This window comes from Eurosta solidaginis, chromosome 5 (genome assembly GCF_040869045.1).
Source record: "Eurosta solidaginis isolate ZX-2024a chromosome 5, ASM4086904v1, whole genome shotgun sequence".
NCBI classification, from domain to species: Eukaryota; Metazoa; Arthropoda; class Insecta; order Diptera; family Tephritidae; genus Eurosta; species Eurosta solidaginis.
In genome coordinates this window covers 262,973,840-263,118,018 of record NC_090323.1, presented here as the reverse complement: position 1 = coordinate 263,118,018, position 144,179 = coordinate 262,973,840, and the positions used below count along the sequence as shown (strand labels likewise).

General features: G+C 37.4%; 4 protein-coding genes across 7 annotated transcripts; 1 reads left to right on the top strand and 3 right to left on the bottom strand.

Moving 5' to 3' along the window:
• Positions 1 to 7,290: 7,290 nt before the first annotated feature.
• Positions 7,291 to 10,212, bottom strand: LOC137253370 (gastrula zinc finger protein XlCGF57.1-like). The gene is made up of 5 exons (XM_067790149.1): positions 9,472 to 10,212; positions 8,509 to 9,415; positions 7,733 to 8,442; positions 7,595 to 7,656; positions 7,291 to 7,516 (listed from the first exon to the last, which is right to left on the bottom strand). The coding sequence occupies exons 1-3, from the start codon at positions 9,743 to 9,745 to the stop codon at positions 7,878 to 7,880; spliced, it is 1,746 nt and encodes a 581-aa protein (XP_067646250.1). The 5' UTR covers positions 9,746 to 10,212; the 3' UTR covers positions 7,291 to 7,516; positions 7,595 to 7,656; positions 7,733 to 7,877.
• A 46,553-nt stretch (positions 10,213 to 56,765) lies between these two features.
• On the bottom strand, positions 56,766 to 63,212 carry LOC137253367 (transcriptional repressor CTCF-like). 3 transcript variants are annotated; one of them, XM_067790144.1, is made up of 7 exons: positions 63,063 to 63,207; positions 60,143 to 60,269; positions 59,638 to 60,083; positions 58,675 to 59,582; positions 57,890 to 58,599; positions 57,752 to 57,813; positions 56,766 to 57,669 (listed from the first exon to the last, which is right to left on the bottom strand). In XM_067790144.1, the coding sequence occupies exons 4-7, from the start codon at positions 59,574 to 59,576 to the stop codon at positions 57,592 to 57,594; spliced, it is 1,752 nt and encodes a 583-aa protein (XP_067646245.1). In that variant the 5' UTR covers positions 59,577 to 59,582; positions 59,638 to 60,083; positions 60,143 to 60,269; positions 63,063 to 63,207; the 3' UTR covers positions 56,766 to 57,591. The 3 variants fall into 3 exon arrangements, 2 of the variants coding, with proteins under 2 accessions (XP_067646245.1, XP_067646243.1); XR_010953784.1 differs by having other exon boundaries at positions 57,595 to 57,669; positions 57,873 to 58,599; positions 60,143 to 60,524; positions 61,523 to 63,212; XM_067790142.1 differs by lacking the exon at positions 63,063 to 63,207 and having other exon boundaries at positions 60,143 to 60,524.
• A 1,610-nt stretch (positions 63,213 to 64,822) lies between these two features.
• On the top strand, positions 64,823 to 67,195 carry Rcc1 (Regulator of chromosome condensation 1). Its single transcript, XM_067790139.1, has 3 exons — positions 64,823 to 65,058; positions 65,116 to 65,876; positions 65,940 to 67,195. The coding sequence occupies exons 1-3, from the start codon at positions 64,838 to 64,840 to the stop codon at positions 66,818 to 66,820; spliced, it is 1,863 nt and encodes a 620-aa protein (XP_067646240.1). The 5' UTR covers positions 64,823 to 64,837; the 3' UTR covers positions 66,821 to 67,195.
• A 2,330-nt stretch (positions 67,196 to 69,525) lies between these two features.
• LOC137253366 (motile sperm domain-containing protein 2-like) lies at positions 69,526 to 137,245 on the bottom strand. 2 transcript variants are annotated; one of them, XM_067790141.1, is made up of 7 exons: positions 136,732 to 137,245; positions 122,069 to 122,557; positions 121,752 to 122,002; positions 84,513 to 84,597; positions 79,772 to 79,881; positions 79,323 to 79,685; positions 69,526 to 69,862 (listed from the first exon to the last, which is right to left on the bottom strand). In XM_067790141.1, coding segments are annotated over exons 1-7 (1,497 nt in total). In that variant the 5' UTR covers positions 136,733 to 137,245; the 3' UTR covers positions 69,526 to 69,664. The 2 variants fall into 2 exon arrangements, with proteins under 2 accessions (XP_067646242.1, XP_067646241.1); XM_067790140.1 differs by lacking the exon at positions 136,732 to 137,245 and adding an exon at positions 136,478 to 136,725.
• Positions 137,246 to 144,179: the final 6,934 nt, after the last annotated feature.

Here is a 144,179-nt window from a genome sequence, read left to right as displayed (position 1 = left end):
GGAGTTTTTTAAATCAAATTTTTCTGCCGACGATAGTTATCAATCGTTTGATGCCTCCTCGAATCTTGACACTGCTCTAAACTTTGGTGCCCTCTGTCTCTCTTCTGATGATATTAGTAATGCTGTTCTCAAACTTAAATCTTCGTCTCAAACAGACGTTGATGGGTTCTCTTCAGTCCTGTTAAAAAACTGCCCGACTCTAGTTCTTCCTTTAAGAATAATCTTTAATAAATCTCTTTCGTGCGGTACGTTCACTGACGAGTGGAAGCTCACCTCCATTACCCCCGTCTTTAAAAGTGGTAACAAAAATGATGTGCGTAATTACAGACCTATTTCAAAGCTTTCTACCATTTCCAAAATTTTCGAGCATGCTGTTAATGCCAAGTTGAGTTTTGCGGTTAAGTCTTTAATATCTCCCTTCCAGCATGGTTTTGTCGCTGGTAGATCAACAGTTTCAAATCTTGCTGTTTTTAGTGAATATTGTATTGAATCTTTTTCTGCAGGTTATCAGGTTGATTGCATTTATACGGACTTTTCAAAAGCTTTTGACAAAATCCATCATAGTGTTTTAATTAAAAAATTAGGTTGCCTTGGTTTCCACTCTTCGTTTCTTTTATGGGTAAAGTCTTATTTAAGTAACAGACAGTGTGTTGTTTCCATTGATGGACAATCGTCTAGTCCGTTTGTAGCCACTTCTGGGGTTCCCCAAGGGAGTATATTAGGTCCATTTTTATTTATCTTATTTATTAATGACGTAAGTAGTTGTTTTTCATTCGCGAAGTGTTTGCTATACGCCGATGACTTAAAGCTATTTTGTGCCATTAAGACGCCAGATGATGCCTCAATGTTGCAGAATGATATTAATAAATTGCACCAATGGTGCCTGAATTCCGGTATCTCTTTGAATCCGTCCAAATGCTTTCAAATGACCTACTCGAAGTCAATTAATCTTCTAACTACAAATTATAGTATCTCTCATTGTGAGCTTCAATGTGTTAATGAGATTAAGGACCTTGGTGTTGTCTTTGACAATAAGTTTACTTTTAGTAAGCACATAAATTTCATAACCTCTAAATCATATTCTATGCTTGGCTTTGTAAGGCGCAATGCTACCAAATTCTCTGATCCCTACACGTTTAAGCTACTTTACACGTCTTTTGTTAGATCTAATCTGGAATATGGCGTATTTATTTGGAGACCAAGTAGTCAAACTGCTATTACCAGAATTGAAAGAATACAAAAAATTTTTCTCAAATATGCCCTTCGTCCATTAAACTTCTCTGATCCTATACCCGCCTACTCTGCGCGACTTATGCTTTTAAGCCTTAAGTCTTTAGATAATCGCAGATCAATACTCTGCTTGTCATTTACGTATGATATTATTAATGGGTTCGTTGACTGTCCATATTTATTGGATAGGATTCGATTTAATATTCCTCGGAGGTGTCTTCGCAGTTTTTATACATTTTATTGTGACAATTTTAAAACCCACTATTCCAGTAATGCTCCAATTGCTCGTGCTCTCCGTGAGTTTAACTCTATCAGTACTGTTGTAAATCTAGACTTTTCTGCTCCAAAAGCGAAACTGCTAAATATGTTAAAATCTGCTTTCTAAGTACTATGTATTATTTTTCAAATAACTATCTCTTAACTTTAGTTTGTATCATAGTCTGTAAGGATTTAAGTCCATTGACTAAGTGAAATGAAGAAATAAAGAAATAAATAAAGAAATTAAAGTTAAAATAAAATTAAATCAAAATTAAAATAAAATTAAAATTAAATTAAATTTAAATAAAATGAGACAAACAAAAAAAAAGGTAAAAATACATATAAAAATGTAAATAAACTGAAGATAAAATTGAAGTTAAAAAAAATTAAACATAAATTAACAAATAAAATAATATTTAAATAAAATAATAAATAAGTGCACGTACGTGACCCCTTGAATTCTTTGTAGTGGTCCCTAAATCATTTTTATCTCCCTGAATAGGAATAGGCACAGAGCAGGCCAGGCTCAAGGACCTAAACACACACATACAAAACCGTAACGGCTAGATATTATTTAAGAAGCAGAAGAGGAACCATAAGTACGGTGCCGGACTCCACGCAAATACGATCCTGTCCCGGCACCGAAAAATTTTTGGAGTATATATGTATGTGCAGCATCGACGAAACGGAGAGAGCAGAGATCAAAAATAAATCCATTTTTTTTTTTAATAAGTGCATTTTGTTTTCTTTAATTTTTTTATTAGACGATTTGGTTTTTTTGGGTTCACCGCATTAAAATTAATTTTTAATTTGTTCACTTGTTATTCAAGTTGATCTTAAGAACTTTTTTTGTAAATAATTTTTGTATCACCATAATGTTGATAGGTAGCTTTTAGTTTGTTCGCCATATCACCTTTTTTTTGTTTTTTTTTTGATATACCAACCTATGTACATATACATATACGTACATAGATACACATATGTATGGTACCTGGCCCTAAGCCATATTGGCCCGCATTTTATCTTTTTGGGTAACAGTTTCCAAAATCACCGCACTAAAATTTTCTTTCTGTATATTTTTGTTCGTTCACCTTTCGCAGTTACTTCTATATTTTTATTCTCCTTTGCTTTTTCGTTTGTGCTTTTTACTAGGCGAATGAACTTTTTTTCCTTTTTTCTGCGCAATCGCCACCTTTTTATTTAGTTTTTTTTTTTTTTAATCATTTGGTTCTTTCCATTTAAATATTTTTTTATAAGATATCACAAATTGCTTTATTTTTTTGTTTTCACAGTCTTAATAACTAATAAATAAATAATAAGTTAAAAGAAAAATAAATAGGGAGGAAGCTTTTTTACTGTGATTCGGACCGCGACCGCGTGTCCGAATGACAATAAAAGTTCCAACAGCAGGTTGAAAAAAAAAAGTTCCAATAGAGAATCCTCTTATAGGTATACGTGCCCTTATGTATGCGCTCTTAATTTTTCAGCTACCTCTCTCTTCGACGCAGGCGCCTTCGTCGCTGGATTGATCGGTAAGTGCCAATATATGTCACCTTTTTTGATACATTACGTACACATAAATACACGTATATCGAATTGAATTTTGTTTTGAAGTTAGTGAGAAACAGTAAGAGTTAAAAAATACAGTGGCGGGTCGATAATCCCTACCCTTAGATTTAAATTTTAACATCTTAATGAATTTTAAACTTAACCCTTTTTCTTTGTTGAGAAGCTGATTTAATTTCCCTGATCCCATACATATACATATCTATTTGCATATATATATATACTTATTTGAATTCATAGTATCAGAATAGGTCGACATTTTTTTGCTGTAGAATTTCTTTTTTATGGTAGACATAAGGTCATTTATTAAATACCCTCTGTATTTAAAAATTTCTTTTGAATTTTTCTGTCATTCTTAAGTTTAAGTAGTTTTAGTTTATTTTTGAATAAAAGTTTTGTTAAACCTTCCGTGGAAAATTACCCACTTTTCTGTTCATCTGATTTTATGGGTTGAAATTCTAACAACATGATAGGCTAGGTGAGAGTTAATTTGGTGTGGGTGTTGCACGGGCGTATTAGAGGAGACGTGGATGTGAGGTTACCGTGACCCTTTTTGTTTATAAAACTGTAGGTAAGGCTGGTGAGCAAAAACTCACCCCACCCGACGAGCTAGCAGGGGCTTGCCAGGTAGCCACATGCCACCTCCGCCTTACCCCAACAGTCAGTTATATAACAATGGCAAAAGACATGAACAATATGCGAGCCCTGTGAGAGCGAAATGTTGACAAAAGCATGCTTGCTTTCGGAATTTCCCCTTTACATTCTTGGATACGATGCATGGAATGTATGCTACACATCGTTTATCGAATGGAAATGAGGACCTGGTGTGTGCGGGCGAAGAAAATAAGGAAAAGATGAAAAAGAAGAAAGAACATATCCAAAATAGATTCAGGAAAGAAGTTGGTTTTTTGATTGATATGTCAAAGCAAAAAACCGTCAACACAAATGATGGCAACACTGCGAAAAGAATCTTTGGAGATCCTGAAATAACATCAGACATAACCGGCATAAACATCAACCTTTTGAAAAGGTTTCATACAATACTTTCATGCATAGGATGTGGGTTTCAAATAAATTCTGAAGCTTTTGTCCACTATGTGACAGAGACAAGGATACTATATTTATCGGAATATGCTTGGTACAATATGCCAGTGAGCGTACATAAAATTCTGTTTCATGGAAAGAGTATAAAGGTACGCGCACATTACGCTGCGCGACACGTAGCAGCAGCGGCGCCTCACGAGCGACATATTTTGGCAATTCACATTAAGCGGCAATCGAGCGACACATTGCCGCAAAAGTTTGTGTTTATTTTTGTTTGCAAAATGGACGACACAGTTTTTGAAGCTGTAATTATTTCATTTTTGTGCGAAGAAGTGGAAAGGAAAAGAAAAAGGTCGTGGCTATGGGTCCAAGACATCTCATCCTCAAGATATGTGGAAAGAGAGTTCCACACTCTTTTGCCCAGATTGAAAAAAGATGGTGCAAAATTCTTTGCATGTATACTTATGAGGCAATTCACACCTAGCGGCAGCAGCAGTGCGCGACACTTCCCAACGCGGATTTTTTGCCTTGTTGATCAAATCTGCCGCGCTGTGCCGGGTCGCGCAGTGCTGCTGACGCTAGGTGTGAATTGCCTCATAAGAATACATGCAAAGAATATTTTGTAGTACAGTGCAGTGCTACGTAGTGCAGCCCAATGTGGCCTTACCTTAACCGTGTCTGCTATTCTTCCTATTGGTCAACTTTCGGAAGAAGCTCAAGAGTCCAGAAACAAAGATGCACGAAACTATCGTGTACTTTTCACCACAAAAAAGTCAAGAATTTGTAGTAACTTGGATTTGCTGCACAGATTGCTGATATCGTCAGACCTGTTCATAAACAGTTTGCGGATAACTCTTAGGTCAAAGCGACGAGCATTAACGAGTGAAGTTATTGGCTTATTATCTGAACCAGAGCATGTTGATGATATTGACTCCGACTAACTTTATACCAGTTAAAATATCACTTTTCATTTATAAGTACATATGTATTTCGATTCAGTTTTTCCAAATATATATACCTACATATGTTGTGTTTCACTTTGAAAATAAAATCTTTTAAATATTAATCAAAAGCCTCTAAGCTAAAGCTAAGAAATCTAGACAATATTTATTTATATTGGCACTGGAAAATGCTTTTAAAGTAGAAAATATGATTATGTGAAATTTCACCTTATATGAGGGCAAGGAGAAAAAGTGGGCGGATCACGCCCATTTTTGTTCTCAAATCAGATTTAGGTATCTGCAACCACACTGCAAAATTTCAAATGAATTGCTCCATTGGTTTGGCTGTTATTAATTTTGGCATCCTAAAAGTGAAAAAAGTTACACTGTGCAACGGCCGTGCATGCCTGTCAAGTCAAGCTAAATAAAACCATTTAAAAATAGGTTTTATATTTAGTTACAGCTTTCTTGACAGATAGCTCATAGAAAATTATGTCAAAAAGCCGCAACTAAATTTAAAACCTGTGCGCCATGGTGTTTTATTTCTTAAAATTAGCTGCTTTTTCGACTTTCCAAAAAGACAATTTTGATTCCGCCCGCTTGAGTACTCTAGTGGCAGTAAATACTGTCTCTTCTTCTGACCTGAAGAGGATGTGACGGATGAGCTTTTGTATAAAGCCTTGGGTAAGGGGTGTAAGCATTGACTTTCCTGCCCTACCTGTCGCGGCGAGGAGGGCGGCGGCTGAGAAATTTGGGTGCGCCTGGTCAATCTTAAAAAGGATTCAGCACGAGACCAGGGCAACACGACAATTTCTAATTTTACTAATCCTACTTTGACGAAGATGAGGTGGCCCAATATTATCAGGCAAAAGACTTTGTGTCACACGGTAATTCAGCATTTACTGCCTTCCCGCAAGGAAGAGGACTAGATAACGGGACATTTTCTGGAATCAGGCATACGAGTTTGCGAAGATCTCGGTTAAGGCCGAGTTTCTTTTCCATTTTTTGGTGTTTTGGCGCCTTTTTAATTTGCCTATAAACATCTACAAGGCAGACGCGTTTTTATAGAAAAGCTTTTCATAACAGAAATATACCTGGAGGGCTTTGCAAACCTCTACCTAGGGCGACCCTGTCTACCCAAACTGTGAAGTTATATTACGAACTTTATATTATGAACATTTAGTCGATTGAGGAGGTGGGGGCAGAGACTTTGCATGCCCGTAATATAGTGGAGGCCAATATTAACAAAACTCTAGTAGACACATTCACCATTCACAACAGTAACTAACTACCACTCGCTGTATTTAGTATTACAAGATGTGACGTGTTAAGTGAGGATGTGATGTGACATGCTATATCATAGTGTGAAATAATGAGCTGTGATATCGATACATCTTTCTCTTTGTTGTTGTTGTAGCGATAAGGACACTGCCCGAAGGCCTTGAGTGTTATCGATGTTGATGGTCCTTTGCCGGATGCAGATCCGGTACGTTCCGGTACCAAGCCCGACCATCTTGGGAACGATTTGTTATGACCACATGCGACCTTCTTGGCCATCCCACCCTCCCTCCCCCTAGATCTATGAGGAGTTCGGGGTCGCCAGAGCCTCGGCTGTTAATGAAAGGGGATTCGCCACGGATGTTGTTGTTGTTGTAGCGATTAGGTTACTCCCCGAAGGCTTTGGGGAGTGTTATCGATGTGATGGTCCTTTGTCGGATACAGATCCGATACGCTCCGGTAACACAGCACCATTAAGGTGCTGGCCCGACCATCTCGGGAACGATTTATATGGCCACATTGAACCTTCAGGCCATCCCTCCTTCCCCACCCCCAAGTTCCATGAGGAGCTTGGGGTCGCCAGAGCCTCGTCTGTTAGGGAAACGGGATTCGCCGCTCGAAGGTAAGGTTGACAATTGGGTTGGCGAAGCTATATATTGCGCTACACAACCCCTTGAATCCCATTCGCCACGGATAGGTGAGGTTGACAACTGGGTTTGGAGAGCTATACATTGCGCTGGCAACCTGAAAGGGTTGCGCTACATAACCCCTTTGAATTTGGTATTTTATTCGCCTCTTCGACAAGCATACCTACCCGGGTATATTCGAGACAAATTTTAACAACACTCTAGTATGACAAAATCACCATTCACGTTATTACCATTGTTTTCATATATTATTATATGATATGATTGTTAAATGATGAGGTGATGTGATATGTAACATCATAATATGATACGATATCAATGCATAATTTTATTTTCATTATGTATTATTTATTCACTGTACTATTTTAGTTACAAAGCGTATTTCGCAAGCATATTGCAGATTATCCTATAGACGTCGTATATGTACGCGTTTACATAGCACTATATCCAATAACCAATTACACCTAAAACTAATTAAAATTGATTTTCCTCGACGATGTTTAGTAGAACTTCTTCTTCATCAATGTCATCAGGTGCTCTGTCGTCTTCCGTCTTATAAAAACGAAAAAAAATAATAATAGCAAAATGTTTTTAAAGTAGCAAGAGGACTGCTTATTTGCATTTACTTACGTTAAACCCGAAGCAATTGTCCACATCTATATCCATCTTATATTTATTTTCATGTTTTTCATCTAAAAGGTACATAAAAATGTATACGTTGCATGTAGAAGGAATATTTGCCTTTATTTACTTATATGTATTCTTTACCCATCGATTTTAAGTGCTCCAAGTTAGTTAAAACAACACAATTATCGTCATTCTCATCCAATTCATCGTCACTTTGCAGAACTTTTACTACCATAAAGCCAGGAGCTACACTATCGTCTTCTATAATTCTTTCCACAAACTTCGTTTAAACTTTTTCATCAGTTTCCTCTATTTTTACTATTGATTGTATGTTTTGAAATTCAGGTTCATTTTCATCTATCGCGACCTTAGATTGTACCATATTGCTACTTAGATTACTGTGACTCTTGCTGGTCGTTGGTTCGATTGTTTCTACAATGACATAATTGTCAATATCTTTCGTCTCGGCTTCGTTGATGACTTCAAATTCTTCATAAATTTCCCCATTTATCGATTCATCACCAAGTATATACTCGTCTTCGTGTTGATTGTAAAGCCGTGTTCGTCTATTTTCTTGATCTGGTGTATTGTCATGAATTTGCATATGCCGAACCATATTACCTTTATGGGCAAAAGAACGTGAACAATATGGACAATGATGTATCTTTTCCAGTTTTGGAGGTGGTACATTATTTATCGTGTGATATAAGTTTGTATGACGCGTAAGCAATTGCTTCTGCCGAAAGGTTTGATCACATAACTCACAGGCAAATGGTTTTTCATTGCTGTGAATTTGTTTATGGATTTGCAAATTTCGCATTGATATCGACTTATGATGGCATAAATCACATCTTTTTAATAAAAGAAACCTGTTAAACTTCGAAATAACTAGCATTAACAAAAAGGTGTTGACTTACCTAAAGCATCGTTCACCTGCATGTGTTTTAAAATGCATTTTGTAGCTATATCTATCTGGTAGTTCTTTGCCACATCTCCAACAAGGTAAAGGTGTGTCTGAGTAATGTAAATTTTGAACATGTATACGTAAATCCGCTTTACGGCTGCAAGTCGTTGGACATAACGCACATTGAAATACTGGTTTGTCATCCACACTATGTATAAGTCTATGGGATTTAAGTGAATTTGACTGCGTGAAACGCGACTGGCATATATCACATTGATATGGCTTTTCACCAGTATGTGTACGTAAATGACGTTTTAATTTAAAGTTGTCCGGAGAGGCATATGTGCAATGAGGACATTGATATGGACGTTCACCGGTGTGGGTACGTATATGACAGCGTAACTTACTCAATTCTACAGTAGCATAATCGCATTCTGTACATTTGTGTCTCTTATCGTGAGTGTGTTTGTATCGAATGTGTCTCTGCAATTCGCTAGGTGTTGTGAAGCACTTTTCACATGACTTACACGCGTATGGCTTGTTACCGAGATGTACGTTGATATGATTTTTTAATGTATGCTTTGTTGTGAAAGCCTTATCACATACAGAACAAACAAAAAGAAGTACATCAGAATGTGTTTTCATGTGACGAGAAAGCATATATCGTTTAGGTGCTGTATAATCACAATGGGGGCAGACGAAATGCCATTTATCTTTGGTTACACTATTTGAGTTTTTCCGTATTACGGGTGTCAGTTTCGGCGATGTTTTCCCTCGCTGATCAGTCACTTCGCCTGTTACTCTGAGCTCTTCGAGCTCATCAAACTCGTAAATCTCTTGGTTCGGTGAATCTGCTACAATTTTTTCGTTTTCTGTTTTAACTTGTGAATTTTTGATTAATACCGTAGAAGGATTTAATACTGAAAAAAAAAGATTTTATGACGTTGATAGCTTGATACACAGAAATAGAGCTTACCTTTTGGTTTAGTTGTATGGCTCGCTGTTATAGTCCTTGAACGGCTTTCTTCACTGCCCGAAGCAGTAAAGGTATTTGAACGAAAATTTTCATCTGCATCCAAACAATATTGCTTATCTCCATATTCAAGGCTTATAGTTCTTCCATCTTCATCAGCGCACTCATCAAGATTGTCACTCGGGCTGTAGGTGTCCACTTCGATCTCTTTATTTAACGCACGTATAATAGTTTCCAAATCGTGTACTTCGCCATCCTCTTCGATTGCTTCAGACATTCTGGCAGCTTCAGTTTCTAGGGGTCCAGAGTACTGTAATTTGCATTTTACTTTCCTCACAGAGGTCGCTACACCTTTGATCGATATCAAACACGATTTATATGCGCCACACAGTGATCAAGAACATAGTACAGGTCTACAAGCAAAGAGGATAAATACAATAAGAGCCGTCACTCGTTATTTTTTTGGCATTTACTCGATGTATACTGAGAGGTAGTCGCTACTTTTTTTTTGGGCGAGATGTTTATAAATGTCTTTTATACATTTTCGTGGGGTATTTGTGTTTATTTTTCGACTGTATTTAATTTATTTATTTAATTCTCTTTCCAAAAACAACAGTTGCGCAAGGCGCTTACACGACATGGATAAATGCGAGACAATTAAAAATGTCCCTCTCAGAAAACATTCGGCAACAATTTTTTCAATTTCCAGCGAGATAATCGCCACAAACTAACGGGTGACGGCTCTTATCATTGTTTACTATATAGTTTGGCAGCTTAATTCGAGGTTATGTTGCGAATAGAGTGGATGGCACTCGCAGGCCGTGAAAATAGGCACTCGAATTTAGTGGAATGAAGAACAGTAGGAAGACCAGAGTTGCATTGGATCAATCATTGCATCAATATTAAAGATAAATTTAGAAAAAATAATTAAATACTTGAGTATAAGCAAACATTTTCTTTCAATTACTGCAATTAAGGTGTCCTAGATGCTATATATTCCAAAATTATAACATTTTATGTCTGTTTAAAAATTTAACTTCAATTTTCCTAAGATTTCCGTAATATGGCCATTAGTGATGTTTGTGTGTGTGTGCAAATTTTGAGCGATCAGCTGTTAGTTGCGCTACTTGGTAAAGTTTACAATGGCTCTTATTGTATTTATCCTCTTTGCTACAAGTAGGATATGTAGCAGCACGCACATACACAGCCGCGCTCACCTGATAAAATGCTTGTTTTTGTTGGTTTTTCTTTGTGGATGCTATTTGGCACTGTTGTACTTCTTAGAACCAAAAAAAAGTGTAGTAGCTGCTATCGAAAACTGCGTAAAATTTTTATTGTAAAATTACAAAGAAATATCCTTATTTACTTTCAAACGAGCACTTAATTACATCTCTCTTTAAAATCCATATATTTTGTACAATTTTAATTAACAAATTGTGATACTTTGTTACCGGGGACGATTGCTAAAACACGACCAAACCCGTCAGGGGAGGTATTAATAGACGCGTTTTTGGCACGCTGCCAATAATTCGAATACTTTTTGTCTTTGAACTATTGTTAACAGGACAAAACGCGTCTTTTCATTTCTCTTTCCACATTTTTGGACGGGTTATAGCAGTCGACCTCGGTTTCAAACTGTTTTTCGTGGAGAACTTTTGAACGGGTAGAAAAACTTAGCACCCGTGTTTGTATTCTTAATGCTGGAATAACTACGCTTCCTCAGATACCCCAATTCAAGACTTTTGTATAATTTTCTTTTGGACCCAGTGGACCTATCTACGTTTTCATACTAAATTCGTTTAAAAAAATGTACCATCACAGCAACCCATATCGCATATTCCGGTCCGTTTTTTGTTTCCCTGGGTCATTTCCACGACAGCAACCTCTGTAATTTTGACACTTCTTTCAGTGTCAAACGCATGTTCCACGCAGGTTCCACTGAGTTCCACAATAGTTTGACACTGAACGAAGTGTCAAACGGAAGTGTGTTAGAAAGAGCAAGGAATTGTTTCCTTCTCATACATATCATACTTGTAAACCTGTACTATGGTCAAGAGCACAGTCAAGCGGCGCTCGGTGAAAATTTGCCTTAAAATACCTGTATATCAGCAATTAAATTGCATAAAAATTGTAGAATATAAAGTAGTTAAAAACAACAATGTCTGTATTTTTTTCCGTCAGGGAGAATTGCTGCTCGGCTGCTCATTGTTTACTATATAGTTTGCCAGCTTCAAATTGAGGTTATGTTCATAGTGTACAATACCAAGTGTGTAAACTAAGCGATAAACATCAAAATTACAAACAGCCTCGCTCACCTGATGCAAATATCAGGTCTAGAGTTGCATTTTTAGTACGTACGAGTACTTTAAACTGAGTTGCATTTGATATTTTAATACAACTTTATAGGATTTACAGGTGAAATAGTTGCATACATTTTCAAAGAAATATAAATAATAGAGACTTTTAGGCTCCAAAAATGCGAAACATACGGACATAGCAAAATTTATTTAAATTAGTGTCAAAAAGTCTAGAAAAACGTAACAAAATATAAAGCGCCACACGTGTAACATTGTTGTTTTTTCATTTAAAAATGCGGTTTCCAGATTATTGTATTACACAAATATAATGAACTTGGGTACAGAAATTCAGAAATCATAGAAAATATTTTATCGATATACTTTGTTGTTGTGTTTAAAAAGTTTTTCACAATAATTTGAAAAACTCTACCTTTCTGTGCTTTTTACACTTAGAGGAGTAACCTCTTGTAATAAATTAAATTTTCAATGAAAATCAATAACTCTGAACTGTGCAATTTTCGCCATGAAAAATATTAGAATGATGTGTAACAGGAGCAACAATTTTGTGAATACATAAACCCTGTTTCAATCTTTTACGTTGGTGAACAGAACCCTAATAGACCGTTTTCAACCGAAAAAACAATGGCAACCCAGATTTTCCCGTTATCCTAACTTAAGCGAGTGCCTGTCAGAAAGAAGTCAACACACTTGTACTTATACACAATGGTTATCATCATTGTAAACTTTACCAAGTAGCGCAACTAACAGCTGATCGCTCAAAATTTGCACACACACACAAACATCACTAATGGCCATATTACGGAAATCTTAGGGAAATTGAAGTTAAATTTTTAAACAGACATAAAATGTTATAATTTTGGAATATATAGCATCTAGGACACCTTAATTGCAGTAATTGAAAGAAAATGTTTGCTTATACTCAAGTATTTAATTATTTTTTCTAAATTTATCTTTAATATTGATGCAATGATTGATCCAATGCAACTCTGGTCTTCCTACTGTTCTTCATTCCACTCCATTCGAGTGCCTATTTTCACGGCCTGCGAGTGCCTTCCACTCTATTCGCAACATAACCTCGAATTAAGCTGCCAAACTATATAGTAGCCGTGTTTTTTAACACGCGTATATCCGTTTACGCTTAAACTTTATATTGACTGCTAAGAGACAAACTATAAATACACCTCTGAAATTGCTGCGCATAAATTTTGTCCTACTAAATTTCAATACGCATTATACTCAGATGTAACTGAAATATGTGTCTTTGTTTCACCCTGTACACTAATTCTATGTATTATATGTGTGTCCACAATTCATCGCAACTGATTCAGCTATATGTTATACCCTATGGCCATCAGAGCGTTGCGTCTCCGCTTTTCGGTACACCCTGTTGCTGTAGCTAGTTGTTTTACCACAGCCGCTAGATGGGTCTCCTAAGCATTATCTAAGCGAAGATAGGCGTTTTTTAACACGCGCAAACGAAACGTATACGCGCGTGTTAAAAAACACGGCTATTAAACAATGGTTATCATGGTTCAACTATATACAGGTTGGCTCATCTGTAAAGCAACAAAATATGTCTGTTCAAATTGTCAAAATCTGGGTATCGGTGTTGGTGCGAACGGTATGGAATGGAAACATAAAACTTAGCAGTTTTTGTATATGTAAGTAAAATGTTGCCAATGTGTTGGTTTCATTTCGAGATTGCCATCTCCTTTTGACAATCCCTTCGACCATGCAATGACATAATAAAATCAGCTGATGAGATGAGCCAACCTGTACATAATTGAACCATGATGGTTATGTTGCGAATAGAGTGGAAGGCACCCCAATTCAATGAAAGAGACACTGGAATGGAGTGGAATGAAGAACAGTAGGAAGAGCGGAGTTGCATTGGATCAATCATTGCATCAATATTAAAGATAAATTTAGAAAAAATAATTAAATACTTGTTTATAAGCAAACATTTTCTTTCAATTACTGCAATTAAGGTGTTCTAGATGTTATATATTCCAAAATTAAGACATTTTTGCCGTTTTTCAGTGAGTTTTACAGCTCCGGCTCATGCTCAATTCTCACGGGAATGCTCTGGATCATTGAGAGACTTGAGAAGCAGATGTCGTGAAATTTTCACACACGTGAAATGTGATAGGTAGATGTCGCCGCTGTTTTTCATTTAACTCATACGGCGCAAGGCTAAACAGCGAAATTTTTTTTTTGAAAAAGTAGGTATATTAAAAGCCGCGTTGACAACCTAAAAAGAAGTAATTAACAAATTATCTGGCTCACAAATTGAACCAGACTTCTATCTGGATTTATCTGGCTCAAATCGTTGTTGTTGCATTTACATGCAAAATTATTTATCTGGCTCAGGATTTTGCCACCGGATGATGGCTTTTATGTCTGTTTAAAAATTTAACTTCAATTTCCCTAAGATTTCCGTAATATGGCCATTGGTGATGTTTGTGTGTGTGCAAATTTTGAGCTATCAGCTGTTAAGCCGGAGTCATTGGTGTCGTATGCCGTATCGCTGTATCCGTATCCCTAACGTAATCAGCTGTTTATCGTTACGATGGTAAACCAAAACCCAATTGGTTGGCTACGATACGGTTACGACCTTAGCGTCGCCAATAATCGATTGCATTGATTCTCATAAGGTTGGTCAATCAGCTGTTAAAAGGTTACCGATACGGTTACCGATAAAGCACCAATGTCTCCAGCTTTAGTTGCGCTACTTGGTAAAGTTTACAATGCGGCTGCTTTTCACATATGGCTCCGAAATCTCAATAAAAGATGGCGTTGGTGAGCACAGAGTTGTATAAGTGTGATAGGTTTTGATGGGGTAGCTAGAAAGGCTGACTTGGTAGTTGGTAAAGCCCCCATTACTGATACTTAGCATAGACTTGACTTGACTTGGCGTAAACTTGGCAACTTAGCCACGATTATACTCCACTTGGCGCATAAAATCTGGCATCATAATCAGCGTTGAAATTTATTTTTAAATAAATGTCAATTTGTATGACAAAATGTCAAAATGAAGTGGAAACAAACAAATGGCATCTCAAAATGTAAACGTCACTTAGAACTTACATAGAAAATCAAAATTCAACAGACTTCTAAGTCAAGTTAAGTTTTGAGTAATCAGTAACATGCAATGTTCATTTAACAGAACTGTAAGTGACAGTTCGCAAGCCAAGTCAAGTCTATGCTAAGTATCAGTAATGGAGGCTTAAGATTGACCGTGGGGAAAATGTTTTTATTTTTTGGATATCGATAACCTACCAGCCCTATTTAAGCTGCAGACATTGGTGCTTTATCGGTAACTTTATAACAGCTGATTCGACCAACCTTAAGCGCCAAATACATGACACGAACATTTCCGCGAACATTCCCGTTATATCATGTTTCTGCGACCTTTTCTGTCGTGTAAGGTGGTGTTTGCCAGTTCGCGCAAATGTTCGCCAAAAATCAAAATATTTTAATTTTTGGCGAACATTTACGCGAACTGTTCGTGCGTGTATGGCGAAATAGCTCATAATCGTAGTAATTTCTGAACGGAACAGACGTGCGCGGAAAAGTAAAATGGACAATAAAAAATTTCTGAGTGAATTTATTGAAATGTATAAATCTTTGCCATCATTGTGGCAAGTAAAAAGCAAAGATTATTGTAATAGAATTAGAAAGAATAATGATTATGCGACTTTAATCGAAAAATTAAAAGAAGTAGATCCTGATGCCACAAAGGATACAGTTATAAAAAAAATAAGTAGTTTGCGGGCGCAATACCGGCGTGAATAAAAAAAAAAAGAGATAGTTTGAAGTCTGGTGCTGGTGCTGAGGATGAATATGTTCCTACTCTTTGGTGCTATGATTTGCTATGCTTTTTGAAAGATCAAGAAGAACCTTTGGCCGACGTTACAACACTGCAGGATGAAATACAAACACATTTGAGGTAAGAAAAAAAGTCAAAATTTTATTGTTTCTTTTTTTTTTGTGAACACAAAAATTCATTTTGTTTTTATTCCGTAAATGATTCACTTTCTTATATTTAATATATTGTTTTGCCACGGAACTGCTCCCACTGTATTAAAATAATTACAATATTTTTCTCGAGTAGTTTTTGCTAAATTGGATGCATTCTTTGCACTTGAAGCTTGAAGAGCTGTAAGTCCATGGTCAATATGCCAATCGGCGTATTCTATCGCTCCGGGATCTGTTTCTTCAACATCGAATCCACCTTCAAAATACGTCTCCTAATTTTGCCTCCGTAAAAAGTTATGCAAGTAGCAACAGGTTAACACAATTTTCGTGACTTTTTCTGGTGATAAATTAATAGTTTGTAGGAGAATTCTAAATCTTGATGCTAAAATGCCAAAACAGTTTTCAACAATTCTTCTCGCCCGAGAAAGCCTGTAGTTAAAAATTATTCCTTCTTCCTTGAGTGTGTTGTGGCTAAATAGCTTCATGATATTTTCTAACAGGGGAAAAGCATCGTCAGCTACGAATACAAATGGTAGTTTTTCTTCGCAGTTTGGAAGCGGCTGAGGGTCAGGAATTTTCAATGTTTTATTTTTTAGAGATGAAAAAATTTTTGTTTCGCTAAAAAGACCGGCATCAGATGCTCTTCCATTTGTGCCACGATCCACCATCAAAAATTCGTAATTAGCATTAACCACTGCCATTAAAATGATGGAACATTTTTTTTTTATAATTATAAAAAAAAGATCCAGATCCAGGTGGCTTTGTTATATTGACGTGTTTTCCATCAATTGCGCCTATACAATTTGGGAAGTTCCAACGTGCATAAAATTTTTTCGCTTCTACCTTCCAATCTTTTTCTGTTTGTGGAAGCTGAAAAGTAATGAAAAACTTATAAATCTTTCTTTTTAGGAATTCACTGTTCGACCAAGCAAAAGAAAAGTTTCTGAAGAAGATAAACTTATTAAAAAAAAAACCAATAATTTTCAGACACACATGTATGTACACATGAAACTTTTCTTGTTTAGTCGAAAACAAATAATTTAATCAATAAATAATTACCTTAATAAAATCTTTCAATTGACTTATTATGGCATCACAAGTCTCTGTAACTATTTTCCCAAACGTTTGGGGCGCAATTGCTGTCAAAAATTTTAAGTCTTCAAAGCTATTGCCACTAGCTAGAAAGCACAAAGTTAAAGCAAGGCGGTGATGAGGGGGAATCGCTTCTCTCATTATTGTATCCCGTTTCGTTATGAGTGGGAAAATTTTTTGTAAAAGTTGGTCAAATGTTGCCTTGCTCATACGAACGTAATTTTTAAAATCATTTTGTGACGTGAATTCCAGTTCTTTAATAACCTCACTTTGTCCAAGAACTGCTCGTTTTTAATGGTAATTTGAATGCCATGTGATCTTTGTGCTCGCTGGCTCCTTAATGGGAAGCCAAAGATGTAGGTGAGGTAACGTGTTTTGGTACCGATGGGACATAGCACAACGGGATGTGGCAAGGTGAGATCACAGGAGCATTTAGTTGAATGTAGGTGAATGCAAGCTAGTGTCAAACAAACTGAACTAGACTCTTAGCATTCTCGACTACAAAAGGTTGAAGGGGTCTCGGCGGATGGAGCTTTCTCGTGCCTTAGCTCTTTCGGCGTGGGGTGGGTTTTTGCCGATACTCAACCTCAGTTACACAAACTTTAATTTATAGAACTCCGGGCAGAACCGAAGAAGGGAGAAACCTCCTCGGTTTGAACAAGCAAATATCAAGTCATGATGAAGTCACATAAAAATTAGATTTAAGAATATTTGAAACTTCCCCATTATGAGTGTGTATTAGGGTGCAAGGTCTAAGGTGACATTCGACGCTTGCATTCTGCACCCTACCCTACCATGATCTTCAATCTAAACATGCATTGGAAGATACCCACGTTAATTTCTCTTACCTTTTTGGTTGACATGCCTACCAGGAATTAGCAGAAAGACTTAACACATGATAGGTTGTTTTCTTGACAACTTTATAAATTCATATTGGTGTTTTATTAAACAATGATTACTACTAAACTTAGCTAAACAAACTTGTATGACGAGTAACCCTCGTAATTTCAAATATCAAGAAACTTCAACTATATGATTTGATTCTTAATAATAACAACTTTTCACCTACATACTTATGGGCTTTACAAGGGGCTAATAAAAATTGTTGAAGTTTACTCTTATCTTGTATCGTATCGGGATACGATTTCATGATGGCTGGCAACCTTATATGTATTACATTTATTAATAAAACTAGTCTGGCAATACTGCGCTTGCCAGACTAGAAATTGACATGTCCAGATTGACTTTAGATGTGAAAGAGTTCAGTTGTGATTTGAGTGATAGAGAGAAGAATTGATTGTGACAGGTTGTGATTAAAGCAAATAAAGAGTTGGGTTTTTTTATAACCATTTTTTCCCAACTATAAACTTTGGCCGTTATATTCTTTATTGTGAGAAAGGGTCCAAATTATACATTGGTCCACGTAGAGCCGGATGGGCAAGCGAAATGTAGGAGCTAACAGAGAATAGATGCGAGTAAGTGCGTCAAAGAATCTATATATACATGTATTGTACATACATACGCGGATGCAGCGATAGAAGCCGCCTGACTGGCGGCAGTTACTTGCAAGAATCCACATGCATATGTACGATACATACATATCTCCATGTAGGATGGCGATAGAAGCCGCCTGAGTGGCGGCAGTTGTTTGTGTTGAAATTTACCGGAGTCCATATGCATATGTACGATACATACATATGTTTATGTAGAATAGCGATAGAAGCCGCCTGACTGGCGGCTGTTACTTGTTGAAAAATATGCAAGAATCCAAACGCATGTGTGTGATGCACACATACATATGCATGCGATAGAAGCCGCCTGAAAGAAGCGACAGAAACTTCCAGAAAATGGTGTGTCGTTTGATACATATATACAGATGAGATAGATAGAAAGAAAATACATTACGCATGGCAGCGTATGTATAAGTTGTAGAGAGAGTGCGCATTTACGCATTAAACGTTATGCATTCATGCTGGCATACAATACATAACGTGATAGAGCGCCTTGCGCATATACAGGGATAGGAATGCAACATGTTGAGCGCTGCATATCTACATTTTGGATTGAGAGTATGTTGAGTGAGAGAGACACAAGCTGCTGAATACGGTTAGCAATATAGTGTTTATGAACATATTGAAAAGGGGGAATGCGGCTGGTTGAGCACAAAGGGCTCGCTGGCATTGTGAAAGGAATATGATTTTCATTCGTAAAAGTATTTTCGCAGTGAAAAGACGTAGAAATCAAAGTATTCTTTCGTTATACCAAATCTTGAAAAGTGAAAAAAAGGGAAAACTAAATCTTTATTCCTTTAATTTCTTTAATTTGATGCTGGAGAAAATTATACTAGCTGCAGAACTTAACCGCACTGGAACAATATACTATAAAAGCGTGCAATTACTGGCATATGCTGATGACATTGATATCATCGGCCTAAACACCCGCGCTGTTAGTTCTGCTTACTCCAAGCTGGAAAAAGAAGCGGTAAAGATGGGTTTGATGGTGAATGAGGACAAAACGAAGTACCTGCTGTCATCGAGCAAAGAGTCAGCGCATATGCGCCTTGGCAACCACGCTACTGTTGGCAGCCATAATTTCGAAATAGTAAAAGACTTCGTTTATTTGGGAACCAGCATCAACATTAGCAACAACATCAGCACTGAAATCCAGCGAAGAATCAATCTTGCCAATAAATGCTACTTTGGACTAGGTAGGCAATTGAAAAGTAAAGTCCTCTCTCGGCGAACGAAAATCATACTCTACAAGTCACTTATCGTACCCGTCCTGCTATATGGGGCAGAAGCATGGACCATGACAACAGCAGATGAAGCGGCTTTGGGAGTGTTCGAGAGAAAAGTTCTTCGAAAGATTTATGGACCTCTACGCGTTGGCGATGGCGAGTACCGAAGAAGATTTAATGATGAGCTGTACGAGCTATACGCAGACATCAACATAGTCCAGCGAATTAAAACGCAGCGGCTGCGCTGGCTAGGCCATGTTATGCGAATGAAAGATGATGCTCCGGCCAAGAAAGTGTTTCTATCGGAACCCGCCTATGGAAGCAGAGGTAGAGGGCGGCCCCCACTCCGTTGGAAGGACCAGGTGGAAAACGATTTAAACTCCCTTGGTGAGACCAATTGGCGCCGGTTGGCGGAGCGAAGGAGCGACTGGCGCGCCTTGTTGGACGGCCATAACCGTTTAGACGGTTAAGCGCCAATTAAGTAAGTAAGTAAGTAAGTAAATCTTTATTGGTAAGAGAAAGGTTTTACAGTCCACTAAATGTGAAAGAAAATAGAATATGTGAAAGTGCCTTTATTCTGTTGTTGCGATAGTTGGAAGAAAGCAATTACGTTGTTTATTTGCTATACGAATAGTGACAGAGTGTAAGAAATATATACACATTGTGATGAGTCTGTGCTAGTGACAGAGTTGGTGCCGATTGAGCAAAATACAAGAAACACCCTTCTAGTATGGGGGTGAAAATGCTTGGTATCCATTGTGTGAAAGTTGTGAAAAGGTGCCTGTGCAAGATAAGCTCCTATTGAGTAGCACACGCATAGAGTGATAGTGTGAAAGGGCCTGTGCAAGATAAGCTCCTATTGAGTAGCACACGCATAGAGTGATAGTGTGAAAAGGCCTGTGCAAGATAAGCTCCTATTGAGTAGCGCACGCATAGAGTGATAGTGTGAAAGGGCCTGTGTAAGATAAGCTCCTATTGAGTAGCGCACGCATAGAGTGATAGTGTGAAAGGGCCTGTGTAAGATAAGCTCCTATTGAGTAGCGCACGCATAGAGTGATAGTGTGAAAGGGCCTGTGTAATATAAGCTCCTAATGAGTATCGCACGCATAGAGTGATAGTGCGAAAGGGTCTGTGCAAGAAAAGCTCTTATTGAGTAGCACACGCAGAGAGTGATAGGTGAGAAGGTGCGTGTGCAAGAAAACTTTATATTAAGTAGCATACGCGTAATACAGCATAGAGTGATAGAAATTCTCCGAATCCTATTAGTGATGCTCACTTGTGAATGTCATTGATATACGATTCGATAATATATGTTTTTTGAGAAGTGATAGAGTGATTGATCGATAAACCCATGATGGTATTCGATAACTATTAGAACTTGCACGCGTGTGAAAGAAGATTTTTGATAAATAATATCTAGAGATAGAAATATAGCAATATTGTTTATTTAAGAGAAAGGTGCGCAACAGAATAAAGGTATTCAGAGTTATTGTTAACTGTGAAAGCCTTGCAAAGTGAGAGGCTTACTAAATATTGTTTTGGTTTGTGATTTCTCATTTTTCTTTTAACAGAAAATGGCTGATTTAAACAAGCACACAAGACATTACGGCAGCTTCGTGCTCAGGGACTGCCGGTGGAGCACTGGGACATGTTTATAGTTCGCATGCTTCATGAGAGATTAGACCCCGAGACAGGGAAGCAGTGGGAACTGCAGGGAAAGAATGATGCGCCAACTACTCAAGAGATGTTGGAATTCTTAGATAGGCAGGCAGCTGCATCAGCTGGTACAAGTGAGAGGAGATTCCGTGGGTTGGAGATAGGTACGAGTAGACAAGCAGGCCCAAAACGAGATAGATCGATTGGCATGCAGCCATCTACAAGTGATAGAGCCAGGAAGCCGGGAAAGACGTTCCCATGTGAGGCTTGCGGAAGTGACAGGCACCAATTGTTGGAATGCTCGGACTTTAGGCTATTAAGCCTTCGCGCTAGAAAAGATCTCGTGCAGCGACGCAATTTGTGTGAGAATTGCCTCAAGAAAGGGCACAAGGTAAATCAATGTTACCAGGGTGGATGTATGCGCTGCCCTGGTAAGCCGTTCCACAACAGCACGTTATGTCCCTCGGGAGAGATGGCGAAGCCTGTCCTATCGCTACAGGAGCGGGATGAGAGAAAGGGAGAGAGTAAGAAGACCACAACCCAAGGAGGTCGAACTGTCAAATATAAGAGGGATGACGGGTCAGCACCAGCCTGACTAGCACCGAAGAGAAAGAAGGTGATAGAGAATAACGTTGGCGATAGAATAACTTCATTAGAGCAGCGAAATGAAGCATTAGAGAATAGGCTTAAGGCATTATCTATTGAAAAAGGAAATAACCTTATTGCAAATAAAGATGTAAACCAGTCTTTATCATATTCAACTTGTTTTAACTCGAGGGAGGATCCCAGCATGGCTCTTCTGCCAACAGCAAAGGTGAGAATAGAAGTGAAGGGTATTAGGTATGAGCCATTTCGTGCCTTGTTAGATACAGGTGCACAACCTAATCTTGTTCAGCATGACATAGTTCGATCATGTCAGCTGGTGGTGTTTTCAGCATCGAGCAAAATGATTGGTATCAATGGGAATGAAGTTGATGTGAGAAGAAAAACATTCATAAAAGTCGTACCATGGTTCGACTCGGATGCATGTATAGAAGATGAGTTCTGTGTTATACCAAGAAAAAGTAACTGGCAAATGGAATTGCCAGGTGTAGGGATAGATCTTTCACCAAAGGAGAATCCAACAAAAATCCCATTTGCTGACCCTGAATATTGGGTGAATGGCTCAGTAAGTATGTTGTTGGGTGTCAAGTTTCTTGCTAAAGTAATAGTGAAAGTTGTGACTAGAGAAGTAGATTCAACCATCCTTATGGAAACACTCCTGGGAATTATAGTGTTTGGCCCACACTCACAACGATACAACGAAGAGACAGGCGCTGTGATTGGAATGATAGAGTGCCAAGGCTGTGAGGAATTGAGTCAGCTAGTCAAGAGATTCTGGGAGATAGATGTGATAGGAGGCTGTCCCAGACGTACGGCGGAAGAAGAGAAAGTTGAGCAAAATTTTCTGAAAACATATAAAAGAGATTTGGAGGGCCGGTTTGTGGTCACAATTCCAATTAGAGAAATAGAGCTGGGTAGTTCCAGGAACATAGCATTGCGGCGATTTATGTACCTGGAGAGAAAGTTAGAGAAAGAGATTGAGTTAAGAGAGAGGTATATTGAATTTATGAGAGAGTATGAAAGTCTCGGACACATGCTAAAGGTTACGGAGGCAGCTAAGCCAGATGAAATGGTGTACTACATACCACATCATTACGTGACCAAGAAATTTCGCGTTGTATTCAACGCAAGCTGTAAAACAGAGAGAGGAATATCACTCAATGATATCCAGATGCTCGGCGAAAAGCTACGGAGAGATTTATCGGAGATTGTAATGAGATTTAGAAGACACAGAGTGGCAATTAGTGCCGACATCAAGATGATGTTTCGGCAGGTGAAAGTAGCAAAAGAGCAGTGGAATCTGCAAAGGATATTTTGGCGTGAAAGCCCAAGAGATAGGTTGCAGGAATACTGGCTAACCGTTGTTACATATGGCATGACATCGTCGGCTCATAACGCGGTAAGGGCAGTTATTCAGTGTGCTAGAGATGCCAGGGATTCTCTTCCAAAGGCAACGAGAGTGATAGAAAATGATTTTTATATGGACGATCTTGTGACAGGCGAAAATGAGGGGAAAGAGGCTATCAAATTAGCGAAAGAAATCGATGCTGTCCTGAAAAGCGGAGGCTTCGAATTGCGAAAGTGGAAGTCCAATCACAGAGAATTAAGAGAAGCAATGAGTTCTGACGCGAATGAATCAATGATGCTTATGGAAAACGAAAAAGCGTCAGTTCTTGGACTGAGATGGTTAATAGAGAAAGATACATTCACATTTGTTGTTAAGACACCTGAAATAGAAGGGAAAGTTACGAAAAGATCAATATTGAGTTGTGTAGCTCAGTTATATGATCCGAATGGATACATCTCCCCAGTTACCATTGTGGGCAAAATAATCATACAAGACTTATGGAGATTAAGCCTTGGTTGGGATGAGACGGTCACTGACCACCTAGAAGAGAAATTTAGAGAATATTGGCAAGAGATAGTTTTGCTGGAGCACTTCCAGATAGATAGGTGGCTGGGCACAGCCAGGAACAGTAAGATAGAGATTCATGGTTTTTCTGATGCGTCCTCGACAGCATATGGCGCTGTCATTTATGTACGATCAGAAAACCCAGAGGGGAAGGTAACGAGCAAGCTCGTGGTTTCTAGAACGCGGGTTGCTCCATCACGAACAGTTACTATACCGAGATTAGAGCTAGCAGCGGCAGAGCTGCTAGGTAGACTCTTAACAGAAGGAAAAGGTTCAATGGAATGGCAGTCAGTAAAGTATACTTTATGGACGGATTCATTGGTCACATTTCACTGGATACGTAAGCTCCCATGCAATCTAAAGCCATTTGTGGGTAATCGGGTTGCATCTGTGCAAACAAACACTAACATTAATTGTTGGAAGTATGTGAACACAAAAGAAAATCCAGCCGACTTGTTGAGTCGAGGGTTAAAACCGGGAGAACTGGTGGAGAACAGCTTGTGGAAGCATGGCCCCAAGTGGTTGTGTATGCCGATGGAACAATGGCCAATGGCAGAGATAGGGAAAGATGTGCCAAAAGAAATTGAGATAGAAATGAAAGTGCACGTGGTAATGGCTTTCAAGCCAGGCCTTTCAATAGTTGATGGTAAGTCTGGAAGGGAGATTCCATTACTTACTTATGTCAGTAAATTAGAGAAAGTAATAAATATTCTCAGCTACGTTATTAGATTCGTAGAAAAAGTGAAAGGCAGGGAAAGAATGAGAAGATCAAAGAGGAGAAAAATAGGTACATATACACCCACAGCTGAGGAGAAAGTTTCTGCTTTAGAGTATATGTTGAGAAAGGCCCAACAGGAAATTTACGCGAAAGATTACGCTGCACTGCAGTGTGGCAAAGAGTTGCCTGAGAAAAGTAAGCTCGAAGCATTGAAATCAATAATGGATAAGAATGGGCTTATTCGGGTTGGTGGCAGGATATCAGCAGCAGGGATAGAGTATGAGATGAAGCATCCTGCAGTCATTCCAAATGGTTCCAGGTTAGCGTGGCTTATGATAGACTATGCTCATAGGAAGACAAAGCATGGCGCCACACAAATCATGATGCAGCACATCAGGCAAAAGTATTGGATTCCGAAGTTACGTAGTGAGATAAGAAATTACTTGCATAAATGCATAGTATGCGTGCGGTATAATCATCGATTTGAGCAGCAGCTCATGTCTGACTTGCCAGGAGATAGAGTACAAGTAGGAAAACCATTTCTGCACACAGGAGTTGACTATGCAGGTCCCTTTGAGATAAGAGTGATAGATAGAGAAGGCATGATTGAGAAGAGGAAGCACTGGGTAGCTATTTTTGTTTGTCTCAAAACGAGAGCAGTACACATTGAAGCAGTCGGAGGGCTGACTTCAGTAGCCTTTTTAGCCTGCTATGACAGATTTATCAGCAGGCGAGGTAGATGTGAAAGGATGTATAGTGACAATGGCACAAGATTTGTCGGAGCTGCGAAAGAATTGAAAAAGGCGATAGAATCATGGCGAACAAAAGAAGTGTTCGACCATATGAATGTGAAAGGGACTGAATGGCGCTTCATGGTGCTAGCAGCACCTCATCAAGGAGGTATATATGAAGCTGCGGTTAAGTCCATGAAGCATCATCTGGTCAGAGTGATAGGGATGAAAATTATGGTATATGAGCAGTTTATCACATTGTTAACAGAGATAGAAGGCATACTGAATTCTCGACCGCTCCATCCACTCAGTGATGACCCACCGGACTGTCAAGCGTTGACTCCAGGTCATTTTCTTGTCGGAGAGCCAATCATTTTGCCTCCACCTTATGCGATAGAGGAACAGCCTGGTACGTATGGTGTTAGGCTGTGGAGAGATAGACAAAGGATGTTGGAACATTTCTGGAAGCGATGGAGTGAAGAGTATTTAGTTACCCTACAAGAGAGATGGAGAAGAGAAACAGAGCCAGTCAAGATTGGACAGTTAGTATTATTGAAGAGCGAAAACTTTCCGCCAGCACAGTGGGCGATAGCAAGAGTGATAGAGGTCATTGAAAGTAAAGATGGACATATCAGATCGGTGATCGTGAAGACTGCAACCGGGAAACTCACAAGGCCTGTTCAGAAAATTTGCATACTACCAGTTGAAGTGACAGATCAAGAAAACTAATATGCCATAACAATGAATCAAACAGGAAGGCGAATGAGAAAGGAGACGAAGATCATAATGGAAAACAATCCGTTTTCGTCGGCACTGTATCGTATCGGGATACGAGTTCATGATGGCTGGCAACCTTATATGTATTACATTTATTAATAAATCTAGTCTGGCAATACTGCGCTTGCCAGACTAGAAATTGACATGTTCAGATTGACTTTAGATGTGAAAGAGTTCAGTTGTGATTTGAGTGATAGAGAGAAGAATTGATTGTGACAGGTTGTGATTAAAGCAAATAAAGAGTTGGGTTTTTTTATAACCATTTTTTCCCAACTATAAACTTTGGCCGTTATATTCTTTATTGTGAGAAAGGGTAAGTTCCAAATTATACATATCTCCCTATGGATTTGGGTTTCCCACTCAAAGTGAGTTCTGCATAAAAAAGCAAAGGCAATCCCAACTAGATCAATTGGATCAAAGGCACACCAAAAAAAAATCGAATGCAACTGCCAATGTCTCTTTAACAATTATCAACTCGATGTGGAATTTTATCCCTCCGGTTGGGTTTTCAATTAAGGTTTTCCCGGATTTTATGTAAGTGTTTAGCTGTCACCAAATCGACCAATGTACGTTTGTAATTAGGTAGGGATGTAAGTATGAACCACGTCTACCTATTCTGAACGAGTGCGAGGGAGCTTAATTGAAAAGAAACGATTTATGAAAATGCCAATCAGCATTACTGAAAACTTACAATTTCAAACACTATGGAAAGGAAACTGTAGGCAAGGAAAATGGTTGCCGGTCTACTTACATATTGGCGGCGATATGGATCGGCTGAATACAAATGGTAACGAAAGAATTAGATAGAAAATATATAACTTACGTGCTTACAAATTCGCGTTCAGCTGCAGCGTTGAAAGGCCTTCCATCGTTGTAGTTGTTATGCGATGTTGCCGTCGGTCGGAGCTGGAATCAGCTGGTGGCACTTATTAGCAATTTCGTTTTTCTTTCGTTACATAAAAATCCTAACTTAACAGTTCTATAGAAATCGTAGTTTTCTATCTATATAGGTATATCTTCTTTGATTGTCCGCAGCGAGATATACGAACATTTACTTGATTGAATCTGATTCTGATTTAATTGAGATTTTTGCGCTTGCTTTTCTAAGCGGAGGGTTGGGATTGGCAACAACACCGAACACAATAGGACCGGCAATGACTTTTACATTGATTATTTATAGGCACTAGCTGGTATAAGTGATTGGTTTTCTTTTAGCTACTCAACCTTTTCGGATGTTTTTTAACTGATTACGAGTATATATTGAATAATACCCTTCGCATTTAATTCACACTTTTAACTTAACTAATCTTCGACTTATTTCTTTCTTTTTTGTCTGGTTGTAACAACTCTTTGTTTTCTAATGTTCGGTAGATGTTGCTGTCACTCTTTTTGGTTGCCACAAATCTCTTTGGCTACATATTCGTACAGACTTCCGCACTCTATCGCGTTTTCGTTTCAAATCTTTTCCTAACGGTTTCCACTTATTCTTCCCTACTCTTGTTTAGTGCTAATGGTTGCTGGTACCACCTATCCTGTCCTCTTGCCTCTGGCTATTGAGATGGGATTTGTCTTGCACCTGATTGGATCGCAAAGGCCTGAATGGGTAACATACAACACCTAGGCGCAGTCGGGCCTGTACATTGGTACATATGTGTGGTTGGTGCCTGTACAGAACAGAAGCACAAGGCTGTTGCTGCCCCGTTATAGGTTGCTTAGTGTTCTGCCTTTTCAACTTGTAATAAAAATGTATCCACACCCACCCCTGTCGTGGATGTAAGATTTTGGGTGTCGGGTGTGGTTCTTCCCTCCACTGCAATTTCTATGGCACTGTAACAAAAAAACGGGATGTGCATAAGTGAATGCAACAACCTGGCACTTTACACTTTACTTTCATGTATACATACCTGGGAATTCGTAAGTGGGACTTTAAAGTCCGAATAAGGTGGCAATTGAATAAGGTACTCGGCGATGATTTGGCGGTTGTCCAAAGAAAAGGGTAACTGTTAGGTGTTCAGCCTTTTTATAGCTTCTGAAATTGCCGCTCTTTATATATATATTTTTTTCTTTTGGAAAGTCTCTACTGAAGTTAGCTGTGGTTTATAGTACGTTCAGTGCGATATAAGTTAGATCAAATACCAACAGCAGCGCCATCCATTCGTCGAACTAGCATTTCATTTTATCGCCTGCGACAAGTTTTTGTCGCGAACTGTAGGCGATGAAAATGTTTGACATTAATTTTGATAGCGACCATTACAAAACCCAATAATACGGTAGCTTGATAGAAGTATTAGAGGGAATTAGGCTCGGATATCCTTGGCATGATATGTACCAATTTCTTTTCCTTGCAAATCTTCCAACTGGTAATATCAATTACCGAGTTTTCTGCGGATCCGGCATTTGAGGAATTGCGGGCCTAATTTGGCGTTAAAGTTTTGTGAAAACTTACTAAGGGCAAAGTTTCTTCGATAAACTTCTTGGCCTTCCTTGAAACTGACTGCCTTCGAACGCAAGTTGTATTGCTTTGCATTGCGTTCGTAAGCTTTACGAATATTCACTTGAACGTCTTTTCGTACTAATGCTAGATTATCGGATCGGGAAAGAGGAGCAATCGGTTCTTCCAACAAGCTAAGTTCTTTTAGTAGTTTGTAATCAGCACCGTGGGTGATCATGTCCAAGCCAAACAACGCGCGATACGGAGAACAACCCAACGTTTGATGCAAAGACGATCTTAACGAGCAGGAGATGCTTGTAAGATGTTCGTCCCATCTTGTCTGGTCTTGTTTTAAGTATGACCGAATTTCTGTTAACAGCGACCGGTTAACTCTTTCCGCAGCATTGCTTTGCGGCGAGTACAGAGCCGTATAGACATGATTTATACCCAGTTCCGTCAGGAAGGCATTAAAATCATTGGCTTTGAATTGCGTTCCGTTGTCACTGACCAGAATCTCTGGTACGCCAAAACTATGAAAAATGTTTTCCAGAAGGTATTTCTGAATGGCGACTGAAGTAAACTTTTTTAGCGGGTGGATCCAATGATATTTGCTAAAATGATTAAGCACAATCAGTAACCCTATATGCCCATTTTTACTGCGCGGATAAGGTCCAAGCAGATCGACATATATCCTCTGAAAAGGTCGACAGGTAGAGCTGTGAGCACCCATGGGTGGCCTAAGAGTGAAGTTTGGTGCTTTGTTCTCTTTACATATTTCACAAGTTTGAACATAATTACGGACATCTTTTGCCAGCCCTGGCCAAAAAAGATAACGGCGTAACTTCTCTATGGTTTTTTGAATTCCCGCATGCGAAGATGTAGAGCTGTCATGGGCCTGGATAAGAATACCCTGTAGAAGTCTCTCTGGAAACCACAATTTCCAGGAGTTCTTCTCTTGCATATCCTCTCCAGAAGCGTGTTCCGTACGAATATATATGAATTGGTCTACCATCTTGATATCGGGAAACCTTTCTGGGTTTTCTTGAAACTTTGTCTTCAAAGCTACATAAGACTCATCCAAAAACGCATCCGATTCAAGGTTTACCACAGGACCCATGTCCAGTGCTGCGATTTCATTTTCTTGAAGTCGCGACAAAGCGTCGGGGACAATGTGGTCTTTCCCTTTTCGATGGGAGATTGAAAATTTAAATTGTTGAAGGCGAAATATCCAACGCGCAAGTCTGCCCGAAACGTTCTGTTGACGCATGAGCCAAAGCAAACTTGAATGATCGGTAACTACCTCGAACTCTTGCAGTTCCAGATAGCAGCGGAATTTTTCAATGGCCGTAATCACTGCTAAACATTCTCGCTCAGTGACGCTATAATTACGTTGCGCACGACTAAGTTTTTTCGACATATACGCAATTAGTTTTTCCTCGTTTTCCTCGGATAATTGTACTAATACGGCCCAATACCAACGTCACTCGCATCGCAGTGCAAATAGAACTTTTTCGCAAAATTGGGGTTAGTTAACTCTGGGGCAGAGGTCAAAATTTCTTTCAATTTATTCATGGCCTGCTGCGCTTCCGTAGTCCAAACAAATTTCTTCTTTGTAGACAATACTTCGGTTATGGGACAAGTGAGGTCGGCGAAGTTCGGTATAAACCGGCGGTACCATCCACAAACTCCGAGGAATCCTCTGACTTGCTTCAGGTTTCTGGGTGATGGCCAGCTTAAAATACAAGATACCTTTGAGGGATCTGTGCGTATACCTCCGCTACCAATGACATAGCCGAGATAATTGACTGAAGTAACACAAAATTGGCTTTTTTCAATGTTAATAGTTAGATTGGCTTTGCGAAATTGTTCGGCCAATCTCACGAGTATTGCTAGATGGGAAGCAAAGTCTTCTGATACTACGCATAGATCATCCAGATACCCAAATACACAATTACGGAGATCTGGAGGAATAATACTATCCATGAGACGACACATCGTCGACTGCGCATTGCAAAGCCCGAAAGGCATAACTTTAAATTGGTAAAGTGGACGGCCGGGAACCGTAAATGCAGTTAAATGCTTTGATTCGGAACTTAGTTCGATTTGCCAGTACGCGTCTTTTAAGTCAATTTTGGTGATAATATTAGCTTTTGGAAGCCGGGAAAAAATACCATCTATGCTGGGCAGTGGATACGCATCTTTTTTCGTCACGTCGTTCAGCCGACGAGCATCCAGACATAGACGTACTTTGTTCGGTTTGATAACCAAACGCATAGGTGAACTCCAGGGGCTTACCGATGGTTCGATTACATCTAGGGCTATCATACGATATATTTCTTGGTATAAAAGTTTTTCTACCGCTGGGCTTACAGGGTAAAAACGTTGCTTAATGGGTGTTGAATTGCCTATATCGATGTGGTGTTTTATCAGGGATGTACGACCTAATCCTTCCTTGGCGTTGGGAAACATAAGTTTGACAACTGCCAATTGTTGAATTTGTTGTGGACTCAAAGGATATGCGTCGACTTCCTTAGACTGAGCTACATCCTGTCTTTGCTCTAGTGAGCTAATTATATTTGGGGCAAGTTCAAAAATTTTCCAAAAACCGTGACCTAATATAAGTCTTTGCTTAATGGAAGGTATTACATAGAGTTTCATAGGCTTTTCGACCGCTTTATATTTCAGTATCACATCGAGTACTCCTATGATCTCTTGGTTGTCTCCATTAGCCGTTTTGGCATGAGCATGAATAGCTTTGAATTCTGGAAAGTTTAACAGATCTTTTGTCGCAAGCGAGGAACCAGCACAACTGATATTCGCTCCGGTATCTAGTAACCCAAGCTCGCCATATTTTAGAAAAGATACTTCTGCATAGGTTCGCATATCATTGTGATTGCTAAACAGGGTAGAAAGAAGTAACTTTTGGCTTCTTTTAACATTATCGTAAAATGCTTTTAATCTTAAGGTACGTTTTTTAATTATAGGTTTTTCATCCTGAAAAATTCGATTCCTTACTAATGTATAATTTTGCAGTCTGTCTGTATATGAACGAAGATGAAAGGGAATAAAGTTAGGGGCGAGTAGCCCGGACTTCGAATCAGTAGTTTTTTCTGGGTTACTCGGTGTAGCGTTGAGATTAAACTTCTTTATGGTTTCGGGGGCATCCGGCTGTTTTTGGATGCACCCGCCTGTCGGTTTTCCGAACGCTTTCTGAGGCAATTTGTACACTGGGGCTTATATACATTAGGAGTGCCACATCCGTAGCAAAAAGTACGGCGATCCGCTAAGCAATTCTCCCAAATATGGCCTAGCTCTTCACAGTTCCAGCACTTTATTTGCGCACTCTGAAGAGCTGCTAATTCCACATCCGGTGGAGTATCATCTGTGACTTCAGGACCAGATTCCTCAATCGTACATACATGGCGGCGATTTGCCAACGATTTAGATTTGCTATGAACCTCCGGTTGGCGATTAAGTTCGTAGTTCAAATTCTCTCCCATTTTTACTAAGCGCCGTAAATGACCAACTGAATGTATGGGCTGATACAAAAGTTTCTGTCTAATCTCAGGTAACAGATTATTTCGTAAAATTTCTAACAGTTCTTCCTCGTCAATTTTAACACTTTTTTTATCGATTAAGGAAGCCACTGCTTCGTAAAATGCAGAAAAGGACTCACCGACTTTTTGTTTGCGAGATCGAATCATCTCCCTGCTCATAAAGTCGGATCTATAATCTTTATACTGTTGGCGAAGTGAACTGCATATGTCTGACCAGATAACGCGGTTCACTTGCTTATGGTATCTCCAATACCAATTCCGTGCTTTACCAACAAATAAAATGTGTATGTGCTTACACATGGCGGTGAAATCGCTGTCTAAAGTTTCGTCTGTGAGTGATTTGACTCTATAAATGAATTCTTCCACGCCTAAACCTTCCGAGGATCCATCGAATTGCAAGTTCCATTTTTGCATTATGTCCGCAGTTTTCCTAAGAAAAACCGAGGAGACCATGGATGACGGGGCTTCATGTATTGTAGCTACTAAACCTTGCGTATTTCCGGGACTTGAACTCGGGCAAGGATTGGTACCTGCCCGCATATTCATAGAGGACATAAATTGGTTTATTGATTGTTCGATCATTTGTTGAATACGATTGTAATCAATGTTGTTATTCTGACGTGAATTTCTTTTTGGCCTCCCTCTTCTTCTATTTATAGATTGTCTTTGAGGTGGGCCTTCACACTGATTCCCGCTATTACTAGCATCTAAAGCAGATGATTGCATAACACTGGCATCGGAATTATGCAATTCCGGTACTTCACCGGTATTTGACGACGAACCTAGGTTCAATATCCTAGCCATGTTTCTAGTTACAATTTGCGTAGCTTCTGCAGCTGTCGTAGACGTAGTTTTGGTATCAGGTGGGCAATTTCGCTTACGGGATTTCAGCTCCTGTTGACTAATCGGTTGGGAACAGGTAAAACAACTTTGATTACCTTCGGTCCACTCGTCTAAACAAGGCAGATGAAATAGATGTTTGCATTTGAGCACATAGCATGGCTCTGTACTAACTAAATTTTGTTCACATATAGCACATTGGCTCATAGGGGCAGAACCTGACCGTTGATTCCGTTGCGGGCTATGTTCTATGGGCATTTGATTTATTTGATATAATATATAAGCATTCCTGGTTTTGGCATACAACCACAAAAAGGTAAAAAAACTCTAATACAACACTAAAGATAAGATGGAAGTAGGTATAAAGAAGCTATTGAAACTAATAGTCGAAAGGTACTAAATAGTTGACTTCCAACTTTATAAAAACTTCGCTATTCGGCAAGTACAAGCATATCTTGCTTCGCACAAGTTCCAGACAACAACAAAATCTATATTTGTATGATTTTTAATAATCGGGGATTGCCCATATTGCTTTTTTTTTTTAAATGTATGAAAACATTTATTTGAAGCAATTTTTTAATTTTATAATTTATTTAATAATTTGGGAAAAATTTAAACAACGTGACATCAGGACGGACAAGGCGACAGCTGTTTCGATTATACCTTGTAAATCTCTTCAAAGCCTTTTCTCCCGGGAGTGGGAGTCGAAACAGCTGTCGCCTTGTCCGTCCTGATGTCACGTTGTTTAAATTTTTCCCAAATTATTAAATAAAATCTATATTTGTTGGAGGCAAATGATCAAGAAACCTATCGACATCTATGCCAATTGACTCCGTCAATATTCGGAAGGTCTCCGCCCAGAAAATTATACCCTATAGCAATCAGTTTTGGAATCCGATCTTAGCTAAATTCGCAAAATTCCGGAATTGTACAGGATAGTATTCCTAAGTAGAACCATCGTAGGATACTGACTTATCAACTGCATAGGAAGACAAACGAGCAATTATGGTGCGCATATCATTATTTTATAGTCGGTGGTAATTTTCTATAATTAAACTCAAGCTGGTGAAATTACTAGGGTAGCCCAAATAAGTTCTCGGCATGGTATCCCCAATGAATAACCAGCATCGTAGACCTATTGACTACCTAAAATCTCTTATATCTACACCTGCGGAAGATTGACGAAATCCATCAACACAACATCGGCAAGTGAGATACAACGCTATGAAAAGGTTTTTACTGCCGCACCAAAATAGGCGCGTGACTGCTAACGATATATTCTTACGGTGTTTTCCAATAGTACCTAACAGCACTATGTGGTTTAATACACCGTTCCTAACATTTCCCTATTTATAAAACTCAATTTTAAACCGTTAGCTAGGCCCCACGTTGGGCGCCAAAAATTTATGTAATGGTAATTTGAATGCCATGTGATCTTTGTGCTCGCTGGCTCCTTAATGGGAAGCCAAAGATGTAGGTGAGGTAACGCGTTTTGGTACCGATGGGACATAGCACAACGGGATGTGGCAAGGTGAGATCACAGGAGCATTTAGTTGAATGTAGGTGAATGCAAGCTAGTGTCAAACAAACTGAACTAGACTCCTAGCATTCTCGACTACAAAAGGTTGAAGGGGTCTCGGCGGATGGAGCTCTCTCGTGCCTTAGCTCTTTCGGCGTGGGGTGGGTTTTTGCTGATACTCAACCTCAGTTACACAAACTTTAATTTATAGAACTCCGGGCATAACCGAAGAAGGGAGAAACCTCCTCTGTTTGAACAAGCAAATATCAAGTCATGATGAAGTCACATAAAAATTAGATTTAAGAATATTTGAATCTTCCCCATTATGAGTGTGTATTAGGGTGCAAGGTCTAAGGTGACGTTCGACTCTTGCATTCTGCACCCTACCCTACCATGATCTTCAATCTAAACATGCATTGGAAGATACCCACGTTAATTTCTCTTACCTTTTTAGGTTGCCATGCCTACCAGGAATTAGCAGAAAGACTTAACACATGATAGGTTGTTTTCTTGACAACTTTATAAATTCATATTGGTGTTTTATTAAACAATGATTACTACTAAACTTAGCTAAACAAACTTGTATGACGAGTAACCCTCGTAATTTCAAATATCAAGAAACTTCAACTATATGATTTGATTCTTAATAATAACAACTTTTCACCTACATACTTATGGGCTTTACAAGGGGCTAATAAAAATTGTTGAAGTTTAAACTCTTATCTCTCTATGGATTTGGGTTTCCCACTCAAAGCGAGTTCTGCATAAAAAAGCAAAGGCAATCCCAACTAGATCAATTGGATCAAAGGCACACCAAAAAAAAAATCGAATACAACTGCCAATGTCTCTTTAACAATTATCAACTCGATGTGGAATTTTATCCCTCCGGTTGGGTTTTCAATTAAGGTTTTCCCGGATTTTATGTAAGTGTTTAGCTGTCACCAAATCGACCAATGTACGTTTGTAATTAGGTAGGGATGTAAGTATGAACATCGTCTACCTATTCTGAACGAGTGCGAGGGAGCTTAATTGAAAAGAAACGATTTATGAAAATGCCAATCAGCATTACTGAAAACTTACAATTTCAAACACTATGGAAAGGAAACTGTAGGCAAGGAAAATGGTTGCCGGCATACGTACATATTGGCGGCGATATGGATCGGCTGAATACAAATGGTAACGAAAGAAATAGATAGAAAATATATAACTTACGTGCTTACAAATTCGCGTTCAGCTGCAGCGTTGAAAGGCCTTCCATCGTTGTAGTTGTTATGCGATGTTGCGGTCGGTCGGAGCTGGAATCAGCTGGTGGTACTTATTAGCAATTTCGTTTTTCTTTCGTTACATAAAAATCCTAACTTAACAGTTCTATAGAAACCGTAGTTTTCTATCTATATAGGTATATCTTCTTTGATTGTCCGCAGCGAGATATACGAACATTTACTTGATTGAATCTGATTCTGATTTAATTGAGATTTTTGCGCTTGCTTTTCTAAGCGGGGGGTTGGGATTGGCAACAACACCGAACACAATAGGACCGGCAATGACTTTTGCATTGATTATTTATAGGCACTAGCTGGTATAAGTGATTGGTTTTCTTTTAGCTACTCAACCTTTTCGGATGTTTTTTAACTGATTACGAGTATACATTGAATAATACCCTTCGCATTTAATTCACACTTTTAACTTAACTAATCTTCGACTTATTTCTTTCTTTTTTGTCTGGTTGTAACAACTCTTTGTTTTCTAATGTTCGGTAGATGTTGCTGTCACTCTTTTTGGTTGCCACAAATCTCTTTGGCTACATATTCGTACAGACTTCCGCACTCTATCGCGTTTTCGTTTCAAATCTTTTCCTAACGGTTTCCACTTATTCTTCCCTACTCTTGTTTAGTGCGAATGGTTGCTGGTACCACCTATCCTGTCCTCTTGCCTCTGGCTATTGAGATGGGATTTGTCTTGCACCTGATTGGATGGGAAAGGCCTGAATGGGTAACGTACACCACCTAGGCGCAGTGGGGCCTGTACATTGGTACATATGTGTGGTTGGTGCCTGTACAGAACAGAAGCACAGGGCTGTTGCTGCCCCGTTATAGGTTGCTTAGTGTTCTGCCTTTTCAACTTGTAATAAAAATGTATCCACACCTACCCCTGTCGTGGATGTAAGATTTTGGGTGTCGGGTGTGGTTCTTCCCTCCACTGCAATTTCTATGGCACTGTAACAAAAAAACGGGATGTGCATAAGTGAATGCAACAACCTGGCACTTTACACTTTACTTTCATGTATACATACCTGGGAATTCGTAAGTGGGACTTTAAAGTCCGAATAAGGCGGCAATTGAATAAGGTACTCGGCGATGACTTGGCGGTTGTCCAAAGAAAAGGGTAACTGTTAGGTGTTCAGCCTTTTTATAGCTTCTGAAATTGCCGCTCTTTATATATATATTTTTTTCTTTTGTAAAGTCTCTATTGAAGTTAGCTGTGGTTGATAGTACGTTCAGTGCGATATAAGTTAGATCAAATACCAACAGCAGCGCCATCCATTCGTCGAACTAGCATTTCATTTTATCGCCTGCGACAAGTTTTTGTCGCGAACTGTAGGCGATGAAAATGTTTGACATTAATTTTGATAGCGACCATTACACGTTTCTTAAACAATTCTTTGCACCAAATTCTTTTTTTTGCGATCTCTCTTTTTTTTTACGCTTAATTACCACAGCGAGCAATATTGCTGCAGCACAATTGTTGTCCGCATTGTTTACTATATAGTTTGGCAGCTTAATTCGAGGTTATGTTGCGAATAGAGTGGAAGGCACTCGCAGGCCGTGAAAATAGGCGCTCGAATGGAGTGGAATGAAGAACAGTAGGAAGACCAGAGTTGCATTGGATCAATCATTGCATCAATATTAAAGATAAATTTAGAAAAAATAATTAAATACTTGAGTATAAGCAAACATTTTCTTTCAATTACTGCAATTAAGGTGTCCTAGATGCTATATATTCCAAAATTATAACATTTTATGTCTGTTTAAAAATTTAACTTCAATTTCCCTAAGATTTCCGTAATATGGCCATTAGTGATGTTTGTGTGTGTGTGCAAATTTTGAGCGATCAGCTGTTAGTTGCGCTACTTGGTAAAGTTTACAATGGTTGTCCGTATTCATCATTGCTTACTATATAGTTTGGCAGCTTAATTCGAGGTTATGTTGCGAATAGAGTGGAAGGCACTCGCAGGCCGTGAAAATAGGCACTCGAATGGAGTGGCATGAAGAACAGTAGGAAGATCAGAGTTGCATTGGATCAATCATTGCATCAATATTAAAGATTAAGTTAGAAAAAATAATTAAATACTGGAGTATAAGCAAACATTTTCTTTAAATTACTGCAATTAAGGTGTCCTAGATGCTATATATTCCAAAATTATAACACTTTATGTCTGTTTAAAAATTTAACTTCAATTTCCCTAAGATTTCCGTAATATGGCCATTAGTGATGTTTGTGTGTGTGTGCAAATTTTGAGTGATCAGCTGTTAGTTGCGCTACATTACATGCATGCATTACAGTGGTATTCATCGCTGTCTGAAAGAGAACTAATGTTCGGCCAAAAGTTCGTATGGTGTATGGCCAAAGCTGCGAACAAGATTGCGGAATGTTCGCGGAAATGTTCGTGTCGTGTATTTGGCGCTTTATCAGAATCAATGCAATCGATTATTGGTGCCGCTAATACGCCAATTACACGGCTCAAGTATCCTTGTGCCAATTACCAGTTTGCACAAGGATTTGACCGGTGTGTGCACTGGTTGCGCTATTTGCACAGAGAACTGCGCTAAAATCAAAACGATTTTGATATTTACGCATGTCTGCAAATATTGCATATGCTTTTTTCTTCGTGTGTGGTGAATCTTACACAGTTTACCTGTGGTTCCTGATAATATAACATCAGTAATTATTGCTTAAAAATTTTAATATCGAAGGCGTAAGGACCATCTCTAGCTTGTAACAGGAATTCACACAAATTTAATAATACAAAATAACTTTTTATACAATTAGAACACATGTTTCATTTGTTACGCTAGTTGAAAAATGAATATTGCGCAGTGCTGCAATGAGTTGAGCTGGTCATGCAATTAAAATATATATTGTCACGGATATTACCATCACTAAGTTATACCATCACTAAGGCGATGCCAAGGCCACGATAAGCAGTATTTACGTCAATAATCAAATCATGTATACACGTATATAAGGCAGCCGAAAGATGTCACACACAGATGCATTTACTTATACGCCTATGTATGTGCGAGAGACTGTAAACTACAAACATTGACATCAATAATCCAATCATTATGTATCTACATAAACGAATAAATAATTGCGTCTACACATATGTACGTATACGAGCAGCGGAGCGGCAATGCACAAACACATGCATATATCTTATCTGAGTTGTCACAAGAGAGAGCAATAATTTGTCGATTTTGTAGCCGAAACAACTAGTAAGTTCTGGAAATCGAAGAGCCTAGAAGTATGCAGCGTAAAATATAAAAGCGGGGCAAGCGAGTAAGAAGTAATTCAGTTTGATTTGATATTTGGATTAAGCGCTATCTAGCGAGCTATAGCAGTATTATTTTGAATAGTAGAGTTTCATTTGAGCTGTCAATCAGTTTGGTTATTAAGTAAGCTATTCGTTGCAAAGTACAAGTGTTATTGTGAAGTACTTGAATAAAGGCCATTTTGCATTATTACATATTGGAGTTATTTATTCAACAGTTTAGCGATACGAACTTAGCAGAGGGTTGCAAATAAGAGGATTTGCAAGCAAATTCGTTACAATTGGTGTCAGAAGTGGGATTGTTGAATAAATTCCGAAGACTTCGAATAAACTTGGACATGGCAAAGTTCAGTGAATTGAAGATCCAGCAACTGAAAAAGGAGTTGGAGAACCGTGGATTAAATACAACTGGCAATAAGATCGAACTTCAAGCACGACTACGAGAGGCAATGGAATTAGAAGGAATTGACGTGGAAGAGTATGTCTTTCATCTTGATGGCGATGAGACAACAAAATTGGAGGAGAAAAATGAAACACCGCAGACAATGGCGAACACAGACTTGAACCTGATATTGGCTGCAATATCGGCACAAATGTCCGAAATGTCATCACAAATATCCACCAACATGTCATCTCAACTGGAATCGCAGAAGACATATATGGCATCCAAGATGGAATCACAGGAGACACGTATTGCAGAAATGTCATCTGAAATAACAGCGAAGATTGAAGCACAAGAGGCACGAATATCCGAAATGTCGGCGCAAATTTCAGCACAGATATCATCGCAGATCTCTGCTCAACTGGAAGAGCAAGAAGAGTGTATCTCAACAAAGCTGGAGGCACAGGAAAAAAAATTCTCATCGTGTGTGCACTGGTTGCGCTATTTGCGCAGAGAACTGCGCTAAAATCAAAACGATTTTGATATTTACGCATGTCTGCAAATATTGCATATGCTTTTTTCTTCGTATGTGGTGAATCTTACACAGTTTACCTGTGGTTCCTGATAATATAACATCAGTAATTATTGCTTAAAAATTTTAATATCGAAGGCGTAAGGACCATCTCTAGCTTGTAACAGGAATTCACACAAATTTAATAATACAAAATAACTTTTTATACAATTAGAACACATGTTTCATTTGTTACGCTAGTTGAAAAATGAATATTGCGCAGTGCTGCAATGAGTTGAGCTGGTCATGCAATTAAAATATATATTGTCACGGATATTACCATCACTAAGTTATACCATCACTAAGGCGATGCCAAGGCCACGATAAGCAGTATTTACGTCAATAATCAAATCATGTATACACGTATATAAGGCAGCCGAAAGATGTCACTCACAGATGCATTTACTTATACGCCTATGTATGTGCGAGAGACTGTAAACTACAAACATTCACATCAATAATCCAATCATTATGTATCTACATAAACGAATAAATAATTGCGTCTACACATATGTACGTATACGAGCAGCGGAGCGGCAATGCACAAACACATGCATATATCTTATCTGAGTTGTCACAAGAGAGAGCAATAATTTGGCGATTTTGTAGCCGAAACAACTAGTAAGTTCTGGAAATCGAAGAGCCTAGAAGTATGCAGCGTAAAATATAAAAGCGGGGCAAGCGAGTAAGAAGTAATTCAGTTTGATTTGAGATTTGGATTAAGCGCTATCTAGCGAGCTATAGCAGTATTATTTTGAATAGTAGAGTTTCATTTGAGCTGTCAATCAGTTTGGTTATTAAGTAAGCTATTCGTTGCAAAGTACAAGTGTTATTGTGAAGTACTTGAATAAAGGCCATTTTGCATTATTACATATTGGAGTTATTTATTCAACAGTTTAGCGATACGAACTTAGCAGAGGGTTGCAAATAAGAGGATTTGCAAGCAAATTCGTTACAATTGGTGTCAGAAGTGGGATTGTTGAATAAATTCCGAAGACTTCGAATAAACTTGGACATGGCAAAGTTCAGTGAATTGAAGATCCAGCAACTGAAAAAGGAGTTGGAGAACCGTGGATTAAATACAACTGGCAATAAGATCGAACTTCAAGCACGACTACGAGAGGCAATGGAATTAGAAGGAATTGACGTGGAGAGTATGTCTTTCATCTTGATGGCGATGAGACAACAAAATTGGAGAAGAAAAATGAAACACCGCAGACAATGGCGAACACAGACTTGAACCTGATATTGGCTGCAATATCGGCACAAATGTCCGAAATGTCATCACAAATATCCACCAACATGTCATCTCAACTGGAATCGCAGAAGACATATATGGCATCCAAGATGGAATCACAGGAGACACGTATTGCAGAAATGTCATCTGAAATAACAGCGAAGATTGAAGCACAAGAGGCACGAATATCCGAAATGTCGGCGCAAATTTCAGCACAGATATCATCGCAGATCTCTGCTCAACTGGAAGAGCAAGAAGAGCGTATCTCAACAAAGCTGGAGGCACAGGAAACAAAATTCTCATCGCAGCTGGAGGCTGTTAGTGAACGACAAAATAAAGTGGAGGCCGAGATGGATGCTTTGAAAGATCGGATCCAGGAGTTACAATTGAACCGTCCAATCACTTCAACGTCTACTCTGAAGGTAAAATCCCCAACGTTTGATGGTTCTGTTCCATTCCAGGTATTTAAGCTCCAATTTGAGAAGACGTCGGCAGCGAATAACTGGAATGCTGAAGATAAAGTTGCAGCTCTGTTCGTGGCATTGAAAGGGCCAGCAGCCGAAATCCTACAGACGATTCCCGAAGGAGAGCGGAACAACTATGAAGCATTGATGGCCGCTGTCGAGAGACGTTATGGAAGCGAGCATAGAAAACAGATATTCCAAATTGAGTTGCAAAACCGCTACCAAAAAGCAAATGAGACATTGCAAGAGTTTGCTTCAGATGTTGAAAGGTTGGCTCATCTCGCAAATGCGGACGCACCCGTGGAATACACCGAGAGGGTAAAAATCCAGAGTTTTATAAATGGCATACGAGACGTGGAAACGAAGCAAGCTACATACGCAAACCCAAAACTGACATTTGCTGAAACGGTATCACATGCATTGACTCAGGAAACGGCCTCACTATTGAGTAAACCAGCATACAAAGCTCATCGTGTGGAAGTGGAAAGACCAGATTGGGTAGACACAATTTTGGAAGCACTGAAGGGATCACAACAGAAAAATGCCGGAGTGATTAAATGTTTCAAGTGCGGCAACCCAGGTCATATTGCACGAAATTGCAGCACCGGTTCCAATAGCTCCAACAATGTGGGTGGCCGTAAACGCAGAGCTGAAGGAGATGAGCAAATCTCCAAGTCCACTCAATCGTTAAACTAAAGCGAGTCAGCCGCAAGGGGCGACAGCTGGCTCCCTCAATTGAATGCCCCATAATCTCTATCTCACAAATTGGAAGAAGGTCAAACAATCTTACTGTCGGAGGACATGTGGATGGAAAGGAACGTTTACTGACTGTAGATACGGGTGCATCTCATTCCATCATTCGAGCGGATTTAGTCAACAAGAAGATAAGACCATTGCATGGAGCAAGATTGCGTACAGCCACTGGAGAAGACAGCACGGTTCTAGGAGAAGTATCATGTGAAGTCGCAATTGGGAACGTCACGGTAGTACACAATTTTATAGTGGCAGAGATTGTTGATGAAATCATAATTGGAGTGGACTTCTTAATCGACCAGGGCATCAAGATCGACATGCAAAGCAAGACGATGCGATATAAGAACATGGATGTACCACTTAATTTCGGCTACGAGAGAGGCTACAGCAGTAAACGAGTGCTGGTGGAAGAGAGTCAGCGAATACCACCAAAATCCGAAGCAGTCATCTGGGCAAAGGTTGATGGAGATCGTGGGACAAACAAATTGTGGGTTGTCGAAGCAGCAAACAAATCAGCACTGAACATACTTGTAGGAAAAACCCTGGCTATGACAAAACAAGATGGACGTATTCCGGTAAGAGTACTCAATGAGTTCAATTCACCACTCAAACTGACTAAAGAAGCTATTTTGGGAAGATGCCAAGAGGCTGAAGTAGTTATTAACTGTGAACAGCTCTAGGAACACGTTTCAGCTAGTAATACTAATCTTTCAAATGACATCACGGCATGGACGCAGGGGCTAGAGGAAGCATATCAGAGTAAGGCAAAACAACTGCTCCTAAAGTACGCGAACATATTTGACCAGGATGGTTCTAAACCAGGCCGCACCAACGTTGTGAAACATCAAATTGACACTGGAGATGCGAGGCCGATCCGTCAAGCTCCACGTAGTGTTCCACTGGCGAAGCGGGAAGTTGTGAGTCAAATTATACAAGAAATGAGCGACAGCGGCGTCATCGAACCATCAGCTAGTCCCTGGAGCTCACCGGTAGTACTTGTAAAGAAGAAGGATGGAAAAATGAGGTTTTGCGTCGACTACCGGAAGTTGAATGACGTTACGAAAAAGGATAGCTACCCATTGCCAAGAATTGACGACACTCTGGACTCGCTCTCTGGTACGAAATGGTTTTCCACACTGGACTTGAAAAGCGGCTACTGGCAAGTGGAGGTAAAGGAGCAAGACAAAGAGAAAACAGTCTTCAGCGTCGGAGATGGTCTTTGGCAATTTACAGTAATGCCCTTTGGACTATGTAATGCACCAGCTACTTTCGAGAGACTCATGGACCAGGTATTGAAAGGTCTACATTGGAAAACATGCTTGGTGTACCTGGACGACATCATCGCATTGGGCAAGAATTTCGATGAACATCTTAAGAACTTGGAGGAAGTTTTCCAAAGAATAGCTGGCGCTGGTCTGAAGTTAAGTCCCAAAAAGTGTTCGCTGTTTAAAAAGGAAGTAAATTATTTGGGTCACAAGGTAACGACAGAGGGCATCTGCACTGCGAACGAAAAGATAGAGGCTCTAAAGGATTGGCCAAGACCACAGAACCTACATGAATTAAGAAGTTTCCTTGGGCTGTGCACATATTACCGCCGATTTGTACAAAATTTTTCCAGCTTAGCCCATAGCCTCCATGAGCTTACAAGAAAAAATAAAGCTTTTGAATGGAAGAAGGAGCAAGAAGTGGCTTTCCAAACATTGAAGGAGCGTTTATGCACTGCCCCAATGTTAGCATATCCGATTCCAGGAGCAACATTTATTCTAAATACAGATGCGAGTGGATATGCTATAGGAGGCGTTTTATCACAACTGGTCGATGGACAGGAGAAGGTAGTTGCATATTACAGCCGATCGATTGGAAAACCAGAGAGGAACTACTGCGTTACGCGGAGAGAGCTGTTGGCATTGGTAGAGTGCGTTAAACATTTTCACAAATACCTCTACGGCCAGCGATTCCGTGTCAGGACAGATCACGCAGCTTTAAAATGGCTACTGCAGTTCCGTAATCCGGAATGACAATTGGCACGGTGGATCGAGCGACTACAAAGCTATGACTTTTCCATTGAGCATCGAAAAGGTAGTACCCATGGAAATGCCGATGCAATGTCACGAAGACCATGTAGTTTGGAATGCAAGCACTGTTCAAAAGCCGAGGCTAAAGAAGACATTATAGATGTCCGGCTAATGACTATTACATGTACAGATGAATGGGACAAGGAACAGCTAAGAAAGTGCCAGCTAGAAGATGCAGATCTGTCACGTGTTATGCAAGGGCTCGAACGAAATGAAAGACCAAACAGAGAAGAGATGTCAGCAGAGAGTCCCATTGCGAAGTCATATTGGGCACAGTGGAACAGTTTAGAATTGATATCCGGTTGCCTTCATCGAGTATGGGAGAGTGAGGATGGTAAATACAAGAATAAACTGATAGTTGTTCCCAGAAAGAGGATTCCTGATGTGCTCAGCGAGCTGCATAATGGTCCAAGCGGAGGTCATCTTGGAATCACGAAGACGCTCGAGAAGATTAAACAGAGATTCTATTGGGTTGGTTGCCGTCAGTCGGTCACTGAGTGGATTGCGAACTGCGAGGTTTGCAGCAGAGCGAAAGGGCCCAGAACACGAAATTATGGCCAGATGAAGCAATATAACTCAGGTGCGCCATTAGAAAGGATCGCTATGGATGTCGCCGGTCCATTTCCTACTAGCAACGGCGGAAACAAATATGTACTGGTAGTTATGGATTATTTCAGCAAATGGCCAGAGGTATACCCAATCCCAAATCAAGAAGCGGAAACGGTAGCAGAAGTGTTTATAAACAATTGGGTTGCAAGGTATGGTGTACCAATGGAGTTACATTCTGACCAAGGCAGGAATTTCGAATCAGCTGTGTTCCAGGAAATGTGTAAGTCATTGGGCATTCGAAAAACACGGACAACTGCATTGCATCCTCAATCCGATGGTATGGTAGAACGATTCAATAGAACATTGGAGGAGCACTTAAGGAAAGTAGTGGACAAGTACCATAAAGAATGGGATACCCGCATACCATTATTCTTGATGGCTTACCGATCAGCAGTGCATGAGACAACGGGCCAAACCCCTGCAAAAGTAATTTTTGGCAATGACCTTAGACTGCCAGCTGATTTGAAGTTTGGGATAGATGCCAATGCGGAGAGAAATGTCAGGAAATCCACTAGTGATTTGGAAGAAGAGCTAAGAGAAATACATGATCTGATAAGGCAACGAACAAAGATTATGAGTGACAAGATGAAAGCCAGATATGATAAAGCAATTAATTCAGAAGGTTGTCAGGAAGGAGATTTGGTGCTGTTATACAACCCGCAACGAAAAAAAGGTTTGTCCCCGAAATTGCAGTGTAATTGGGAAGGCCCATACAAAGTTGTAAAACGGATGAACGATGTAGTGTACCGCATACAAACCATCGGTAAACCACGAACCAAAATGAAAGTGGTTCATTTGGAGAGATTAGCAGCGTTTAGATCGAGAGATTTGTCTGACCGGGACGATCAGACTTAGGTGGAGGGCAGTGTCACGGATATTACCATCACTAAGTTATACCATCACTAAGGCGATGCCAAGGCCACGATAAGCAGTATTTACGTCAATAATCAAATCATGTATACACGTATATAAGGCAGCCGAAAGATGTCACACACAGATGCATTTACTTATACGCCTATGTATGTGCGAGAGACTGTAAACTACAAACATTCACATCAATAATCCAATCATTATGTATCTACATAAACGAATAAATCAGGCATCGGCGTTTCATACATCTTAAGATGGTGAGCAGCTCACACAGATAGCCTGCGCTCTTTGTTTAGTGAATGGTTCAGTCTAGTGATGGACGATATGACTATTTTGAGCTATCAGTGAAAATAGATATGGCTATTTTTGAATCACGGCTATTTTTTATAGTTATAGCGATCGCTTTATTTTAACAAGCGATTCTATACAGAAGATATGATGGGCGATACAGCGATTTTGAGCTATCAGTGAATATAGATATGGCTATTTTTTACAGCTATGGCGATCGCTTTCATTTATCTTTGATAAGCGAATCTGAAATTATTTGTATACTTGGATATAAAAATTGAATGTTTTAGTTTGTTTACCGGAGTAGATTGAATGTTATACATTAATTTAATTTAGTATATAGAATATATGAACCAAAATTGGAATAAAAAGACGAAAATATGTACCTTTTATAGTAAACTGATGTAATGTGAAATTCTAATATGTTCAGTCTCGTATTACACTCAATGAGATGAAACTAGCTGAAATAGATGTCTATGAATCTTTGTTTTATAAATTTTGCTAATTGAAAATGCTTTGATTTTTAAATGTAAGATGAATCAACCCGAAATAAATCTGTATATATAACACCATAAAAACATGATTTATTTACTATATTGTAACGAATGTTAGCAGCACTGAGCGATGCTATCGTCTCTAAGCCGATGCTAACCAGTGACGTGAATGCACATCAATAATTCAATCATTATGTATCTACATAAAAGAATAAATAATTGCGTCTACACATATGTACGTATACGAGCAGCGGAGCGGCAATGCACAAACACATGCATATATCTTATTTGAGTTGTCACAAGAGAGAGCAATAATTTGTGCACGTAGTTGTGGCTGGCGATTTTGTAGCCGAACTAACTAGTAACTTCTGGAAATCGAAGAGCCTAGAAGTATGCAGCGTAAACTATAAAAGCGGGGCAGGCGAGTAAGAAGTAATTCAGTTTGAGTTGAGCTATCAATCAGTTTGATTAAGCACGCGATCTGGCGGCCAATAGTAGAGTTTCATTTGAGTTATTAATCAGTTTGGTTATTAAGCCAGCGAGTAGCAAAGTATAAGTGTTATTGTGAAGTACTTAATAAAGGCCATTTTTCCATCATTCAATATTGGAGTTATTTATTCAACAGTTTAGTGATTCGAACTTAGCAGAGGATTGCAAATAAGAGGATTTGCAAGTAAATTCGTTACAATTGGTGTCAGAAGAGAAATTGTTGAATAAATTCCGAAGACTTCGAATAAACTTGGACATGGCAAAGTTAAGTGAATTGAAGATCCCGCAACTGAAGAAGGAGTTGGATAGCCGTGGATTGAATACAAGCGGCGTTAAACTCGAACTTCAGGCACGGCTACGAGAGGCAATGGAAGCAGAAGGAATTGATGTGGAAGAGTATGTCTTTCATCTTGATGGCGAGGAGACAACAAAAATTGAAGAGAAAAACGAAACATCGCAGACGGTTACCAGTACAGACTTGAACATGATTTTAGCTGCAATATCTGCTCAAACATCGACAGTGTCATCTCAACTGGCATCTCAACTGGAAGCACAAGAGGCACGTATAACAGAAATGTCATCACAAATATTCACCAACATGTCATCACAACTGGAAGAACAGAAAACGTATATGTCATCACAGATGGAATCCCAAGAGACACGTATAACAGCGAAGATTCAATCACAGGAGACACGTATCTCGGAAATGTCGTCAGAAATAACATCTAAAATTTAAGCACAAGAGGCACGTATATCAGAAATGTCGACACAAATTTCAGCACAGGTATCATCGCAGATCTCTGCACAACTAGAATCGCGTATGGAAGAGAAACTAACGCAGTTTCAGGAAGGGTTCAGTGGGCGACAAGATAAAATGGAGGCCGAAATAGATGCTTTGAAGGATCGGATTCAGGAGTTACAATTGAACCGTCCAATCACTTCAATGTCTACTCTGAAGGTAAAATCCCCAACGTTTGATGGTTCTGTTCCATTCCAGGTCTTCAAGCTACAGTTTGAGAAGACCGCAGCAGTGAACAACTGGAATGCGGAAGATAAAGTTGCTGCACTATTCATGGCGTTGAAAGGGCCTGCAGGTGAGATTTTACAAACCATTCCAGAGGGCGAACGGAACTGTTATGAAGCATTGATGGGCGCTCTAGAGAGACGATACGGAACTGAGCATAGGAGGCAGATATACCAAATGGAGTTGCTGAACCGCTTCCAGAGGCCTGGTGAAACATTGCAAGAGTTTGCGTCGGATATTGAAAGGCTAGCATATTTAGCGAACGCGGACGCACCCGTGGAATACACTGAAAGGGTAAAAATCCAGAGCTTCATAAATGGCATACGAGATGTGGAAACGAAGCGGGCTACATACGCAAACCCAAAGCCAACATTCGCAGAAACGGTGTCACAAGCTCTGATTCAGGAAACAGCGTCGCTTCTGTGTAAGCCAGTTTTCAAAACACGCCGTGTGGAAGTAGAAAGGCCAGAGTGGGTAGACGCAATATTGGAGGCGCTGAAAGGATCGCAAAAGCGGAGTGAAAAAGTTATCAAATGCTTCAAATGCGGGAAGTCCGGTCACATTGCACGTCAGTGCGATCTTGGTTCTAATAGTTCCAACAATGTGGGTGGAGGTAGAGATCGAGAGCTAGATCTGGCTATTGAATGTCCTGTGATATCTGTGTCGCGAATTGGAAGGAAATCAAGCAGTCTTACCGTCAGAGGGAATGTGGATGGTAAAGAACGTGTACTGACTGTAGATACGGGCGCATCTCATTCCTTGATCCGATCTGACTTGGTCAACAGGAGAGTAAAACCGTTACCTGGAGCAAAGTTGCGTACGGTCACTGGCGAGTATAACCAAGTTCAGGGAGAAGTGATATGTGAAGTATTGATTGGGAAGGTCATGGTTCTACACAAATTTGTTGTGGCGGAGATTGTTGATGAAGTTATATTGGGAGTGGATTTCTTGGTTGCCCATGACATCAAGATCGATATGCAGAGAAGGGTGATGCGTTATGAGAACCAAGATGTGCCACTTAACTTTAGTTTGGAAAAAGGGTTCAGCAGTAGTCGGGTACTGGTGGAGAAGACTCGACGAAGGCCACGAAATTCAAAGGTAAAGGTTGATGGAACAAATGGGCCAAACAAATCAAAACCGAAGGTACCTGTGAGAGAAACACTGGCATTGAAAAGCCCTAACGGACGTACTAAAACGAAGAAAGGATGCAAGGGTGGTTTCAAGCCAAGGCACACTACTGTTGTGAAGCGTCGGAACGATACTGATTATGCAAAGCAAATCCGTCCAGCGCAAGCTCTGCGAAGTAGTTCTTCATTGACCGAGCAACAGAGTGCGAGGAAACGACTAAGGATAATGAGTAGTAAGATCAAACGCAGGTACAATGATAACAATAATTCGGAAGGGTTCTTGGAGGGAGATTTGGTACTGTTAAACAACCCTCACCGGTGGAAAGGTGTTCCAGCCAAAATTCGGTGTATTTGGGAAGGCCCGTACAAGGTTGTGAAGAAGATCAGTAATTCCATCTGCCGCATACAAACCATTGGGAAACCACGAAATAGAAAGGTGGTTCATTTGGAGATGCTAGAGGCGTTTAGATCGAGAGATTTGTCTGATCGGGACGATCAGACTTAGGTGGAGGGCAGTGTAACGAATGTTAGCAGCACTGAGCGATGCTATCGTCTCTAAGCCGATGCTAACCAGTGACGTGAATGCACATCAATAATTCAATCATTATGTATCTACATAAACGAATAAATAATTGCGTCTACACATATGTACGTATACGAGCAGCGGAGCGGCAATGCACAAACACATGCATATATCTTATTTGAGTTGTCACAAGAGAGAGCAATAATTTGTGCACGTAGTTGTGGCTGGCGATTTTGTAGCCGAACTAACTAGTAACTTCTGGAAATCGAAGAGCCTAGAAGTATGCAGCGTAAACTATAAAAGCGGGACAGGCGAGTAAGAAGTAATTCAGTTTGAGTTGAGCTATCAATCAGTTTGATTAAGCACGCGATCTGGCGGCCAATAGTAGAGTTTCATTTGAGTTATTAATCAGTTTGGTTATTAAGCCAGCGAGTAGCAAAGTATAAGTGTTATTGTGAAGTACTTAATAAAGGCCATTTTTCCATCATTCAATATTGGAGTTATTTATTCAACAGTTTAGTGATTCGAACTTAGCAGAGGATTGCAAATAAGAGGATTTGCAAGTAAATTCGTTACAATATTATACTACACCGATGTATTCAGAAATACTCCGTATGAATTTATTCTGAAAGTTGTATTTGGCTGCATAATATTTGTATAGTAAAGTGAATCAATTTTTAATGAAAAATACAGAGGAAAAATATATCAAATTCTTCAAACTATTATAAAAATATTCTTTAGCAGAAAATTAGCCACCCACTTCAGTGCCCTAGAAATTAGCCGGAGAATTCAACCATATACAAACCATATGACAAAGCTTGAATTGCATTCTCCCAAAAAACTTAAATTTTGAGTTAATCTGTTTACAATAACACGAGTGATATATGTTTCTATAATTCTTTTATTTTTCCATCAAAAACACAAATATTATAAAACTGTTAACGCCTACAGCCTAGAAGTATTAACTTATGAATAACACATGCATTAGTTTCATGTCCGAATCAGTTTTAGCAAGCGAAAAAATGCTATTGTTTCTTTGTTTAGGCCAACGTCCCATCTTATTTCTATACCCTCCTGTGTTTGCGATCCTTTTAAATTTTTATCGTATTCTGTTTCTAGGCGCACAAGTGGACCAAAAACTATCTCGTATTGATAACCATCTCCATAACGCAATAGCACTTGTGATGGTTCAGTGTCTATACCTGGCTTCTCTAAATCCTGAAATGTTGCATCGATATTTTCCTTCCATAATTCCTCTAATTTGTTTATTTGTGCTGCTGATATTTGTCGTGCACGCCACTGCTCTTGCTCGGTGGGCATCTTAACCAACCACGGCAAAAACGAACGATCAGTTATAAGTGGCTTCCATTGTTCTTGATCCCAATTCATATACATTACGTACGCCACACGAGTAAAATATTAGTACTGTTTCTCGAAGTGGACCTTCAGAATGTAGGGTGACTTCCCTATGTTTAGCCCTCACCGAAAGTTTTACAATTTGGGATCCAGATGTGCTTCCACGCCCATTGCAAAACCATTTTTTGCAATTATTGCACATCACTTCGTCGTCGAAATTGTTGTTGCACAAGTTTGCTTTGTTCCGTTCGCCGTTTCCACAATTTCTCTGCACAAAAAGCATACTTTTTTCGCCCTTATTTACCACTATCTGTTGACAAGAAATTTTTTTCGTTGTGCAGTTCTTAAGACAACTATCCCCATTTTTCGATAATAGCTGGCAAACTTTTGTAAAAGTATATTTTTTCCAATTTTCGAGAAAATTATTCCTTTTTGTCGCCAATAAACTTTTTTACTCAGTCGGAAAGCAAAGCACACAGATGAGTAGTGATAAACGATCGATGATTGCATCCCCGCTATCAATATTAGTATTATAATTTCATGCCAAAGGAAAATCGCCAATCGCTATAATCGCTATTGGCGATATTCTGCCAGAGGTGATTGCCATTCAAAAGAATCGAATGAAGGAAAATCGCCAATCACTGATATTTTTGGATTGCAATAGCTATAGCTATTAGCGATTTGTCAATAGCGGCGATGCAATCACCAATAGCGAAATATCGTTCCATCACTAGTTCAGTCTGCAATGAGCAGTTGGCGTGTCAACATCGAGTGTTGGTATCGCTAGTTGCGCAGCGAAAAATGTATGCACGTATTTACGTAAATACATTTTATTAATATGAATTAATTTAACTAACGCCCAAAGGCGTTGTTCAACATAAAATATTCGCTTGCCATTGTGCGCATCAATAATTTATTATTTATTGCGTGCTTAGCCGTTGCAGTTTTACAAGCGAATGATCAGTTAATCAATTGGTTCGTGCGTATTATTTTGAATAGTAGAGTTTCATTTGAGCTGTCAATCAGTTTGGTTATTAAGTAAGCTATTCGTTGCAAAGTACAAGTGTTATTGTGAAGTACTTGAATAAAGGCCATTTTGCATTATTACATATTGGAGTTATTTATTCAACAGTTTAGCGATACGAACTTAGCAGAGGGTTGCAAATAAGAGGATTTGCAAGCAAATTCGTTACAATATTTTATAAGTACAATGGAAAATAAACGCTTCTGGTGCGAGTTTTTCGAATTATACCGTGAATTACCAGCACTGAGGAAAATAAATAGTGATTTTTTATACAATGAGTGCCTTTTTTATACAATTAAAACACATGTTTCATTTGTTGCGCTACTTTAAAAATGAATATTGCGCAGTGTTTTTGAGCCGTGTATGTCAAAATTTTCATTTGCACAAATTTCGTCGTTTTATATTTGCGCATGGTTTTTGTGTGATGTATGGGCCGTCTAAGGTCGTGATTACGTTAGGTATACGACTACAGCTATACGACAAACGGCACCAATGACTACAACATTGTGAATGATAACTAAGTGTGATATCTTCTGCATAGACGTCAAAATTCCAAAATGATTGGATCACCTGATTTGTAATTGACTATCGCTATCTCATTCTGCATCTCTTTCTATCAGCCCCTGAAGATATGCGCCGCCATATTGAACACCGTGTCAAAACGCTAAAAAGTAGCCATATTGAACATCCTGTCAGGCAGTTGACAGATAAGATATCACACTTAGTTATCATTCACAATGGACTACAGCTTTAAAAACAGCATTTACAGCAGACAATTTTTTGCAACACCCGGCCGTTTTACGTGTTTTCCCGCACGTCCTTCAAGTAACGAAAACTTTTGGAATTACTGGATTTGCAATCTGTCAGACACACCAGAGCAAGCCGTTAGTTAATTTGTGAAAATAAATATAAAGAAAACGGCTCTGAATTGCATACGGCGGCCAGTTGTTGTTGTTGTTGTTGTAGCAATGCTCGCCCAACCTAATAGACGCGACCGATCACAAATTGTCATCAATATCCTCTAACGGGAGTCCAAGGAAACTTGCCGTTTCAACAGGGGTAGACCATAAGGAAAGGGGTGTTAGAGGCGTTGGTTCCACATTACAATTGAAGAGATGGTTGGTGTCATGTGGGGACACATTGCAAGCGGGGCATACATTTTGTATGTCGGGGTTGATTCTGGATAGGTAAGAGTTTAACCTGTTACAGTATCCAGAACGAAGTTGAGCAAGAGTGACACGCGTTTCCCTGGGGAGTATGCGTTCCTCTCCCGCAAGTTTTGGATAATTTTCGTTAAGTACTGGATTCACCGGGCAATTCCCGGCATAAAGGTCCGACGCCTGTTTATGGAGTTCACCAAGGACCTGCTTGTGTTTTTTCACTTCATACGGCTGGGTTCTCAGGTGCCGTATTTCCTCAAAATGCTTACGGAGATGACTCCTTAAGCCCCTAGGCGGTGCTGGTTCATCAATCAGATGTCTGTTGGGATGCCCAGGTTTCTGGGTATTCAACAGGAACTGTTTGGTCAGCATCTCATTTCTCTCCCTGATGGGGAGTATTCTCGCCTCATTATGCAGATGGTGTGCTGGGGACATAAGAAGACAGCCCGTGGCGATTCCGAGAGCAGTATTTTGGCAGGCCTGTAGTTTCTTCCAGTGGGTGATTTTTAGGCTTGGCGACCATATGGGTGACGCGTAGCACGTAATCGGCTAGCTAATTGCTTTGTATGTAGTCATGAGCGTTTCTTTATCTTTTCCCCAAGTACTGCCAGCGAGGGATTTGAGGATTTTGTTACGGGTCTGAATTCTCGGAACAATTGCGGCTGCGTGCTTAGTCGGCCAGTCACCGGTACGAGTTTCGATGTTCGTGTTTAACCTTTACGCACCGGTTCTAGTGTGGTAACAACATTCTTCACCACGGTAACGAAATCATGTGGAAACTTTTACACCCTTTTGGTATTCTACCCGCGAAAGTAGCCGGATAATTGTTTACCTACAAAAGTAGGTGGTTACATCGAAATAACCACACAACAGCTGTTGTTTAGAAAAAGGCAAAACTAAAAAATAAAGAATTGTAAGCGCAAGTAAAGATAACCCTTCAAAAACGCAAGTATAATGAATTTCCTACACGCATAATAAAAAACTTTATAAGAGATTATTATAAGAAACCCACTGCGAGGAAAAATGCCGAAAATAATAAAATATATAAATCGACTACATATGTGTCAGGCCTGTCTAACAGAATAAAATATTCAAATATTTATGACAAAGAGAAATATAATTTAGCCTTTACCTACAATAATACGTTGCGACAAATTTTCAGTAATACCAAGAGTAGAATAGATAAATATGAGAAATCGGACTTGATATATAAAATTCTATGTAATGGTGACGGGTCCCACGTATGCGACAAAGTATATGTGTGGACTACTAAATCGAAACTAAAAACGAGGATTTCCGGGCATAAAACGAATATTAAAAATCGCAACAACCCTAATGATGGCAAAACGGCGCTAACACAGCATTGCAGAGAAACTGGACACTCTCCCAATTTAGAAAATGTAGAAATTCTACAGCAAGAGAGGAATTACAACAAACGCTACATATTAGAGATGCTGCACATAATAAATACACCCAGCGACAAACGCATGAACTTCAAATCTGATACAATTGGTATTGCCTCTGCCTTTAGGCAGCTGATCAACAACAACAACAATAATAGATAAGAGCATCTCCCACTGTTTACCAAAGAGTTCACCTGCAGGCTGCAGCTGATATCACTTGAGCGGCGCTCACTACTCATTTAGATAACTTTCTGCTTATGTTCATTTTTTGTTTATGATAACGGCTGTGTGTTATTTACATTTTATTGTTATTTGCTTTGCACTGTTCGTAAACTTATATTTTTGTTACACTAGTCGACATATTGCATTCAAAAATGTAAGTTCTGTACTTGTGCAAATGTGTATTTTTATGATTTTAATATGTATGTTTGTTCTTTTCGTACCTAGTCCTGATGATGACTTCAGACTGAAGTCGAAATATCGACAAATTAAATAATATAATTGTATATCAAAAATTCACGTATTGTGTTTTATTAAGAATATACAAATATTTGGCCTAGAGCTCGTTTATATTTAAAAAGTTATAATTCAAAGGCCGTAAACAACAAAAATAATTATTACCAGTTATTTGTATGCAATATCTTACTTTTGGCAACTCTGTTCGATCGTCGTCGTGTCGTGATCACGGTCGTTAAAAAACGAGCAATGATCGGCTGATGGTGGTCCGCAAACGCATTGCAAAGGAATATTGTTAGAGTACTCCAACATGTAGAAAATGGAACACGTAATCCAACAATTTTTTGCAGGGAATAGTAAAAAAGTGTTGCCTCTTGCTATACATTATCATACCAATTCTAAATATTCTCGCGGAATTTTGTTATCGCGAATTTTTTTATTCCCGCGGAAAAATTCCTCCAATTCTTTTCTCCTAGGGAGAAGAATAATTGGGGAATAGGAATTTCGAATTTTCGAAGTCAGCTGTTTTGTCGATTGAAATTTCGTTGTGCATTTCTTATTTTGTTTAAAATATTGAAGTTTAATTATTGTTGTGAATTTGTTTGAAATTAAGAAATAAGGTATAAACAATGCACATTATTGCATTTCATGTGGTATTCACTGAAATGAGTAATGAATTGGTGCCACAGCAACATCAACAGAGGAGCTTAAGAAGAAGACCGGCGGGATAACACAAATCCCCCGGAGTTGCCTGCATTTATTCTGCAAAGCAAATTCATATGCCAAAATCTATTTAAGCCTTCTTAAAAAATCCTTGCGCAATTTCTGGATGGTTGCATCAAATATACGAAGAGCTCTTCCGTTACTTATGATATACTTTTCGATATAAAATAAAAAATATTGTGGTTGTTGTTGTATTAACAGTGCGAATATTGTGGTAGAATGTAAATACTTATTTTAGCATAAATTTGTACAAATAAGTGTTCTTTCTTAAAAGAACCAATTTCCTTTAACTATTTTGATGCATTCCCTTTAATTTAACAAGTGAAAAAACTCTTAACAAAGAGGATAAATACAATAAGAGCCGTCACTCGTTATTTTGTGGCGAGTATTTCGCTGGAAATTGAAAAAATTGATGCCGAATGTTTTCTGAGAGGGACATTTTTAATTGTCTCGCATTTATACATGCCGCGTAGGCCCCTTGTGCAACTGTGATTTTTGGAAAGAGAATTAAATACAGTCGGAAAAATAAACACAAATACCCCACGAAAATGTATAGAAGACATTTATAAACATCTCGCCCAAAAAAAAAAGTAGCGACTACCTCTCAGTATACATCGAGTAAATGCCTAAAAAGTAACGAGTGACGGCTCTTATTGTATTTATCCTCTATGCTCCTATGAAATGGCAGAGAAATCTCCCTCACATTCATACCTACTTTTCTTCCATAAGCGTTTTCCGCTTTTTCGAACATTTTTCCGAATAGGAGTAAAGGGAGAAGTGAAAAAACTCACAAGGAATTTTTATTTAGAATACTAGGAATGGGAGAAGGGAAAAAAACTCGCACGGAATTTTCGTTTAGAATCGGGCTGTATATATTTGTTTCCATTATGTACTTTCACAGAATAAACTACAATATAGCTATGTCAAAACTTATGCATGTATGTATGTACATATATACACATCGTTTCGTTTATTTGTTAACCTCGTATCTACGAGTGACACATTTTCGGTAAAGCCATGGCGGAACAATACAAGGTGGCAGCATGGTGACATACCTACAAACATAAATAAAAATTCCATGAACTATGTTTTTGTAAACTCGATGGACTACGCCGGAAGTTGATGTATCAATTGTATTGTTCAGCCATGGGTAAATCGAAGAAAACCAACTTTTAAACTTCACCACAGACATTGGTGAGTTTTTCGGTGATGACAGCGGTACCACTTTGGCCAGAATCGCGAATAAAAAACTGGTAACGATTTTCGGTTACATAATGTTCTGGGTAGTATTTTACCGGTAACGCTCAGAATCGGACCGTTAATATATAATTCATCATTTGTTTTAGTAAAGTACATCCACACATATCAGCGAAAACGAATTTGATAGCAAAACTTTCACATTTCAATAATATAGTAACAAACATGCCGCGTATTGCTGTTCGTAGAAAGGCTGCCACACCAACCGGCAACAACAACAACGACGAAGATGTAGACACCAAAGCGTAAAGTGCAGCGCGTAGTTTTCCAAATGCCTTTACCTGAACGGCCACACGTGGTGGGTCGTGCCATGGTATGTGGTCAAGGTGATATGGGTCAATTAGGTTTTGGAGATGATGATACGAAATTCGCGTTTACATAGCACTATATCCAATAACCAATTATACCTAAAACTAATTAAAATTGGTTTTCCTCGACGATGTTTAGTAGAACTTCTTCTTCATCAATGTCATCAGGTGCTCTGTCGTCTTCAGTCTTATCAAAACGAAAAAAAAAAAATAATAATAGCAAAATGTTTTTAAAGTAGCAAGAGGACTGCTTATTTGCATTTACTTACGTTAAACCCGAAGCAATTTTCCACATCTGTACCCATCTTATATTTATTTTCATGTTTTTCATCTAAAAGGTACATAAAAATGTATACGTTCCATGTAGAAGGAATATTTGCTTTTATTTACTTATATGTATTCTTTACCCATCGATTCTAAGTGCTCCAAGTTAGTTAAAACAACACAATTATCGTCGTTCTCATCCAATTCATCGTCACTTTGCAGAACTTTTACTACCATAAAGCCAGGATCTACACTATCGTCTTCTATAATTCTTTCCACAAACTTTGTTTGAACTTTTTCATTAGTTTCCTCTATTTTTACTATTGATTGTATGTTTTGAAATTCAGGTTCATTTTCATCTATCGCGACCTTAGACTGTACCATATTGCTACTGCGATTACTGTGACTCTTGCTGGTCGTTGGTTCGATTGTTTCCACAATGACATAATTGTCAATATCTTCCGTTTCGGCTACGTCGATGACTTCAAATTCTTCATAAATTTCCCCATTTAGCGATTCATCACCAAGTATATATTCGTCTTCGTGTTGATTGTAAGGCCGTGTTCGTCTATTTTCTTGATCTGGTGTATTGTCATGAATTTGCATATGCCGAACCATATTACCTTTATGGGCAAAAGAACGTGAACAATATGGACAATGATGTATCTTTTCCAGTTTTGGAGGTGGTACATAATTTATCGTGTGATATAAGTTTGTATGACGCGTAAGCAATTGCTTCTGCCGAAAGGTTTGATCACATAACTCACAGGCAAATGGTTTTTCATTGCTGTGAATTTGTTTATGGATTTCCAAATTACGCATTGATATGGACTTATAATGACATAAGTCACAACTTTGTAATATTAATAATAAAAGAAACCTGTTATACTTCGAAATAACTAACATTAACAAAAAGGTGATGACTTACCTATAGCATCGTTCACCTTCATGTGTTTTAACATGCATTTTGTAGCTATATCTATCTGGTAGTTCCTTTCCGCATCTCCTACAAGGTAAAGGTGTGTCTGAGTAATGTAACTTTTGAACATGTATACGTAAATCCGTTTTACGGCTGCATGTCGTTGGACATAACGCACATTGAAATACTGGTTTGTCATCCACACTATGTATAAGTCTATGGGATTTAAGTGAATTTGACTGCGTGAAACGCGACTGGCATATATCACATACATATGGCTTTTCACCAGTATGGGTACGTAAATGACGTTTTAACTTAAAGGTGTCCGGAGAGGCATATGTGCAATGAGGGCATTGATAAGGGCGTTCACCGGTATGGGCACGTATATGACGGCGTAACTTACTCAATTCTACAGTAGCATAATCACATTCTGTACATTTGTGTCTCTTATCGTGAGTGTGTTTGTATCGAATGTGTCTCTGCAAATCGCCAGGTGTTGTGAAGCACTTTTCACATGACTTACACGCGTATGGCTTGTTACCGAGATGTACGTTGATATGATTTTTTAATGTATGATTTGCTTTGAAAGCCTTATCACATACAGAACAAACAAAAGGTCGTACATCAGAATGTGTTTTCATGTGACGAGAAAGCATATATCGTTTAGGTGCTGCATAATCACAATGGGGGCAGGCGAATTGCCATTTAGCTTTGGTTACACTATTTGAGTTTTTCCGTATTGCGGGTATCAGTTTCGGCGATGATTTCCCTCGCTGATCAGTCTCTTCGCCTGTTACACTGAGCTCTTCAAGCTCATCAAACTCGTAAATCTCTTGGTTCATTGAATCTGCTACAATTTTTTTCGTTTTCTGTTTCAACTTGAGAAATTTTAAGTAATGCCGTAGAAGCATTTAATACTGAAAAAAAAGATTTTATGACATTAATAGCTTGATACACAGTAATAGAGCTTACCTTTTGGTTTCGTTGTATGGCTCTCTGTTATAGTCCTTGAACGGCTTTCTGCACTGCCCGAAGCATTAGAGGTATTTGAACGAAAATTTTCATCTGCACCCAAACCATAGTGCTTATCTCCATATTCAAGGCTTATAGTTCTTCCATCTTCATCAGCGCACTCATCAAGATTGTCACTCGGGCTGTAGGTGTCCCCTTCGATCTCATTATTTAACGAATGTATAATAGTTTCCAAATCGTGGACTTCGCCATCATCTTCGATTGCTTCAGACATTCTGGCAGTTTCAGTTTCTAGGTGTCCAGGATACTGTAATTTGTATTTCACTTTCCTCACAGAGGTCGCTTCACCTTTGATCGATATCAAACACGATTTATATGCGCCACACAGTGGTCAAAAGCACAGACAAGCGGCGCTCGGTGAAAATTTGCCCGTTTTCAATCCAAAGCTGTAAAGAATTATTTTTCGCTATTCAAATATATGATGATGTAGAGAATATTAAAATACCTGTATATCAGCAATTAAATTGCATTAAAATAGTAGAATATAAAGTAGTTAAAAGCTACAATGTCTGTATTTTTCTCCTTCAGGGAGAATTGCTGCTCGGCTGCTTTTTCACATATGGCTCCGAAATCTCAATAAAAGATGGCGTTGGTAAGCACAGAGTTGTGTAAAGGGCTCCAGCGATTAACAACGAGATTGCCTGAATTTTTGTATGTGTGCGTGTCGCGTGTCGGGTATTTGACGCTTGCCCGCGACTATCAAATAAAAAGCCTTCCATCATAGATGAATGGATTTGCAACTCTTTGTTTCGAGAGAGCGCTGTCAAAATGCGCATTTTTTTATAACATTTATCAATGATGCCACTCCAAACAAAAAATGAATAGATCTGAAAATGGGGATTTTTGACATACATTTCGACGATTATAGTTTCAATCATTTAATAAAATGATAGTCGTAAAATATTTATTTCCTTAAAGTTATTTTACAATAATACGACTAGTTAGAGTTAAATACTAACAAATCTAAGTAAAACTAACATTTCGATTAAATTAATTAGTCAAATATTGTAACGCATTTAACTCGCAGTGAAAACCATATATTTTGAAATTTCAGTAAATCGGACCTATGATATAATAGTTAACATTATTTAATGGATAGGGCTTATCCTACATGTCTGGCGTTCCAAGTTCTGTGATCAAAATGGACTGGTTGCATCGGGAGTTCATATTTACAAAACCTGTTTTTAATGATAACTTTTGAATGGGAAAAAATATTTACCCTCCGCCTTCGAACTAATAATACTTACACTAAAACAAGTATTTTTATCCTTTTTCCCATAATTTTTGAACGCTATTCTACAGTTGTAGGTCAAACTAAATTTTACCAAAATTTTTGGCACGTTTTTCGTTTTGGCTGGCACATTTTTTGTTCTGGCACCCGCTTCAGCTGGCGCGAGGGATTTATCTGTGATTGTTGCCAGCAACAACTAGAAGATAAATCCCTCGTGAGAGCGAAAATATGAGAGCGTAAACAAAAGATTCGTATCAATCTAATCTATGCCTTCAATCAACATTTGCATTGAGAAACCATAGCGTTCGGACGTGAATATGTCGTCATCGGATGATGATTTTTTCTTACTTGCATCTACAGCAGTTTTATTAAATAATAAAAAAATTAATAGGGGGACTCATGAAAGCATATAAACTTATAAGGTGTAAAATTATATCCATTTACACACGCTGTTATACGAACACACCTAGTAATATTCTTGTTAAACTTAATTATTTATCAGCTGTATTATTGCCAAAAAAAAATTTTTTTTATTGTTATACAGATTAAAAAATGCCAAGATTAAGTGAAAAATCAAAACTAAAACGTCTTTACTTGCTGATGTTGGAGATTTCTGATGAAAATGCCTGCTGTAATGTCTGCAAGGTTGCATTCCTTTGAGTTTACTGCGTTTGCACAATGAAATGTGCGCGTAAATTTATGCAAATTGTGTAAATGATTTTTCATGCAAAATTTGAGAGCTCATTTACGCACTAGATAAATTTATACGTTTACACACTTTATATTAATTAAAATTTTATTAAACAATAATAACAGCTTTACATTCCATAATGCTGTTAAACATTGATAATTTTCAATAAATTTTAATATGAATTGCTGTTCTTCCGCGCACTTGTTCATTTTGAATGTCAACACAAACTAAATACAATACTGCTGTTTTGTCAACCACACCCCGTGACTATCAAATAAGCAAGCGAATTTTTAACAAATTAATCAAAATACAAAAAATAAATTAATTTTTTCGTTTTCTGACGATGTCGCGTCAAGTTCGATGTTCCCCACAACTCAGCCGCGTGTTATCAAGGGGCTTTACTCACGCGGTTTGAGAATAAAATGGAGGATAGTGCGGGAGTCGAAATGACAATATTAATTAAATTACTTACGAATTGTGCGCTATATCGTAAAAATATGCATTGTGCAAAAAATAACAGTTAATTGCTATCGGGCAAAATCAAATTTAACACTAAAGTGCTAATCAATATATCAAACATATAAACAAATTCAAAATTAAAATTAAAATAAATTAAAACAAGTAAAACTTTCGTTTTACACATATACATACATTACTTCATGATAATATCATCAAGTGCAACAAACGGAACATGTAACGGGAATTGATAACCTGGCGTGGGCCACATAATACCAAATCGAATTACGAATCAGCTACATTGAAAAAATGGCGTGGTGCCAATAAAAACCTAACCTTAAATTTATGCATACATACATAAACTAACGGAATATCTGGCGTGACGCCATAAAAATCGAACACAATTCGCTTTAAATACATATATAATTGAAAGACACTGGGCAACAGGCCACTGATAATTAACTTTCATATACATATATACAATTCACGATGAATTGCAAATTTTGAAAAAGCACATGGCAACAAGCCATATATTTAGCAATTACAAGGAGAAAAATTGTGCTACGGGTTTTTACTTTGCGACATATGTTAGCTGCTTATGCACGTCTAAATGTTGCAAGTATATTACCCTTATACATTTGTTAACCTGGCGATATAACAGGCAATTTAAAAGTCCTCTTGCCATTTATTGGAATTGGAACATTCAATTTCTAAAACAGAAAAAAAAAAAAATAAATAAGCAAGCGTCAAATGAAAAAATCAAACATTTTTGATTTTCATCAACGTGTAGCCGAAAACAAATACGTGTGTCACGATGCCACCCGACTGCACTAACCCAAACAAAATTCTCTTTATCTCGGTGTTAATCTCCGGAGCCCTTAAGTGTGGTAGATTTTGATGTGGTAGCGAGAAAGGCTGTCTTGGTAGTTGGTAAGATTGAAAATGATTTTTTTTTTTTTTTAATTTTTTCGGTTATCGATAACCTACCAGCCATTAGTTACGTTCCATTGAGACTTGAGCGAGATACGGATAGAAATTTAACATGCAAATGCAACAACGACGTTGTGATCCTGATATTTATCTGGTTCAATTTCTGATCCGTATAGCAGTTCTGTTCGTTTCGTTTTCTGTAGTAGATTTTTTGACAGCTAACCACTTTTGAGTTGGTAGCATGGCAGAAAGATACAAGGTGGCAGCATGGCGACATACCTACAAACATAAATAAAAATTCCACGTACTTTGTTTTTGTAAATTCGATGGACAAATGTCAAAATCGTACTGCGCCGGAAGTTGATGTATCAAACCAAATAAAAAAAGTTTATAATCAGATGTCCCACGCTGCCACCTTGTATCGTTCCGCCATGGTTGGTAGCACTCATGGCTCAACTATATGGTTGGTTCATCTCTACAGCAACAACATACATTTGTTCACATTGCCAAAATCAGAGTGTTGCTGTTAGACGAATGGAATGGAATGAAATCATAAAACTTAGCAGTATTTGTATGTAGTAAGAAAATGTTGTAAATTCGTTGGTTTCATTTTAAGTTTTCCATCTCCTTCTGACAATCTCTACTACAGTGAAATGAAAAAAATAAAATCAGCTGGTGAGAGGAGCCAACCATATAGTTAAGCCATTGTAGCACTGAACTAAATATGTGTACATTTGTGTATACATAAAAGAATTCGCCATATTTAAAAGCAAAAACACTGAAAGAGTAAACAACTTGAAGATGATGTAAGGAAAATAAATAGTTTGCTTACGTGCGAAACTATTTAAATATTAATAATTCTATCAGTATCTTAAAATTTTGTGTAAGTTTCTTCTTATTTTCAACAAAACAGATGTTTTATATTAGTGCTGCCAGTTCTCATAAAGTTGATCCAGATCGTTCCAATGAGATTTGAGCCAGAGCCAGAGCTCGATAAGCCAATGGAACGGCCCTATTGTTTACTATATAGTTTGGAAGCTTAAATTGTGGTTATGTTTTGAATAGAGGGGAAGTCAATCGAATTCAGTGACAGAGACACTGGAATGGAGTGGAATGAAGAACAGTACGAAGAGCGGAGTTGCATTGGATCAATCATTGCATCAATATTAAAGATGAATTTAGAAAAAGTAATTAAATACTTGTTTATAAGCAAACATTTTCTTTCAATTACTGCAATTAAGGTGTTCTGGATGCTATATATTCCAAAATTATAACATTTTATGTCTGTTTAAAAATTTAACTTCAAATCCCCTTAGATTTCCGTAATATGGCCATTAGTGATGCTTGTGTGTGTGTGCTAATTTAGAGCGATCAGCTGTTAGTTGCGCTACTAGGTAAAGTTTACAATGCTACCAGCCCTATTTAAAAACAGTACTGACCATTGTAAACTTTTCCAAGTAGCGCAAATAACAGCTGAACGCTCAAAATTTGCACACACACACAAACATCACTAATGGCCATATTACGGAAATCTTAGGGAAATTGAAGTTAAATTTTTAAACAGACATAAAATGTTATAATTTTGGAATATATAGCATCTAGGACACCGTAATTGCAGTAATTGAAAAAAAATGATTGCTGATAAACAAGTATTTAATTATTTTTTCTAAAGTTATCTTTAATATTGATGTAATGATTGATCCAATGCAACTCCGCTCTTCCTACTGTTCTTCATTCCACTCCATTCCAGTGTCTCTTTCACTGAATTCGAGTGCCTTCCACTCTATTCGCAACATAACCTCAATTTAAGCTGCCAAACTATATAGTAAACAATGGCACTGACAGCAGACAATTTTTTGCAACACCCGGCCGTTTTACATGTTTTTCCCGCGCGTCCGCCAAGTAACGTAAAACTTTTGGAATTACTTAATTTGCAATCTGTCAGACACACCAGAGCAAGCCGTTTGTTAATTTGTGAATATAAATATAAAGAAAAGCGACTAAAGGAGGAAGCGTCATTGAAATCTGAATTGCATACGGCGGACAGTCACCGGTACTAGTTTCGATGTTCGTGTTTAACCTTTAATATATAAAATATCATTTGTTTTAGTAACACACATCCACACATATCAGCGAAAACAAATTTCATTGCAAAATTTTCACATTTCAATAATATAGTAACAAAGATGCCGCGTATTGCTGTTCGTAGAAAGGTTGCCACACCAACCGGCAACAACAACAACGACGAAGATGTAGAGGCACCAAAGCGTAAAGTGCAGCGTGTAGTTTTCCAAATGCCTTTACCTGAACGGCCACACGTGGTGGGTCGTGCCTTGGTATGTGGTCAAGGTGATATGGGTCAATTAGGTCTTGGAGATGATGATACGAAATTCGAACGTAAGAAGCCCACATTGGTCGATGCCATAGGAAATGTTGTGGATGTACGTGCTGGTGGAATGCATAACCTTGTATTAACAAATGAAGGCGTCGTATACTCATTTGGATGTAATGATGAAGGCGCTTTGGGGCGCGATAGCAGTGAAGACGGCTCAGAATTTGAACCACATAAAATTGACTTACCGGGGAAAGTGCTTAAAATTTCAGCTGGTGATTCACATTCTGCAAGCCTACTTGAGGATGGACGCGTATTTGCATGGGGTTCATTCCGAGACTCGCATGGGAATATGGGCCTGACTTTAGAGGGAAATAAGCGACTGCCCATCGATGTTCTACCAGATACTAAATGCTGTGACATTGCTTCAGGTGCTGACCATTTAGTTATACTTACATGCACAGGAAAAGTATATACCGTAGGCTGTGCCGAACAGGGACAACTGGGACGTGTGTCATTGCGGTCAGCAACTGGCGAAAGTATAACAAATATATTTCACATTTTTTTGTTTTTAATAAATTCGGTGTCCATCTTTTTAATAGGTCGCCGTGGCAAAACAGAACTGCTACGTCCAGGTGAAGTTGTTATAAAACGCGGCAAGCCAGTTGAAAGCATTTGGGCTACAAACTATTGTACTTTTTTGCGTGAATCACAAACTAGTAAAATTTGGGCATTTGGTCTGAATAATTACAAACAGTTGGCGTATGCAAAAGATCTACCAACTATAATTAATCCAGTAGATACCAAATTTGATAATGTTAAGCAAATTGCTGGTGGACAGCATCATACATTGGTACTTAAAAATGATGGCACATGTTATGCCATCGGCCGAAGTGACTACGGTCGTCTAGGATTAGGTACACTTGACGGCGATATTAAGGAACTACAACCTGTAAAAGGATTGTTAGGAAAATTCATTGTGGCTGTATCATGTGGTGAAGCACAATCCTTTGCATTAACCGATGATGGTAAATTATATTCCTGGGGTATGGGTTCCAATTACCAATTAGGTACTGGCTCGGATGATGATGCACTGGAGCCTGTGCAAATTGTTAGCAAGCAAACAGAAGGTAAACGTATCATTGCTGTTTCAAGCGGTGGCCAACACAGTATATTTCTGGTTGAAGATGAAATACAGTCAGTGTCTGTAAAACCCTCTAAGATGGACCTGCAAAAAACAGCATCAACTAAGAAAATAGCAGCAGCAGTAGTATTGAAAGATCAAGATGCTAAAATTAAAACAACAAGTGAACAAAAGGAATCATCAGATGACACTGAAAAACCTAAGACGAATGGCGATGCCAACGCCGCGGAATTACAAGAAGATATTGCCATGAAACCGGAAGAGGAACAAGAACAAAAGACTGCTGAAAACAGTGAGAATGGAAAGGGTGTAGCTAAACGTGGACGTAAAAAGAAATAATACTTATTATTTAAAAAAAAAAACTCGTCTATACAAAAAGAATCATGCATATATTTGTTTTTCCTCTGTTTTTTTTTTTTTGTTTGTTCAAATATTAATTAATATAACGTCTGTTGACTGTTGATAAAATAGAACGTAAATTGCTTAGTTACTGACCAGAGCACACAAGGGCACATAGCGCTTATGTGCTGCTCTAAATATATATTTTCTTTTAAATCGATTGAATGATGATTGCATTCTCAGTACAATTATGTAATTTAACATAATATATTTATGATGATCAGGCAATAACATTTGGTACTTATGTGTACATTCAATATGTAATTCATTTGAGGTTTTTAATAAAGCATAAATAAATATAAATGAGTACTTTGATTTATATATTTTATTATACATATTTATGAGTTCTTATCTGCATTTCGCCTTTTCGAGCTCTTCATAGCCCTTATGACCTTACATCGTCTTGAGTATCATTTTAATTTAATTATATATATATATATAAATAAGACCTTGCTCTTTAAAAATTTGAAGTATGATATATACATTTTTTTTTGTCCGGTCTATGAATCAGTTGCCTGTTTACTTAACCGTGTTGGTTCACATACAAAAAAAGTTGTAGAAGTACGGCCCTTAATATGAAGCTTTCGGAAACATTTAAAAAAATGTTTTTTAACCTTTCAATTACAACAGAAATTGATTTGTTTTGTTGTGTAGATTTTCCGCCAGGGTGGTTTATTAAAATGCGCCATCATCAGTGTCGATTTTTGTTCTTTAGTGCCTGAGTAGGTGTTGTCAAATTGAATGCCTGTGTATGTATATGTGTGTGTTTGTGTTCTTCAGACGCGGGGGTGGTTTTTCACTGATCAACTTTGTGGTTAGCTGAGGAGGGTAGAAATCAGTAATTTTACTTGTTTAACCTCTTGTCACCAGACGAAAGTTGACATACAACCGAAATTGTTTTTTACTGTAACTTGGCTGACAACCGATTTTTCGAGCTATGAAGTCGTTTTTGTATGATTAGGTCATCTAACTGGGTTTTATCCCCTAAAGTAACTTTTGCCGTTTTACCAGAGAAAAGAACTTCGAAATTTAAGAACATTGCTGCTTTTGAACCATTTTTCTTAGTTAATAAATAAAGAAATTATGTCACTTCTGATGGTTTTTTATCTACAAATCACCCTGGCGCTTTTACAGGCTATTGAGTATGTGCGTATAAAAAGGACATATTTCGATATTACCTTCGTTATTGTTTCCGTGCTACTTTAGGACTATTTTGTGCCTGTCGTAAGAGGCGACTAAAATACCATATTCAAGGGGTTGTGTAGCACAACCCTTTCAGGTTGCCAGCGCATTATATAATAGCTTCTCCAAATCCAACTGTCAACCTCACCTATCCCTGGCGAATCCTGTATCATTAACAGCCGAGGCTCTGGCGACCCCGAACTCCCCATGGATCTACGGGGTGGGAAGGCGGGATGGCCAAGATGGTCGCATGTGGTCATAATAAATCGTTTCCCAGATGGTCGGGCTTGGTACCGGAACGTACCGCATCTGCATCCGGCAAAGGACCATCAACATCGATACCACTCCCCAAGGCCTTCGTGGAGTCTGCTTATCGCTACAACAACAGCAACAACAACGCATAACACGAAACTGATACTGCCGAAAATGAAACGAAAACCGAAGAACCTACTTTTGTCTTGCTTATGGCTCAGTCTCTTCCAAAAATTTTCCAATATCCAGAAAAAAAATTTATTTTGCCATATAATCAAAATTTTAAAATAGCTCCACTCTGTAACATAATCAAAAAATAATTTACTTTCAATTTTAATGTATTGTATTTCGAATAGAACAGCAAATTTTACGCAAATTCGAGGTTAATATTAAATTTACATGATTGCCGCCCAATTTAAGTTTGTTATGGGTTGTAATTTTATGTTGTTAATTTTAAATTAATAAATTGTTTATATTTTCATCATTATATAATTGTTGGTATGCGGTTCAACAAAGTGATTAAGCATAAATGCACGTTGGCATGACAATGCATAAAATACATTATCATTCCATTGTTTTGTTACATTACATAACTTAGAGAATTTTTAAAATATTTTACTCTTAGTAATAGTAATTAATTATTTTGTGCATAGTTTTCTTTTCAAAATAAAAATTTCTTTCATTGGATTCTTATTTTCTTTAATCAATAATTAAATGCATACTAACCAGTTTAAATATACAAGAATGGTGAACTTTTTTTATACAGAAAAGTTTTTTATATAAACATATTGTTGCGTATTTTTAATTTTTAAATATAATTAGTGCTTCTTAAATTAATATATTACATTATAAAACTCATTCCATTTAAGTTCATTTAATTACATACATACATCAATTTGATGGCCAATTTCTATATGCCTGCGCTTGTGAACGCAAATGTACCTCCAAAGATGTTGTTGGTATTGGAGGCGTCAAAGCCGTTATTGTTGCTCTTGGCTCTGAGCAACAATAAAACGAAATGAATATAATACAGAAAAGCATCGAAATTGTAATTACAATACGTGCGAATTTACGTGCAAATGCGTGTAGACCAATCAGATAACCACCTCCAGCCACGCCGCCCTTATCAACAGGAACAGCATCGTCACAATCATAGTTAATACCATCATCAAGACCTGCCGCAATGAAATCGCTACAGTCAACATCGTCATCACCAGCCGGTATACAGTCACAAGCCGCGGTTTGATCATCGCTGATGCTACCACTGACATGACTTCGCCTCCGCAGCCTCTCAGCGTTTGTGGGTACCAGTAGGTGCTGTTTGGTCAAATTGCATTTTGCAAGTATATATTATTGATTTCGCCCAGTGCAAGTAGCTCCAGCCTCAGCGGCGTTACAATCGTCACATTCATCCGAAATGCTATTCAATTGTGTTTTTAATAGATAAACAACTGCTACAGAGAGTGCCAATACAAAGACGAGCGTAATGCATTGTAAAATTTGTGTAAATCTCAACTGTTTCTCCAGTAGTTTTGCTTGTGAAGAAAGCTGTGGAATGTATGACAGAAATTGAAATTTATTAACATATATAGAATTCAAAATTAAGTATTAAAACCGCACATCGCGAATTTTAAGTCAGGTTATAACAAGGCGAATCCATACCAGGTGGTAACAAAGCCAATTCAACCAATTTGCCGTGCAGAAGAAATTCAAGTCGCAGGGCGAATTCAGTAGAGGTGGTGTTATCCCAATAGCTGATAGCTTCTTCTTGATAATTTTCCATACAAAGCCTTGTACAACAATATGTCAGTTATTTAAAATCAATGAAAATTTTCTTTTGACTTGACATTCTTCTGCACGGCTAATTGGTTGAATTCGCTTTGCCACCACCTGGTATGGATTCGCCTTGGTCAAGTCGAAAGAAAATTTTAATTGATCAAGGCGAGTTTTAAAATGTACACTTTTTCTTCATATAATTTGTATGAAAGAAAAATGTACATTTCAAAACTCATAGTTACTGAATAGGGCCCCTGGTACTGAATTCGCCTTTTCTGACACATTATTAAATTATAAGGCGCTGTATCAAGGCGAATTCAATAGAGGTGGTGTTATCCCAACAGCTGATTGCTTCTTCTTGATAATTTTCCATACAAAACCTTGTACAACAATATGTCAGTTAATCGAAATCAATGAAAATTTTCTTTTGACTTGACATTCTTCTGCACGGCGAATTGGTTGAATTCGCTTTGCCACCACCTGGTATGGATTCGCCTTGCGCTGTATGGAGAATAATCAAGAGGAAGCAATCAGCTGTTGGGATAAGAACACCCGGTAATGAATTCGCCTTGGCTTCAAAGGAAATTTGGGTCGTTTTCCTTTTACTAACATTCTGCTGTACAAAACTTTGCAATGTTATCCATCAAACACCACCTCGTACTAAATTTGCTTTGGCACCATTGATAAGAAATTGTAAAAATCAATGGAATTTTAAGAGAATTTAGAATTGTGAAGGAAGTTCTATTGTAAAGCTGTCAAACTACATACATACTTTTTTTGAAATTCAATAAAAGAAAAATTTGGAATCGAATGACAGAATAAGACTTAGTTTACATATAATGAGATTATCTTAATTTTCGTACTTATCTCCCAATCGTTAATTACATAACTAGATTTCCCATATAAACTTTTTAGAGATGCGCATTTTTTTAAGGAAAAAGTTCATCCTGTAGAGTCTAATTGGAATTACAAAATAAAAGAGAAACGTGAAAATTTGACAAAAATTAATCTATTTATGTATATTTTAAGCTACGCAGATCTATTATGTTGGGTGCAAATAAAAACAAAGATTATTCCACCTTTCAGCTCGACGTTTCGCCAAATTTCCTTGGCATATTCAGGAGCGTGACACTGTATTTATTTAATAAAACAAAGAAACAACAAAGAACACAATCAGATACATATAGATTAAAAATTTAAAATATTGCAAATAAATATTGATTGCACAAAAATTTTTCTTACTTACAATGATGGAAAATTAAAGAAAAACACAATTTCCACTAAACCATTTAAACATTTGAATATTAAAAAATTGCGGAAAGTTAATGAAGTAGAAAAAATCGATACCACCTACTTGCGGTAAACTTGTCATACTAAAAACTAAATTACAAACATAATAGCTACGCGGCGGCGATATTGTCTGTATCTTCTTTTTTGTTTATTGTGTTTCCTCTTTTTTGCAAAATTCTTAGGCTTTCTAAATGTAACGCGCTTTTTCTCTCCTTTCGGTGTCTATTATTTTTATGTTTCCAAAATCAGCTGTGTGTTTATTTTCTATTGCATGCTGTGCCAAAGCTGTGCTTTGTTTTTGTTTACGTATATCTGCTTCGTGCTCAGCTACCCGCGTACCGAGCGCCCGCTTTGTGTCCCAAATGTAGACCTTATTGCAGCAGGAATAAAGAAGATAGCTGCAATAAGGCCTACATTTGGACCACAAAGCGGGCGCTCGGCACGCGGGTAGCTGAGCACGAAGCAGATATACGTAAACAAAAACAAAGCACAGCTTTGGCCATTGTTTACTATATAGTTTGGCAGCTTAAGTAGAGGTTATGTTGCGAATAGAGTGGAAGGCAGTGGACTAGGCAGTCGAATGTCATATAATGAAGGAATGGTGTTCGGAGATTTTTCAAAGTTAAAAAAAAAATGATAAAACTTTAATATAAATAAAACTATTGTTTTAATAACAACAAAAACGCCATATATATTCTGTATACATAAATTTGTAAGGATTATCTCACTTTAAAATTTGAATTAAATAATCTAAAGTTTTTTTTTTTGAAACTGAGTCGAGAACTGTGCGTGTGAATGTGCGAATTTTCACCGATCAGCTGTTAGTTGCGCTACTTGGTAAAATTTACAATGGCTTTGGCACAGCATGCAATAGAAAATAAACACACAGCTGATTTTGGAAACATAAAAACAATAGACACCGAAAGGAGAGAAAAAGCGCGTTACACTTTAGAAAGCCTAAGAATTTTGCAAAAAAGAGGAAACACAATAAACAAAAAAGAAGATACAGACAATATCGCCGCCGCGTAGCTATTATGTTTGTAATTTAGTTTTTAGTATGACAAGTTTACAGCAAGTAGGTGGTATCGATTTTTTCTACTTCATTAACTTTCCGCAATTTTTTAATATTCAAATGTTTTTAAATGTTTAAATGGTTTAGTGAAAATTGTGTTTTTCTTTAATTTTCCATCATTGTAAGTAAGAAAAATTTTTGTGCAATCAATATTTATTTGTAATATTTAAAATTTTTAATCTATATGTATCTGATTGTGTTCTTTGTTGTTTCTTTGTTTTATTAAATAAATACAGTGTCACGCTCCTGAAGATGCCAAGGAAATTTGGCGAAACGTCGAGCTGAAAGGTGGAATAATCTTTGTTTTTATTTGCACCCAACACAATAGATCTGCGTAGCTTAAAATATACATAAATATTATTCAAACAGATCGGAAGAAAATTATATAAATAATATAAATTAATCTAGTTCCCAGGGATGGAACATATGAAAACGCGAAGATTATTTTATGACGATTTATTGTAGATAAAGGCATGTGTAAACGTGGTCTAAGACCCTCTATTAACTTATAAAAAACTCAGTTAAAACCATATATGTAATACTTCTATATTGCAATTACTTGTCATACTCAAAGCGAATTGAGTACCAGGTGTTGTTATCCAATTGAATGCTTTGGCTTGACTATTTTCTATATAACGCCTTCATTCAGCAATATGTCAGTTCTGCTGTTTTTTAGCGCGAGTTTAAACTACGGTTAAAGGTGAATAGAGTTTAACCCTGCCACTTTGAACGCTTAAGCTGAGATGCGCGCCCAGCAGAATTGTATGTTATCCAGGGGCGTAGCGACGGGGGGTTTAAACCTTGTTAACTTTTACTATAATTTCATAGTTTCCTTGTAAATTTGCCTAACGAACATCTACAGGCGCCATGCTACATACATATCACAGAACAGCAGAAATCGAACACAACAACGTTCGATTACATTCGGCAACATGATCGTGTTCAATGATCCAACTTGCTTAAACGAACATAAAAGCCTTCCGCGATTTACAACCAGATTGACTGATTTTTTGTATGTGTGCGTATCGGGTATTTGACGCTTGCCCCGCGACTATCAAATAAAAAGCCATCAATCAACATTTGCATTGAGAAACCGTAGCGTTCGGACGTGAATATGTCGTCACCGGATGATGATTTTTTTTAACTTGCAACTACAACAGTTTTATTAAATAATAAAAAAATTAATAAAAATTTTATTAAATAATAATAAAAGCTTTACATTCCATAAAGCTGGTAAATATTTCAATAAATTTTAATATAAATTGCTGTTCTTCCGCGCACTTTTTCATTTTGAATGTCGAGACAAACTAAATACAACACTACGTTTTGTCAATCACACCCCGCGACTATCAAATAAGCTAGCGTCAAATGAAAAAATCAAAAATTTTTTATTTTCATCAACGTGTAACCGACAACAAATATGTGTGTCACGAAGCCACCCGACTGCACTAACACACACAAAATTCAGTCAATCTGGTTGTAAATCGCGGAAGGCTCTAATTGCAGTCGGGTGGCTTCGTGACACACATATTTGTTGTCGGTTACACGTTGATGAAAATAAAAAATTTTTGATTTTTTCATTTGACGCTAGCTTATGTGATAGTCGCGGGGTGATTGACAAAACGTAGTGTTGTATTTAGTTTGTCTCGACATTCAAAATGAAAAAGTGCGCAGAAGAACAGCAATTTATATTAAAATTTATTGAAATATTTACCAGCTTTATGGAATGTAAAGCTTTTATTATTATTTAATAAAATTTTTATTAATTTTTTTATTATTTAATAAAACTGTTGTAGTTGCAAGTTAAAAAAAATCATCATCCGGTGACGACATATTCACGTCCGAACGCTACGGTTTCTCAATGCAAATGTTGATTGATGGCTTTTTATTTGATAGTCGCGGGGCAAGCGTCAAATACCCGACACGCACACATACAAAAATTCAGTCAATCTGGTTGTAAATCGCAGAAGGCTTTAACACACACAAGATTCAGTCAATCTGGTTGTAACTCGCGGAAGGCTTTAATCGACATTGATTTAAAATCAAACAACTTATTGCATGTGTGAATATAATCAATTCAGGCGTTTGCTCGTTTGTCTCAACCGCGATTACATTCAACGGAATGAAAAGGCAAATATGAAAACTCCATGCGTTTGAATATGTGCATGATTCTTCTGCCCTTACGTCACGGCGACAAGCTACACATAAACATATGTACATATAAACATTGCTCACGGTTCTGTTTGTTTGCCGAACTAAACGATACTAATTCTCGTGCTTTGATTTTATTCTCCACATTTAAATAATGTTAAATTTACAGCATTTTTTCGAAGTCTACATTTCCTATTTTGAAATATAATGCAAATCTGACATTATTTTCCATGTGGAAAACACATTATTATAATAAAATATCTACATTTTTTTTCATATCAAAAACACATTTCAAAAATGTAAAATTCAAATTATTTGATTAATAAAAAAAATTTTAAAATGTAAAAAACATATTATTGTTTTTTCCGTGTAGATATGACTTTTTTAAATAAAATTTTTTTCTATTCGATCAGTTTCTTTTGAATTTTATATACGTATACGTTAGATCTCATGCATAGGCTCAAAAAGTATGAATTCTACTTATTCGTGAAGGATACTACGGTTTTTTTTTTATCAATTTATCTATGCTTAATATTACAGGAATGCGATTCTGTGGCTTTTCCTAATGTTCAAATTTTGTTGAAAATCTTGTGTACGCTTGTTACTGGCAACGGCAACGAACGAGAGATCTTCTTCAACTCTTAGGCTGATTAAAAACTATTTTAGAAACACGATGAGTGAAAATTAATTGAATGGCTGTGCATCACTAAGCATCCACCGTGATCAAATTGTTACCGTTGATGAAGTTTTAGATGAAACTAGCGTACCCTCGCCCATTTCGCTAGGCGATAGATTCAATGATTTGCTGAAAGAGAATACAATTAATACACAACAAAGCAAATTCTTTGATACAATTTCATTCGAACTTTATTGTAACACTTTTTGGTAGACAACGTTTTTGGGTTTTCCGTCTTTCGCGTAAATGAATAATGACGATGGTTTGCCTACTCGTGAGCAAGCTACATACAATTGTCCATGAGAAAAAATTGGGTATTCTAAATTAATACCGCACATTTGTAGACTGTCCTTGCGCCTTATTAATTGTCATAGTGAAGGCAATGCGAATAGGGAAAGTCGGAATCAGTGGAATTCTGGGTATCAAAACGCCTTCTCCTTTGTGCTTCCCTTTCAAAATTGTTGCTTCGATAACGTTACCCATTAGTTTCTTCACAGCGTATCTGGTACCGTTGCAAAGTCGTTGCACATTAATGTTGCGCAGCATAATAGTCGCTGCTCCAATTTTTAATCGTAAATTATGAGGTGGTAGGCCTGGCATATCGAGTGAGGTTAAGAGTTCAGTTGGATAATTTACGGCATCATCCTTATCAGTAATAGTGTCCATTGACTTATATGCAACTATGTCACCAGGTATTTGATCCAGAATAGTTGCATTTATATCATTGGCGCCCTTATTTTTCGCAGCTAAAATTGCTCTTTCGCTGAGCCAATCATAGTTGTTGTTGTTGTTGTAGCGATAAGGTTGCTCCCCGAAGGCTTTGGGAGTGTTATCGATGTGATGGTCCTTTGCCGGATACAAATCCGGTACGCTCCGGTACCATAGCATCATTAAGGTGCTAGCCCGACCATCTCGGGAACGGTTTATGTGGCCAAATTAAGCCTTCAGGACATTCCCTCCCTCCCCACCCCAAGTTCCATGAGGAGCTTGGGGTCGCCAGAGCCTCATCTGTTAGTGAAACAGGGTTCGCCGCGGATAGGTGAGGTTGACAATTGGGTTTGGAGAAGCTATATATTGCGCTGGCAACCTGAAAGGTTGCACTACACAGCCCCTTGAATCTGGTATTTTAGTCGCCTCTTACGACAGGCATACCTACCGCGGGTATATTCTGATCCCCTAACCCGCTGGGGGCATAGTTTTTGTAATGTTGAACTATGTTTGGAAATACACTCTGTATCAATGCCTCTTTAGACTGTGCAAAAGTGCAGAAGTTGTTAGGCCTGTTGGATCCACAGACATTTGGCCATTTCCGATTTTCAGTAATGGCTGTGAAAATTCAGCTGCTGACGGATAGTTTTGTAGTTGAACACGTCCGTTTGTAGTAAATGTAAGCGTGTTTACATGTCGCCATAAATACGAAGATTTTAAACATGCATTGATTTCATCTGCAGCCGTGGATTTTCGAATCACAGGTAATGTTTGCTTGAAATCTCCAGCCAATAAAATCATGGCACTTCCAAAGACTGTTTGGCTTCAAAGTTCTCTGAAGTGCTTGCAATGATTTCTTGAGTGCCATAGTACACTCATCCCATACGATGAGCTTACATACTTTAAGAACTTTTGCCACCAGATGTTTTCGAAATCGGTATCGTATCAGTGTTCGGACTTGAAAATTTTGATTAGTGGTAGATTTTCCAAAAAATAGTGGTTGATTTGAGAAAAAATTGGTAGATTTCGGTTATATTTTAAATATCTTGATATAATGAATAATAACTACTTTTTTTCATATATATAGATAGGTGTACGTTGCAGTTTTGTACTAAAAACCTAAAGGAAAAGAGGTAATATGGAGCTAAGCTAGACGTTATTTTGAGTTTTATAAAACCATTCAACTGCATTGATTTTCTTCCCGAATAATTGTGGAAAAAATAAGGTTTTTTCAGAAAACTTCTATAAAAATCTACCACCTATTTTTAAGCTTGCGTGGTAGAACTTATATTTCAGGAAAAAAGGAGCAGCACGACACATATCGAAAAATTCGTATATTTATACAAAAAATGTTGTACACATGAAACGATCTTGAGACGCTCGTCACCCAGGAAAAAATTACCACTCATCAGCACAGCTTCCTTTTGATACCCATATTGAAGTACTCATTAACAGCTTCCATTTGATACCCATAATGTAAAAACACATTCTAAGGTTATTCTGATCGACGTTTTGGGCAATATCTCGAGACCCTAGTCACCCAGATGTATGAAAATTACCCTCTGCTAAAGAACTCATCAACAGCTTTCATTTGATATCCATATTGTATAAACACATTCTAGGGGTATCTGGGTCCACGTTTTGGCCTATATCTCGAGATCTTAGTCACCCAGGGGTACGAAAAATTATCATGTACTAAAGCACACATCAACAGCTTTCATTTGATATCCATATTGTATAAACACATTCTTGGGGTACCCGGGGCCACATTTTGGCCTATATCTCGAGACCCTAGTCACCTAGGAGTACGAAAAGTACCCCATATTAAAGTACTCATCAGATGCTTCCATTTGATACCCATACTATACAAACACATCGTAGGGTTATCCGGGTCCACGTTTTGACCTATTTCTCAAGACCCTAGAAATTTAGAAACAATTTTTTTTTGCTAAAAACCTCCCCCTATTGGATTCCTATAATATGAAAAAAGAACGAATAAAATTGGCCTCGTATCGGCCCCAAAAAAGAAAAGCCGATGCATGCGCTTGAGTTTTTAATGTAACGTTTTTCATATCATATTCTAAATACACGTACTTTAATGTTAAAGCTAAAGACAACAGTTTTTTTTATTTATTTAACTAAAAAAAAAAAATTTTTTTTTAACCGCGCCCTCCAAGGCAATTTTCTGGCTACGCCCCTGATGTTATAGAACAAAGTGGAAAGCTTAAATTCTAGTCAACTTTAACTGAAGTTTAAACTCGCACTGAAAACCCGGGCCTTAATCAATGTAAATTTTTTTACTTGGCATTCTTCTGCTCGGCGAATTGGTTGAATTCGCTTTGCCATCACCATGTAAGAATTCGCTTTGGTCACACTTATGCTCTTACTATTGTGAATTCCTACATATCAAAAACCTTTCTATTTATCCATTGCCCAACCTACCTGTCAAATAATAGCTGACAGCCAGAGATTGGAAGGAAGGTTTTTTTTTTTTTGCTCGCGGTTGATAAATTGAGTTGCTATGAATTGCCCAAGGCAAATCCATACCAGGTGGTGGCAAAGCGAATTCAACTAATTGGCCGTGCAGAAGAATGTCAAGTCAAAAGAAAATTTTCTTTGATTTCGATTAACTGAAATGTTGTAGTACAAGGTGTGTTATGGAAAATAATCAAGAAGAAGCAAACAAATGTTGGGACTTAATTCGCCTTGGAATTGCCCATTTGACTTTCAAACCAACCTTCCTCTTAAATGTATCTGCAGAAAATCAGACTGCATATTAATATTTATTTCTAAATCTAGGTAATAGAGAACCCAATTAAGTAAACATTTTAAAATATGTAAATAATGCAATATACCAGCCGTCTACAAAACTGTTTGAAAAACACTTTTGAGCAAATCGAATAGCGATTTCACAGGTGATCCAGACGGTTTACTATTAAGGACATTTTTTTCAAACCATCCTGCCTTGTTTGAATTCTCAATGGCTGCTACAATCACAAAAAATGTGTAGGTTGTCTTTTTTCGATTTCGAATTCAAAACTCATTGCGAGCATATTATACTAGCAATATACAAGTATTACATATATGGATCAAACTCAGATTTTTCATTTCGATAGCACTTTTTCTCAGAGATTTTTTCAAACTAAAATATACAAAATATTTATCTCTTTATAAAAAATTTTGTTTTAATTTAAGTTTAACTTAAACCAGTAAAGTGCTGATTCCGAGAGTACATGCTTAACTTTCAATTCTATTAAATTCACCATGGATTGAATAAAATCCAAATCTGAATTCAATCTGTAAATAATATACCAACGACTGGCAGTGTTACTCACATCCGAAACTGTATTTGTGCCTTTCACCGTTGTGAAACCTTCATCGGGACCACGTGCACCACAGACACATGTGCCAGGCGTAGTAGCAGCACTGGCTGCGCCGCCTCTATAACTACAAGTTAAACGATGTTGTTCCACGTCACTACCAGTTGGTGGTTTCATTTTCCACGCTTCGCTCATACTTTGCTGTGATGGTTCTATACCGACAGGCGCCGGCATACACATAACAAGAAATTTGTCTTTTGGTGATTCGCCTAAGTGATAGTCTTGCTTCAACATAATGCTCACTGTGACCGTCTCGGACGGTGATAAATAGCCGCAACGTGGACGTACTCGAAATTTTTCTGGTGCTGTGGTTTGTATCTATACATGATGTTATTATTGAGAAAGTACGAATTCAAAAATATTAGATATTTGCTCGAATATACAGTTTATATTTAAATTGTTACCTTATAGGTTACCGCTTGTTTTCCGATACAAGTGAGTTCAATGATGCTCTCGCTATTCTCGCCCCGATTGAAGTATATATTTTCGTTTGGTGAAATTCGCAGCATTGTGCCTAATAATTACAAATTTAATATCATTAATTTTTATAAAGAAAAGTTTTTCGAAATTTTATTTTCAATTTTGACAAAATTTTTGCGTTTCTTAATTGAAGTTATAGGCAAAATTTACTAGTCAAATCTAGTTTTATGGCACATTGTAAGTTTTTCCTTCTCTGAATTCGTTATAAACTCATATGCGGGATATCTCGAAAACTTTTAAGGCAGATTTACATAAACGGCTTTAGGGGCTTACAGCTCAACTCGATATAGGGCATTAATAGGCCTCTCGAAAAATAACCTAAGAATCCTAACGGCTATTCTTACAGGACACTGTAGACTGAACAGTCACATGCAAAAGCTGGGTATAATATCGACCAACACATGCCGATTTTGTGATCGATCAGCGGAGACGGCGGACTATATCCTCTTGGAGTGTAACGCAATCTCAAGACGTAGGGTTAAGTTTATGGGCTCACCATGACCAGAGCATTCTCACATGAAATCCCTCAAGCCAGGTGATCTGCTAGGGCTCATCAGAAATGTCGGCTTGGATGAGGTGCTGTGAAATAGCTGAGGGTACAATAGACCAATGGTCGCAATGCGACCCTCAATTAATTATCTATCTATCTATCTAGGGTTGTTTTTGAAGAGGATGCTTGAAGATTTTATTCAATGAATAGAACAGCTTATACAATTGCGAGTAGAAAAAATGAACCAAAAAGACATGCAGATTTTTGTTTGTTTTTTAATTCAGTTTATTTAAAAATAGGCTATCCCTTTTTATCCGGAAATATTCATTGTAAAAGAGTTTCGGACAAAATATTTTGGTCTTATTCGTCCAGTTTATTTATTTTTATACTCAGCGTGCTTTTCACACAGAGTATATTAACTTTGATTGGATAACGGTTGGTTGTACAGGTATAAAGGAATCGAGATAGATACAGACTTCCATATATCAAAATCATCAGTATAGAAAAAAAATTTGGTTGAGCCATGTCCGTCCGTCCGTCCGTCCGTTAACACGATACCTTGAGTACATATTGAGATATCTTCACCAAATTTGGTACACGAGTTTATCTTGACCCAGAATAGATTGGCATTGAAAAATAGCGAAATCGTATGATAACCACGCCCACTTTTTATATATATAACATTTTGGAAAACTCAAAAAACCTGATTATTTAGTAAATAATACACCTAGAATGTTGAAATTTGACATGTGGACTGATATTGACTCTTGATAAAAATTTCAAATAATTTTTTAAAATGGGCGTGGCACCGCCCTCTTAAATCAAAAATCGCTAAACCTATCTTAAAAAAATTCTGCAGAGAGGTTGCCTTTACTATAAGGAATGCTTTGAACAAAATTAACGAAATCGGTTAAGGACCACGCCCACTTTTATATAAAAGATTTTTAAAAGGGTCGTGGACGAATAAAATAAGCTATATCTTTTCAAAAAAAGAGCTTTATATCAATGGTATTTCATTTCCCAAGTGGATTTATAACAATAAATATGAAAAACTTCAAATTTAAAAAAATGGGCGTGGCACCGCCCCTTTTATGACTAAGCAGTTTTCTATGTTTCCGGAGCAATAACTCGATGGAAAATTTGCATATCGGAATGAAATTGTGTACACATATTTTCCTTATAGCAGAAAATATTTCTAGTAAAAATGGATGGGATCGGTTAAAGATCACAGCAACTTAGATATAAAACAAGTTTAAAAGGGTCGTAGACTAGAATAATAAGCTATAACTTAGCAAAATATAGCTTTGAATCAATGATATTTCACTTATCAAGTTTTACTGTAAGATGAAATGGGGAGACATTTTTCTTTTAAACGGGCGGTGCGACGTGTTATGTAGAAAAGTAATTTATCTGAAATGAAATGTACAATTGAAGCTCACGCTGAGTATATAATGTTCGGTTACACCCGAACTTAGACACCTTTACTTGTTATGTTTATAAACATTTCCGGACGAATAACGAGTTCATCAAAAACAAACTTTAATAGATTGTATAATGAAAACTATGTATGTATATACATTTGTGGAATATTTCTAACAAATTTTCGAAGCACCATCAAACATTTCAAAATATTTAAGTATGCAGCCTAATACTTTTTACTTTGTAACATTTCTTGACGATTTTTATTAGTTACTAGCAGACCCGGCAGACGTTGTTCTGCCCTATATTTGGCCTATATGCATACATTTTATGAAGCTCGTTCCGTCTAACTCTACCCTCCCCCCTCTTCACTTTTTCCTAATCCTTTTGTTCATTCATCCCTTCGCCTTTTTCGCTTCATCTGTCTCCATCTTGTTGTTGTTGTAGCAATGTTTCGCCGCACCTAATAGCTGCGACCGATCTCAAATTGTCATCAATATCCTCTAACGGGAGTCCAAGGAAACTTGCTGTTTTGACAGGGGTGGACCATAATGAAAGGGGTGTTAGAGGCGTTGGTTCCACATTACAATTAAAGATATGGCTGGTGTCATGTGGGGACACATTGCTAGCGGGGCATACATTTTGTATGTCGGGGTTGATTCTGGATATGTAAGAGTTTAACCTGTTACAGTATACAGAACGAAGTTGAGCCAGAGTGACTCGCGTTTCCCTGGGGAGTATGCGTTCCTCTTCGGCAAGTTTTGGGTACTGTTCCCCGAGTACTGGATTCACCGGGCAATTCCCGGCATAAAGGTCCGACGCCTGTTTGTGGAGTTCACCAAGGACCTGCTTGTGTTTTTTTGCTTCATACGGCTGAGTTCTCAGGTGCCGTATTTCCTCAAAATGCTTACGGAGATGACTCTTTAAGTCCCTAGGCGGTGCTGGCTCATCAATCAGATGTCTGTTGGGATGCACAGGTTTCTGGGTATTCAACAGGAACTGTTTGGTTAGCATCTCATTTCTCTCCCTGATGGGGAGTATTCTCGCCTCATTATTAAGATGGTGTTCTGGGGACATAAGAAGACAGCCCGTGTCTCCATCTTCGTCTCTTTCTATCTTTTTCTCAGTCTCCTCCTCTCTTTTCTTTTCTCTCAAATGCTTCTCATTCTTCTTCATCCCTTATTGCCTGTCCCAGAGGGAGGTATACATTTTTTCTAGTCCCAGTCCCAGTCCCAATCAGATTCTCAGTGTCAGTCCCACTACGAGTCTCATTCCCAGTCCGTTTCCGGTCTACTTCCCGGAAAAAAGGGTCGTAAATACTAATATAGGCAAATTTATATACCAAATTTCAGGCAAATCGCATAGGACGTATGTAAATAGGTATGTGGGTATTATTAATTCATGTCCTTATTTCGTCTTCGCATGCATATTTATCAGTTTTGCCAGGTTGATGCGACTAAATCGAATATCACAATGAAAATTATTTTAGAGCTCTCAGCAACGGCTTTCATTTGATATCCATATTCTAGGGGTACCCGGGTCCATTTTTCGGCCTATATGTCTAGACCCTGTACGTCGGTCGTAACCAAAGCCATGTAATAAGCACAGCGTGGGGTATACGCAACTTGTGTGAAAGCTTGAACAAATTCGACCAACGCATCTCTTCAAACACCGGCGACCAACTAACATACATTTTAGCCTTTCTTTTTATATATATAGATTTTTATTTTTCACACTTCACTATAATATTAAAACAAAATTCAGATATTCGTGGCTTTTGAAATTCGGCTTAAAAATTGCACATGGAACAACTGAAGACTCTCCTGAATTAAAAGAAAATGTCTTAGTGCCTCTAAGCCGAGGGCCCCCTCAGAAACCTCGGGCCGGGGGTAATCCCCCCATTTCCCTCCCCCCGTCTCGACGGGCCTGGTGATGTGCTATACTTGATATCATTCGCTATAATATTTTTTATTGATAAGCACGTTGTTTAATTAAACACCAACCAATTACACGGAAGTACCACCTGAAAATATGAGTGCCGGTGCGTATACGTAACATTTTATTAATACATAAAAACATTTAAAAAAAGTGCAATAAAATAATATTGCGACTGTAAACTGAGATATAACCTATCCTATATTTCAAGTTAGATCAAATTACACATGGGGTGTAAAACAAATTCAAAATCGGTTCATTAGTTTAGGAGTCCATCGCGGACAAACAATGTGACACGTGATTTTTATATATAAAGATTTTAATATATATATGTAAAAAATTCGTGAATGGTTTACATAGTTTTCGATATACAACTCATTATAGATTTTTTTAAGTAACGCAAGTAAAATAAGAAAATATGTAGTTATTGAAGTTTGCATATAATTTGCACTGCTAATTTCCGCTGGAGAATATAGTAGGATTTCTTTGTCTTATTTATTAATCTGTATAAGGTTTGAAAAAGTGGACGGCTGCTGTTGCAACAATGCTTCACACCAGCAATATGCTCTTACCCGCTTGACTTCCAGGGAAGTATGCTTCCCTCTCCAGAAATATTGGTTATAAGACTCTGAGAGTAGGATCCTCGGGTAGAGGATTTTACCCACTGTGTGTGGTTGTTGTCCCAGGATGTAGGCCTACACTAACATTCAATCGAGTAATTTATAATCTACTACAGGTCTAGCGAATATAACTTATAAACACAGACGTCCATTAAAGTTTAACAAAAGTAATTGTTTTATATTCAAAATTGATCTACTCACTCGCTTGGTCTATAATTTGATAACCACGCTCACACTCTGGCATTTCGGATCCCGCGTACATTCGGTTATTGTTAGCAAAGTGCACCTAAAGAAGGCAAATAACATGAAATAAATAAATTTCAATAAAATTGTAATCAAATTAAACTAAGGTAAATTTAAAATAAGAAATTGATTTTTATATGCTCTGCTGTCTAATTGGGTATGCTGACCGAATAACCGATAGTTGCACTGCAATCACCTATCAAAGCAAATAACAATTTAAGAATGCGAGAAAACATTTTGGATATGAGCGTTGCATGTACAAGTAGGTGAACACGTTTATTTTTGTATCTAATAGATATGCATGCTTGCCAATATCACATACATAAGTATAAGTAAACGTAAATTCATAAATTGACGTCACTCAAGGATCACAATGGAGAAAAGGTCTATTAATGTAGCTATGAATGTATCTTCTTATCTATTTTTCTATGCCTTCACTCCAAATTTTGTTAAACGATTCGTTATAGGCATGCTTTAGTTCAATTCCAATGAACTATTCTCGTTTGTATGAAGAGCTCTTAAACACTTCGATTAAACGCTTGTAATTGCATCATCTATTTTTGCGTTTCGTATAATGTATTTATTGATAAGTTACAAGCATGCTAGAATAGTACAGAACATAGATATATTTAGCATGAATATATGTGTAAGCAGCATTGTTAGGGGAATTAGAACTTTGGTGCTTCCCAAGAGTTTGTGATTAAAACACAGTCCTCGGCAGCCCACATTCCGAGAGTACAGAGTACAGCCGGAGTGGGAGTATTTGATAGCATTGTTAACTCTAAACATTTTCTGGAGGCCTGACAAGCAAGCTGAGCCGAAGGAAAGGTTCGAAGGTGCGAGATAACAACATGCTCCTCACATGGGGGTGAGGGGATGACCCCGAAGGTTCAACGTAGTCATATGAAAATGTTCCCCAGATGGTCGTGTAATGGTACAGTTATCGAACATACAGGATCAACGTCGATAAAACTGCAAACAATTCTTTCTCAAGCCCCAGTAAAGACTAAATTTGCGGATACGATCTTTTATAGTCCACGGATAGGCTGAGCTCCATAAGGTTATCGAAAACAATCTATTTAGCCTTCATCGCAAGACACTGAGGTATGAATGGTAACGGTAATCGGACAACCCTGCCAGATAGGCATCTTTCGAAAGACTCAATTATAGAATAACTTAGAAGTTCTTCTCGGAGAAGAACACTGGCTTAAAATAACATGACTGCAACAGGGGCCAAGGAACTGCAAGAGGGTACAACACAAAGCCATGACACATATTCACAGGCCATCACAGACTCAAAAGCACGTGTATAAACTAGACAGCCTTCGTCGGCTTTAAGACCGCGAGGATGAGAATGCAGAGAATATACGCGAATACAATGCTTGAATAAGACGAAAAAACTCTCGGTTCCCTGAAGTTAGAAAATAGGAAAATATACTGTCTAAAGACTTCTAGGCTTCCCTCAACGGTCAGTATTAAGACCGGGTAGATCTTGAAAAATAATGGATAGAATGCACTTTGCAAATATCCCCAATATCTTATACTAAATATTATATTATGAAATGATCTTAAACAAATATGTACCGTTGCCATCCACTGATTTTCTTTATTAGGAGCTGACTTTTTGTTGACACTTAGTCGCGCTTTTTCTCTTTTCGTTGTTAATCAAATGCATACAGGTTATGCGAACGAGCGGTACACTCAAGCGTTTAAAAGTTAACATTATTAGAACCACTAATAACTGTTTTTATGTAAATCAATTATGTAGATGTTATTCATTGTTTTGGATACGTTATGACTAAGAGACTTATTTTTTGTGGAATATGTTTGTAATTTTTTGCGTTTTCTTCAGTTTTATGAAATTTTCACGATTTTTAGGTTAAGGCACCATTAATCGATCACACTGGAGATGGTTATGGATATGGCTACGACTATGGCGTTAGGGTTAAGGAAGTTTAATTAGCCCTATATGTATGTATGTAGTTAATGTTACGTTATTTAAATTTTAAGAATTTTGCATAATTATAATTTTAATAAAGCTTGTTATTTTTAAGTGTTTTCCAAATTTAAAAAAAATATCAAATGTCAATGGAAGTAAAATTACTTTTAATGGCCTTTTGCTCTACTCGCGTTGCATTGATTGATAAATAATTAAAACACATACGAAAATGTTAGGAGGTATGGAAAGCGCGTTTGACCTCAATATTAAGTGTGAAATTGGAAATAAAAAATGAAAGGCTCGATAATGCATATGCTTCCATGATACACCTACATATATTTAGTTTAAAAGTATATATTAATTGTAAAAGGCTAGTTGAGGGGTCGACTGCTAATGTAAGGCGCGATAACCTCCGAAGAGATCTAAGGCCGAGCATCTCTTCCAATTTGCGTCGTGCTCCTCTTGATTTTTCCCTACAAATTGGCCGGACGGGACCTACATGTTTTATGCCGACTCCGAACGGCATCTGCAAGGCAGATGAGTTTTCACTGAGAGCTTTTCATGGCAGAAATACAATCGGAGCGCTTGCCAGACACTGCCGAGGGGCGACCCCGCTTAGAAAAATTTTCTTCTAATTGAAAAATCTTATTTCTAAAATTTTGATGTTGCTTTGCCCGGGAGTTGAACCCAGGGCATACGGTGTGATAGGCGGAGCACGCTACCATCACACCACGATGGCGTGTCAAAAGACGCGTATTAATCTCGAGAACAATAACCCGAAGGCGGAAAAGAAAAATTTTATCTCTGTCGGGAGATATTTCCAGTTGAAGTTGGCGATTTTCATGTGGTTGTTGTTGTGTTTGTACCCACAAAAAAAATTGTGTGCTACCGCCACGGTTATACCACACACCCGGACTTGGCATGGCGTAGCCCAGGGTTATTTTTTATAAGCGCGGCCGAATGCCGCCAACGCAGAAAGGTGTTCTGCGCAAAAATACTATAGAACCCACCCCCGGTTTCGGAGGTATCTCGGGTCTTTTTACGGTTTTTCGTTAATATCTTTCGAACGAGTTACAATTTTTATTTTCCGCCTTGGGATTATTAATACTGATGTCAAGACGCGTCGCAGTCGCGTATTAGCAGTCGACCCCTCAACTAGACTGTTACCATATTAATAATATACTAATGAGAACTATGCATACATATATGATAAATATTTGTGATTGTACTCTTTATACTAATTTAGCTCACCGGTTTTTTTTTGTTTGTTTCTGTGTTAATTAAAGTTGCAGCGTGGAACAGTAATAAATGCAATTTTTGTTTTTGTCAATCACTTTTGCTTCATTTTATTTCGTTTTCCGATTGTATCAAGTCTATATTTTTCTTTTAAATAAAGAGCACCCAATAGCATTGTAAATGATGACAAAGTGTGATCTCTTATCTGCCAACTGCCTGACAGGCTGTTCAATATGGCTACTTTTCAGCGTTTTGACAGGCTGTTCAATATGGCGGCGCCTATCTTCAGCGGGTGATAGAAAGAGATACAGAATGAGACAGAGATAGTCAAATACGAATCAGGTGATCCAATCACTTTGGAATTTTGACGTTTATGCAGAAGAGATCACACTTTGTCATCATTCACAATGCCCAATTGCTTGCAGAAAAAAGGTGTTGACTATGTTTATATTCACCACAAAACTTTGAGGTGAAAATATCAGCTGTTGCGAATGTACAAGTGCTGCCATATATTTGAAAAAGTAATAGTAAAAAATCTTAAAGCTTGTCCACACGGCAACAAGATTTACTATTTAAAATCCGTTTAAATGTATACCTTTTCCTAACCATTAACTGAAAATAATATAAGCAACAATGTTGGTAGGCACCAACTTTTGAATGAACTAAATTCTTCGTTTAAGTTACGCGCACATTACGCTACGCGACACGTAGCAGCAGCGGCGCCTCACAGAGCGACATATTTTGGCAATTCACATTAAGCGGCAATCGAGCGACACATTGCGGCAAAAGTTTGTGTTTATTTTTGTTTGCAAAATGGACGACACAGTTGTTGAAGCTGTAATTATTTCATTTTTGTGCGAAGAAGAGGAAAGGAAACGAAAAAGGTTGTGACTATGGGTCCAAGACATCTCATCCTCAAGATATGAGGAAGGAGAGTTCCACACTCTTCTGCACAGATTGAAAAAAGATGGTGCAAAATTCTTTGCATGTATTCTTATGAGGCAATTCACACCTAGCGGCAGCAGCACTGCGCGACACTTCCCAACGCGGCTTTTTTGCCTAGTTGATCAAATTTGCCGCGCTGTGCCGGGTCGCGCAGTGCTGCTGACGCTAGGTGTGAATTGCCTCATAAGAATACATGCAAAGAATATTTTGTAGTGCAGTGCAGTGCTGCGTAGTGCAGCCTAATGTGGCCTTACCTTTAGTGTAACTCTGCATTTGTTTACATTTGAATATTCGTAAAAACAATTTTATATATCAAATTAAGTTTGATGAAATTTTTGCTAATTTGAGTCTTATTTGTATAAAAAAATTCGACCTAAGCAAAAAAGACACGAAAACTATAACCGTCTAGTTTAATCTTTAATTTATTTCGTTAAAGAAGCGTTGTATATGGAATAAAAGTAAAATATTACATTCCTCGGTTAAATGCTTGATGAGCTACAGCATACTTAATACGCATGAACCAATGACTAAAGATCCCGTAATGCCACAACCATGTATTTGTAATTTTATTTAGGAAAAAATTACTGTCAAATGACGTAACGCTTTTGAAGTTTTTAGGGTTCTTCAGTTATTATTTTTCAAAAATTTTAATTTCGTAAAAGTTGATTTTTTCCTTTTATTTATGTTTATTATTTTCAATCAAATTCTAAGCCAAGGGACTTTTAATCGTTTGTGGTGATTCATAGCATTCGGTCCAGTTAAGGAACCTAACATCAAAACCAAGAATAATTATTTAAGGGATGTCGCAGGGCATATTCCCTCTCCACTATTGTGTAATTTTTAAATATCGAAGCTGATTTTCCCACCCGAAGTACTTGCCTTTGTTTTCTACGCCAATGATTACACGATACTTGCAACAGGTCCTACCCTTTCATCTATGCACTTTGCACTTTGCTGTAAAATTAGCAGCTATCTTCCGAGTCTTTCGTGTTTTTTCGCCTTATGAAATTTGGCATTATCGCCAGCCAATTTTTCAGCGACCATATTCACCACGTGAACCAAAAAAGAGTCGGAAATGTCCTAGTCGATAAATGCCAGGCGAATTCTCAGAGTCCAATATCCGAAGCTCCCAGCTGAAGAAAGCCAAATCCCCAGGGAATCGCTGTGGCACGTCTTCCAGCTGAATACCGTATAGGTAAAACTCTTATCTACCCAGAATCAACCCCTATATACATAATGTATGTCCTGTATGTACGCCACCAATGCCTTTAACTTTCTTTGGTACAAAATTGTTGGAACACCAATTTTCCGTTGAATTCTGTTAGAGGATATGGCAATTTCTGAGTGATCGCACCAGTTGGATGGGGCAAAGTACTGCTATAACAACAACCAAACGGAAATGCACAATATTTAAGGCGTTCTATCTTGATATCAGACATCAGGATATCTCCGCATCCGCCCCCCCCCCCCCCCCCCTTTGTCTCGATATCAAAAATATATTTTGAGGCAGTTTGAATTATGGAGCTCACAGTGGGTGAATAACGAAGGACACTGTATGGATTAGGCTCCTCGTGGTTTTTCTTTCACATGAATGTAGAACTGCGTAAATCATTGTGTGTTATTTGCTGGGATGTCTTGTTTTTCGCAATTTAATACACTCTTTGGCAGTGAGCACTTTTAGCGTCACTATGAACTATGAACGTAGTATTCTAACAGGCCTGCAACCTTCTCCGTTGAGTTTCATTTAAGTCAGGCGGCAGGCCAGTTGCCTTGAAAACAGTGCTTCTTTATCATTCCCTCAAGCGCTAGCAACAAGTAACTTAAGGATTTTATCGCACCTTAGAAATGTGGAGGAAAGAACACTAACACCGGGGTTTCTAAAATACATGGCTAATGTCTTAAAATAAAGTTTTGTGTAGTTTTTATTTAAGTTTTCTCATAAATTAATAATTTGAATTTAGTTTTTCCTATAGAAATTTAAAAAAATTACAATAAAAGTCCAATTCAAGCAATTTTCTTTGTTTTTCGTCTTTCCCTTTTATTACATTTCACTTCATTTGAAACATATTTCAAAATCGTGATGTCACAGAAGAAGTTTTACTTTTTGTTGTTGTCTTTAATGCGAGATCTGTTACTTGGTTCATGCTTAATACGTATGCGGTGGCCTGTTGCATTTGGGAGCGTACTAGCGCATATCCATGTATTGCCGAATAAATGGGTAAGTTTTCCCAAGATTACAACATAAAGTTCCTTGTGTTCCATAAAAAAAATATAGTCGGGTTTTAGTTTTCATTCGGCATCCCACGGTTGTATCCAAGATAGTGTTGGCATAGAGATAGTTTTATTATTCAATCCTTGGCGCCGTAGCCTTGGGTGACTTGGTTGTCTTTGGAGAATTTGACAATTTGAGCAATGTCAACACCACTTAACATCGTAAGAAAACGCTCAAGAAAGTTTCCCTTTGTAAGCCAAAGTTGAAGTTGTGTTATTTGAAAGTCGATTTTCAATCCGTCATATCTGATAAATATTCAAATTTTTTACAAAATTTCATTCAAGATGTGGTCTGCATACATCAATTGAAATATTCAAGAATTTCTTGGGCACATCTTGAGCGATTCTTCGTTTAAATTTTCAAGGCTTAAATTTACGGTTGCAGCACTTATGTATCTCGGAAACAACTTTTTAAAGAAAATGAACAATAAAGCAGGAAAATACATATCTTCGAATAAAAACTTTTCAAGTTTAGCTTACAACAGAAAAAATAGAAAATTTCTTGTGAACTGGATACGGCTCGCGTAGGGTCCCGCCCAATAGCGCTCTTAATTCGTATTCTTTAGCAGCAGCAAATCAACAAATGATTGTTTTAAAAAATAAATGAAGCATTGCGGGGAACTGATTTGAGAACCATAATGGAGGACCATTTCACAATCTCCAGTTAAACCTGACTGGCACTTTAATTGATAGAAATACAACGGAACGTTCTATGTAAATCTGGAATTAGAACACATACACCCTCTCTTAAAATGTTTTATCACCGAAGTTAGAAGGGAACTGATGTTAAACGTTAAGAAATACCTCAATAAAATTTTACATGTATAACTAAGATTAGAAAATATTTGCAACATTTATCATCATAGCAAAAAGAAATTTCGCCATGACCCTTTATTATTGTTTGACACATTTAGAATTTTCAAATAAGACTTATGTATTAATTTTTCTTACAGAGTAACATAATAGCTTGACACACCTGAATCCAAGTCTAAGTAATATCAAATCCCTTTAGAAAACGTGTTTTCTATTGAAAAAAAAAAAGTTTTCTAAACGGGGTCGCCTTAATTTACCTGTCAGACGCCGTACCGGGTTGACATAAAACATGTAGGCCCCTTCCATTAAGTACACCGAAATGACGAGCCGAGTTGATTTAACCATAAGCATCTGTTTGCCTGAACGAATACTAGTCTCTTAATCTTTGGGATATCTTGATGAAATTTTCATGTCGGTACGGATCGGATATATCATCCATACGACCTATTAAAATATTCTCCTTTTATCTGCCTTATTTTAACAGCTACTTGCTTGAGAGTCGTCCATATGCGTTAGCATATATGGCATTCACAGTTGTTTGAAAAAATCGTCAAAATAAGTCGTATATATGTATATCACAAATCACACAAGAAGATTGGTCATTGCGGATGTAAACATTAGATCAGCTGTTTTTTATGACGTATGAATTGCTCCTTTCATTTAGATCTTTTTTTATAATTTCTCGTTCTTTTTTTTATTCGCTCAAGAGTCAACTATGACGTAGCTGCGCAGACCGAAGCATTTTTGAACTCGTGAATGCGCAATCTGGGTAGGTGATTTGTGTAATATACATCCAATGCAACTGATTGTCGGATGAGAACAATCAATTATATATTTATAGATTTATCGAAAATATCGCTCATAACCGTTCTATATATCATGTTTATCTTGCACAGTAGACTTATTGCTCAGACAATACGAATTATTTGAATTTGATCAGATAATAGTTCAGCTGTAATTGTGAAAGTTATGAGGTCTTCGGAATAGACGAAGACAGTCTAGTATTTATTTCTTTTTTCTCCCACATATGTGTTTTATAAAGATGCCCGCTTTAACTCAACTCCATTGGCTAGAGAAAATTCTGACATTCGTTCCCAACTCGATAAATGTCAAACGTTTCTTCGATCTCTCAAAACCTATTACCTTTTTAGCTCTTTAGGCACAGGACTTGAATGCGAAGATAACAAAAAAAAAAAATCGATTTGTTTATGTGCACTGAGTGATATTAGAGTATTTTTAAAGCACAATTTCCTTATTTTATTCTTTTCTGTAAATAATTTCCTAAAACATTCTACTTACTTATGAAATTACACTTTAGTCGTAGTTTAAAGAAAGGAGAGAAGATAATTAATTAAAATAAAGAGATAATTAATTAAAATAGAGAAAGAGATAATTAATTACTTAGGAAAATTAGCGCGAACTTCAAATGGCCCTAGCAAAGACAAAATAATGCAAAACGATTTTGGGGTTTTACTTGTACAGTAAGCTTTATGGCGTATAGTTACAGTCAAAATCAAATAGGTTTTAAATTTTGTTGAAGCTTTTTTGACATATATTGTTTTAAAAACTTTGTTTTCTGTAAAATAAAAAAAATGCGTTCACCGTTAAAAATTTGGAGTTATTCATTTGATTTTGGGCAATTTGTTCATGTTCCGTTAGCGGTAAAAAATATTATATCTTTAAATATATATATGTATATTGAGATATTATCTATTAATATTTATTGCTGGATACTATTACCTTTTTCATACTATGCTTTAATTTATCTTTTATGAAAAAATACTAATTTGTTTACAAAAAACGCATATCGCCCCCGAATTCCAAATTTCGCTACTAAAATTCCATCGCCAAAAATATCTAAAACAGTATCAAGTGCGCAAAAAAGTATGCAACATTTAGTGCCTATGATCGTAAAGAGCCGCCTAAGACCTATATAAAATGGGGGCTTAAGGAGTAATCTCCGTAAGAATTATGAGGAAATACAGCACCTCAGTAAACTCCACAAACAGGCGTCGGACCTCTATGCTGGGAATTGCCGGGCGAATCCTGTACTCAAAGAACAATACACAAAACTTAAAGAAGAGGAACTCACACTCCCTAAGGAAACGCGAGTCACTCTAGCTCAACTTCGATCTGGATACTGTAACAGGTTAAACTCTTACCTATCCAGAATCAACCCCGACATACAAAACATATGTGATGCCTGTAACGTTTCCCCACATGAAACCAACCATCTCTTTAACTTTATTGTGGAACCGACGCCTCTAACACCCTTCTCATTATCCTTCACCCCTGTTGAAACAGCAAGTTTCCTTGGACTCCCGTTAGAGGATATTTGCCGTCTTCCAGTGAGCTTTACAGCTCCGGCTCAAGCTCAATTCTCACGGGAATGCTCTGGATAATTGAGAGACTTGAGAAGCAGATGTCGTGAAATTTTCGAACACGTGAAATGTGATAGGCAGATGCCGCCGCTGTTTTTCATTTAACTCATATGGCGAAAGGCTAAGCAGCGACATCTATTTTTGAAAAGTAGGTTTATTAAAGGCAGCGTTGCCAAACTAAAAAGAAGTAATTAACAAATTATCTGGCTCACAAATTGAACCAGACTTCTATCTGGATTTATCTGGCTCAAATCGTTGTTCTTGCATTAAATGCAAAATTATTTATCTGGCTCAGGATTTTGCCACTGGTTCAATTTGTGAGCCAGATAATTTGTTAATTACTTCTTTTTAGTTTGGCAACGCTGCCTTTAATAAACCTACTTTTTCAAAAATAGATGTCGCTGCTTAGCCTTTCGCCATATGAGTTAAATAAAAAACAGCGGCGGCATCTGCCTATCACATTTCACGTGTGCGAAAATTTCACTACATCTGCTTCTCAAGTCTCTCAATGATCCGGAGCATTCCCGTGAGAATTGAGCGTGAGCCGGAGCTGTAAAACTCACTGGAAGACGGCATATATAAAAGTATAAAAGTTAGGCTGTTATTCCATATGACAATATGGTACTAAATGTAGCATACTTTTTCGCGCACTTGATATTGTTTTAGATATTTTTTGCGAAGGTTGGGGTTCACATATGTATGTATGTACATATGTAGGTGGAATGTATTTTGCCATCTAACCAGTGGCATACGAAGTAGAGATATATGCCGCCGATAAACGCCGCCGCCGCCGATTTTGATCGTTTTATGCACGCCGCCGCCGAATGTCAAAAATATCGGCGCGGCGGCGGCAGCGGCGGCGTCCGGCGCGTTACTATATTTTCTATTCATTTAAGACTGTTTAGGCCATTTATTGTTCATGTCGAAAATTGGTCGGATATGGTCGAAAGTGGTATCAACGGATGCGCAGCAATGCCAGTTATAAGAAACTAAGGCTGAGTTTATGATCGAGCGTAATCGCATCGCGCGATGCGACGAGAAACGCTCCATCGCTTGTTACATTTTCGCTAGCGTTATCGCTGGCGACTGAGCGTTTATAGTAGAGCGAAATCGCAAGCGATGGAATGCTCAACAATATAACTCAACATCTTTTTATTCACGTTGTGGCAGTGTAGAGAAAGCAACATGTGTACATTAACTCGTAAAATTTTATTATTAGAAAATAGCTATTTGTTACAAAAAAAACAATATTTAAAAAGTATACATAAGACAAAAAAATATCAAGTGAATCCAATCGCGATTGTGGTAATCTGCATAACGCAAATTCCACAAACACTGCTTGTCACGTACCTTTTCAATAAAAACATCCATATTGTTTCGCAAATTTCGCTCAGCTGAATCAAAATATTTTGATTGCAACTTTTCGTCGCTTTTGTCGCTTGTAATCGCTCAATTCGCTTTACGCTAACAGCGATTCTCGTCGCATCGCGCGATGCGATTACGCTCGATCATAAACTTAGCCTAATTGCGAAATTTAACTCTTTCTAAAGCTGCAGACATTGGTGCTTTATCGGTAACCGTATCGGTAACCTTATAACAGCTGATTCGACCAACCTTATGAGAATCAATGCAATCGATTATTGGTGCCGCTAAGGTCGTAACCGTAACGTAGCCAACCAATTGGTTTTTGGTTTAACATCGTACCGATAAACAGCTGATTACGTTAGGGATACGACTACAGCGATACGACAAACGGCACCAATGACTACAGCTTAATTGTACAAAAGTTATTTAAAAAAAAAGCGTTGCTTAACACGGACTTTGCATCAACCAATTCACCAAATTATTAAAATAAAACACTAAAATAAAAGTTATATAATAAATTTATATGCTCACTTTGCATGTTTTAAAAAAAAAATTAATAATGAACAATAAATTCAAAAAAAAAATGACCCAAGGCGAATATGTTTTCAAATTGTCAAAGTTGTTAAAAAAGGCAAATACCCAAAAAAGGTGCCGATTTTTAAAAAAATTTATATTGCGATTGGCTGAAAGAATAAGCCAAATCAGTGATGCAAAATCTTTTAGTTTCTAGGGGCATAAACACTCCTTGGAAATTATTCTTACCTCATACTTAAGTTGAGGATATGTACGCATGAGAAGGGTTTGAAAAATCACTTGGGCTTACATTCAAACATCTGTTGTTTATTTGCGAAACTATACAATAGCGTCTGAAATGTTAGTTTTGATTTACAGACTTCATCCTTCAACACCCAAGTCTCCCGCTTTGACATTTCCTAAAGTTGGCGTCCCTATCCAAATGTAGTCCCTTGGAGTGAATCACATTGATTATAGCCTATCAATCACCTACACGTTACGGTTCCTTTTACAAATGTGAATACGTGGGCACATATATTTACCAGGTGAGGCTTTGTCCTTCGCAAGAACATTCAAAGTGGTGAAGCAAAAGCTTTCCCAAGACAGTCGAACTAATGACCGTGTGTCCTACTACCCTAACGTAGTGGAGAGTCGAACTAGTCTGAAAACTGAAGCTACGTGGTCATCCATAATGAGCTCTTATATCATAAGGCCGGAAACAGCAGTTAACATCTTTCAACTTAAAATCGGCCGACTTTCATTCTAAAATATAGTGTTGATTTAACGAAGATTATTGAAATCAATGTTGTGAACACAAACGTCTGCAAACTTTGGTCTACATTTTAAAAATTGTATCCAGGGTCCTTGTAAAATTTTAATTATGTAGATGCGCCGAGGATTATATGGTTTTCACCCATTACGCAATGACATCTACTTAGACTGCTTATGATTTCGAGGGCGGCATCCTTGGCCGAATAGTCACTCCCTAACGTTTGAAGGTGTTTCTCTGGTGTAGCTCGGCAGCATAGCGCGACAAAAGCATCCGTTGGAAAGTCTTCGGAGATACACCTACAACTTCTCGGAAAGTGACGTCGACGAAGGTATGAGTTCGAAGTCGCAGTCCTATAGCTTCTGTGCTGGCATATGGTGTGAGGGTTAGGAGGCGTGGTAGCGACTGGTGGTCGGGATTGCTTCTGTTCTCACATCGGGAATTGTAGCTCTAAAAACAGCCGAAAAACTGGAGGCGCCCTGTGCCACGAGAGGCATGAGTATTAATAGACCATTAATAGCAAGCGTAGGTCGTCTTTGTGCGTGACCGCCAAGGAGCCACAAATGATTTAAAGAAATTGTGTTTGCGACGATTATTAGGAGTTATCCCTTGAAACTACGCTTTGCACGAGATATACAGACAAAAGTGTGACTATTTTTTGTATCTCTATTTCTTTTCAGCAGACGCAGCAGCACCAATTCCAAAGACCGGGGTTAGGTTCACAGCCTCTCTGTGGTATGCGAACGAGGGACAATCCCTCCGCAAGGGGCTACTCCTGAAAAATTTTCAACGGCCTGGGAGATCTTGAGGCAAAAACCCCGGATCTTTCCGAAATGGCCAACACGTTGATTTCCTTAAATACATACAAACAAAACCTTTCTTAAATATTATTTTTTTAATAGAGAAATCAATCTTTTTTAAAGTAAGAACACCGGCATACGCCGGGGCGCCGTCCACGCCGCCGCCGCCGATAAAGTGATTGGCGTAAACCTCTAATACGAAGTACATGAATGTAATGTACAATCCTACATTGGGATATGCGTACATACATATTTCAATTTGTTCATACATTCAAGGTCAGCAACAAGTACATAAATTCCAGCTACAGATACTAATTGGTATTCTAGAGAATTTTTAAATTTAAACCATTATCATAATCACATACCCTGGGCATCCTGTATGGAATATTAATGGTCGATATGCGGCTTCACGCTTCCGTATTCTGTTCAAATAATTACGGCTCTTTCAGGCAAACAACAGTTGGTTGCTTGTTTAGAATTCACAATGGAGGGAATTTTTTTTTTTAGAGAAAAACTTTATGCATTTATTTACTTTTGTTAAATTTCACTTTACAAAATGAATTGTGATTGATATAAAAATAAACACTTTACTTATTTAAAAAAATTTCAATTATAAATTAAAACCTCTTGGCGCTCGCTTCGCTTCCGACTTATTGACTCGCTACTCAGCTATTTAAAATAATTCTCTTTATGAAAAGGTTAACAAAAAATGACCAAATTGATGAAATGACCACACAATTCACGAAATTCACTTATGAATATACAATTGTGTATATTATCAAAATTATTTTTACCATATAAAATATTTTAGAAAACGTATTTGTGTATAAAGAACTCAAAATCAGCTAAACACAGCAACGCGGCAACCAAAAATCAACTGAAAACAACAAACGACATCCAAAGCGGCGGCAGTACAAGTCGCCAATGACCAATTTATTGACTACCTCCTACATATTTACATATACATGTGCATATACACACAATCATGTTTACATAAAATTGTTGTAGATGCATACCCAACAAACATTTTTGTTTAATTGCGATTCGAAAAGCTTTCGATAACTAGCCATACACCACTTTTCATTTATGAATATAACAGACTCAGAATTGTCATGGTCAGTTTTATTATTTCGTTTTAATTTCCATATTTTCCTGATATACATTTTTTTATTGCTGCCATCATGGAAACCGTGTGTCCGCAATACTTCAAGGAGGGGTTCCTGAAACCAGATTTCACTTTTTGCTTTGAGTGTTGTTGCTACGAAGTTGCTGATTTGTTGCCACTCCTCTGGGTCACTCAGTATATTTGCTGTAACATTCCCGACTGTGATTTGGCCGACTCATTCACTCATAGTTTTCCCTTCGTTCTTGCCACATCTTAAACGTTTCTGTCTTGTTCTCTTTGCTAACGACTTTCGTGCGCTCTCCGTTTTGTTTCTCATTACCTTCTTCTTTCTAGCGCTAATAGGCCGAGGGGGATTGTTTCGGCAATAATTTGCACGGTGATTTTCATCAGCCGCTTATGTTAGTCAGGAATCTAACTGTACTCCTCAATAGTTGATACCTTCTTCAATGTTATATTTCCGGAAAAAGCTTCAAAGCTAACTTCTAGCGGTATATGTTTTTGTGTTAGAAGTTTAAACTGTTTTTTTTTTTTGCTGCCAACTCCCTTGTGCGTATCATGACCTGATTGAGCGTGCTTCTTTTGTATTGCGGGTTGTAAAGACTGCAGTAATGTCATCTGCGTATCCAACTAAGACCGAATTCTGAAGCCATGTTGGCTTTTGATAGCCATGCAACTTGTTCTACGGCTCCTGCGATATGTATGTAGTTTTTGAAGCCTTTCAAAAAGTTTTCCGACTGTGTCGTGCATGCATATAGGCCTATATGCTGATGGCGAATTCATGCCCCCTTGCCTTGGCCAACTAATAAACGCCGTAGCTTTTTCCAGGTCTCGAGGAGCAATCCGCCCTTTAGTAATGCGTTATACATATCCAGCGTGACCTGTGTTCACTTTTGCAATTTCTTTAATGGCTCCTGTTGGGATATTTGGGCCGCGTGGCCTCATGTGTTTTTTGAAGCTTTTTACTGCAAGTTCTAACTCTGCTATCACTTTATTTCGTGGGATGTGAGATTTATCTGGCCCGGTGTCAGCATCCTGGCAAACATCTTTTTTAGTATTATTTTGTAGCCCAGTCCCCACAGGTCCACGTTGACATCTTCACAAAGCTCTCAAGATTCAAATTCAAGACTTTGGAACTGGAAAACGCGTCTTTTAAACCTTTTAGAATTTACTTTCTATTGTTAGTTGGGTATATGCTATGTATATACAATACTATGCATATACTTATGAATGAAATAAGAACAAAAGAGAAGACGCTTCAAATGCCAAAACAACAACAATGCGAAATAACAACAACAATGCGAAATAACAACAAAAACAGTGAAACAACAACAATATCAACACTCCAGCAGAATTAATGCCAACAATAGTAATAACAAAAAAAATAAATTATATACACACATTTACATATAACCTACTTGTGCATAGATAACCCCATAGATAGTGAAAACGACTATATATACCAACTACTTTATAGCAAGTATGAATTCTAAGCCCAAATAGTCAGCCAGTGCTGGTTTTTTCAAACAAACCACAAATTGGAAATAAAATAATACAAACAAAAATTTTTAAGTTAAATGGTTTTATTGAAAACAATACTTACATGAAGTAATAATAATACTAAAAGAAACAAAATAATTAGGTAGGTCCTAGGTACTAGTCATCACACTCCTCACCTATCTAGGGCATTGATCAGACAATTAAATAAAAGCATTGGGCGCGTCAAATTTCTATTGATAGTCATATATAAGACCAACTGAACCTTAATCAGATTATGCTACGTCACGCACCCAACGCTTTTATTTAATTGTCTGATCAATGCCCTAGATTGATGTGGAGTGTGATGACTAGTACCTAGGACCTACCTAATTATTTTGTAGCTTTTAGTATTATTATTACTTCATGTAAGTATTGTTTTCAATAAAACCGTTTAACTTAAACAATTTTTTTAAATTATTTTATTTTCAAGTTTTTAGTCTTTATTTAATTGCCTATTATTTCTCATTATATTTAGTTCATTTAGTGACTTATTATTTATTACAAGGACTTTTTCCTGACAATTTGTTACAATCTAAGTCCTCAATACATAATCCTTCCAAAGACTTTACTCGACTCTGCGCTACGTATGCTTGTCCCTCCGCAAACTCAAAAATATTTTGATGTCACTTCTACCGGACTGTATGTAATATTTGTTCCAAATACGAGCCAAATCGGACCACAAATACGATTTTTTTGAATATCCCGATCCTTGCGTCACCTAGCAGCGATTTTTTTCCATAGGTAGCTTTCTATTCATGTATGTACTATGTGTTCCAAATATGAACCAATTCGGACCAAAAATACGATTTTTTGAAATATTTCGATCCATGCGCCACCTATCGGAGTTTTTTTCTTATTATTGCATTGTCATCGGGTTCTGAACTATATTCCAAATTTCAAGCTTGTAGCTTATCGGGAAGTTACTTAAATTTCAATTACAAAATTCGTGCCGGTCGGCCGTCAGCCCTGTCAAGTCAAGCTAAATAAAACCGTTTAAAAAGTTCGCACTCAATCTCCTTCGTGTTATATTGTGCATTATTATTGTTCTTAACATATTGCTGTCATACGAGACACTACTGGGTATAAACTAATATACATACATATAGTACATACCAGAAATTCAACGCACTTCAACTCAAAAGCGATCAGAAGAAATAGAAAACAATAAAAAGTATCCATTTGGTGGAACTGAACTATGAAAATAGTTAAATAAATAGGGCACATACAAATTTGCACTGGCATTTCCGCAAGATATCAACAAATTTTCATATGTACAGTGAAATTCCTTATAACCGGACACTCAACGTCGCAGTGTTTTTGTCCGGCTATGGGAGATGTCCGTTTATAAGGGATGAAGTCACAAAATATATACCGCACATATAAATTGTATTCTACCTACATAGTTTATTTAAAACATTTTTGGAATTAAAGAATATTTGCATCGTTTAGTATTACATATCGATTTAGTACATTGTACAAGTCTTTACATTTCATTACTAGTTTGATTGAAAAATTTGGGTAATGCTTGATTGCTTGAACAGTGATTGCTTTAATTTAAAATGTTCATTTTCAAAGTGACTCGATATTTTTAATGTGCTGAAAAGCTACATAGTAATTTTTTTGCAAATTGTTTCAAGCGCGCAACAAGTTTTAAAGCCTCATCATTCATCTTCTGAATCACTTATGTCCATAGTATCATCTTGTTTCTAAAAATTCTGCTTTACGGCAGCAATTTCGGACGGTTGTGGCTTCCACTTTATCCCAAGATGCTTTGATGAAATACACAGCTTCTATTACATTAATCGATTTTGAGAGGGCTGAGGCTGCACTTGTATTGTCAATTTTAGACAGCAAGTGTTTTAAAACTAAGCTTCTATACAAAGTTTTAAAATTTTGGATTATACCCTGATCAAGGGGTTGGCTAACTGCCGTTGTATTTGGCGAGAAGAAAATAATTTTTATGTTGGTTAAGTTTAATTCCTTTGGGTGAGAAGATGCGTTATCTAAACACAAGAAAATTTTTCGATTCTGGGCTTTCATTCTTCGCTTGAACTGCTGCAGCCATCCACTCATTATTTCTCGAGTCGTCCGCGCTTTTTATTAGACTTCCAATCCACTGGCAGTTTTGCGATTGGAACATGCTTAAAAGATCGAGGACGGGCTGCTTTACATACAGGCCCGTAGCCAGACCTAACCAACTGTACGGGCAGACACTATCGCAGGACGGGCAGGATTAAAAGTTTGCAAAAAAAAAATAATTAAATGAATAATTGGTTAAAATTATTTGTGTTATAAATTTTTTTTATAATAAATTGTTTTATTATATAATTAAATAATTATAAATAAAATAAATAAGAAAATTAAATTTTCAATTAATGCTTAAGAGAAACATACAAAAAATATTGTTAAGAATAGATACTTATTACAATGGCAGTTTACGATTTTTGTTATTATTAAATTTTCGGAGAATCATATCGATATTAATTGCACGTGTGCGATGTCTTTCAACAGCTAAGTAGACGAGATCAGCCTTGCGGGCATGGATGTTGTTGTTGTTGTTGTTGTAGCGATTAGGTTACTCCCCGAAGGCTTTGGGGAGTGTTATCGATGTGATGGTCCTTTGTCGGATACAGATCCGATACGCTCCGGTAACACAGCACCATTAAGGTGCTGGCCCGACCATCTCGGGAACGATTTATATGGCCACATTGAACCTTCAGGCCATCCCTCCCTCCCCACCCCCAAGTTCCATGAGGAGCTTGGGGTCGCCAGAGCCTCGTCTGTTAGTGAAACGGGATTCGCCGCTCGAAGGTGAGGTTGACAATTGGGTTGGAGAAGCTATATGTTGCGCTACACAACCCCTTGAATCCCTGCGGGCATGGATCATGGACAGGCGTTGCGGCCTATTAATTGCGGTCACTGTTGATGGTAAATGTTTCGAATTACCTAGTTCTCTAAAGCTATTCAAATCATACGTTTTGAATTCGCTAATGTTGGAAATCGCAGTAACTAGCTCTTGATTTTCTAAGAAGCGTCGCTTGATTTCGTTTATTGTCAGATCACGGCATTCATTGTAAACTCCTTTCAGCTTCTTATTTGACTCTTGTAGGTTCCCATCAGTTGCGCGATTCTCAGAGTATGAAAGTAAGCTGGTCTCAGTTATGTAGCTTGGTTGCTCAGTTGTTTTAATTTTTCGTTTGGACATTGTTTCGTTCATGGGTTCAGTCATGGGTATGAGCTTATACGCATCTTCCGCAATTAATTCAAATTCCTTCCGGCTTGATCTCATAACTTGAAGTTGTTGGGATGGTGAAAAAATTCATGTAACATCACACACATATCGAAAAAGTCCCTCAGCAAATCATTGTCAGACACCGCTTTTGCAACAACGAGATGGAGACGATGGTTGAAGCAGTGTATGTAAGGAATTTTACGATTTAGGTATTGTTCCAGGAGACCAGAAACACCTCCTCTTTTACCACTCATTACATTAGCTCCATCATAACATTGGCTCAAAAGACACGACAAATCGATACTATTCTCACGCAATGTTTTAATTGTTTTTTCGGTGAATGTTTTGGCGTCCAATCCCTTATAAAATAAATCCCTTAGTTGTAATAATATCGAGTAATGATTCTCGAGCTTTTCCTTCCTTCACGTATCTGAGAGCGATAGCTATATTCTCTCGGTTGTTTTTGTCTTTGGATACGTCTACCATTAGCGTAAACCATGGGACATCAGCATTTTCACATCAGAAACTACTGATTCTCTAACTGATTTAGACAATTTCATTTTGTATTTCTGGAGACGTGTATTTAGCAGTTTTGGGAATAGTTTCATTGCACTTAGCTAAAAAACTATCCTTTTTTAACGTGAACTCGAAAAGTTGTATGAATAAACCACGTTCGGCCTTTTCATCAACGTCATAAGATCCGCGAAAGGGACTTCAATAATAGATTTTATGTAATATCTATGTTTATCAAGTGTTTCGTCATTAACAAGAGTTGAAATTTCTGTGTTTGCATTTTGCCGATTCTTTTTTTCCTCCCACAAAATCATAGCTTCAACATGCGATCCTGTCCTTTCATGTCGTGGAAAACCTCTTTTAGCATCTTTCGCATTTTTCCAGTTTCTAAAGCCACTCAAAGTAAATGCCACATCGTTCAAATCTGATGGTTTAAACTGCATATATATATAACAAAAAACAGCGTCTTTTCTCACCGAATAAATCAACCATTTATATTCGTGGAACGATGATGACAGAAAAGAACGGTTATTACTTTTAGGGTATTGCGTCAAAACTATTTGCTTGATAGGTTCTCCCTTTTTAGGTAAATCTTTTATCTCATTTATTGATATTGTTAATGTTGATTGAGATTCAGATTGCGAGCTAGCCTGAGCATCTATAGTATTTTTGGATGAAAAGGTAGTAGGCACGTCGGAAGTCTCTTCTAAACGGGGACGTTTTCCGCCGAAATAAATCCTTATGTCCATAATAGCTGAAAAAGATAATTGTTTCAAAAACCCCAACAGAAAATCGAAATGATACTTACGTTCACTTTTTGATTTGAATATGTTAATGAAAAATGTACTGTAGAAAAAAGTAGCTTAGATATTTCAACCAACTTCAGCCAATGCCACCGAAGTTTAACATAGAAACAGTTTTTCAATAGCTAGTTTCAAGATATTTCACACACTTGTTTTCGAGAAATTTCAAATTCAATAGAACTCAAGTTGGACCAAAACAAACAAGTGTTACACAAAAGTTAACATTAAGAGTTTTGCATTTCTTTAAATAGTAGCGACGAAGTTTGCACGATGTACTGTGTTATGTTGAAACAAAAAAGATAAAATAAAATATCATGAACTTTACCTGTTATTTTTTACTCACTTACCAAAAGCTGGATATATTTATTATGCTAATCCAATCTACAGCCAGTTTCAAGTCAGGCAAACTTTATATCGATTGTGTTTCACTGGCACTAGATAGATACTTCCTGAGATGAATTTCCTAAATAGGGTCTTGAAATATTTGACCAAAGTAGGATGTTCTTCGTAAATACCGGGCAGGTTTTTGCGTGGCAAGGTTTAACTTAAGTAAACTGGTGTGAATTTAGACAAAAATTTTACTGACAAAATTGCTACAGTAGATACTGCGTCGATTCTCTCTATAATAATTACGATAACCCTCATGAGATGTCCGTCAGGTTAGAACTACCACTTTTAAAAATCAAATTTCGATTCCACGGTAAAAAAACGGAAATTAAATAATTACATTTTGATTTTTAAAAGTGGTACTGCTTGTACTTACTCTCTGTACGGGCTCTGTACGGGCAAGGCCCGTCCACGCCCGTACGTCGCTACGGGCCTGTTTACATATAACCAAAAGCAGCTCCTTATCTCCAGCCATGTTAGAACAGAAGAAAATTGTGAGTCTTTCCTTTGATAGTTTACCGCCCACGCATTTTTCGGATTAAAAGCGAGGGTTTTGTCAGGTAAGGCGCGAAAGAAAAGCCCACTTTCGTCTGCGTTGTAAATGTCTAGAGGCTTGTAACCGGTCAACAGAGATGGCAGTTTTGTCCTAAACTTTTCGACACCTTCCTGGCTTACATCTGCAGCTTCACCAGATACGCATTTGAAAGCAGCTTTATTTCTTGTTCGCCATTTGTTTAACCATCCATCTGAAGCATTAAAACTAGGTACACCCAGTTTGCCTGCAATTTCCATTGCCTTTGCTTTCAAAATGGGACCAGAAATCGGAATGTTTTGACTTCTAGCCTTAGCAAACCAATTAAAACGCATCTTGTCTCTTTCAGAGCAGCCTTCTTTAAGAAAACTTCGCTTTTGATGAACATTAACTCCAGACTCCCATTTAGAAAGACTTTTTTCTTTATTTTTATTGACTTCAGTAGCTTTGCCAATATTGTAGCTTTCAAAGCAAAATAAACGTGTACCTAGGTAGGTATGTAAGTGAAATGGCTGCGACCCTGGTCGCCCAAGTAGCTATTTAAAGCCGTTTTGATGTCATGTAACTCGTCTAAAAACCTACGGAATGTTACTGTCAATGTATTACAACCAGCCAGAGTTGTTGATAAAATTAAGAATAAACGGGATTGCTATCACAGATAACCCTCTGAGGTCTTCTAGAAACGGGGTTCCAAGGAACTTTAGCCGGGCTCTAGCTAGAGCCGGGCATTTACACATAAAGCGTTCTACTGTCTCCCTGGCATTTGGATCTTTGCAGCTTCTGCAGTATTCGTTTTACGGAATGCCCATCTTTTCCGCATGCGTACCTACAAACGTGTACCTACTGCTATTAAATTTTTGGGCTCACTATACTTTACCTTTTACAAAGCTTGCTGGTGGTATTTTTGAATTTTGTCCGTTTATGAGAAATTTTTTTATGAAAATGGTTTGAAATACTTTGTCCGCGTCCGGTTATTAGAGTGTCCGTTTATTAGGATGATATTTGTATGAAAAAATGAATGAAAAACCTGTGTGCCCAAAATTTGTCCGATTATTGGAGCTGTCCGGTTATAAGGACTGTCCGTAACGGGGAATTTTACTGTATATCTATACGTCTAAATGTCATCTCATCCATTTCGATAAGCTTAAAGGGGTTTTGAAATAAACGAACAAACACACTTAAGGGCCCATTACTCATACTATGCTAAGACTTGACTTGACTTGAGAACTTTCACTTACAGTTCTGTTAAATGAAAATTGCATGTTACTGATTACTCAAAACTTGGCAACACTTAACTTGACTAAGAAGTCTGTTGAATTTTAATTTTCTATGTAAGTTCTTAGTGACGTTTACATTTTGAGATGCCATTTGTTTGTTTCCATTTCATTTTGACATTTTGTCATACAAATTGACATTTATTTAAAAATAAATTTCAATGCTGATTATGATGCCAGATTGTATGCGCTAAGTGGAGTATAATCGTGGCAAAGTTGCCAAGTTTACGACAAGTCAAGTCAAGTCTAAGCTAAGCATCAGTAATGGGCCCTTTATGCAATGCAAATATACTTATACGGCCCATACATGACACAAAAACCTTGCGCAAATATAAAACAACGAAATTTGTGCAAATGAAAATTTTTACATACACGGCTCAAAAACACTGCGCAATATTCATTTTTAAAGTAGCGCAACAAATGAAACATGTATTTTAATTGTATAAAAAAGGCATTAATTTTATAAAAATTCACTATTTATTTTCCACAGTGGTGGTAATTCACGGTATTAGTCGAAAAACTCGCACAGATTTATTTATTTTCCATTGTATTTATAAAATATATATTTTAATTGCAAGACCAGCTCAACTCATTGCAGCACTGCGCAATATTCATTTTTCAACTACTAACTAATAAAAAAATATTATTTATTATTGAATTTGTGTGAATTCCTGTTACAAGCTAGAGATGGTCCTTGCGCCTTCTATATTAACATTTTTAAGCAATAATTACTGATTTTATATTATCAGGAACCACAGGTAAACTGTGTAAGATTCACCACACACGAAGAAAAAGCATGTGCAATATTTGCAGACATGCGTAAATATCAAAATGGTTTTGATTTTAGCGCAGTTTTCTGCGCAAATAGCGCAACCAGTGCACACACCGGGCAAATCCTTGTGCAAATTGGTAATTGGCACAAGGATACTTGAGCAGTGTAATTGGCGTATTATGCAATCCATTCATACATATGTGTATATGTACATATGTTTATACATAGATGCACAAATAAATAAGTGAACAAATATGTGCTGTCAAGCGAATGCATTTACGCATATGATTACCACAAAAATATTTGCTACAATTATTTGGACTAGTATCGCCTGTGGTCGAAATTCGACCAACGTGTATTTGTTTCAACTCAGTCTATGCATCAAGTGTATAGCAAACTGGTCTAACTTACTTAACTTTTTCTTTAAAATTTTGAATTTGATCGACTTTTTACTTTTTGATTGTATTTTCGTAAATTTTCTACAAACTTTTCACGTGTAATTATAACGTTTTGGTATGGAGCTCCTTAAACAAAAATATAAAAATTATGTAAAATCAAATGAAATTGACATAGAATTATGGTGAAATTACTTGAAATTGAATTGAAAAATAGGCTTTTCCACACCACCCGGACGTTCCCCGTTGGCGCGCTACCGAAGTTAGTTTTGGGAGCTCGGTTCCCCAGTAGGCCTATATAACCCATATACGAATATCGCCCATTTACTTCAATAGTGTCATAATTCAAAAAACACGAACTTTTAGTTAAAAACGAAGAAATTTGCTAAAGGAATTTAGCCTAGAGTAAATTGTTTGGCGACCTTTCATATTTAATATATATTGTTACGAATATTAGCAAAACTAAGGAGTGCTGCCAGCTCTAAGCCGATCTAAGCAGTGACGTGAATGCACATCAATAATTCAATCATTATGTATCTACATAAACGAATCAATAATTGCGTCTACACATATGTACACATTCCGACGAGCAACATTTACATACAAGGCAGCGAGAGATGAGATGTCACACACCGATGAATTTACTTATACGCTTATGTGTGTGCGGGAGACTGTAAACTACAAACACATGCATATACCTTATCTGAGTTGTCACAAGAGAGAGCAATAATTTGTGCACGTAGTTGTGGCTGGCGATTTTGTAGCCGAAACAACTAGTAACTTCTGGAAATCGAAGAGCCTAGAAGTATGCAGCGTAAACTATAAAAGCGATGCAGGCGAGTAAGAAGTAATTCAGTTTGATTTGAATTGTCAAGCAGTTACGAGTAAGACGATATCTAGCGAGCAATAGCACTATTATTTTGAAAGTCAGTTTCCTTTAAGTTTCCCATAAGTTTGGTTATTAAGCTATTCGTTGCACAGTTTGAGTGTTATTGTGAAGTACTTAATAAAGGCCATTTTTCCATCATTCAATATTGGAGTTATTTATTCAACAGTTTAGTGATTCGAACTTAGCAGAGGATTGCAAATAAGAGGATTTGCAAGTAAATTCGTTACAATTGGTGTCAGAAGAGGAATTGTTGAATAAATTCCAGAGGACAACAAGGACATGGCAAAGTTAAGTGAATTGAAGATCCCGCAACTGAAGAAGGAGTTGGAGAACCGTGGATTGAATACAACTGGCATTAAACTCGAACTTCAGGCACGACTACGAGAGGCAATGGAATTAGAAGGAATTGATGTGGAAGAGTATGTCTTTCATCTTGATGGCGAGGAGACAACAAAAATTGAAGAGAAAAACGAATCATCACAGACAATTACCAGCACAGACTTGAACATGATATTGGCTGCAATAACTGCTCAAACATCGACAGTAACATCTAAGATGGAAGCGCAAGAGGCACGTATAACAGAAATGTCATCACAAATATCCACCAACATGTCATCACAACTGGAAGAACAGAAAACGTATATGATATCCCAACTGGAATCGCAGGAAACCCGTATAACATCACAATTGGAAGAGCAAAAGGCATATATGGCATCCCAGCTGGAAACACATGAGACACGTATTTCAGAAATGTCGACACAGATTACATCAATGATGGAAACACAACTGAAAGAGCAAGAGGCGCGTATATCATCAAAACTCGAAGCGCGTATGGACGAGAAAATAACGCAGTTTGAAGAAAAATTCGAGGCAGAGGTGGATGCATTGAGAGGTCGTATACAAGAATTGCAACTTAATCGGCCGACTACTTCAGCGAGCAATACGAAGGTAAAAACTCCATCTTTTGACGGTTCTCTTCCTTTCCAGGTCTTCAAGCTACAGTTTGAGAAGACCGCAGCAGTGAACAACTGGAATGTGGAAGATAAAGTTGCTGCACTATTCGTGGCATTGAAGGGGCCAGCAGCGGAAATTCTACAGACGATTCCCGAAGGAGAGCGGAACAATTATGAAGCATTGATGGCTGCTGTAGAACGACGTTATGGAAGCGAGCATAGGAAACAGATATTCCAAATTGAGTTGCAAAACCGCTACCAAAAAGCAAATGAGACATTGCAGGAGTTTGCTTCAGATGTGGAAAGGTTGGCTCATCTCGCAAATGCAGACGCACCCGTGGAATACACCGAGAGGGTAAAAATCCAGAGTTTTATAAATGGCATACGAGACGTCGAAACAAAGCGAGCTACATACGCAAACCCAAAGCCAACATTCGCAGAAACGGTGTCACAAGCTCTGATTCAAGAAACAGCGTCGCTTCTGTGTAAGCCAGTTTTCAAAGCACGCCGTGTGGAAGTAGAAAGGCCAGAGTGGGTAGAAACAATTTTGGAAGCACTGAAGGGATCTCAACAGAAGAATGCCGGAGTTATTAAATGTTTCAAGTGCGGCAACCCAGGTCACATTGCACGTCATTGCGATCTTGGTCCTAATAGTTCCAACAATGTGGGTGGCCATAAACGCAAAGCTGGAGGAGATGAGCAAGAGCGAGTAAGAGGTAGAGAGCTAGATCCAGCTATTGAATGCCCTGTGATATCTGTATCGAAAATTGGAAGGAAATCAAGCAGTCTTACCGTCAGAGGGAATGTGGATGGCAAAGAACGAATACTGACTGTAGATACAGGCGCATCTCATTCCTTGATCCGATCTGACTTGGTCAACAGGAGAGTAAAACCGTTACCTGGAGCAAAGTTGCGTACGGTCACTGGCGAGTATAACCAAGTTCAGGGAGAAGTGATATGTGAAGTATTGATTGGGAAGGTCATGGTCCTACACAAATTTGTTGTGGCGGAGATTGTTGATGAAGTTATATTGGGAGTAGATTTCTTGGTTGACCATGACATCAAGATCGATATGCAGAGAAGGGTGATGCGTTATGAGAACCAAGATGTGCCACTTAACTTTAGTTTGAAAAAAGGGTTCAGCAGTAATCGGGTACTGGTGGAGAAGACTCGACGAAGGCCACGGAAGTCGAAGGCAAAGGTTGATAGATCGAATGGGCCAAATAAATCAAAATCAAAAGTACCTGCGAGAGAAACACTGGCATTGACAAAACCTAAAAGACGCAGGAAAATGAAGCAACGAATTTTCGAGAAGGAATGCGAGGGTAGTTTCAATCCAGAGCGCACTACTGTGGGGAAACGTGGGAACGATACTGCTTATGCAAAGCAAATCCGTCCAGCGCAAGCTCTACGAAGTAGATCATCGGCCAAACAACAGAGTGTAAAGGAACGAACCAGGGTATTGAGTGGTACGATGAAACACAGGTACCATGAGAACAATAATTCGAAAAGTTTCTTGGCGGGAGATTTGGTACTGTTATACAACCCTCACCGGCGGAAAGTTGTTCCATCCAAATTTCGGTGCAGTTGGGAAGGCCCGTACAAGATTGTGAAGAAGCTCAGTGATACCATCTACCGCATACAAAGCATTGAGATACCACGGAGTAGAAGAGTGGTTCATTTGGAGAGATTAGCAGCGTTTAGATCGAGAGAGTTGTCTGATCGGGACGATCAGACTTAGGTGGAGGGCAGTGTTACGAATATTAGCAAAACTAAGGAGTGCTGCCAGCTCTAAGCCGATCTAAGCAGTGACGTGAATGCACATCAATAATTCAATCATTATGTATCTACATAAACGAATCAATAATTGCGTCTACACATATGTACACATTCCGACGAGCAACATTTACATACAAGGCAGCGAGAGATGAGATGTCACACACCGATGAATTTACTTATACGCTTATGTGTGTGCGGGAGACTGTAAACTACAAACACATGCATATACCTTATCTGAGTTGTCACAAGAGAGAGCAATAATTTGTGCACGTAGTTGTGGCTGGCGATTTTGTAGCCGAAACAACTAGTAACTTCTGGAAATCGAAGAGCCTAGAAGTATGCAGCGTAAACTATAAAAGCGATGCAGGCGAGTAAGAAGTAATTCAGTTTGATTTGAATTGTCAAGCAGTTACGAGTAAGACGATATCTAGCGAGCAATAGCACTATTATTTTGAAAGTCAGTTTCCTTTAAGATATCAGCTTGGTTATTAAGCTATTCGTTGCACAGTTTGAGTGTTATTGTGAAGTACTTAATAAAGGCCATTTTTCCATCATTCAATATTGGAGTTATTTATTCAACAGTTTAGTGATTCGAACTTAGCAGAGGATTGCAAATAAGAGGATTTGCAAGTAAATTCGTTACAATATTTTTATATTCGTTTTGCCGGTTCGAGGTCAATTAAAAAATAAACACAAGTTTTCTTTAAAAATCCGAATTTAGCCTATTTCACGCCACCCGTTTAATTTTATATAAATACATATATAATATGTAAGTGTGACACAAAACAAAAATTTCGAGTAGAATAGAGGATACCTTCATAAAAAATAAAATAAAAATATAAAAAAATTATGTAATGAGAAAGAAAGCAGAGTTTACTAAAAAATGTTTAATTAAAGAAAAAAATAAAGTACTTAAATTGCGAAAAAATTAAGTGAAGTGAACAAACAGTTCCATATAAAAACGCAATAAGTGCACTTAGACTTTTTCCGGGGTTTAATGTGATCATTGTGGAAATATGAAGATTCTAATGTTCGGATATTTAATGTTGGGATTCCCATTGAGATCTATGTACGTAATTAATTTGTATTAAATTTGTAAACACTCCGTTTCATGAATATATATGACCACATCTACCATAAAATATCGTCTGTGAATAATACAATACTAAGATATAACAAAGCAGAATAAATTAGAAAGAAAAGAAAAACAAACAAAAACATTAAAGTTATTCACGCAAACATATTTACTAAAATAAAATTGATTTCATAACTTTAAGCGACATAAAAAAATTAGGGTTATGGGATCTAAGCATCCGATTAATGGATATAGAATCCAACAAAGTTAGGCTAATAATAAATATAGTGCGTAATATACTGACTATGCACGCTATGATGCCGGTTGCCGTTTTCACCTAAAATTAAAGACGTTTTTGGACGTTTTTTTCAGGGATGCACCTTAACGTTAAGCTAATCGTTTATCAAAAAATTTCCACCGTTTCCGTTGAAACACTTCGAAATATTATCGATAAAGAAATTATCAAGATAAATTGTATCTCGTTTTTAACCGAAACGAAAAGCTTTCGTTAACGTTAAAAACGTTAACGAAAACGTGATACTTTATGTTTGAATTGTGCTGGCAATGCTATAGCCATGGTGAAGCCGTAAGGTGGCAACAACGAGCGCACATACACACACAAACTCTATGTAATTTGTTTGTGTAATTCGTTGGTGGTAATGTCAAAAATACTCTGAGAAATGTTCGTACTGTCAAAATTCATGAGAAAAGTTGCAATCAGCTTGGATAATGCTTTCACCTTTAATGACTCCGCCATCAATCAGCTTTGCCAGCATAGTTTGAAATTAATAATCAACATAAACGATTTGATTTCGTTTTGATATGGCAGAAAACGAAACGAAATCATTTCGTTAATTTGACGATCTTAACGTTAATAAACGAAACGAAATGACTTCGTTTCGTTTATTAACGTTGATTATCGTAACGAAATGATATCGTTTCGTTGCTTAAGCATGCCTGGTTTTTTTGTTTCGTTTAATATACAGCGTGAAATTTTCCGATTCAGTCAAGTTGCAGTTAAATAATAATAAACCAATTTGAAATAAGAGAATATATAATAAAATAAAATAAGAACTAAAATAAATTAGCATAAAAGGCAATATAAAAAATTTAATGTTATATTTTTGTAACTTTTTTTTTCTTTCAGTATAAGACGTACTTTATCTAAAATGAGGATTAAATCTGCAAATACAAAAACATTTTCGGGCAAATTTGCCATTAATTGTTATAAATAAATTAGTTAGTTTCAACTAAAGTTAACTCATTATTTGCCATTTCATGTTTTTTTGAAAAGAACTAAAATAAAAACAAAGAATCTGTTAAATAAAGACATGTATTTACGTGTAAGTTAAATTTGCCACAAAAAATGGGCCGGTCAAAAATTAATTCTATTTAAGATTTTTTGGCACGCTACAAATTATTTTGGAACAATTTTTTAGGATTTTGGTAGAGGCTATTATGGGAAACCATGTTTTAATCTTTCACCGTGTAGCGCGTACGCTTATGTAGGTTTGTGTCTCTTAGAGCACTTACATAATTTGTCCAAAGATGGCGCGCTTTTGTGCAAGAAAGTAAATATCCATATTTGGAGAGATTGTTGGATTGACAAACACTTTTTCTATTAATTATAAACAAATAGAGTAATATTTGTTAACAAAAATAGGCCTATGCACTGCGGCTGATCTATACGAATCGATTCATATCACTTTTATATGATTTTACGTATGCTAACTATGCCAACCGCCTGTCAATTGTTTGTATGGAAATTTTGTTAGCGAATTAATATATAGATAGTGGGTAATATACTGCCTATGCAAGACGGCCGCTTTGATGCCGGTTGCCGTTTTGACCTAAAATCAAAAACGTTTTTGGGACGTTTTTTTGTTTCGCAATTAGCATAAAAGGCAATATAAAAAATATAATGTTATATTTTTGTAACTTTTTTTTTGTTCAGTATAAGACGTACCTTATCTAAAATGAGGATTAAATCTGCAAATGCAAAAACATTTTCGGACAAATTTGCCATTAATTGTGATTTTACGTATGCTAAGTATGCGAAACAGCCTGTCAATTGATTGTATGGAAATTTTGTTAGCGTATTAATATATAGATTATAGCACTTTGATCTGAAATCTATAAGGAGTCTTCGTCGCTTATGCTTTTATAGTATTGATGTGATCAGGCATAACGTCGGCTTATCAAACTTCCCAAATATCATTTTTTCCCAAATGACTTTTTGATGCAGGTTTAAAGAGCAGAAGCTAATTCATCAACCTGGCATAACATTGGCATTAAATAGCCGTGTTTTTTTACACGCGTTTACGTTTGCGCGTAAAAAAACGCTTATCATCGCTTAGATAATGCTTAGGAGACTCATCTAGCGGCAACTACCTACAGCACAGGGTGTACCGAAAAGCGCAAACACAAACCCCCTCTGGTGTAAGGTGGCCATAGTCCATAGTGTATAACATTAAGCTGAATCGGTTGCGATGAATAGTGGAAACACACCATTTGTAGAGGTGAAACATAGACAAATATTTCAGTTGCATGTGAGAAAAGAAAAATTTTAAGTCGTTCAAAAGATATTAACGAAAAACCGAAAAATGATCCGCGGGTCCCTCCGAAACCGGGGGTGGGATCCCCAGTATTTTTTCGCAGAACACCTATCTGCATTGGCGGCCTTCGGCCGCGCTTATAATAAATTACCCTGGGTTTGTCCAACACCGGTTTGGAGACCAAAACTATATCCGCGCAAACCACTTATGCTCACATTGTTTTTTGTGGGTAAAACAACATTACAACAACGACATAAAAATCTCCAACTTCAACTGCAAATATCTCCGGACAGAGATAAAATTTTTATTTTCTCGCTTTGGATTATTGTTGTCAAGATTAATACGCGTCTTTTGACACCTCCTTTGATATTTTTGGACGCGTATTAGCAGTGTCATGCTGTCGTATAGAATTACCATTTTTTTATAACTAGCAATTATCGAAGGGAATATATTAGAAAATTAAGATAATCTCACTATATCTAAACAAGGTCTTTTTGTAAGGATGCGGCGGGAACTAGGCTTTTATTAGGACACTAATTTATATGAATTCGAAAAATATATAAACCCCATGCGTATTTTTTGACGAAATTCAGTAAATAAATATGCAAAGATCACAATCATAGAAGAGCTAAAGATTTATCGTTCCCGAGATGGTCGGGCCAGCACCTTAATGGTGCTGTGGTACCGGAGCGTACCGGATCTGTATCCGGCAAAGGACCATCACATCGATAACACTCCCCATAGCCTTCGGGGAGCAACCTTATCGCTACAAAAACAACAATAACAACAACAGCTAATGATTTATATTTGCAATAACGCCATCTACATGTTTTCCCCAAGCAATTTTCCCAAAGAGGTTGTTGCACAGGTAAAACATACCCATTACTAGAACACCCCTTTGTGATGAAAAATTCTCTAATGACAGTGCTAAAATAGTTCGGGTAACAATCCCAAAGCACTCCCGAAATGATCCAGAAATTATGCTAAAAATAATCAAAAAAAAAAAAAAAACACTTCAAAAAATTACTACTGAAATAATTCCGAATAGTCCCTAATTGGTGCTGAAACTATCTTCAAATTACTGAAAATATCCCGCATGGTTACAGTTCGAAAAGTGAAAAGGTCCGACAATTTGAAAGAAAAAAAAAAGTACATCAATGCGGAGATATAACGCGCCTTTAGTTTATTAATTTTTATATGAAACATCACCTTCCAATTCTTTTTCTGCAGAGTTTTTAGGTCTTTCTAAACTGGCACAGTAACCAAAATTGTGTTGATAATTAATAATATTGATTTTATGTATTTCTAGGAGCTGTCAGCTAAAGCTAAGAATCGGCTCTGTGGTTACGTACCAACAAAATAAAGCAGAAGTTTGTAAAAGTATAGTATAACTACTTACTCCACTTTTTGGTAGGAGCCCCCATTTGTACGAAAGTATAAATGATTGTGTATATCTATGAATTACACCATGCACTTTTGTCTGCCAGATGTTTGGCTTACATTTTGTAACATTAATTATTAAGAGAAACAATGAATACGCGTAAATGTTGATTAGAATGTAATCTGTAAAACAGACTACAATGAAAGTAATGTATGTATAAGGAAAAAAAATAGTAGCTATTTACATATATGTATGTATCATGTACAATGCAAATACATTTATAAGTCAACAAACACCTGCCTCTCTTCCGCGGGGAAGGGAAAGATGGTTTTCCGGTCGTCAGCCAAATATTAAACGATTAGATGATAACAGCGGCCAGCGTGGTGTGATGGTAGCGCGCTCAACCTACCACACCGTATGCCCTGGGTCTACAACCCGGGCAAAGCAACATCAAAATTTTAGAAATAAGGTTTTTCAATTAGAAGAAATTTTTTCTAAGCGGGTCACCCCTCGGCAGTGTATGACAAGCGCTCCGGGTGTATTTCTGCCATGAAAAGCTCTCAGTGAAAACTCATCTGCCTTGCAGATGCCGTTCGGAGTCGGAATAAAACATGTAGGTCCCGTCCGGCCAATTGGTAGGGAAAATCAAGAGGAGCACGACGCAAATTGGAAGAGAAGCTCGGCCTTAGATCTCTTCGGAGGTTATCGCGCCTTACATTTATTTATTTATTTTAGATGATAACATAATTAAGGTGAAAGGTATTTGGCAACATATATTGGCTATCGCCTACACATTGGTGATGTGATCCCCGAATGAAGGAAAATTGTAAAAAGAACTTCTTAATAATTTTACAAATGTAAAACTTGGGCTGTGTGGATGAGAATGTGTTTGCCTTTGTGAGCTTTTATAGGCAATATTCTGTAATGATCTACTAACATGATTATAAAAAAAAAATAGGGCGGGGGAGATCGCATACCCACACGGGGACCAGTTATTTTTTAAGAATTTTTTAATCCTTATAATCCAATGAAATTAAGTATACGGAAGTGAAAAAATGCCGATTATTTAGTTTTTGTTTTGGATTGATCTTTTATTGCAGGAGTGTATTCGGGATCATTAGGGAATCACTTCGGGCCTATCTTTAGAGAATTATTTTTGGGACAGGTTTTGCATAAGTTGCACCGCGTTTCGGGATCAATTCAGGACTTTTTGAGTATAACTACAGGACTATTTCGCAGTTGTTTTGGGATTATTTTCGAGATCATTTTCTTGACCAATTCGAAAATAATCCGGAATTTGGACTTATATTTGCATAATTTTGAAACAGTTTTCTATTTCGGGGCCAATTCAGGACAATTTTAGGATTGGACTACTTTGCAATCATTTTGGGATTATTTTCAGGATAAATTTCTTGAAAAATTTGGGAATAATCCGGGATCATTTCGGAATTATCTTTGCACAATTTCGAAACAATCTTCCGAATCTAGTATTTGGAATTATTTTATCAAAATACAGGGATTGCTGGAACAATTGATTCAGTTAGACACTCCTCCGAGATCAACTGAACTCAGAACAATTTGGGGAGCATAACGGGACTATTATTGCTACATTACGTATTGTTTTTGAAGATCACTTTTGGATCAATAGGAGAACCTTACGGAGTCAATTCAGTACTATTTGGGAATCCTTTCGGAGCAATCTTCGTATTATTTTGGGATTATTATAAAAAAAGTATCTGAACTATTCCGGTACAGTTTTGAAGACTATTTAAGGAATGTGTTTGGGGCCTTTTCAATATTGATGCCGGTATAATTTCGGGATTTCGGAATAATATAAGCTCTTTGTTTTGGGATACGATACTCTATATGTTATCATGCGCATTATTTTAAATACAAAAAGACCTACAGTATAATTAGTATTTTACACGCCTTGTTTTTCTATTTTCATTTATGACGTCAAAACGATACATACTTTCAACTGTCCACTCTTAAAAGTCAATATCACTGGCGGTAGCAAACATCACCCAATATTTTACTTCGGTACTCGTTCTCAACCAGTTTCCCCGTGGACACTTCTCAACCGGTTCCATTTCGGACATCTGCTTGCGGATGAGCGATTAGTTTTATTCGATACTTCGTAGTTTCATTTAGGCATAGAGCATGTCTAGCTCTAGAACCATTGAGTTGATTGCAGGATATGTACGGTACATATTCCAAAACAATTTAAAAGGAACACAACATACGTTCGTGATAAAAATAATTTGTTAAAAATATCTAATGCTAAAAACAAATAAGGGCAAACTTCACTGTATGAGATTGCATGTTGGTTTAGTTGCGTGTATTCGAGTGGTTTTGATATCTACTTAAGCAAACTATTAACTATTAATATAAAATTGTTCAATAGTATGCTATTTATAGAACTTATATTCATACGCACACATTTATAAACAAATGTACATATAATATGTATGCTGTTCCAACTTTGTGCCAATTACGCACGCTAAACTAATCAAAGCCAAATGCAATATTGTTATTGTTACAACCACAAAAGTAAAAAAGCGGGCCCTCAAGCTAAACGCACACATACATCCAAATAAAATTACGATTTTTTTCAACAGCGGAAATGGTTTGCACACTGCCCACTGTCAATATGTGCAATCTATTTGGTTGTTTAACGTTTTGTGTAGCTTGCTTTTAGGCGCAACTTATTTATATTAGAGTACACAAGAATTCTGCTATCACTCAGAAAGTTTGAATGGCACTGACAAATGTCTGTCTGATAACAGAATTCTGAGAATGAACTAGATGTCGAAGAAGAATGATGATTCTTAAGTTTTCAGAAGATCGTCTTTTGCTTAGGACATTTATAGTCCCGCATTTTTGATTTCATTTTTATTTGGTCCTAAACGGATTTTGGAACATAAGGACTTGATGACAAAAAAAAAAAAAAGAAAAATTATACTTGGCGCGGCATACCTCTAAAAGGATTAAGGCCAAGCTTCTCTTCCAATTGGGTATATCGGAATTGTTATCCTGTTATTGTTTTGGGGATTTTCCGGGGCAGTTAACGACTATTTCTTAATGGAGGGTGATTTCTAGATATTTTTACGTTCGCTTCGGTACGATTTCATGTTTATGTTATTTATGGTTATTTAAAGATCTATGGGGACCCTTTCTGAAAGTAATCTTGAGACCAAAATTTGTTTATGAATAGTTTTGGGACTAAATTCGGAGCATTTAGACACCGCTTTTGGGATAAGGTATTGATTATTTACTTACTTAATTGGTGCCTAGCCATTAAAAGATTTTTGGCCGTCCAAAAAGGCGCCCTAGCTGCCGACAATTGGTAACACCAAGCGAGTTTAAATCGTTTTCCAACTGGTCCTTTTTAGCAGTATAATTTCGGGATCAATGCTATTTCGGAATCACTATATAATTGTTTTCAGGCTCATTTCGTGACTAAATGAGGACAATTTTGGGATAATTTTGGTACAATTTCGGCACGATCGTCATCTAAATCATTTCGCGATTATTTTTTGATTGTTTTCGTGCCCATATCATAGTCGTTTCAGAATAACTTTTTGATCTTCGGAACATTATAAGAAATTTATGGGGACTATTTTGGTATCACTTAAGAAGAATTAATTTTGGGAGTAGTTCGGGATTATGCTCGTGATTTTTTTTGAAATTGTATTGTGATTTTGTTCTTAGGATAATTTCGAGATTCCTTCAAAAATCGTTTTAGGACTCCTTCGGAACTATCTCACATGATCCCGAAATTGTTTGCGTTATCATTTGCGATTATATTTTCGGTAAAATTTTGGAATTGGTTAGGGATACAACGTGCCATTCCCCACTTATACGACATTAGTTGCGTTCCATGAAGCCTGATCCAGATACGGAGAGAAATTTTACATGCAAATGCAACAACGCCGCTATGATGCCGATATCTATCTGGATCAATTTGGGATCAACAGGGAGGCTCTGTGGATTTGGTTTTTTGTGACACATTTTGGACAGCGTACCCTCTGTACTTGGTAGCACCTACAGATATATACACTAGGGCATCCGATATTTAACATTTTTTTTTCACTCGACAATCCATAAACCATACATTTAAGTTTTAAGTCTGAAAACAAATTATTAAGGCAATAAAATAATTACATTACATTTAAATTAAATCATAATAAACCGGGTGGAAAATGATTTAAACTCCCTTGGTGTGACCAATTGGCGCCGGTTGGCGGAGCGAAGGAGCGACTGGCGCGCCTTGTTGGACGGCCATAAACGTTTAAACGGTTAAGCGCCAATTAAGTAAGTAAGTAAGAAAAAATAAACATTATTTATTTGAAAAATACCAGAACCACAACATAATGTGCAACATAAAATGTTAAATATCATCCCTGGCACCAAAAAATTTTAGAAGCAAGTTTTTTCAATTAGAAGAAAACGTGTCTAAGCGGGGTCGCCCCCCGCAGTGTTTGGCAAACACTCCGAGGGTATTTGTGCCATGAAAAGCTCTCAGTGAAAACTCATCTGCCTTGCAAATGCCGTTCACAGTCGGCATAAAACAAGTAGGTCCCATCCCGCCAATTTGTAGGGAAAATTAAAAGGAGAGCAACGCAAATTGGTAGAGAAGCTCGGCCTAAAATCTCTTTGGAGGTTATCGCGCCTTGCCTTTTTAATTAATAGTCTTCTTAGCGGTATTTTACTGTTTTTCGATATTGTTTTTCGGCTTTATCAACGCAAAAAGTAGTGCTATCCCTGACTAAATAATTTTTTTTTAAAGCTTCAGAGTTTCGTAAATTGCAACCTATAACATTTGAGTCGTTCATACCAACAAACAAAGTTTTGAATTATTGTAATAACTTTAACCAGTATAATTTAATTTCCCGACCTTTGTACTAAAATATGTGCTCATTCATAACATAAATTTAACCTCACATGCCAAGATTTTACTCACTTTCTTGTCATTGCCCTCCGGTGAATTCGGAGAACTTGGTGTTCCTGGCAGTCTTCCATTGCTTATCACAGTTAGTGCAGTTGGTCGTTGAATTTTTTCTGGCACAAATTTAAATTCGTATAGGTCATTGCCACCCCAACTGGCTAGACAGTTTGATTTGTCGATGTATTGAGTTATGTCTTTCTTCGATATCATTTTTAGAATTTCCAAAGCTTTAGCTGGTAAAAAACCTTTAATGATTTTAAAAGCAGCTACGAAGAGATAAACAAAATTATAAAATAAACAATTCGTTTTGTATTATTTTTGTATGCACTCACCATTCAATACCCACGCCATTTCGAAAATTAATATATAATTTAAAGCATTTGGATAATAAAGTTTGAATGTTTCAATAATTCGCTTAACAAAATCCATATCCATGCCGGACAGGCCACAACCGGCCATATCAAAGAAAATCGTCAATTGACTCATATTTGTTTCACGGTGTATACGTTCAATCCAATATACAACAACACGTATCACTTCATCCATATTCTTTGTGCCTCTGACATGCAATTTTGTGCGAAATATCAACAGTGGTTTGCCATCCAAATCTTTGTTGCGTGAAAATACGACGCCATCATTTAAATATCCTTTAATCAAATTTGTTTCATTTAAATCATTCGTTCCATATTCTTGGCGCCATATACAAGTCTCCCAGAGTTTGTCCAAACAAAGTGACATATTTAAATCGTACATTTCGAGGAAGCGCGTGCACCAAATATCGGCATTGCGTATGCGATCGAGATCCACTGTATGGAAAGGCACTAAATTGAAAAAGAGAAAGATACGAACTTTATGAAGGTCTTATATATCGTCGGCTACAGGTTTACTTTGTAAGCTAAAATGTGTTGTCTGCTTCATAGAACGTCGAAGCCGACAGCGGGTGATATTTTTTTAACACCCATTCACATGTACTGCTCTTCTAAGGTAAAAACCCCTGGTATATTCAAAGAAAATCATAGGAACCAAATTGACTCGAAATATTTATCAACTTCTCTCTAGATCAGAAGAGCTTACAAACTCTTAGGGCTGTTTTCACCTTCTCTAGTAAAGTAAAAATTTAATTGGAGGATAGCAATATTTCAGTTCGTTCTTGCACTTATCTGAAAAGGGAAGCTTCAGTTAGCATAGAGAAAAAGAAATATTACGATAATTTATAGACAGATTAACTGAAGATGGTAAAAACTAGTACCCAACAAATTGATCAGAAGAAAAGCATTTAATAATTGAAAACTGTTGAGTCGCCCATTCAAAAGACTCTTCCCATATACACTCGTATGTGGTCAATGGGATAGTGGAAAGTAAACGGTTAATGTAAACGAATTATCTAAGAAAACTTCGGTTGCATTACATTGCTTCCGGGCCCCATAGGGATAGCACCCCTGTTCCCAAAAAGTTGTGCTTGTTGTCCAAATTCCGTGCCCGGATTTTGTGCCGGGCTTGGTAGTCGGCAAGTAACAATGAAGAAACGTAGAACTAAACTTTAGATGAGGTTTTATTTGTTTGATGACGACCGCGATTAACGTTTTAAGGACTGTTATTTGAGGATATCTAACGGAATATACCGGCCCTTTCAAAGACTGATACCGATGCCCGCCTGATTGATGTCCTTGTGAAGGAAAACAAATTCAGGAAACGAACAAAACGAAGCAAGGCTGAAAAAATAAGGCTTTGCGACATCTACCATAGTAGCGACAAGAAGTGAAGCGCAAGTCTGGGAAACGGCGCTAGCTTTGTGGTTAGAAAGAGTCCACGCCACCAAGTACTGTCATTGAAGGCGATGGATGAGAACGTCACCGCGATCCGCATCAAGGCAAAGATTTTCAATACCGCATTTATTTGCGTCTACGCATCAATATGATGTGGCCGGCGTGGATAAGAACTGCTCCTGACATGACATAAAAATCATGTTTGGCGACTTTAATGCTAGGGAGCGCAAGAAGGCCATACAAAAAATGCGCCGTGCTCCTTTGAATTATTCCTGCAAATTGGCGGGACGAGACCTAATAATTTTACGTCGACTCTCAATGGTCTGCAAGGCAGATGAGTTTTGACTGAGAAGCTCTTCATAGCAGAAATACACAATACACTCGGAGTATTTGCCAAATCACTGCCGAGGGGCGACCCCGCTTAGAAAAATCTGTGTCTAATTGAAAAAAAAAACACTTGTTTTTAAGTTCTTGGTGTTACTTTTCCCGGAAATTTAACCAAGGATCTTCGAAGTGTGGTGGGCGGAGCACGCTACCACCACACCATGGCGGCCATGGCTAGGAAAGCCATAAGGTCCGAAAATTCAGCCTACATGATATAATACATCCCAAGGGCTCTCACACCTGCTCCTTAAGAGCAATTTTGGACCTGAAGATGCAACCGAGCGGTGGGAGCACATTTCTTAATCACTGATCGAGCTTATCAATGTGACTTTTGACCTGGCAAATTTTCTGTCGAGTAGATTTTAACGAAATACTAATTCTTTGACAAGGCTCAAGATAAGAAAATTAACACGCCTTCTTCAGTGCAGCTTTTGCCAGTGCATAAAGGTATTCTATGTCTGGATTTGAGTTTCCTGCAAAGTTTATAAGGCTTTGTTAAATGGCGTTGTGTAACGCCACCAGCTCCGAAAGGGTTAAGAAACCAAACGAGGCTTGAGACAAAACGCTATTTCTTTAACTTTATGTAGGGTAGATTATTCAACCAGCAGATTTAAACTAAATAGAAGCGCAAAAGTTGGCATATACCATTGATATAAATGTCATTTGCCTAAACAAATGTGCCTTATCTGGCTTAATAAAGAGGAAGTTTTATAGTGTTGGCCGTGATCACAGTGGCATGTGTCTAGTGTCTAGGAGAGAGAGCAAGCTGTATGAGCTGTATGCAGATGCGAGCATAGTGCAACGAAACAAAGCTCGAAGCATAAGCTGACTAGATCGTGCTATACAAATCGAAAAATGACGCTTCAGTTAAGAAATGCACCCATATTTTATAAGAGGTGGGTGACCTCTACTGATTTAAGAAATATAATTGAAGGAAAACTTGGTATCCTTTGGTGATTCCAAGTGGCGCCAGTTTTCGCAATAGGGATATGGCTTGAGTTGTTTTGCAACTGTCAACATTACCCAGGCGGTTAGTCAGGCGGAAATCAATTCTTCCGTAGTTAAAACTTTCTTCATTTAAAACATATCTAAACGCTACAGCTATATTTCCTCAATAATAAATATATGTACGTACGACGAACTTGTTGAATGGAATTTGTCATCGAGGTAGAGTGTAAGATATCACATAAACACTTTTGGCGGGTCAAAGGGCTTGTTGTTCAAACTATTTACGCATAAACACAGGTGCGGCAGAATTTTGTACAATGTTTAATTATACGGAAGTACATACATATGTATGTATGCATGTATGTATGTATAGCAATAAGCACATTAGGGATGTTATTCATTCATATGATAATGAATCCAAGCTGACAAATGAACAACAATTTATATTGTAGTATAGGTATATAGGAGAAATAATCTAACATTATTTAATATTGTTAGAAATAAGGTCATAAGCCATAATAATAACGCAATTTGCTCATAAAATGTGTTTTTTTTGTTTTAGTTTACTATAATCGTGGCTATAGTGTTCTACCGATTTATCGTGGATTTCTATGGGGCGATAAGAATTATTGCTCTGTCAATTAAATTAACTTGATTAATACATTGAAAATGTGTTTATAAGATTATTTTAAGTAAGAGCCAAAATAGCTATCACTTTCAAATAAGCATACAACGAATTGTAAATATGTTAACATTTATTTTAAGATGCAACAAATTGTCATTACTAAATTAGCAGCAACTGTTTAAATTACAAGTACACTCAGCTATCTGTCGAACAGTGGGCTCAAAAAGGTTGTACTGGAATGCAAAATAAACCAGGGACCCAAAAATATTTCCGGACTTTTAATTTTTAAGTCCGGAAGGTATTATTAAATCAGCATTTTTATTTTATAAGTCCCAAAATAAAAGTTAAATTCGGACTTTAATTTTTTAAGGACAGAATAAAAGTCTGGCCCTATAACTGTCGAACAGCTCATCCAAATGAACGATTTTTTTTTTCATACCGAATCTTTCTTGTTTAAACAGAAAGTGGTGTATCAAATTTCAAGCCAATATCTCAGATGCAAGTTTACTATGGAAAAGGAGAAGTAGAGCACTATGAAAGTTGGTTATGGGCTTTCGATGATAAATTGCTGTTATAACTAATAAAAATTTTGAAGTGTCTCTACAGGTATCTGATTCAGATATTTATGAGAATCGATTGGTACAAAATTCATTACTTTTTGGATAATAATAATATTTTTTCATTCCAAAAAAATAAAAATCCCGATTTTACTTTTATTTGCGGATTTTTTATAAAAAGTCCGAAAAATAGAAAAGATGTTTGATTCCCCATGAAAATGGTATTGGTATATCCGGGATGCCAGACACTTTTTCAAAAGACAATTTTTTGACCGACCCGGAATTTTTCGACTCAAAACAATGAAATAACTATTAAAATGGGTCCCTGAAACAAACAAAAATTAGGTTTGTAACTATTTCTATAGACAGACATCTATGTGGTATTGTTTCGACGTACTGTATCCGAATCTGAGATCCCTTTAGTGTAAATAACTACCGAAATTTCGAATAAATTGCTAAAACCTAATAAAAAAAAATTGGATATTTGTTTGTATGAGCTAAACCGACCGTATATTCAAATTATGAAAGTCAAAATACATATAACTCGGTGGATGTGCATCTACAAAACAGTTTTTTGAGTGTGGAGGCCGCTATCCAATCTTTAGAATAAAAAAAGGATCTGCATATTAGACTTTTAAAAATCAGAAAAAATACTTACCTATAATGAGGAAAAACATTTCCTAAAACATTTCTTTAAATTGAGGAACATTTCAATTTAATGAGTAAGTATTTGTTATTATTGTATGTATACAAGTTTTCATTAATTTGAGGAACAATTTTTCCTAATTTATTTCCAATCAAGAGTACTTGACTGAATATTTCTTACTATATTTGAATAAGAATACTCGACTGTAAAGTTGCCGACCTCGACTAGAAATCCACGGCTATGACATACAATTTTCTCCACTCTTAAGAAAAATCTAGATTAAGGGAAGCCTTTCTATAGCGCAAAATTAATCTCATTTTTTCTTGGTTTTCAAGAATTTTTAGAAGTTTTTTCGAGTGTAGTTCGAACACACCCAATTTGAAAAACAAAATTGTGCAGCCACTCAAAAGTCTCTAGAGCTTTCCTTAAGTGATCTTTTTTTTTTAGAATTTTACTCAGAGTTCGATCAAATGGAAACGGTAGTGAAAAATATCGCCCTATAAAAATTAACCTAACCTAATGTAGATGCATTGTTAAAGGTGATACGACTTACACAAAAATACATATGTAAGTACATGCATGTAGTTGGAATTAATGAGCTTGAACTTGGATTTTATATAAGAATAAATTTCATATGAGAGGTGAAGCAAAATTTTAGTTAGCTTTTGCAACTAATATAAAATAAGCTTAAAAAAAGTTTTCTGCTTGTAAGAAAGTACAGAGGCAGTTATCATTATAAAGAGGTATTCAAAGTATTATGACGGACGTATTGATCCACCCTAATATATAGTGTATGTATGCGTTCATTGGGTTCGATCTTAGATCTTGTTGATGAAATAAACGATTTTTCCAGTCTCACCCCTCCCAACGGTAAATAATACCAAGGTTAAAAAACCACATATAAGTTTTCATATTGATTATAAAGGTTAAAAGGTGTCAATCAGATGGAGATTTTTCTATGTACAGTAGAGCATATCACTAAAACGAGTTGAAAATAAGCCCCCGGGTTCAAAAATTGGCTTCGTGGATATTCCAAAAACTTAAACAAATTTGTTTTTCAGTACCCTGTAAGAACAGCGAAATAAGTTTTTCCTTTATAACTTAACTATTTGAGCATTGAATTCAATGAACGATACATTGTTTAAAAGGTATTCACTCAGTAAGAATAGATAGATTAGGTAAAATAGATTTTAGTATTTACCAAAGTGCAAAAGTAAAAATCGAATAATAGATATAGAAAACTAAGAAGATAAACATGAAATTGCAAATTAACTGCTTTTTTACAGAGTGCCGAAAATCTTTAACTTGATTAATAAAGAACACCCTAATGTACATACATATATGTATGTGTGGAGGCTGAATAAATTGTTTACACGATTTAGTGGACATTATCATTTACATATATTAAAACAACAAATGTTTGTTTTTTTATCTTATGATGCATTTATAAACAATTATTTGTAATTTAAATTTTTATATATCACAATTAATCACAAGGAAGATCTTGCTAATAACTGGTTTCCCCGGTTATATCGGCTTTCGTATATATATATATTTAAAATTGTTATTAAAATTGATAAATTTGCACTTGCTTTAGTCATTGTTTATTGAATATTTTTGCTGACCTTAAAGTTATTGTTTTTGTAAACAAACCCAAATTAGAATGTTATGAATTTCTAAAAAAAAAACAAAAAACTTTAAAACGGAGTCGCCCTTGCGAGTGGCTCTGGAAAGTCTTCCAGTCTGCCATGAAAACATTCTCAGTGAAATTATAGGTCACCAAAGTGCAGGAAAAATTTGAAAGTAGCTCTACGCAAAATGGAGGAGAAGCTGGCGCTAAAAATCTTATTGGGGTTGGGTAATGACGTAAGAAGCTGAAATGACACAATTCAACAACTACTTAGTTTGATAACATAACGAAATTAGCAAGGAAAAGCGATAAAATTATTCAAACAAAAGTGAAGCCAAGTGTTTTACTTTGTGTTCGTCGTTGTAATTACTGGCATATGCTGATGACATTGATATCATCGGCCTTAACACCCGTCCCGTTAATTCTGCTTACTCCAAACTGGAAAAAGAAGCGGTAAAGATGGGTTTGATGGTGAATGAGGACAAAACGAAGTACCTGCTGTCATCGAGCAAAGAGTCAGCGCATACGCGCCTTGGCAACCACGCTACTGTTGGCAGCCATAATTTCGAAATAGTAAAAGACTTCGTTTATTTGGGAACCAGCATCAACACTAGCAACAACATCAGCATTGAAATCCAAAGAAGAATAAATCTTGCCAATAAATGCTACTTTGGACTAGGTAGGCAATTGAAAAGTAAATAAAGTCCTCTCTCGGCGAACGAAAATCATACTCTACAAGTCACTTATCGTACCCGTCCTGCTATATGGGGCAGAAGCATGGACCATGACAACAGCAGATGAAGCGGCTTTGGGATTGTTCGAGAGAAAAGTTCTTCGAAAGATTTATGGACCTCTACGCGTTGGCGATGGCGAGTACCGAAGAAGATTTAATGATGAGCTGTACAGCTATACGCAGACATCAACATAGTCCAGCGAATTAAAACGCAGCGGCTGCGCTGGCTAGGCCATGTTATGCGAATGAGAGATGATGCTCCGGCCAAGAAAGTGTTTCTATCGGATCCCGCCTATGGAAGCAGAGGTAGAGGGCGGCCCCAACTCCGTTGGAAGGACCAGGTGGAAAACGATTTAAACCCCCTTGGTGTGACCAATTGGCGCCGGTTGGCGGAGCGAAGGAGCGACTGGCGCGCCTTGTTGGACGGCCATAACCGTTTAGACGGTTAAGCGCCAATTAAGTAAGTAAGTAAGTTTGTCGTTGTATAAACGTTAGTGTGTTTTTCTACCCTAAAAACATACATCAAGCTACCTAGCTGTTTCCTGATCGAAGAACACGAAACCCAATTGAACACGACGTGATTGACGGTAGGCATAGCTTCAGTGTTATGGATATGCGCATGTTGCGTTGGTAGTAATATCCACACTGAAAGAAATGGTGCTAGTAAAATCAACAAATCGGTTCTGTTGTTCTTGACTTAAAGGAGATTCGGTGAAATTGATCGAATTACGGTTAATTCGACCGTGTTCTTTGTCAAACGAACAAATTAGTTTAGTCATTTCAACAGAAGAAAAATTGTCGCTCTTAAGTTAACAAAGTAAAATTGACAGATTCCTGGTCAATCTAATTGATTTTTCTGTTAACACAAGTGATCTCACTGGTCATTTCAACAGCGATCAACAATCAATACATGAGCAAATTTCAAAGAGAATTTTACGCTCACTGCGCTCTCTACTTTGTACTTATGACGATGGTGCCACATGTTTAAAAAAATACCAAAATAAGAAAACCACCAAATCGAAAAAACATACAAAATGGGGAAACAACAAAAAACTTGTTTTTCAGTTATCAATACAAAACGAAAAACCCTTTTTTGAATTTACTGTGCAAAAAATTATGAGATACCGGGAACTTCTCCAACCGAAATGCAAAATTGCGCCCTCTTGTTGCAAAAGTTTTGTTTGAACGAACAGGATTTTTCCAAAGTTAGTAACATTTTTTTCAAGTTTTTTTCGAATTTTCACTCACGCGAACGAATTTATTAAGATAATAAAAAACATCCCTTTTTAATGTTGATGTTTCCGACAACATAAAAGTTTGAGTTGTTTTCGAAGCGTTTCAACTTAAAGTGTTACGAAAATTAAACTTGCCGAATTACATGTAAAGTTACTCCAGTGGTGTAAAAGTGCTCTATTTAAAATGTTATGTCAAACGTTTATACTACAAATTTTGTTCGAAACAATCAAGTGTGGCAACTACATGCGAGAGAAGAAATTGAGAATGAGCTGAGCTGCAACTGAAAGAATTGAGAATCAGTTTTGTGACTACTATTTTCATTTCTATTTGCAAAGCGAAGTTCAAAACTATAAATTATATAAATTATAAAATATAAAATTTGGTGAAAGTGCGTTTAATAAAACAAAATAATAAAGTGTATAATGTTTAATGTGTGCCAGCATATTTGATGTAAGTAGGAATGCAAACGATACATCGATGTTTTTAAAACATAGATGTTTTTAAAACGGATGAAAATCTGATGTTTAACATCGATGTTTCTAAATTACTCATTATCGAAAAATTGCCGATACATCAATGTCAACTTTGACGATGTTTCGAACACATATCAAAAGTAGCATTTATTGCCGCCATTCTTTTTCTTTTGTTAAGTTGCTGCAAACTGATGTAAAAGGGGTAAGTTATTAATAATAATTGTTTTAAATTATGATGTGACTTTTAACGAATATTTTGTACTAAATAAATAGGTGAACATCTTAATCGAAGGTGCAGTATGGCCAGTGCAAAGGCGTGAGGTAAACATGTAGATCGTGAAGTAGTATCCCGGGCTTTTTGGAATAATGTTATTATGTGAATAATACTTAATTTTTACATCGCCATTGATTACCTTTGATAACAGCGTAATAGTTTTTATTTTCAGCTATCTTGACCAACATTGCTTTATTTAATAATGGGCTGCTTTTTGATCACTTTTAAAAGGAAGTTGCTTGCACTGCTATCATTCTAATTTGTAATTATTAATATTAAATTAAAAGGAAATTGCACATTTTTAATAACTTCTTCCACCAGCTTCTTGCCGAAATCAATATGCCGAACAAAAGTAAAGTGTGGCGCTATTTTTAAAAATTAAGTGCCAACTCCGCTAAGTGTCTATTGTACAGCAAAACTCTAAGGACTTCCGCCAATACATAAAATTTACATTGTCAATTAGATAAAATCCACGGACATGAATTGACCCAGGAGTCGGAAGAAGATTCGCTGCGCACTGCAAAGCAAACAAAAATTCGTGATTTCGCCGTCGAAAATCAGGACTGTGAATGCGAAGCACAGGAGCCAAGCGGTTCTACGGCATCTACATCTCTGAGTGCAGTAAGTCTTCTATCTGAAAATGGTATAGATATAGAGCTTGTGCAACCCACCGTAAGTTCCATGTTTCAAAGAATGAAAAGCATTACTTGCAAAGATGGGGAGCGGTATCAAAAAATATCCGAAGCAATAGTTAACTTTAGTGTGCTTGATAACAAACCATTTTCAGTGTTTGATGACAAAGGCTTCTTACAGCTCAAGCCACTCGAACGACTCACGCTCTCTACACCACAGTATTATACCATCAATTGTCTCATCTTGGAATATTCGCGCAAGGAAAGTTATTGATGTTTGTACCTGGGTCAAATATACGAAATTTTCGCTAAAAATTGGCAATCGTTAAAAAGTGTAGACAATTTTTTTTTTTTAATATTTGTACCAAATTTGTGTTTCTTTTCATTTACTTTTAAATAAAACCTGGTTACAAAAATAAAAAATGTTTCTGCACTTTTTGACGATTGCTGATATTTGGCGCAAATTTCGTATATTTGCCCCATGTACAAATATCAATAACTTTCCTTGCGTGTATATTCCAAGATGAGGAATTGATGGTATACTACTGTGGTGTAGAGGAAAAATTAACAAACGGGTATGAAGCGATAAAAGTAAAATTGTAGCTGTGCCCACGAAAAAACAGGCACCTGAAAAAAAAATTTACGCAACCAAGTGCTTCCCCTTTCTGCCTCTACCTTCAAAATAGAAAGGGGCACATCGAATTTGAGGCCCCAGGTATTTTTAGTCCCTGATAGGCTATTATCGTGCATAATCCAAATTTCAATTCTCAGTTACCTCAAAAAGTTATAAGCAAAAAACTGTCAATATCGAAAATGAAAAAAAAGTATCGCTACTTTGATTGATGATCCTTTTGAGTATTGGAGGAGCACATTAATTTTGCTCATACTTTTAGAATCTCCGTCTCAAAACAACACTCAGTTTAAATTCCATAGCGTTTCCGTGATGCCTCAAAATTTTATCGAAAAAAAAATAAAAATCAAGGGTATCGCTTGAGAAAGTGTAAAAATCGACGTTTTTTACATTTCGAAGTTCTGCAAAAACTTACTATCAACTTTCTTGATTTTTAAAATCATCAGATCGGATAGTCAAAAGGTCAAACTTAATGCCCTTGTACTTTATTCTGGTCTTAAGTTTTTTGCCCGTGTGTAAAACCCGAGTATCCAAAAAAGTAAAAGTTTTTGGGATTTGCCCATATGTATATGAATAACCATGCTGCCTGTTTTCAATGAATTATTTATCGAATTGTATGTACATTCTAATTAATTAATTCGTAATGTATGTTTTTATGGACATTGAGTACAAGTATGAAAAATGTTAAGTGAATTTTTGGCCTTTTGCTTGATGTTGTTGTTGTAGCAGTGCTTCGCCCCATCCAACAGGTGCGGTCGAGCACAAATTGTCATCAATATCCTATAACGGGAGTACAAGGAACTTGCTGTTTCAACAAGGGTGGAACATAATGTGAAGGGTGTTAGAGACGTTGGTTCCACATTACAATTAAAGAGATCGTTGGTGTCGTGTGGGGACACATTGTAAGCGGGGCACACATTTTGCATGTCGGGGTTGATTCTGGATAGGTAAGAGATTAACCTGTTACAGTATCCAGATGGAAGTTGAGCTAGAGTGACTTGCGTTTCCCCGGGGAGTGTGCGTTCCTCTTCTGCAAGTTTTGGGTACTGTTCTTTGAGTACTGGATTCACCGGGCAATTCCTGGCATAAAGGCCCGACGCCTGTTTGTGGAGTTCACTGGGGGCCTGCTTGTGTTTTTTTGCTTCATACAGCTGGGTTCTCAGGTGCCGTATTTCCTTTACGGAGATGACTCCCTAAGCCCCTGGGCGGTGTTGGCTCATCAATCAGATGTCTGTTGGGATGCCCAGATTTCTGGGTATTCAACAGTAACTGTTTGGTTAGCATCTCATTTCTCTCCCTGATGGGGTGTATTCTCGCCTCATTATGTAGATGGTGTTCTGGGGACATAAGAAGACAGCCCGTGGCGGTTATGAGAGCAGTATTTTGGCAGGTCTGTAGCTTCTTACAGTGAGTAGTTTTTAGGCTTAGGATACTCGTAGCACGCAATCGGCTGGCCAATTGTTTTGTAAGTGGTAATGAGCGTTTCTTTGTATTTTCCCCAAGTACTGCCAGCAAGAGATTTGAGGATTTTATTACGGCTCTGGAGTTTCGGTACAATTGTGGCTGCATGCTCACCAAAATGTAGATCCTGATCACACGTCACATCCGAGATTTTGGGGTGTGGGATAGTCGGCAGCGTAGTGCCATCGACGTGGATGTTCAAAATGGACTAAACTCAGGTTTTTCTGTTTTCTTATTATAATTTATGTTATACATGTATATATATTGACGTGTTGTCTTATTTGAATGAATTTCTTAACAAACATCTTATATGGATGTATATAAGTAATTGTTTGGTCTCAGACGGAATTGAATAAAATAAATAAAATGTAAGGCGCGATAACCTCCGAAGAGATCTAAGGCCGAGCTTCTCTTCCAATTTGCGTCGTGCTCCTCTTGATTTTCCCTACAAATTGGCCGGACGGGACCTACATGTTTTATGCCGACTCCGAACGGCATCTGCAAGGCAGATGAGTTTTCACTGAGAGCTTTTCATGGCAGAAATACACTCGGAGCGCTTGCCAGACACTGCCGAGGGGCGACCCCGCTTAGAAAAATTTTCTTCTAATTGAAAAACCTTATTTCTAAAATTTTGATATTGTTTTGCCCGGGGGTTGAACCCGGGGCATACGGTGTGGTTAGCGGAGCACGCTACCATCACACCACGGTGGAATTGAATAAAACAATATATAAAAAAGAAAATATAAATAAAAATATATTACTTATCAGTAAAAACTTCGGAAAACATCGGTGTATCGATGTTTTTCTTCCGATGTTTTTTATCATTAATGTTTATTTTGTCGATACATCGAAACATCGATGTATCGATGTTGCTCCTCAAAATTTGCATCCGTAGATGTAAGCCCAATTGACGTTCGGTTAGTAAGTACCACCGTGGTGTGATGGTAGCGTGCTCCGCCTGCCACACCGTATGGCCTGGGTTCGCACCCCGGTAAAGCAACATCAAAATTTTAGAAATAAGGTTTTTAATTAGAATTTTTCTAAGCGGAGTCGCCCCTGGGCAGTGTTTGGCAAGCGCTCCGAGTGTATTTCTGCCATGAAAAGCTCTCACTGAAAACTCATCTGCCTCGCAGATGCCGTTCGGAGTCGGCATAAAACATGTAGGTCCCGTCCGGCCAATTTGTAGGGAAAATCAAGAGGAGCACGACGCAAATTGGAAGAGAAGCTCGGCCTTAGATCTCTTCGGATGTTATGGCGCCTTAAATTTATTTATTTATATGGCAACATAGGTACTTTCGTACAAAGCTGTCGCAACAACTTTTTTTGTTCATTTGACTACTAAAACGGTCAATTACGAATCAACGATTTGTGCGCAGTTGATTCAACACCTCGATGGATAAAAATTAACAGAAATTTCGGTTGAATTGACCCGCATTTCGGTTGATTTTACCAGTCTTTTTCTTTCAGTGCACTCGAATAACATCGAGAAACTCCTCACAGAACCGAGAGCTGAAAGCAGTTTAATCAAAACGCACCGTCTCTGTGACTATAGGCTCTGACTGCGTGCGGGCGCAGTAAGGCGCGATGTATTGGAGTGTTATTGCTACGTGAAGAAGAAAGTAGACGCTTACGAAAACTTTCAGATACGAGGGTCCTTGGATGCGTTTGGTGCATCTTTTATCATAACAATAATAATGATAAAAAATTATTGTTAGGCCTTGAGCTCGATTCGAACCCGCGATCTTAACAGAATTTATGTTGAAGTTTAATGGGAGTCTCTTTCTTACTAAACATATAAGCCGAAGTTAATAGGTCGATAGCTCGCCGATAACATTCCCAAAAAAACATCGATAACTTTTCTATAAAAAACCGATAAATTTAACATAACAAATCGACAACATTTCTTAAGGCAAATCGATAACTTTGCAATAACAAGTACACAACGCGCCGATAACAAATTGGTAACACTGCGATAACAAAACAACAACTTTACGATAACGAATAAATAACCATTCGATAACATATGGATACAAAAATCGATTAGTTAGTTTTGAGATAGTTAATCGATAATAAATTGATCACTTTTCGAATGCAAATCGATGTTTTTAAGATAAAAATACGATAACTCTGCGATAACAAAACGACAATTCTTCCATATCAAATTCGCAACACTCCGTTAGCAAGTCGATAAAAAATCGACACATTCTTGATAACATATCGACAACTTTTCACTTAAAAATCGATAACTTCTCGAAAGTAAATAGATAATTTATTTTTTTAACTCGCCAATAACCTTTGCTATCTATAAAATTCATAACAAATCGATCTCTCGTCTATACCTCATCGATATTACATCTATAACAAAACCTTTACTTTCTTATACTTTTCCTTCTATTTCTTTCTTTTGTTCATTGACTTCCCTTGCTTTTTCATGCCTTGCCTTGATTTCCTGTCTGATTTCGCTCATATAAAATCTACCACGTCCATTGTTCCCCAATTACGCTACAGTGCAGTGGTTACAGTTGCGCTTACATTTCATAGCATCGTAAGTGGATCCTCGCTACTTTTGAACACATTTTACATAGAAAAGTTTCACTGTGCACCATTTTACATTGTGTATATCTACATGTAAACTATTGTTGCTGTTTATTTACAAAAGCTATGTAACATGCTTATAAATCAACAGCACCCCCCTTCCAAACAAAAGGGTTGTAGTTCATATGGTATAACTGTTTTATTGCTTACCTTTCGGTGGGCTTTGTTCATATTTTTTATTAAATAAATTTCGTAGCTCCTCAATCTGCTCTTTTGTGGGTGTTTGTACTTTTACTGGCATTTTTCACAAATTTTTTTCAAACTAATTAACATACATACAATAAAAAACGCTAAAATTAAAAAAAAATCTTAACATCTGTTTTTTACTAAGTAATATGGCGAAATTTTTGTTGTTGTTAAACTAGAACGCCACAACACTACACTTCCGTCACTCGTATCCGTACTGTTTCGAAGACTAAATTATACTGGGGGCTCCAAGTGTATAGCGCATATAAACATTTGTATGTCATGTCCATATAAATATGTATTCCCACATATGTATGTACGTTTGTCAGTATTTACTTAGTACATTCACTATAACTCAATTGTATTTCCAATTCTATTCAATTGTATGGAATGTTTAAAGTGAAAATGTCTCATATTTAAAATTTATTTATGTATGTACAAACAACAATAACAAAAATAAATTCATTCGCATTTAATCTTAACAATCACAATTTACTCATAAATGTTGGACTTTTGATCGCTCGGGTAGACGAAATTTATCAAATTTTTGGCGATATCGCTGATATCTAATCTTTGGTTAATCACTAAAAGGAAATACAACTTTTTACATTTCACACTTTGTACTTTTTTCGTTTTTGTGCGAAAAGAAAATGAGCGCAAAGCTTTTGTGTGCGTGCTACCGGCTGAGCTATAAATTCTCGTCTGATTGTCGCAATTTTACGCACAATCGCGCACGCCTCAACGACAAGAACTAAACCGTCCAACTACCTTATTGATATTTGATTAATGCAATATAAAATAATTTGATTACACGCAGCTAAGCAATGCATGACAACGAGGGCCGGCTGATAAATCTCTTAAGTGTCGTAAGTTCTGTCTTTTCTTGATTGGATGAAAAGGCGAAAAAAATGGGGTTTTCTGTGAACGAGGCCAAGACGAAGTACTTGCAGTCATCAAAGAAAGAATGGGCACATTCGGTGATGTCCTCTCTCGACAAAGAAAAATCATGTTTTATAAGTTTTCCATCATATCTGCGCAGATGTATCGCTCGAAATTAAGGACACAGTCGAAAAAAAAATACTCTCGGGGTGTTCGAGAGGAAAGCTCTTGAAAGATTTATGGACCTGTCCCTGTCTCCAATGGGTGCATTCAAGTTTATTCAATAATTTGGGAAACATTTAAACAACGTGACATCAGGACGGACAAGGCGACAGCTGTTTCGATTATACCTTGTAAATCTCTTCAAAGCCTTTTCTCCCGGGAGTGGGATTTGAACTCGCACTCCTACGATGGTTAAAGTGTTACAAACGTATTCAGCCACGTCATGCCTTAGTTGTTGTACAGTTTTTCCCAATTGCCTTCTTTGCATATTTTATTCTTTTACACACTGCATACTTCGTATGTAATTATGTGTTAAAATTATGCTTGTTGGTAAGGAGGTTTTCAAAGAAACTTGGTATTGTTGCTGTTTTCTCAAGGTTAAATTATTAGCTCTATGAGCTTCACGTAAGCGGCTAAGCGAAAGTAATTAAGGGGCTTTTCAAAGAACTTGGTATTGTTGCTGTTTTTTCAAGGTTAAATGATTAGCTCTATGAGCTTCACGTAAGCGGCTAAGCGAAAGTAATTAATGATGACGACCATCACGAACCGACCATAGAACAGTACTCGTTGCGCTAAACCTATCAAAAGCTTTTGATGCGGTCAACCATGGCACGATACTGCATGACCTGGAAGGGTCTAACCTTCCCCCATGTCTTAAAAGGTGGACCGCAAATTATCTGGGTGGTCGGCAGGCATCGGTGCAATTCAGAAACGAAACATCAAAACCAAGAAGAATTAAACAAGGGGTGCCACAGGGTGGTGTCCTATCCCCACTTTTGTTTAACTTCCACATATCAAAGCTACCTTCGCCACCAGAAGGAGTTACTATCGTTTCTTACGCCGATGACTGCACAATAATGGCCACAGGCCCGGGCCACAGATTGATGAGCTTTGCAACAGAATAAACGGATACCTCCCTGATCTCTTCAGTTTATTCGCCTCTCGAAACCTGGCATTATCACCGACTAAATCCTCCGCGACCTTAGCTACAACATGGACGTCCCAAATGTCGACCATTATGAACATCCACGTCGATGGCACTACGCTACCGACTGTCAATCTTGGGTGTGACGTTTGATCAAGATCTACATTTTGGTGAGTATGCAGCCGCAATTGTACCGAAAATCCAGAGCCGTAATAAAATCCTCAAATCCCTTGCTGGCAGTACTTGTGGAAAAGATAAAAAACGCTCATTACTACTTACAAAGCAATTGTTCAGCCGATTGCATGGTACGCGCCCCCTATATGGTCGCCAAGCCTAAAAACTACTCACTGGAAGAAGCTGCAGCCCTGCCAAAATACAGCTCGCAGAATCGCCACGGCTTGTCTTCTTATATCCTCAGAACACCATCTACATAATGAGGTGAGAATACTCCCCATCAGGGAGAGAAATGAGATGCTAACCAAACAGTTCCTGTTGAATACCCATAAACCTGGGCATCCCAACAGGCATCTGATTGATGAGCCCACACCGCCCAGGGGCTTAATGGGTCATCTCCGTAAGCATTATGAGGAAATACGGCACCTGAGAACTCAGCCGCATGAAGCCAAAAAAAACAAACAGGTCCTCAGTGAACTCCACAAATAGGCGTCGGACCTTTATGCCGGTTATTGCCCGGTGAATCCAGTACTGAAAGAACAGTACCCAAAACTTGCGGAAGAGGAACGCACACTCCCCAGGGAAACACGAGTCACTCTAGCTCAACTTCGATCTGGATACTGTAACAGGTTAAACTCTTACCCATCCAAAATTAACCCCGACATACAAAACGTATGCCCCGCTTGCAATGTGTCCCCACATGACACCAACCATCTCTTTAATTGTAATGTGGAACCAACGCCTCTAACACCCCTCTCATTATGGTCCACCCCTGTTGAAACAGCAAGTTTCCTTGGACTCCCGTCAGAGGATATTGATGACAATTTCTGATCGGTCGCACCTATTGGATGGGGCGAAGCACTGCTACAACAACAACAACAACCGACCATAATTTTTCAACCATACTTTTAAACAGGTACAACAACAACAACAACCGACCATAATTTTCCAACCATACTTTTAAACAGGTATGACGGGTCGAGAGAAAGCCTTGCCCTGGCTCAAATTGAGTTGCTCCTTTAAAATTCGAATAGCGCTTACCTCTGGTGGATGATGCAGGACACTGTTGTCGTTCTGTCTGGCCTCATTATCGCTGATGCCAGCCTTTACCTTCACGAGGGCATCAATCAGCGCGGTCTTCTCCTCTACCATATCCTGCAAGCATCTGGACAATCCGGATACAAACCCTCAGATCATATTCCTCAAAAAATTTGCAAAATTCATCCTCAGAAATACCGTTTTTTCATTGGCAGGGGGTTTAAAGTGATGACTTTCTATTCCAGATCAAAACGCGGGTAAGTGTTTCAAATTTCAATCGCTTCTCGCGACTGGTACGACCTTCCGCAGGTATATTCTTAGCCCAACTAATTCGATGGGTATTGACATTACCGGGTGGAATTAATAATAAACACTTTACAAAATTAAAAAAAAAATAAAGGGATGCATAATTTTTACGTACTACAGTTTCTTGCAAGAGAATTTATCAAATAAAAAACCAAAATTATTATTTAAATGGGTCCTGCACGGAATCTCAAAATGGCCTAAAAATATGTCTTAATGGTCCCAAAAGTATTTTACATCTATTCTCTAATACTACTTCCGAAATAGTTGACTAGTTATTTCGAAAAAATCTCCAGTTTCAAAATGATTCCGAAATGGTCTCTAAAGCATTGGAAAGCAGCCAATAACGCACTTTCATGACCCATATCAATATCGGTGTAGTTTATGTTGTAAAAAGGGATTATATCAAATAAGAGTTACTAAATTCTTTTGACTAGCTTCGCTTTAATATGAGGATTGAAATACAGTTTGCAGCTCATCGCAACTTTCCTCAGTTGAAACATCAATCTCTCCCTACTTGTGGACAAAGTTGTGCAGAATGAACTCTGAATTATTTAGTTCCTTGTGAGGAAAACTTATAAGCTTTACCTCGTGTGCATGTTTTCATTAACAAATAAACAAGAAATGCAAATATGCGTAAAATGGAATTTACAACAGCAACAGTATTCACAGCTACAATCAAACATGACACCGAGGCCGCCATTGTCAGCCAACAGAAGCTAATTATACAAACATTTAAAAAATAATATGTATGTTAAAAAACTCAATAATTATCAATCAGCAACTGCATTAAAAACAATAAAGACCAAAAAAATTTAGTAAATCATTGCGCGCCATGCGACGACCTAGAAAAATTTATGGTAAGTAGATACATATTGACGACGCTTCGAAAATAGATCAAACGGCAGAATGAGTAAAACATGTTTTGAATTTTCAATTAGAATCGGTACACCGAACCGCTTCTGAACGCTGAATACACATTCAACGTATGTAGATGTATTTGTATATGAACAAGAGAGTGGCTTTTATGAGCAGAATTTTAATCAAGTTTGCCGCTCGCATTGAGACAAAAGCTCTATTTACGTATGGAGGTGACATACGATCACGTTTTTTCGCTGTTGTGATTGCATACCTTGCCCACCCTCAACTCAACACTTCTACTGCGGTGGCGGGAGCTTTTCTTATACACGTTATCACTTTCTTTGTGTTCGTTTGTGAGTGATTCAGTAAATGATCGGTTTAGTTAAACGGTAATTGCCGGTTGCACATTGAAGTATTTTATCGGCTTTTTACAGTTTCTGTGCCCCCAGTGCTGTTAAACATTGCAACTGTGAATGCGTTGAAATACTCCTTGTGCATGTCGCCGCTACTTTGCATTATTACTATTGAGGGGCTTTTGAATAGAATAGGTACTAGTAATTTGCTTATGGCCGCATGAAGTTCATTCGAAGGTTAAGCTTATTCATCTGCTAACAAATCAAATTTGAAGTTTTCATTGAAAACCTTTAAATATTATCTTATATTAAAAGGCTGTTCATAGCCTTACAATGATGTAACAGGTTTTTTTGTTTGCTATTTAAGCTTTCTTCATTTCTATTGAAAGGCCAACAAAGTTCTGGTAAAAAAATTGGTTTAGCAGGTTTTACACTGCAAGCCGCTATGTTTATAATCTTGAGAGGTATGTTCGTAGTCTTATTTGTTTACATTTTTAATGACATACATCCAATGAAAGCGATAGCTTCTTTTTCCGATATGGCGGGAAATGAGTCATGTTGATCATATGTATCTAAATGGTAATAAGTAATGACGCTACTGTAAAACTGCCCAAGGTCATCTTTTCAAATGTTAATATATTTTATTATTGATTTATCTTACCAAGAACGAGTATTTCTGTGGTAAATATGAAAAAAATAATAATAACTTATGTTATTATTTGAGTTCCATGATACTGGAAAATATAGAATAACTTGCTTGTATTGTTTACTTAAGTCTAGGCCAGTGGACAACGCCGGCAGAGTGTCGAATACAAACTCAACTTTTTTTAGTAGTATGTTTTTACGTGGAGAATGAGATGTTTACTGCTTGAACAGCAAGCAAAAACTAATCCTTATTGGATCTTTGTAGCTACACTCAAATGACTCCGAATTTTTACGATGCTCTCTAGTGTATCGCTGGTCTGGAATAAGATCCAATCACCAAAAAGCCGGAAAATGAGAACACAATCTCTTCCCAAACAATCCCTAAATGAATCTTAACATAATCCCGAAGTGATCGTGAAAAATATACCGAATGTAGTCCTGAAATAGTCGCTAAATAATAACCAAAGTAATACTTTAATGGTAAGAAAATCACCCTGAAATTATATCGAGTTACTTCAAAAATAGTGTAATGTTTGGGAGAATGAAAATAAAGTAATTTATGTTGCAGTGCCCATTTTGCGGCACCAGATAGAATGAAGTTCTTTATTCAAAAGTTGTTTCTTTTACACAAAATTTCTATGAGCTAAAATACTTACTTACACTAATACTTACAAACTAAGTGTATAACACACATATACGTTCAGTTCAGTTCCCTGGGAACTGCATTCCAAGCATAAATAAAATTAGCTGTGGAATCTGCAACGCAAGCACAAATGGATCATATTAATAATTTGTCTACAGGTAAAGGCTTGTTGCGAGCAAGCTCCAAACAGTAGCATACCAAGATTCAGGTTACCAGATAATGCACGGTGTACAAAGTATATGTTTGTACAAATGAATGAATGTGTCAATAGAATCTCAGGCTGTACCAAAGCGAGCCTAAATATATGTATGTACAAATGTATTAATATGTATGTAAGAGTAAATGCAGTTTAAGACATTCCAAAACGGGTTGAAATCAGGCATGCTTAACCAACGAAACGATATCATTTCGTTACGATAATCAACGTTAATAAACGAAACGAAGTCATTTCGTTTCGTTTATTAACGTTAAGATCGTCAAATTAACGAAATGATTTCGTTTCGTTTTCTGCCATATCAAAACGAAATCAAATCGTTTATGTTGATTATTAATTTCAAACTATGCTGGCAAAGCTGATTGATGGCGGAGTCATTAAAGGTGAAAGCATTATCCAAGCTGATTGCAACTTTTCTCATGAATTTTGACAGTACGAACATTTCTCAGAGTATCTTTGACATTACCACCAACGAATTACACAAACAAATTACATAGAGTTTGTGTGTGTATGTGCGCTCGTTGTTGCCACCTTACGGCTTCACCATGGCTATAGCATTGCCAGCATAATTCAAACATAAAGTATCACGTTTTCGTTAACGTTTTTAACGTTAACGAAAGCTTTTCGTTTCGGTTAAAAACGAGATACAATTTATCTTGATAATTTCTTTATCGATAATATTTCGAAGTGTTTCAACGGAAACGGTGGAAATTTTTTGATAAACGATTAGCTTAACGTTAAGGTGCATCCCTGGTTGAAATATATGTTTGTACAAATGAGTGAATAACTTAATGAGTGAATGCTACAACATCCGCCTTTTGAAATAGTAGGCATATATAATTTTGTACACGAATTATCTATGGCTACTCAAGTTATGCTATTAATTTTTGAATCCGTTTGTGCTTACTTTGTTCGTTGGGGTTTTTTTTGTGTGTCAGTATTTTATGACATTTAGCTTGATTTCCAAAGAATAGTTTACATTTGTTTTTCCTTTTTTTTCTTTTATTATTGTATTTTTCTTTTGCATACAATAAAAATTTTCTATGTATTTACAAAATTAAAGTGCTCTTATTCTATGAGTTTAAGTCTATTTTTATGTATTACAATTTTCTTATTTTTATTGTTTTGATTATGTTTATATTTTCTACATTATTTTTAACGATATTTACTACTCTAAATGGAATTATAGTAAAATTATTATTTTTGTGGTTTTTTCTACCTTATAGGGCCCTTTATATCTGCTATCTAATTTATGACCTGATTCATTTTTTACTAAGACTAAATCTCCTAAATTTATTTTTTTATATTGTGTTCTCCTATCATTACTAATTTTTGGTTTTCCCTTGTTTTACTAATTTGTATGCTCTATCTTGCGCTATTTGTAACCTATACTTAATTTCTTTGTCGTA

What these genes read in the sequence shown, in the direction of transcription:
- LOC137253370 (XM_067790149.1), bottom strand. Translation starts at nt 9,745, where the DNA reads ATGTCTGAAGCAATCGAAGAGGATGGCGAAGTACACGATTTGGAAACT. An exon ending in CCATACAACTAAACCAAAAG is followed by an intron (nt 9,416 to 9,471) that starts GTAAGCTCTATT and finishes TTTTTTTTTCAG; the next exon opens with TATTAAATCCTTCTACGGTA. An exon ending in GCAGGTGAACGATGCTTTAG is followed by an intron (nt 8,443 to 8,508) that starts GTAAGTCAACAC and finishes TTTATTAAAAAG; the next exon opens with ATGTGATTTATGCCATCATA.
- LOC137253367 (XM_067790144.1), bottom strand. Translation starts at nt 59,576, where the DNA reads ATGCTTCTACGGCATTACTTAAAATTTCTCAAGTTGAAACAGAAAACG. An exon ending in GGAGCACTTAGAATCGATGG is followed by an intron (nt 57,814 to 57,889) that starts GTAAAGAATACA and finishes TGTACCTTTTAG; the next exon opens with ATGAAAAACATGAAAATAAA. An exon ending in AAAATTGCTTCGGGTTTAAC is followed by an intron (nt 57,670 to 57,751) that starts GTAAGTAAATGC and finishes CGTTTTGATAAG; the next exon opens with ACTGAAGACGACAGAGCACC.
- Rcc1 (XM_067790139.1), top strand. Translation starts at nt 64,838, where the DNA reads ATGGCACTGACAGCAGACAATTTTTTGCAACACCCGGCCGTTTTACAT. An exon ending in CATACGGCGGACAGTCACCG is followed by an intron (nt 65,059 to 65,115) that starts GTACTAGTTTCG and finishes CATTTGTTTTAG; the next exon opens with TAACACACATCCACACATAT. An exon ending in GCGGTCAGCAACTGGCGAAA is followed by an intron (nt 65,877 to 65,939) that starts GTATAACAAATA and finishes TCTTTTTAATAG; the next exon opens with GTCGCCGTGGCAAAACAGAA.
- LOC137253366 (XM_067790140.1), bottom strand. Translation starts at nt 136,568, where the DNA reads ATGCCAGTAAAAGTACAAACACCCACAAAAGAGCAGATTGAGGAGCTA. An exon ending in TCAAATTATAGACCAAGCGA is followed by an intron (nt 79,882 to 84,512) that starts GTGAGTAGATCA and finishes TGTAATTATTAG; the next exon opens with GCACAATGCTGCGAATTTCA. An exon ending in GCACAAATACAGTTTCGGAT is followed by an intron (nt 69,863 to 79,322) that starts GTGAGTAACACT and finishes TACATTCCACAG; the next exon opens with CTTTCTTCACAAGCAAAACT.